The sequence below is a fragment of the Xiphias gladius genome, chromosome 9 (assembly GCF_016859285.1).
Source record: "Xiphias gladius isolate SHS-SW01 ecotype Sanya breed wild chromosome 9, ASM1685928v1, whole genome shotgun sequence".
In the NCBI taxonomy this organism is placed as follows: Eukaryota; Metazoa; Chordata; class Actinopteri; order Istiophoriformes; family Xiphiidae; genus Xiphias; species Xiphias gladius.
The window spans coordinates 579712-701607 of NC_053408.1; the positions used below are offsets into that span (position 1 = coordinate 579712).

At 44.1% G+C, this 121896-nt stretch overlaps 10 protein-coding genes across 12 annotated transcripts in view; 4 read left to right on the forward strand and 6 right to left on the reverse strand.

The window, feature by feature from the left end:
* rnls (renalase, FAD-dependent amine oxidase) overlaps window positions 1-252 on the forward strand; it is a 9584-nt gene extending 9332 nt beyond the window's left edge. For both annotated transcript variants that reach the window (XM_040134605.1, XM_040134606.1), the window contains exon 7: window positions 1-252. This exon is cut by the window's left edge and continues 140 nt beyond it. In XM_040134605.1, coding sequence (XP_039990539.1) covers window positions 1-13 — 13 coding nt within the window. In that variant the 3' untranslated portion in view covers window positions 14-252.
* A 9226-nt stretch (window positions 253-9478) lies between these two features.
* ptenb (phosphatase and tensin homolog B) lies at window positions 9479-19929 on the reverse strand. Its single transcript, XM_040135994.1, has 9 exons — window positions 19187-19929; window positions 14648-14732; window positions 13943-13987; window positions 13418-13461; window positions 13031-13269; window positions 12240-12381; window positions 11953-12119; window positions 10256-10513; window positions 9479-9740 (listed from the first exon to the last, which is right to left on the reverse strand). The coding sequence occupies exons 1-9, from the start codon at window positions 19263-19265 to the stop codon at window positions 9552-9554; spliced, it is 1248 nt and encodes a 415-aa protein (XP_039991928.1). The 5' UTR covers window positions 19266-19929; the 3' UTR covers window positions 9479-9551.
* Window positions 19930-22408: 2479 nt separating this feature from the next.
* Window positions 22409-32078, forward strand: atad1b (ATPase family AAA domain containing 1b). 2 transcript variants are annotated; one of them, XM_040135303.1, is made up of 10 exons: window positions 22409-22519; window positions 23545-23754; window positions 25327-25425; window positions 27925-28045; window positions 28620-28820; window positions 29583-29689; window positions 30140-30229; window positions 30343-30393; window positions 30919-31049; window positions 31521-32078. In XM_040135303.1, the coding sequence occupies exons 2-10, from the start codon at window positions 23581-23583 to the stop codon at window positions 31639-31641; spliced, it is 1095 nt and encodes a 364-aa protein (XP_039991237.1). In that variant the 5' UTR covers window positions 22409-22519; window positions 23545-23580; the 3' UTR covers window positions 31642-32078. The 2 variants fall into 2 exon arrangements, with proteins under 2 accessions (XP_039991237.1, XP_039991238.1); XM_040135304.1 differs by lacking the exon at window positions 22409-22519 and adding an exon at window positions 22544-22680.
* A 4179-nt stretch (window positions 32079-36257) lies between these two features.
* Window positions 36258-44455, reverse strand: minpp1b (multiple inositol-polyphosphate phosphatase 1b). The gene is made up of 7 exons (XM_040135675.1): window positions 43762-44455; window positions 43025-43216; window positions 40735-40929; window positions 39824-39921; window positions 39237-39367; window positions 38642-38775; window positions 36258-37756 (listed from the first exon to the last, which is right to left on the reverse strand). The coding sequence occupies exons 1-7, from the start codon at window positions 44165-44167 to the stop codon at window positions 37503-37505; spliced, it is 1410 nt and encodes a 469-aa protein (XP_039991609.1). The 5' UTR covers window positions 44168-44455; the 3' UTR covers window positions 36258-37502.
* Window positions 44456-46032: 1577 nt separating this feature from the next.
* Window positions 46033-49454, reverse strand: LOC120794635 (microfibril-associated glycoprotein 4-like). Its single transcript, XM_040135866.1, has 6 exons — window positions 49449-49454; window positions 49007-49252; window positions 48764-48802; window positions 47200-47296; window positions 46519-46686; window positions 46033-46286 (listed from the first exon to the last, which is right to left on the reverse strand). The coding sequence occupies exons 1-6, from the start codon at window positions 49452-49454 to the stop codon at window positions 46033-46035; spliced, it is 810 nt and encodes a 269-aa protein (XP_039991800.1).
* Window positions 49455-53055: 3601 nt separating this feature from the next.
* On the forward strand, window positions 53056-65725 carry LOC120793984 (monocarboxylate transporter 9-like). Its single transcript, XM_040134482.1, has 9 exons — window positions 53056-53192; window positions 56918-57201; window positions 57707-57850; window positions 59119-59214; window positions 60189-60528; window positions 61251-61330; window positions 61459-61681; window positions 62082-62254; window positions 63786-65725. Exons 2-9 carry the CDS (start codon window positions 56979-56981, stop codon window positions 63992-63994), a joined length of 1488 nt encoding a protein of 495 aa, XP_039990416.1. The 5' UTR covers window positions 53056-53192; window positions 56918-56978; the 3' UTR covers window positions 63995-65725.
* Window positions 65726-67202: 1477 nt separating this feature from the next.
* Window positions 67203-70777, reverse strand: lect2.1 (leukocyte cell derived chemotaxin 2, tandem duplicate 1). Its single transcript, XM_040134420.1, has 4 exons — window positions 69801-70777; window positions 68875-68986; window positions 67765-67916; window positions 67203-67669 (listed from the first exon to the last, which is right to left on the reverse strand). Exons 1-4 carry the CDS (start codon window positions 69823-69825, stop codon window positions 67503-67505), a joined length of 456 nt encoding a protein of 151 aa, XP_039990354.1. The 5' UTR covers window positions 69826-70777; the 3' UTR covers window positions 67203-67502.
* Window positions 70778-72524: 1747 nt separating this feature from the next.
* bbs1 (Bardet-Biedl syndrome 1) lies at window positions 72525-79892 on the reverse strand. Its single transcript, XM_040134402.1, has 8 exons — window positions 79663-79892; window positions 78742-78775; window positions 78215-78652; window positions 77892-78074; window positions 76259-76390; window positions 75559-75665; window positions 75171-75291; window positions 72525-74620 (listed from the first exon to the last, which is right to left on the reverse strand). The coding sequence occupies exons 3-8, from the start codon at window positions 78584-78586 to the stop codon at window positions 73790-73792; spliced, it is 1746 nt and encodes a 581-aa protein (XP_039990336.1). The 5' UTR covers window positions 78587-78652; window positions 78742-78775; window positions 79663-79892; the 3' UTR covers window positions 72525-73789.
* Window positions 79893-81017: 1125 nt separating this feature from the next.
* LOC120794887 (kinesin-like protein KIF20A) lies at window positions 81018-101205 on the forward strand. Its single transcript, XM_040136290.1, has 33 exons — window positions 81018-81126; window positions 81831-81937; window positions 82013-82102; window positions 83395-83514; window positions 83723-83861; window positions 84198-84382; window positions 84473-84515; window positions 84666-84811; window positions 84927-84999; window positions 85194-85305; window positions 85861-85932; window positions 86055-86201; window positions 86331-86493; window positions 87153-87452; window positions 87947-88050; window positions 88910-89030; window positions 89499-89616; window positions 89702-89763; window positions 90353-90472; window positions 91008-91170; window positions 91262-91392; window positions 91501-91579; window positions 91890-92014; window positions 92571-92744; window positions 93991-94148; window positions 94403-94569; window positions 96189-96263; window positions 96383-96633; window positions 98070-98165; window positions 98984-99046; window positions 99125-99215; window positions 100311-100447; window positions 100890-101205. Exons 2-33 carry the CDS (start codon window positions 81833-81835, stop codon window positions 100971-100973), a joined length of 4014 nt encoding a protein of 1337 aa, XP_039992224.1. The 5' UTR covers window positions 81018-81126; window positions 81831-81832; the 3' UTR covers window positions 100974-101205.
* Window positions 101206-102168: 963 nt separating this feature from the next.
* LOC120794787 (monocarboxylate transporter 12-B-like) lies at window positions 102169-117452 on the reverse strand. Its single transcript, XM_040136112.1, has 7 exons — window positions 115505-117452; window positions 110092-110195; window positions 109405-109548; window positions 108804-109103; window positions 107887-108271; window positions 104877-105136; window positions 102169-103592 (listed from the first exon to the last, which is right to left on the reverse strand). Exons 1-7 carry the CDS (start codon window positions 115615-115617, stop codon window positions 103357-103359), a joined length of 1542 nt encoding a protein of 513 aa, XP_039992046.1. The 5' UTR covers window positions 115618-117452; the 3' UTR covers window positions 102169-103356.
* Between the last annotated feature and the right edge of the window lie 4444 nt (window positions 117453-121896).

Here is a 121896-nt window from a genome sequence, read left to right on the forward strand (position 1 = left end):
GGCCTCACTTTGATGCCACTGCCGCAACAGGACCTCATCGAGGCTGTGGACGAGTTCCAGAGTCCAACAGGAGGATCTGACCTGATACTGACACTGTCGGTAATCACTAGGAGTCATCTGTTAAAGACGAGGGTTAAGACGTTAGGTTTTATGAAGTGTTTCATTGAATTAGCGTAGAAATGTTCCAGTGATTGATGTTGTTTCGGTGCCTTGTCTGAAACCAAATAAATCTCTGTAAGGATTTATACATCATTTGAATGTTTGTTGCCTCATACATCCACAGATATTTGCATGTCTGAGCTTTAACCTGCAGCTGCGTCCTGTAGAAAGAACACGGCTAGAGGTCGTCGTGTGTGAGGTTTCGTTTAAACCTGTGCGGTTTAACATTCAGAGCTCAGTATATCTGCAGATTTCTGCAGCTCGGTTCATAGGACTGTGTATGATCTTGTGAGAACGACTCTGCCATAACTAAAACTAATGTCACATCATGTAATTCAATTTAAAAAGTCTTAGTTAACCAGAAAACTCACCATTTTGGATCATCTGACAAATGGAAGAGATCACTTCACCATGTTTGCACTAATGTGGCAGGGGGAGGTCAGTGTGTCTCACCTGTCACCTGCAGATAAAATAAATCAGATGTGCCGACAGACTGGTTCCGATGTAACTGCCACGTTTACTTGCCCAGGTTTAACGTGAAGACTGTTGCCGATGGATAAAATCAGAGCCAGTACAGGCGGCGCGAAGAAGCTGCAGAGCTGCTGGTTTGTGGTTTCTCTGCTGCTTTTCACTTCCTTTGGTCTTTTTATAGCAGCAGATAAGACGGAATTAGTTATGGTTGGGTGCCCACAAGGCTCACTGAGCGTGTATGAGTGTGACCTAATTTTTCCAGTCGTTTGGAGCGCGCTCAGTAGTGCTGCTGCAGTGCATTGTGGGGGGAGCAATTATCATTTCTGCCAAGTCACTGATCGATCACCACACGCGCCTGGTTCCTACAGCGTGCAGACTAGACCGAGGGTCGCACTGGAGATCAGTTTAACTGCCGATTTGTCTGATTTTATTTGTCTAAACTGGGCTGAGGTGTTTCTCCCTCCCTCCAGTGTGACGGAAATAAAGATAAATATAAATCCAGTTTCGTGGTTCTGTGGATTATAACGTCTTTCGGTCGCTCGGTCACCACTCGGGTCCAGACTGAAACGTCTCAACAACTGTTGGACGGACTGTGGTGAAATGTGGTTCAGACGTTCGTGTTCCCCTCAGGATGAACTGGAACAACCCCGGTGATCCTCTGACTTCTCCTCTAGCGCCATCATCAGGTCGACATTTGCATTTGTCCCATACTTCGGTTTATTAACAAATACCTGCAGGACTAAAGACATTCCCATCAGCCTCAGCTGGATGCCGTGGTTGCTGCTAATTAGCTGCTGTTAGCACGCTAAGATTGTGTTTCTATAGTCGTTTTGAGAGATATAAAATGAACATACAACTTTTTGGTGGAAAAAAGCGCGGTGGGGATTCGCTGGGTGAAAATCTGTCACGGAGGATTAAGCGTGAAAACACCATAAGACTTATGAGAGTTGTACTTCCTAAAATAATTTCACAACCATCACCGGAAACAGCTGTTTATAAATAGTTTATTCACCTTTACAGTGTTTTTATTTCATTATAAAACAAGGAGGGAAAGAGTAAAAGAACTGGGGGGTGGGGAGGTGGAGTCAGTTTAACATTACATGTTTTCCATGGTGATACAGGCCGGTAGTTATGTAGAGTTTTCTGTTTGTTTGTTAACTGAGTGAAAAACAGAATTAATACCTGATAAAATAAAAACCACACAATCATCATGATGAACAGAAACACTGGACCTCTGAGTTGAAACCTGAACCTGAACGACACAACGATGCTCCGCTCAAAACAGTGTCCGCAGATGGAAAGACACTGGAGGATCAGAGCTGAGTACAAAACCACATCTGTCAGAAAACTGGGGTTAGTTTGGACGATTCCAGACTCACTGTAGAACTGATCAGTACTCATCAATACTCATTCCATTGGGACATTTTGGGTCAAAATATCGGGAAAAAACAGCAACAGCAGCTCTGGCTTTTCAAACAAGGGTTTTGGATTGGATGTCCCAGTTGGATCTTGGTCAGGTCAAAATGGTAGTTTTGATCTAGTTTCACACAGTTGACTTCGCGACGGCTCCAGCTTCTCTCGTAACATTAAAAGTGAAACATAATGTGTGAAAATACAACCAGGGACGTAGGTTAAGCAGCTGAAGAGTTACGTTAGAATGAAGTGAGTCTGATTTTACATTTTTACCTGTCAGACTTTAAACACCAGGACTAACCAGCTCTCCACTGGAGCACAAGCACAAAGCTGTTCTTTTATTTCCATGTTGTCCACATGGACCATCATCTGGTGAGTCTGACCTGGGACCTGTTAGCTTTAACCTGAGGATGTTAGCGTGATGTCATAGATGTATCAATGATAGTCTTTTTTTTTTTTTTTCTAACCTTTTTACAGAGTTTTGTTCTTGAAACGATTTAGCTTGAAACATTAAAAAGTCCACAGGAGGTGGTGTTTTTAAAAACAGACTCATGGAGCTAACGTTAGCTTAATTAGCTAGCTATTTACCCCTGATCAAATCTAAATGGAATGCTTTTGTCTACAGAGATTACGGACCCGTCGCTATGAATTTGGACTGTAAATCTGCCACCATTAACGTAGTTCTCTTGCTGTGGTGACCATTTTTAAATAGCAAAGAAGATCCAACTGGGATCGAAACAACTTCTCAGTGTTCAGTGTGCCGGAGGTAACTCTCTTCATCATTGCTGATTTCCAACAGCCGTACACCTACATGTGTAAGGCTGTTCCCCTTTGACCTCTGACCTACAGATGTGGTTGGTGTACTTGACTCTGAGATGCAGAAAACTGTTGTTGGCTTCAAGTAAAGGTACGGTCACATGACGCCTCCGTCCGGCGAATACTTGCTCCGTCTCGTGTTCACCTCAACAAAAGCCAAAACGACAAATTCAATAATGAATTTCCTGTTTTGGTGCAGTCTTTGGCCATCTCCGGCAAACCTTCCACCTTTGAATTCGCACATTCAGCCAATAGAAACACTGATACATTTGGTTTTGAAAAGTGGACTCAGTTATTATAGTGAATCTTTTGCACAATCTGACACTGACAGACGACCCTGACATCGCATCCTTTAATGGGTCTGAGTGTGGGGCAGTTTTGTTGACCGGACGGCTAATGTGACCGTACCTTAAGGCAAAACAAAGAAAGAACATTAACATTGACCACGTTTACCTTGTCAGCTCCAAAACTAAAACAACCAGACGAAAAAATTTAGAAATACAACATTAGAGTCTGAGCTTCATTTTGGCAGGTTTGGTGATGAGATGTAAACAGAAAAGAGTTGAAGCATCATCTTGTCGGCTAAGAAGACAAAACAAAGAAGCTTTCTCACTGAAAGAAGTACGGGAATTTGGGTATGTGTAAAACTGTTCTTGTTAATTCTGATTGTCGGAGGTTAAAAGTTCACTCAGAGTGGTATTGGTGCGGCACGAGGTGCTAAAACCAAGTTCAAGGTTCCTTTACAGAGTCCAGATGCTATCCAAATTCTGCAGACCGACACGTTCAGACATCCCTGACATCAGTGGAAACATGGCTGATTTCCCTGTTAACGCCAAAAGTAAATCCATTTATCTTAACAATTAAACATCACTGAGTTCAACGTGTAGGGTTCGGGTTTTTATTTCGACTCTGTGTTCTCCGCAACACTTTTCTGTGGCTTTCAGTTCTCTGTCCAGAGAAAGTGCTTTTCTAAAGGCAGAAAAGTACTTTGGTAATAATCTCTCCAAAGTTTTTAATCACTTCCCCTTTTGTTTCCTTTCTGACTTTCTGGATCGGTACAGGAACCCTGAACATGTCAAAACAGAGCAGGATCGACAAGGAAACTTCATTAAAAACTTCTGTTGAATCATTTTGGATGCAGAAAATGTCTGTTGCCAAATGTTGTGAAATTTGAGTTGAGGAAAGAATCTTCTTCCTGAATCGACCCTGGTTCTTCTAACTTACAAATGAGTATTTTCCGTCCAAATCTACCACGTGGATTTGACGCAGCTGAACTAGGACTTGTTGTCTACAACCGTCCACTATAAAATGGTCATAAGAAAAAGATATGGAGCACCTGAAACAGAGACGTGGACAGCACCTGCCTGGCCTCAAATACCCAAAACCTCTTCAGTTCATGCCGGTATGTTTAGTTTGCTCAGTTAAGTCCAGTTGCCTTCGTATAGAATTTGGGTGACTGAGAATCTTCACAGAGTTTCTGGACCCATAGAATCAAAATGGAAAATAGGTCCAGAAACAAATTCCTGAGATGCCAGGAAAAAAAATTATTCAGGTCAGTCAAGATAAGAAAACAGTTCTCATGAAAAATGTTTAAATTTTCTGAGATGTCTGTTTTAAGAGGAAAAAAGTGTAGGTTTTTGGTTGTATTTTTAGCTGTACACTCTCAGGTTTTTAGGCTGGAACATGCGCAAAATGCACAGGTGTTGTTTGGAGAGTGTCGCGTGGCTGTTTTTCTTTAACACTTTTACAAACAAGAATGTATTACGTACATTTTTTTGTTTGAACCAGTCGGGTTGTTTGAAGCATACGGCCTCTCGGTTTGGGCATCAACTCCTCAGTGTCCTAAAGTTACCCATAACACCATTTACGTACATCTTTGTAGAACCGGCCTTATAATCAGCCTAATTGGACCCTTAAACCAACACATTTTAAAGCATAATTTGCAGCAAAGGACAAGTGACTGCATCCTGAAAGAAAATTTAAAACTGTGGCTTGTTTAAAAAAAAATTTTTGCACATACTTTTGTTATACGGTGGAAAATTTAATCCAGGTTTTCTGGATCAGTACAGCCGTTTGCCAATTATTGAGTCCACACCAGTTCGCAGTAGTTAGTGGTGTTTTCTGGGGGACCACGTTCAGGTTTTAAACCCCTCCTCTGAACGGGTCTACACATCGGTCATGTCTGAACAGGTGGACGACAGGAAGTGAGGCCAGGCCTGACAGCACCCAACAGGTCTCAAAGCAAGAAGTGTGTTGTTGTTGCTGTAAAATGTTGGCTGCTACACAAACAGAGCCTGTGGACAGATTGCCACACTGACAACAGAGCCGTTAAGCGTCAAAGATCAAGACTGAACGAACAATCGCTGCCGGTAGAAAGCACCACAGATGGACAACAGGTTCAGCATCAGCCCTGGCTAGCTCAGTTTAGCACCTAAAACCCAACATGGCGGACTGTAGCCCAACATTGGCTGTTCAAAAGCACTGGTTTGCTGGTAGCACAAAGCCAGAGATGAATTAGTGGCTTTCACTGAGGCTGGGCGCTGTTCCTCAAAATGTGATCACACAGGACGCAATTTTATCAGCGGCAAGCATTTTTTCTACTTGTTCCGGTGACTTCAAGGAGGTTGTGAGTCCTATTTTTGTAACCAAGGTGATTACAATTTCATAATTAGTATAAGTGTCCATTTTGTTTGCCTTCCTTCCTTCATCACAAAGCAAGTCGACTTACAACAACCTGTACAGCTTGTTGTTTTTTGTGGACATTTTTCTGCCTCTGGCACAGGAAGATGCCATTCCCATTCTTACTGCTGCTTAAAAGACTCCGATTGGCTGTAAACGGATTCAAACTTGGAGTTTCAAGACTAAGAATGGCCAAGTTCTCTCTGGGCGTCGGAATTAATCCCAGACCAGTCCCAGAGGAAGCTCGTCACCCCGTGCCGTTTAAAGGTCAACCTCCTTCTTAGACATAAGTGGGATATCATGATCGTAACCCAACATGCTTGATATCATTGGCCTTTCAGTGTCCTACCATGTGTCATTGACTTTTTGAGTTCAGGTACTGTTCTGGTGTCGAGAACGAATTTAAGGTTAGGAAATGTAAGATACCTCCTGTCCAAACATCATCTAGTGGGTCTTACAAGGACACTGTCAGCACTTCTGCCCTCACAGAGTCTCAGAATAAGCTGTTCATGTTTCAAGCCTCCAGAGTGCGTCCTGTGTGATCGTGGTCTTGACAAGGTCTACAGGGTCGACAACAGGAAATTGAAGTCCCAACTCAGTCTTGAATCACACTTAAGAAGAATGATCATTAACTACAGTACCGACGCAGGGCTAATGATCGGTTGTAGCACCAAATGTTAGGACGGAAATCAGGCATCAGGACTAAAGCATCTACCTACACAGGATATGGAGGCAGATGATCAATAGGGAAGCTTTTATCATTTGGGTGCCAATTAGAATGGGCTGATAATAATTACAGATGATTTCATGGGTGGTGTCTAATTTAAAAAAACGTTTTTTTTTTTCACTTGCGTGAAGCAAATAAACCTTAAACAGTGCTTTCACTTTTGGTTACTGGCTGCGCAGTGATAGTAACATAGTTCACAGCCCTATCCAGCCCAGATGGTGCTTGGAGTTAATTGTTGCATCCACAGTCCAACTGTAAAGTGGTACTTTTGTTCAGTTTTTGCAGTAAACTACCTGATGAGCAGGAAGAAGCTTACTTTGTGGACATATAAGAAGGTACAAATCCACAAAATAATCATCCAAAGTGAGCCCCAGCATTTGGTAGATCCCAAGGAACGCAAACCAGTTGGGGATTAGTTTTGGACTGTTTTGCTCTAACCAGATTAAATCTACAATCTAAAAAAAACCTAATCAAAGAATCCCTAATGTTCATTTGCTCCTGTAAAATCCAGATGGAATAGTCTCAAAGCTTCTGTAATGGTAATGTGATCCTCAAACTGTCGTCCCTGGCATTAAAGGTACAGTTTGCAAGAATTTAAGTGCTTAACAAAGTAGTAGTGAAAATAATTAAGATTAATAGTCTACAGACAGAGTAATAATTATGGGGCATCACCCTCTTTGAAATGTCAGACACCAAAGACAAAAAAAGGCTAAACCTTGTGACTCTCAAGAACGACTGTGGTCACGAAATCTACCGCAAACCCACGTTGGTTCCTTACCGCTCTGTGCTAAAACCTCCCAAATGGCAGCTTTATAAAAGGACTTTATCTTTCAATTTGACAGAAATCAGCACAAACATGAGCCAGACAGGCTTTCTTGGATGGACTAAGCTTGCCCGGAAATACATATAAAGCCAACTGTCCTTTATAAAGTGCAAACCCCACCCGCCTGACATCCCAGGCACATCAAAACTAAGCGCTCTGGAGTCGTAGATTTCTGCTTTAGTTTGTATCGGGGTAGGTTATCCTACGTAGGTGTAAAGCTTAAAAGCAGATCCGGCTGAAGGAATGGTTATCATGTGTGTAGCTTGTTTGTTTAGCTTAATGATTGCTATAAGTCAGAGTATAACAAAAATACGTTTTGTGTAACTGTAGGAACTGATTGAAGGGCTGAAGAGAATCCTTCTGTGCAAAACTGTAGACAGAGAGACAGTCAGAAAAGTAGTAATAGCATTTGTTCACAGTAGGTTTGTACTGTATGTGGTTTTAAACAGTAGATGATTGACAGAATTGCAGCAGATAGTGAATAATACAAGTTTCTCTTCTTCATTGTCACATTCAAACAACAGGTTGTCACTTCTCTTTGTGCGCTGCTTCGTCCCAAAACCAGTCCAGTCCAGCTAAGACTGGTGCAAACTGGGTGTAGACCAGCCATGAGGCTCGTCCAGCTTGGTCCGAACCTGACTCAAACTTTTGAGCCCTGCAAAATAGGTTTGCAGGGCTCAAAAGGTCTTTGGTGGGGAGTGTTCCAATTGGGGTAGACCCACATAACAAAAGATTACTGTGATAAAAGGGTGCCATGCTTTATTGTATTCCCAAAATGGGACTGGTCCAAACTGACTCAGACTGGCTGCTTTACACCAGCTCAGACTGGCCACAAAATGACCGACTGGTCCCAACCAATTCAGAATGGTCCCAAACTAGCTCAGATTGGTCCGAACTGACTCAGGATGGTCCCAACCAGCTCAGACGGGTTCAAACTCACTCTGACTAGTTCTGACTCAGACTAACCCAAACCAGTTAAGACTGACTGAGCCCAACCGACTCAGCACATTCCATTCCAATCGGCTCTTTCTTTGTCAGGAGGATTTCTGAAGACCTGGGTGAAAACCTGAACTCTCCACTTTGACGTTCCCCGTTTTTATATTTTGATGAGTGAGAACACAACAAAGTAATCCAGAAATTTATTCAAAACCAATCGACTTTTATAACAATCTGGGTAAAACAAAAACATGAACCTTATGGATAATATCCCATGGTGCCTTTGTAGTCCACCATTTTTTTTTTTTAAACCATTGGGTTTTAACCTGCTGGTTGGTTCCTCATAGTGAGTTTTAAAAATGCCATTCATCAATAGGTCTAGTAAATAATCTCTTTTTATAATGAAAAATATGCCGTCATTTCCATCTAAAGTGACACTCTAATTGAATTTAATATTTGGTTTAATTGATTACCTTCATCAATGTCCTGGTTTCATAATTTCAGTCAGTAAAATTTGTTTTAGTGTCCCACAAAGGTCTAAGGTCGACTTCAGAGCCAACTCTTGAGGACATGATGCAGGGAATCAAAATAGCCTAATTTTATATTAATACATTATACAATTCATTTTGCTGAAATTCAAAGATATCAGTACTGGCCTTCAAAAGTCCATATGGGTCCACACTTGACAAGAAGACTAATAATTTAAAATAAGCCGTAGTAGTGCATAAAAATAACCGAATGTGAATTTGGGCTTAAAAATGTTATGTCAGCGCACATAGAGAAGAGTCAACACTCTGACACAGCTTAACAAAACTGAAAACTGAAGAGGGCAGAGATGAAAAAAAACAAAAAAAAACAAATATCAGATTGGTCTGCATAAAGTTTCCTAAAACTGTTCAGGAAGGAAGCAAGGAAAGGAAAGAAGGATGGAAGGACACACGGGGACTGGGGAGTTATCCAACAAACATCTTGGTGTAGTCACTAAAGAAGTCTACTTGTCTTTCAGTTTGTTTATATTCAAGTTTTACCCCTTTAAATTTTTAAAATCTCCTGTCTGTCCATTCATCTGTATTTATTGTCCATTCGCTGTCCATTTTCCGGCCTGTCCCTGCCCACGTGTTTATCCCCACCCTCCTCACCCCCGACTGCCATGACATGTGATTGTCCAGGTGTGCACCAAGCAGAAGATTGGCGGGGAGGGGGGCTTTTTAATCTGATATGAGCTCTTTGATCCCAGAGTCCCACAGATCAGTTCTGGTCCATAGGTTATATTCCCCCATAAGCTAACCACTCGCTAGTCTTAGTTTGGGGGTTCATTAGTGCATGTATATACACACATATATATACACACACACATACACATATATATCTATATTTATATATATAGAGAGAGATATATATATATATATATATAGATCTACACACACCTATACATATATATGCGTATACCGTGTATACATATGTGTGTATATATACATACATACACACGTATGTATCTGAATGTGTGTGTGTGTCAGTGTGTGTGTGTCAGACTTTTGTGATCTGATTGTGGTGGTCCTCTTCAAACGGCTCATTCTCCGGGTCCGAGTCCGTCGTATCAGAGTAGCGGTAGTGATCTGGTTCATTGTCGCTGACGTCTGGGGTCACAGAGGCCGACGTGCTGCTTGCGTCACAGTTAGCTCCTTCCTCTACCGTCTTGGTAAAAAACAGTTTCACCTGACGCAGACACGGAAACACTGAATGAGTTGCTAGGGATGCACGAATGTTGAAATTTCGGGGTCGATAACCCGCAGCACCACATTCATGACAGGGTTTTGGGGATTGCAGTGATTTCCCGTAATCAATGTGTTTGAACAGTCCTAGCCTGTCGCTATTAAAGACAGGATTGTTTAATGACGTCCTTGGATCGGCCAGGCCATGCAGCTATACAACAGATATGAATTCATACAAATTTATTATCTTCTTTACCTTGTACTGTTTACTCAAAATCACAGGAGAACCACACAAGTGTGAGAAAAAGCTGAAACGCTGAAACTACATTATCAGATCAGTAACATCTATTAATAAGAGGATAATTTAGCAGCTGCCAATAAATTGGTGCAACCAAAGTTTTTTTTTCTGTATCAAAGAATAAAGCTGTGAGAGCAGCTACCTTCTGCAATGTGAAATACATTAGGTGAACAAACCAGATTAAATGATGCTGAGCGACGAAACCAACAGAAATGTTTTACCTTGAAGTTCGGGGAGAAGTTTCTGTTGGCCTTGTCTTTGTTGGCCTTGTCCAGGTCGTTCTTGATCAGAGTGAGAACAAGGTAGTCTCTGTCATTGGTTTCTCCTCCCATCATCATGGTCGTCATCATTCCCAGGTTCTGGTGCGTTCTGTCGGCCTGTTCCCGCAGCGTCCCGGCGCTGCCGTTCTCTAGTTTGTCTGGGTTCTCTTCCGGCCCCGGGATGAAGAACGTGTTGACCCAGAAATGAAACATCTTTTCCTGGACAGAAGAGGAGGAGTCTGAGGAAACTGGTCCAGCTGTCTACACTGTAAAGAAACATCTACTGCAGATCTCTGTGTTGAGTTGTTCCTGATGTAAATCACTCGTCTAAGGGCAGAGGATGACAGACTGTAAAGACCGCCAAGACTCATTTATGATTTGAGTTTTTGGGCTCAATCAGTAACACTAACTTGCAGCAGACATTTAGCTGGAAAGTGTTAAGACCCCTTCACTTGTTGCACACTTGACTGTGTTATAGATTCTATCTAAAACTGATTAAATATACTTTCCTGACAATTAATTATGCACACATTGACCAATAATGAAAATATTTTGAAATTTGTGCACAATTACTAACAATAAAAAACAGAAATCCCTCATTTTCATAAGCACTCTTTGGTATGCCACTTCACAACTGACCTCAAGCTCATCAAACCTTCCAAAGTTCACAGCGCTTGTGAGACCAAAAACCAAATCATGAACTTTAAGGAGCCATCAAACGGTGGAGGCAAAGATCTTGGTGAGGGTGTAAAACCCTTCACGAAGCTCTGAATGCACCCAGGAAAAACAGCGGGCTCCATTGCTGTGAATGAAAGAAGATTTGCAACGATTCCCCACCGGAACTCTTCTCAGAGCTGGTTGTCCAACCAAACTCAGCAACTGGGCGAGAGGGCCCTTGGTCAGGGAGGCGACCAAGAAGACTCACCCAAGACAACTTAGCCAGAAAAACTTATTTAAGATGGCATACGCAAAGACAACAGGGAATCTTCCCAGAGCTGATAGTCCAACGAAACTCAGTAACTGGGTGAGAGGGGCCATGGTCAGGGAGGCGACCAAGAAGACTCACCGAAAGATGACTTACCCAAGACATGGGCTTATGCAAGACAACTTATTTAAGACAACATATGCTGGATGACCTACACAAGACGGCACATTTGACATGATTTATCCAAGACGACCTATGCAAACAACCACATACTCAAGATGTCGTAACCAAGAAGCCTTGAGCTGTAATCGCTGCCAAATGTGCTTCTACAAAGTACTGAATGTAGTCTGAATACTTACGTAAACGAGTGGCTTCAGTTATTGTTTTTTTATTAAATTTTAATTGGTCATTTTGGGTTATTCTGTGTAGAATTCATTGCCCAAAGGTACATTTAAACTATCCATTGTAAATTACATCTAAGTCAAGGCACGACACATTTGAGGAATCAATGTCAAAAAAATCTGTGAAAATCAGAAGTGCCAGATAAACAAATTAAAAGTTAAGTATGATGAAATAAAACAGCACACGACACACATACCACAACTGCAAATCATAGTTGTTATGATTCTTTTCATTTCTGTAAATATCAGGTTTTATACCGCAAACAATTAATTTTACATTTGTTTACATCAACTTTTAAAAAGGATGATCAGCTGTAACGACTCCCCCTCACCTTCTTCATCACCTTATTCTGCTTGTGGAAGAACTCCACCTTGATGTCTCCGCAGACAGGAAGAGGCTGTGGGAACTCAAACAGCATCAGTTTGTCTTCCCGCCGGGTGTGGGAGGGGTTGGAGGTGTGAATCTTCACCTTCAACTGGTACACCACAAACTGAGGGTCTGCACCGAGAGCACAGCAACACAAGAGTATTTTATTTATAAGTTTCTGACTTCATTACTCAGTTTATTTTCTGAAGCTGTCCATTAATATTGCAGCTGCAGACAGTCGGTCAGACTTACTGCAGGTGCCTCCAGTGAACATGGGGATGGTTTCAAACAGCATTTTATGGAAGAGCAGAGCGACAGGTTTGTACTGCAGCTGGTTCCTCAGCAGGAAGCTGTAGTAGATGACATAACGTCGCTGACTGGGGATGGTCACACCCTGAAAGCACACACACACACACACACACACACACACACACACACACACACACACACACAATAATAAATCATTCATGTGCCAGTAAGCATTTTCAATGCATGCTTCAAACATGCTTGTACTTTTCATTTTATTTGAGACATTCTTCTTATGGAATTCTTCGTGCACAGTATTTCCACGGCTGAAAACCATCAAACATATTTGATTATCTTAGGGTAGCACATCCTTTGGCCCCACCCACTGACTCACTGATAACCTTTTCATTCAGGTGACCTGCGTATGATGAACTCTGAACCTGTGTTTTCAGTATCACCTGATGTTCATTGCTTCTGTTTTCTGTTCACAGAGTCCGGCCTGAAAATTATGCTCCACCCAGACCCCACTGCTGCACCACTGAGTAAGATGTAATTAGTACTAGCAAAGAGACAAATTAAAGACAAAAGGTGTTAAAGTTTTTGTTGTCAAGGTAAATCAGTTAATATATGTCATGATACAGGTTTTAGGTAATGTCGTCCAGCCGTACTCGTGTTTCTTCTTTACAGTTAATCGGACACAGGTGGTCCCGTAAAATGACCCTTTTTATCTCATGATTAGCAGACGCGGTAGAAGTACCATGAAACCTCATGTTAAGCATTAACAGTGGTGTTGTTACCTTCTTGTCGTGGGTGCGGACCTCTCCGTAGAAGTCCAGAGCCTCCTGAGCCTCTTGAAACTTGCCTCGGTGCAGCAGGTAGGCGCAGATCATGACGCCGGTGCGGCCTTTTCCCGCCTTGCAGTGGATGGCTGCGACGTGCTGCTCGTCCTCGCTCAGCCAATGATCCAGGTCCTCACAGAACGGCTTTATCAGCTCCAGCTGGGGGGGGTTGTGGTCCTCGAACGGATACTGAGCGACTGAAAGAGGCACACAGAGAGAATCAAACAGGTATGTTCTCTGTTTCCTGACCACGTTTCTTTGACCTCAAGTACACAGGTCACGAGCTCAAAGGAGAAACTAGTGTCCATCTGCAGCCACTCCTTCAGTTTCCTCAAGGAATCTCACCTCGACAGTTGAACTTTGCCGTGTCGTAATGTCGCTCTGCACATCTGTGGACAGAGACAGATGTTAAGACATTTACCGTAGTAACAGCAGAAACCCCAAATGTAAAAAATATCCTCAACTCGAAAAAGGACGGCGAGACGCGACTTCATCTTAATATACTCTTTTAGATTTCTCTTACTTGAGCCAACCTGTTTCTGTCTAATCTACAGGAGGCCTGTTCAAACTTGATCAGGTTTCGCACTTTTTAAAATCAAATGTATACGTTAAAGACGTCAGCTAAGAAAATGTAACACCCTTTCCTGAATGAACCAATGCATTGTAGGGCTGGTCAATGTGTTTATTCATTCACAAATTTAATACAGATACTTTTACAATATTTGATGCAAAATCACATTACAATGTTTGTTACATGAAACAAAAACCCTTCGTGGGTCATCGGTCGGGCTGTAAGCAAAAGTCATATTAGCATTAAAATCCACCTGACACCTGAACTAAAATAAACTCAGACAGAAACACAGTACTTACAGATTGTAGATCTTATAGTGATTCTTGTGCTTTGAATCTAAAAATCTGACACAGAGACACAGGTTCAGTCTTTGAACAAGCTTTCGCTCTACAGTCAATGTCGTAAGTGTCGATTCACGTTTCCCCACATTGAATGATATTAGCACAGTTACACAGTATGAGTAAAGGAGATTTAGTAGCACAGAGAGATTAGTGAAGGACCGATACACAAACTAATACTGATATATAAGATAATGTGGTAATTGTTTGCTAAATCACATAAAACGATCAAACTGATATCCCACTCATCGGTTAGATCAGGTACAACTCTTCATCTGTGAACCAACAGCTTTATGAATTGTCTTCATTTGTACTTTGTTTACTTTCAATCACTAATTTTGTAAAAAGTAAAACACTACATGAACGACAGCCAGCTTTAACTATCCAACAGTTCTTCTTTTTCCCGTCTTAACTAATTTTAAGCCCCCCCTCAAGCGCACATACAGATTTCTACGGTAACGGGTTAAACTGACCAAACACTGAGTGAGGGAATCTCTCCGTGGCTTGATTTAATAGAAACAAACTGAACTGATCAATCGATCTCAACACTAACGGAAGCTTTTGAAAATGATCAGGAGGAAGAGTAAACGATTGGTAGTTAACATTTAAACCCAACAGACTGCTGCTTTTAGGAGGGGTCAGAGGTCACGCAGAGTGTTGTCTTACCGAACGACATCGTCGATGTTGTTTCTGTAAACTCCCTCCAGTCGCTCCGCAGGGAAACCCATCGCTATGATGTTGGGATAAATATCTGATCGCTCTGTTAAGGATCAATAAACACAGCATTCAAACCTCTCGACTTCGAAGCTGCTTCAGGCCGACTCGGACTCTAGCCGGGGACAGAAACGCGTCGTTTTGTTTCAGCCTGTTACAGTCGGATTCCCTGAGAGACGACAGCACCAGGTCCTTGTTCAAATGCCTGAATGTGAGCTACGCTAACGTTGATCAAAATCATCATTCACAGATTAATTGATCATCACAATAGTCATTAGCCACAGCTCCCTAGGGTGTTTTCGCAGTAAGTTTTTAAAATCACCTCACCATTTAAATTCAAAGGTGACATTTACAGTAACTTCACTTTTATCTTTGCTTTCAAACATACAGAAAGCTCGACGAAAACCAAAGTATTAAAATGACATGCTGTGGTTTTAGGTGTCAGACGTCCTCTTGGCTCTGAGCAGCAGTTACAGTAGCAGTACTGACGCTGTCTGGATAACACACATCTGCATCAACTCTTTGTACCACAGAAAGATTACATTTAAAATCGCTGTTCATCTGCACACCAGTTGAACTGGTTCATCGTATCCGGGACACTGCCGGTAACCATGGCAACAACCCAGCTGTGTCACATGACATTAGTAATCTGACCGGGTGTGAAAGTGACCAGAGCCCGGACCAATACAGATATCAATATCTTCAATATTCTATACGAACGTGTACATGAACGATATCCTGGGGGATTTTCAATCGGGATCTTTTCATGAGTTCCTGAAGAACAGGGACTGATCCGTCGGGTTGGAGACCTTTAACCCAGACAAACCTGCCATCAGTGTCTCCAGCTCTGTGCTGGAGACACTGATGAGACTGGCCCCCACATAATCCGACTCTAAACAATGGTTTCTGAAGATTGTTCTAAATCTTCTAAAAAGTGCCGTTTCTTCGTCTTACGTGACCGTAAACTGGATCTCTTCAGGTTCTGAAGCGTTGCTTAAATAAAACAAGAAATGAAACCTCATCTTGGACTCTGAGAAACTGAGGGGGACATTTTTCAAAGCTTTTTGATATTTGCAGACTTCCAGACCCCACATTAGCATGGATTAAAAACCGCATTAAAAATCTTCGTTTGATCTGATGCAGACAATATTTTTTCATCCAGATGTTACAAGAGTTTGAGGATTCTGGAGACGCCGTCAGACCTGCAGGAAGAGTCGTGAGACCACCTTCATCTCCGGCTTTTTATTTCTCAAAAAATCAGATCCTGAGCTCTGTGACCTGACCTGCTGCAACAACTGGCTGATTGATTGATTGATTGACTAGTCAATGGACAGAAAATTAACGGGCAGCTATCACAGTGATGGTGAAGTCGTTGTGGTCATGTCTGAAACTAAAAACACCACATTTTTACTGGTTCCAGCTTCTCAGATATGAGGATTTGATGCTTTTCTTTGACTTCTGTCGCAGTGAAGTGAAGCTCATTGGGTTTCTGTGACTGAGTCTGATCAGGCTTCTGAGACCTGAACCTCAGTCTGTACATGGTGGTCTCATTTCTACAGTCACCCAAAGGTCACCTGTACACACCTGGTACAATCCTCTAACACTTCAACACAACTCAGTCTGAACTGAACACGATTTTAACACCAGAACTGCAGATAATCGATCAGAATTACGTTCGCTGTGTGCTAATGCTAACGATCCAATGTTATCTTTCATATTTGTTAAATTGTGTATTCATATTTTGCAAATAACACAAATAATCTATTTTTACTATCAATTAACCTGCCGATTATTTTCTCGATCAATCCTCTGATCAATAAAGCACCAGACAATCGTCACAGTCGTTACTCACAACATCCTGGGGTCCGAGGTGGCGTCTTCTTTTGTCCGTCCTACCGTCCAAACCTCCAAAACAATCAGTCTACAGTAACGCGTGACCAAGAAAAGCATCTGAGAGGCTTGAACCAGCAAATGTTGCTTTCTTGAAAAACGACTTACACGATTAATCGAGTTTTAAAACAGTTTTGATCGATTTTCTTTTGATCGACTAATCGATTAATGATTAACGGCTGCAGTTCTACACATGTAGGATGTGGTGGGAATTAAAAAATGCTAACCTGACCCTCGGCTTTCATCAGACCACACAATCAGTTTCAACAGTATGAATATGTCCGACCTGAGCTCAGTAGTGTGAAGAGTCAGATCTCAGGTTTGATTACATCACATGTTGAACCCAGAGCTGAAACGATTAGTCGATTAATCGATTAGTGGATCCACAGAAAATTAATCGGCAACTATTGGGATAATCGATCAATCATCCAAGTCAATTTTCAAACGACAAAATGAAAATGTGGTGGTTCTGGCTCAGTATTAGATTATGGTGAACTTTGACCGACCTTTTGAGATCGGTTGAACAAAAAAAGCATCTGAAGACATCACGTGGGGAAATGATGATGATCTTTTTTTTTTTTTTTACTATTTTACAGATTAAACAACTAATTGAGAAAATAATCGGCAGATTAATCAATAACGAAAATAATCATTGGTCGCAGCTCTAAATTAACTGACTGGTCGTCAGAAAATTAAGTCACTTTTTCAAGCAGAAATCCCAAAACTCTGGATGGTTGAGAATGTGAGAATTTGCTGCTTTTATATTGAAGGTTCTCGTCCAACATTTTATATTTTCATAGAACCTCACGTTATTTTGAACGAGTGTTTGAGGATCTTGGAAAACCTTCACAGCAGCAGGACAGGACGTGTTAAATATCCCCCTGGGTTTTTACTCTTTGATGCTTCGCTCTGGGATTCGAGTGTAACGGTGACAGATGAAAAACTGTGGCTGGTCGATCGACAGAAAATTCATTGGCAAAGTTTTGATAATCAATCTGTCATTTTTTTAAGACAAATTGGTAACAATTCACTGGCTCCAGCGTCTCAGATGGGATTAGTTCCTGGTTTTCTGAGTCTTCTATCACGGTAAACTGGGTCTCTTGGGGTTTTGGACACAACAAGACATTTGAACACGTCAACTTTCCAGAATCCTCAGACTCTTCAAACATCTGGATGAAAAAATATCGTCTACTGCGACATTAACAAGATTTTTAATACGTCTCAGGTCGTAACTCTGCTTTCTGCTGAGGTAGATGAAAATACGTATCTGCACAATTTGTACTTGACCCAATGATAAAAATGAACTTATATCCTTCAATATTCATGTGGTTTCCTATTATTTTCTTTTTACATACAAAATATCCTGTAAATATTTTGTCTGTGGACCGGAAATAGAGTCTCAATTTGGAGAAACACGTTAAAAATGTTTTTCGTGTTGCAGCAGACAGAACTTTTTCTTTTCATCCAGATGTTATTTGAGTCGTAAGACTCGAGGGAAGTGTTGTCAAACCACCTTCTGGGTTTTTAGAAACATAACCGGGATTTTATTTGTAGGGAAAATCTGATTCTGATACAAGAGAAGAACAAACTGCAGTTGACTGTCACAGCAGACTCACATCTGAGAAGCTGGACCCATTCTTGCTGTAAAAAACCTGTTTGAGCTCAGTGATATTTATTAACCAAACCTCAGTGCATGTGGGGACTAAACAAACCTGGACTGTTAATGTGTCCTTGACTTTAAAACTGGGCGACATCGTTTTATTTGATCATTAAATCCATGCTGATTGTAGATGTGGTTACAGTTCGATTTCTACTCAGTATGTCCAGGTATGGTTTTCTCAGGTGCGTCTGTTAGCTGCTCCCCTGTCCGGACTGCTGCTGATGCAACGACACTGACACCACCGTTAGCTTAGCCTGTTAGCAACCGCTCACATAACACACATAAAAACAACTCACAAGCAAATGAGTATCCTCATCTACCGACCCGTATACAGCTTTAACTGGCATCCTGTTGAGATCCGATCCAAAACCAGCCGGATCACCCGCGTCGTTACGGACAGACTGAAGATCAGCCCCTCATAACGTTACCTAGCCCGATTCAGCCCCATTCTCCCGAATGGCAAGTAAACCGCACTACGATCTCCGTTGAAAAAAAGGCCAATTTAAGATAAACTCGCAAACATGCAAACTGACGTGCACATTCAACAGATACAATTCTACTAACGTCTAGAAGCAGCTAAAATGAAGCAAACATCAGCCTATATAAAGAGCTCTTTATAACATTTAAGATATTTTGAAGAATTTGTAGACGCGTATCGCTGCCGTCAACGGTTCGGAGTTTCAGTCCCTGAGCACTGAGCTGTTCCGAATAGTTCAGATTTTTCTAACGTCGCTTTGGCTGTTTAACAGGTACACTCACGCCGATATGAACAGTAGCTCTATCTGACATAAAGTCTTGTTTAGCTTGCGCAGCCCGCTTGCCGACATGCACAGCATCATTAAATTAACACTTTTATGAATGGAGTCATGCACAACATTCGAGAGCGAAGCAGCTAGCGGACCAGGCTAACCAAGCCCCGTTAACTGACAGTGAAAGGATACAGGTCAGGTCCAGGTCGAAGCCGTCCTCCTGGTATCGCCTTTTATTTCTGCTCACGATTTCCTTGATTAAGGCAGCCATTACCGGTGTTTCCGTGAGGCACGTAAAATTGGGAGAAAGTACGCAGACTGTGCTCCTCCGTCCCAGCTCCGGAGCCTCCGCTGTATAGTAACCGGGGAGAGAAGCTAACTGGAACAGCCAGCCCGGAGCTATCTAACCGCCAGCTCACCGAAATCAAAATATTTTGAGAAAAAAAAAATCCTTCCTGCTGATTAACAAGAACAAAAACAGGTCCTGACCGATCCCGTTATCCGGACTCCTTCGCTGCCCCCTTTGCGAGCTCCGGTGCGCCCAGAAGCTAGCCGGCCTGCTAGTAGACGGGCAGCCCGGCCGTCGGTGCTGTTTTCTGGGTCAGAACAAGGGGGCGTCGGGGCCTCCTCCCTGCTCCCTCTGTGGGCCCTGGTTTCCAGGTCCCCCGCCCGGAGACAAAACCATCCACGGCTCGATGTTCGGTGGAGATCCAGCCCTCCAGACGTCGGATGGATACAGTGAGACTATTCCCAGCTTCGGTGAGCAGCAGAGACGCCGTGATTGAACGCAGACAGGCGGAGAGAAAATCTCTCCGAGCAGTCTCTGATCGGAGGAAGAGACGGGACCGACGCACCGAGTCACAGTAGAGTCAGGGCACATCCGCTCTCTCCCTTCAAAATAAAAGTCTCAGGGGTGGCTTTTTTGGTTGGTTGGTTGTTCTTGTTTTTTTCTCTCCCGAGGCTGTGGAAGCTCAGCTCCGACAGTAACAGAGAAAATAAAGACGAAAAGCTTTATTTATATATTGATTGATTTATTCATCGGTTTGTTTGTTCGTTCAAAAATGTTCATATTGAGTCAAAATTTGACTCAATAAGTCAAGTTATGAGTTAAAAGCTCAAAAATATGGGATAAAAAAGGTTTTGACTTACCATCAACATTTAAAAAAAAAAATCATGACTAACCTTCCATATGAGGCAGGAATCAAAATTATAATATAATAAGAGTAAAAAAAAAAAAAAAAAAAAAATATATATATATATATATATATATATACAAAAAATCAAAAGGATTCAAAGTTAAAAAAAACTATAAATATGTCATAAGTATTGAAATACTAAAGTGTGTGTAATATATGATTTGATATTGAGCATTTTTACAGCCGATTTACAGTATTGACAGAAAAAAAAGACCTCATCACAAAACAGAACAATATAATTCAAAAGTAATAAAAGAAATAGAAAAAAAATGTAAAAAATCGTAACTATAAAGTGAACTAAAACAAATTAATAGAAATACTGAATCTTTTCATTATATTTTGTTCCTTTTGTTATTTAGTGAACGTGGTGGATGGAAAAGGAAAAGGAAGCCTGATGTTTCCCTGTCAGAGGATCAATTTTTAAAAAGCAGACAAAAGATGACAAACCGATTTAAGTTTCATTAAAAAAATAAAGTATTTATGTGGGGGATTTGTGTTCCCTTCTATTTATTATCAAATGACCTTAACATGTGACAATAAATAAATGTAATGAAGAAATAACTCAGAGTCCTCTACTACATTTTTCCAGAAAACTCTCAGAAAAAGCTAGCAAGTGGACCTTTAGCCATTTATTTATTTTGACAAACTACTGTTTCTAAGGACCAGAATGAACTCATATTTTCTTTTCATTTATTTTATATTTGAACATTTGTGTTGACACGTTTAGGCCTCAGTGTAGATAAAATGTATTTGAGGTGAAATCTGCAGTTCCTGTTGCTTTGCATGTTTGTGTTGATGTTTTTCATGTCACCCAAACCCGTATTTATGAGAAAGGAAACGTTTTTTTTTTATTGTGAGAAAGGACACGGAGGTCATGTCCTCAGTAGTCTGTGTAACAAACTTTTATGTTTTCATTTATCTCTAACATGCTGGAGAGATACATTTTACAAAATAAATAAATGAATAAATAAACAAACAAATTAATAATAACACATGGTAGAAGTGGTATAGGCCAATTCCAGGGTTTTTAAATATTCACAGTATGTATGCACATTTTTAAAACATCGCCAACAGAAGAACAGCAGAGATTATTCCTGCAGTGTGGATCAATCTTTTTTGTTTAATTTTTTTTTTTAATCATTTGATTCCATTTGAATTATTTGGTGTTATTTTATTATTTTTATTTATGATTTTAAAATGCATTTACTTATTTTATTTTCATGATTTTTATCTGTAATTATTTAATCTTTTATTCGTGTTTTTATTTGTCAGTGTATTTAATTTGTTTTACCTCAGTAATTTTAAAAACCCTGTCTACAGCCCCGGATGAATGTAAGTATGATCGTTCAGTGTAAAACGAAAATAGTAAGTGATACATACAGTTTATATCCTGTGGGGCATGAACTGCGCTTTTAATTTGCAAAACCCTCCGCTTCCTGTCGTTGCGTCACTGTGTCTGACTTGACGGCGCAGGCTTCCTGAGTCGAGCCCATCCTGTCAGCACACTGGGTTGCCAGGTTCTGATCTGATTATCCTCCCATTCAAAATCTCCGTCACAAAAACCCCCAGAGTAACATCAGCGGGAATAATTCGCAACCTGGCAACCCGCAGAGTCCCATTGACATTACATAATCAGCCCCGCGATCACAGCGGGGAGTTTAACGCCCGTAGTTTTATTTTAATTCGTTTTCATTTTCAGCATTTTTAGGTCTTTCAACGCGACTTTCAAACAAATCTTTAACTAAACCCGTCAATGGAAACAGTGAATATGAAGAGCCGCGGTGATGATGATGATGGTGATAAATGTCATCGTATTCGTTGTGTTACAGCGCCACCTGCAGGATGGACGAGGAACCGATACATCCACGTTTCTTTATTTGCAACCAGGGTACTGATACTATACATAAGTGTGTGTATGTGTATATAAATCCAGTACTATGAGATATATATTTCGTAACCTTTTGTAAGTTCAGAATGCTTTTTTTTCTTCTTTTTCTATATTTTTTTGTTTCTGTCCTGGCAGAAAGAAACGGTCTCCAGCAAGGAGCTGAGTTTCAAACAAGAGGAGTCTTTCCAGCTCCGACCTGAATATCTGGAGAGCGAAACCTGAACGGTTGCGATGATACAATGATGTTACGATGGTTCAAGGAAGTCTAAATAAAGAATAAAGCTGTGGTTGAGTGTGAATACTCTAAACCCGCTGTTTGCTCTTCGGCCCAACACTGCAGGGGGCGGGAGTGAGTCCAAACTCGGTAGAGGAAGCCAACCCTCACCGGCACCACCGAAGAACGGACCCGGGAAGTGCCGCTGCCTGACGCGACCAGAGGAGGTGAGAGTCTGTCACGTTTTGCCCGATAAACCGGGAGTCTCTGTGGCCTTCTTTCCGCGATTTTAACGGAGCTGTCGGAGCTCCGCGGGGTGATCACGCCGGTCATATCTGTCAGTTTTACCGACGAGGAGCCGCTCCGCCACGGCCAGAGAGCCCAGAAGGTCAAGCTAATGCTAAAGTTAGCCGCTAGCCCGCACAGTACTTTCGGTTGTATAATGCAGATACCGGAAGGTCCCAAACTGTGGTCCGAGGACCTGCAGGGGGTCCAGGAGAGGCTCCGGGAGTCTCCAGGGAAAAATAAAGAGTAGTCCCGCGACTTGTATCAGCGACAGACCCGGTGTGTGCGTAAATCAGTCACTGAAACGTACCTGTCGCCAGACTCCGTTAAAAAATGCGGCGATTCACCATTTCATCGTTTCTCGGTAGAAACACAAAGTTGTGAGAGCGTCAGAAAAGATCCACCAGAAGCTGCTTTTTGATCGGAAATCTTAAAAATGAAGAGTAGGTTTCACGTATCAGCGACAGTCCAACAGCTCTTAGTGTAGGAGGTAGAGTCTCGCCAGGCTCCATTTAAAGATCAGACAATTCAGAGTTTCTTCGCTTCTCGATAGAAACTCAGAGATGCCAGAGCATGGCTGAGGATAAGAAACTACTCAAGGAGCTGCTGTTCGGTCCGGTTTGAGTCCAGGCTGAATCAGTGACAGTCCGGGTCATCGAGGGAAGGTGTTGCCAAACTCCATCCTGTTGTGTAGGACTGAAACTAACATGTATTTGAATTATATTCATTTACCTCGTTTAATATTAAAATTTCTTTAGACAACACTTTCTCAGAAACAAGTTTATGAGTTGCTTTAGTGTTTAAATGTCTGAAATACAGAGTAATCATCTTCTTCATTTTCCTGACTGCACAGTTTCTTCAGTCTGACTTAAACAATGTAATTGATTCTTTTGTCTGACGGCGTGTTTTAGTGCTGATGAAGTGACTTTATAAAAACTCGTTGTTGTTTCTGTGTTGTTGTCTGCAGCTCCGTGTGTATATCCTGTCCTCGCTTTCCCTGACGATGGTGTTGAGGGAGGTCCCAGCCGAAAACATCGCCCGTCCTCTGGGCAGGAACGAAGTCATCGGCCTCCTCTTCCGCCTGACCATATTCGGAGCTGTCACCTACTTCACCATCAAGTGGATGGTGGATGCCATCGACCCCACCAGGAAGCAGAAGGTGGAGGCTCAGAAACAGGTGAGACGGGTGGGGGGAGTCTCCGGTCGTGCTGTGCAGGTGACCTCTGAACTCTGTCATTCAGTCACAGTATTTCCTACACGGCCTCAGACTTTTTGACACCAGAGAATCTAATTTACCGCCAGTTTCACAGTCACAGCGATGAAAGAATGACGCGAAACAAAGAACAGCACCAAGATTATTTCCTCAGTCATGAATTTACTGACGTTTCCGCCACATTTCTGTCAGTAGTTCCCAGCTGAATATGTCAAGAATTTCTTATCATTTAATTGATCGGTTAACGTGACCCGGACCCATGTATGGATCACTCAACGGGCCTACAGAGCACAGGTCCGGGGGCCTGAGGACCCGAGGGGTCCGGGGGGTCAGGGGGCCCCTGGTCCAGAGCCTCTGTATGAAGGGACTGTTAATATTTGTTGTTTGGAAGTCAGAGATCTCAGAAGACTCAAAACCATCACCACAAACGACTGCTTCAGTCTGGGGGTCCAGTATAGGAGGATGGGGGGCCTTTCACTGTTCGACACCCAGGGGCCCATTGACTCATAATCCGTCCGAGCCTGGACCCAGAGGCAGAAAACTGATGGATGGATCAATCAACTAAAATCAAATAGTTAATTTGTTAATTGACGTTTTTGCTACATTCGAATATTCATTGTCAGTGGATGAGATTCTGAACAACCAAAGTTACAACTAATGTTACTGTGTAGGACGGACGAGAAGAAATGTTTGAGACTTTGTACATGAAGTCTTTTTAAAACCTTCTAAGGCTTTTCAGACCTGCCGCTGTCACCTGGCAGCAGACTTTATCTTCAGAGAAGTTGTTGTGATCTCTCAGATGTCTGGTGTCTGTCCAGAGTAAAAAAGTATTGGTAGTTTCAGTATAAACCAGGACTGAACAATATGCAAAAAAAAAAAAAAACGTATTGCCATTATTTTGACAGATGTTGCGATGAGTCACGATTATAGTGGGATGGTGATTTTTTCATTTCATTTTTCACCGAAGAAAAAACATAAAAATGATGATGTGAATTTTTTTTTTTCTGGGGTCTGCATGTTGCCTAACATCTGGAGAGTATGATTTGTCTCTGCAGCACCACAGTGCCTCGTTTACGAAGGTGCGTTGTGACACATTTGACCTTCATCAAAGAAAAATGGCTCCAGGTCACATCAGACGATTAGTTATATTACAGGGAATTATTTTTTTATCCACAGCTGAGAAAATGAGAAAACTGTGAGATGGATGTCAGTTAATTCATTCAACATTCTCTGACTGTGAAAAAGAGGAAGAACTACATTCTGTGTGGAAGTGAAGAGGTCTGAAAAAGTCCTGAATTTAATTTGGTGAACTCTTCCACACAGTCCACCCAGACCTCGGTCCTGCTGACCGCTGGTTCGTGAACCAGTGGGAAGCCAGGAACTTTCGATCGTTTCATCCAGTCTTCCTCAGCGGACGGAGTTTGCTCAGTTGTTAAAAATTTCCATCCGCTGATGAAGATCCTGTCATTTGTTTGAAAGCTCTAGAACAGCCACTTTTTTTTGGTCAACATCTTACGTTGATTTTCCGTCTTTCAGGCCGAGAAGTTGATGCGTCAGATCGGTGTTAAAAACGTGAAGCTTTCAGAGTACGAGATGAGCATCGCAGCTCACCTGGTCGACCCGCTGAGCATGCAGGTAACTTTCCTTTACAAATTCATATTTGTATCACAGAGTGATTCGCAGACAAGAGTATGGACGTACGAGAGACGATGGTTACCTATATAATGTATATTCAGACAAAAGGTACTTCACAAATGTTATTTTTCTTGGGGGGTTCTTCTTTTCCTCCTTTTAAAATACATTGATACGTCTATTTTTTGATGAACATATAATTGGTCTTAAAAAGTAATTCTCCTTCTGTAAATGCTATGGCCCATGACAGTCGTGTAAAAATCAATATAAATGTTTGTAGAAATGTCTTGAAGGGAAGTTACAGCCTAACTTTCAGAGCTGTGGAGCAAGAAAAGTGTATTAAATTACATTAAATGTATATTACATTTGCAAATAGGGCTGCAACTAGCAATATTTTCATCAATGATTAATCTCCCGATGATTTTCTTCATTGATCGATTCGTTTTTTTTGGGTCTATAAAATGTGACGTCTTTTAATGTCTTGCTCTGTTGGACCAACAGTCCAAACCTCCAAAATATTCAGTTTACAATTACAGTGGGAAGAAAAAGTCAGTGAACCATTTGGAATGACGTAGTTTTCTGTGTTGATTGTTCATGAAATGTGATCTGAGCTTCCTTTTAGCTTCCTTTCATAAATGTAGACAAACACAATGTGCTGAAGCTAATAAAACACAATTATAATCCTTCATATCCTTATTGAACACAGCCATTAAACATTCACAGTGCTGGTAAAGAAAGTCAGTGAACCTTGGATTAAATAACTGGTGGAACCTCCTCCAGCTCTTCAGTATCTGTGGATCCGACCTGCACAGCGTTCAGGAGGAACCCTGGACCGTTCTTCCTACAGAGCTGCTTCAGATCAGACACGTTCTCAGGACGTCTGGTATCTGAGCTCATTCCTGAGCATCTCTGTTGGGTTAAGGTCTGGGTTCTGACTGGACCACTCCAGGAGGTGGATTTTCTTTGTTTGAAGTGGTTCTGTAGTGGATTTATTTCCATGTTCAGAGTCTGTCTCCTGCTGCGTCACCCGACTTCTCCTGTTCTTCAGCTGGTGACAGTCTCCCTGACGTCATGCCGTCAGACACCTTGATAGACCTGGGAACTCATCGTCCCCTGGGTGGTGGTGATCCATCCAGGACCGGAGGCAGCAAAGTCCCGAACCATGACGCCCCCTCCGCCGTACTTCACCTCTGGGAGGATGTTTTTGTGTCGGCGCAGAGCTGTTTTTACTCCAGACGTAGCGCTGCCTGTTCTTTGACCAAACAGTTCAGCCTTAGTTCCATCAGCCCACAGAACATTTCCTCAGTGCTGCTGTGGAGAGTCAAGCTGCTCCTTGACAAACTTCAGGTGCAGTGGTGTTTTGTTTTGTTTTTTTGTGAGAGCAGCAGCTTCCTCCACGATGTCCTGCCATGGACTCCATGATCAGTGTATGGTGACTAATGAACAGAGATGTTAACCAGCGGCAGTGATTCCTTTAAGCCTTCGGCTGTTGCTCTGGGGACGGTTTTCTTTTTTTTTTTTTACCTCGCTGATCATTCTGGTTTGTGTCTCTGGAGTCGTCTCAGCTGGACGTCCACGTCCAGGGAGAGAAGCCCCAGAACTGAACCTTCTCCATCTCTAGACAGTTTGTCAGACTGTGGACTGATCAGTATCTAAAAACTCTTCATCCTGAGTCACATCAGCAGCTTCTTGTGAATGTCAAACTCAAAATGTTGGAGTGTTTTTTTATAAGTCACGGTAGCTGTGACCCAGACCTCCAGTCTGGTTTCACTGACTGGACTCCAGGTTTGATAAATCCTGACTCCAGTTAGCTTCGGTTTCATCGGCCGAGGGGTTCACGTACTTTTCCAACCTACACTGTGAATGTTTGGACGATGTTTTCAACATGGACGAGAACAACACGATGATTTACGCGTTATTGGTTGAAACAGATTGTGTTGGTTAATAATTGTAAATTAGATGAAGATCTGACCAGATTTTAAGACACATTTATACAGAAATGCAGGTGATTCCAAAGGTTTCACCTACTTTTTCTTGCCACTGTGTATAAAACAGAGAAAAAGAGAAAATGTTAACATTGGAGGAACTGATTAATCGATCAGTTGATCAACAGAAAATTAACAGGCAACTGTCTTAATAATCTAATAATCATTTGTCATTTTTCAAGCAAAAATATTAAACATTTCCTTGTTTATGCTTCTCCATTGTGAGGATTTGCTGCTTCTGGGACAGTGATCTGAATATCTTTAAACTGTTGGTCGGACTAAACAAGAAATTTAAAGAGAGGCAACAGGCATTTTCCACCATTTTCTAACACTTTATAGACCAAACGATTAATTGATTAATCTGCTGATTATTTTCTCGATTAATCAATAATGAAAACAATGGTTGTCAGGCCTCTGTTTTTAACCCTTTTCGTGCATCATACCTAACAGTTTGTGGATTAAACTATTAGTCGTTAAAATGTGCTAATATAAAAAATAAACCTCTGACTGTGTGCAGATCACCTGGAGGGACATTGCAGGTCTGGATGAGGTGATCACAGAGTTAAAGGAGACGGTGATCTTACCTGTTCAGAAGAGACACCTGTTCCAGGGATCCAGGCTGCTGCAGCCTCCTAAAGGTCAGAAACACAGAGACGTCAATGGACCTGATTCATCAGTTTAATGAGCGAACGTGTTGAGGTGGTTTATACAGAGTTAGATCACGATAAGAACGCAGGAAATATGATGAGGGGGTAAATAAAGCAGGGAAAGAGAGAGTTAACGAGGGGGTAACGAAGAAGAAAGAGATGAGGACAGGAGGGAAGAAAGGAAAAGATAAGCAGCAAGGGAATAAGGAGGAAGGGAAGATACAAAAGAAGGAAGGACAGAAAAATGGAGGAAAGGACAAAAGAACCAGTGAAGGAGGAAGAAAAGAAAAAATGGAATGAAGTGAAGGAAGAAAGGAAAAAAGGGGAGGAATGAAGGATGGACGGAAAGAAGAAAGGGGGGAAAAAAGACGCAAAGGCAGGAAGGATGGATGGAGTGAAAGAGAGTAAGAAGGAAAAAAGGTGAGGAAGTGAGGGAAGGAAGGACAGAAACAAACAAGGAAGGAAGGAAGGAAAAAATCAGGGAAGGAAGGAAGGGAACAGGGAACATGACAGTGTACAGTATCCAGTCCAGGCCATAATACCCATCCTGTCGTCACGGTAACAGGCGTGTTGCTGTACGGGCCCCCTGGCTGCGGAAAAACGCTGATCGCTAAGGCGACGGCCAAGGAGGCGGGGTTTCGTTTCATCAACCTGCAGCCGAGCACATTGACGGACAAATGGTACGGAGAGTCCCAGAAACTGGCTGCCGCCGTGTTCTCATTGGCTGTTAAACTGCAGCCGTCGATCATCTTCATCGACGAGATAGGTGAGGTATTGAGACACACACACGCACACACACAGAGACCCGTCGTCAAAGTGGGGGCTGACAGCGTCCAATGTTTGTGGGGGGCGGGGCTACACTCAGGGTCACTGATTGGTCCTTGATCACCTTTGGTGGAAATCACTGCACGGTTAAGTCCAGGTGATAACGGGGCTGAACACTTACCTGAGTTGTTGGTTATGCAGCTAAAATCAGAAAGGTGCCTGAGGTCCTGCGAGTCTGTTCCGGACCAGGTACCAGGTACGGTATTCTATCGGACCCCGAGCTTCACCTGGAATAAAACTTTAATTATAAATAACAGCGGCAGCCGAGGATTTTGATCTCAGGAGCAAGTCACTCCACTAACTGCCACTAAGACCAGCTGGCGTCTACCTGCATTGACATAAATGAGGTGGACAGAATAATAGAAACACCTGTCAGTTGAACACAACGCAGGTCAACAGCAGCACAAACTCCACGTCACGGAGGAGGACTTACTGCAGGACAGTTGGATCAGACCGACCCAGTTTTAGTGAGGGCTGTTTAATAAACTGACAACAGAGTGAGCGTAACATTCGTCTATACATGGATTCATATCCGTAGAGACACACCCCCCAAAAAAACACTGAATTGGAAGAACAAATAATAGAAGGAAGAAAAATAATAATAAATTAAAATACTTACTGGATGTATGTTAATGAGGAGGTGTGGCCTGAGTGGCGTCAGGTGTGCGGTTCAGTCAGTGTGGTGACGTGTGTGTCTCGTCAGACTCGTTCCTGAGGAGTCGCTCCAGCTCGGACCACGAAGCCACAGCCATGATGAAGGCTCAGTTCATGAGTCTGTGGGACGGACTGGACACCGACCACCACTGCCAGGTACAAACATATTCACGCACCAGTCCGCTGGGTTTGGTTTGATGTCCCTGAGATTTAGCTCGTGCTGCTCGCAGCTCAGAGACATGACTTGTAGTCATTTTCCTTTTGTTAATGAACCTTTTTTAACCAAAATCTTGAAGTCCCATTGAGGTTGGAGGCCTCGTCCTGCCTGAGACGGCGGCGTAAAAATTTGCCGACAAAAAAAAGAAGAAAATTACGCAAACACGACTTAAAAAACAAACAGTTATCGACATTGTAGAATGTGCCAAAAGTAGAGCGATCATTCCTTTGGAAGCTCAGCATTGATCTGAGTATTTTGACCACTTATCACTGGGTAAGAGGCTGTACTGCTTAAACAGCATCAACGCTGAAGAGGGACATGAAAGAGAGTCAGTATCTGATCATTTAATAATGTCGCATGTTGTAATTATGAGTGTCTGTCTGTGTCAGGTGATCATAATGGGAGCCACCAACCGTCCTCAGGATCTGGACTCTGCTATTCTGAGGAGGATGCCCACCAGGTTCCACATCAACCAGCCTGTACGATTTATTTACAGTGTTAATATCTGATTCAGACAACATTACTGACCCCGATCCAGATCTGGGGACCACAAAAAAACAACCACAAATCCTGCTTGTTTCTTTTCCTGCAGAGTATGAGGCAGAGAGAGCAGATCCTCAAACTCATCCTGGAGAACGAGAGTGTGAGTTCCCTGCGGGTTCAGAAAAGTCCATTCACACAAGGACTGTGATTTTTATCTTTTATGATCGACGATCAGTTCTCAGATCACAAAGAGATTGTTTTCTGACGACTGTATCCTCATATTGTTTGTAGCCATTCGGACATCCAGTGAGGAGAGAGACACACACTGTACATTTACATTTTAATGTAAATGCTTTTATCTTCTCCAGGTTATTTTTATTTCTGCTTCTGCCGTGATACAACATACATACGAGTTGGTAGAATTTTATTGACTATCAAAATAGTACTATTGTGGCCTCAAACGTACAAATGAACAAATATCGGAAAACTCAAAATGCTCAAAAGCGTTGGATAAAGTTAGAGGCCCAGACGCAGGTTCACCGAGGCAACGTAACACCTGACCTGCTCCCGCTACAGAACAGACGGTCAGATTGTCACTGACCTGGACGTTGTACTGCTTCTGCTCACACCAGATCAGACGCTGATTGATCGCTTTATTGGAATCTGACTTTCTCTGTCTCTGCAGGTGGACTCCTCGGTTGACCTCGTCGACATCGCAAAGGAAACGGACGGTTTCTCAGGAAGTGACCTCAGAGAGATGTGTCGCGACGCCGCGCTGCTGTGCGTCCGGGACTTCGTCCACACTCAGAATGACAGGTACCTGACCGTTTACCCGTCTTTAGCGATTTAACGATGAAAGATAACAGCATCACTCCCACCAAGCGCCATGACGTAAATCACTGCATCTCAAACACGGTGAATTATGGACAGTCGGTCTTCATGCAGCCCCGTGTATAATCATCTCTGATAAGCAAAACCCTTGATAGTGGTGAAAAGACTGATAGAGAACCCCCGGTATAAACCTGTACAGGGAACTCTATTATTCAGGGTTTGTACAGTCGTAAAACAAAAGCCTGGAAAAGTCATGGAATTTGAACCATGGGTTTTCCAGGCAAGGCGTGCTCCAACATAAAACAACACATCGTCAGCAAACGGTGAAGTTTTGCGTTCTCTTACTAACCACTTCGCCCTTTATATTCCAGTTCTCTCTCACTACTTTTGCCAAACCATTTATGTGAAGTGTAAGAAGCTATGAAAGGTCTCTTTACCTGTCTCTGTCTGTCTCAGTTCATCCGAGGACTTCATTCGTCCGATCCATCAGTCCGACCTTCAGAAGGCGATCAGTAAGATGAAGAAATCTAAATCGGCGGGCGGACATAGCGCCCTGCTACACGCCGCTCTGGACTGAATACAGACACACACACACACACACACACACAGATCACATGATGACCTCAGCCCAGCCTGCAGTCGCAGGTTCGATTCCCGACCCGTTCACAAGCTCAGTGTGTACATACTGACCTGCTGTCTCTACCTGTGTTTAAATATGTTCAACGTGTGCCACTGCTTTTTGTTTTCGTTGTTTTTTATTTAAATCTGCTGATCATGCTGCTGATGATCCTCTGACTATCAGACACAAGAGAGAAAAATATGTCAAAGAAACTCTGGTTCGAGAACCATCGTATGATCCAGAAATTAAAGACACTTCATTTCTGTAAAATCATAAAGATGCAGCGTCACGAAGCTCGAGTCACAGATTTCGAGGCGACAGAATTCATCGTTACACATCCTCTTGTGCTTTACTGCTGGTTTCCACTGTCAATAAACTCACAGTAGATCAGTAAAGTTTCTTTTAAAAATTAAATGAAACACACGAGTCTCCTCGTCCTTGAACCAGGCTACAGGGCAGTGGTTCCCAACCTTTCTGGGTTGTGAGCACCTTAAATGGGGCTATGTCTACTTGCAAACCCCCATCACTGGTGGAATGTGTCTGCCTATTTTGTGTTATTCCGTATTTTCCTTGTAGTGTCTTTTTTTCCCACCCATTGAAGACGTAAATGTTCGCAGATATACAGTTTAAGCTGGAGACACAACACGGAGCAAAAGGCTCATTAACCTGTTCTAGTTTGAATAATCCCTGCTTGTGACGTTTAGCTGGGAGTGGATTTCAAAGTAAAAGGTGGTTGCTATTCGGTATTTTTCTTCTTGCCATCAAATCTCACGTTTAGACTCAAACCAACAGTCGGTCCGTCTCTCAGCACCTTCCCTCCTCTGCCTGTGGCTCTCGGCTCGGTCATTTCCCTCAAACAGCCGCTCACTCTAGTTTTTTATCAAACAGACGGGAGGAAACTGTGCATTTGCTGGGGACTATTTCCAGCGGCGGATTGATCCACATTTGGTGCTGTAGTGAGCATGTGGGGCAGCTGGACGGTGTGTGTGTGTGACTTGAGTCTAAATAAACTACAGTGTGTGTGTTCATGGTGATGAAGGAACATGTGTGGCTCACTGATGTGGTTTAAGAGTTTCTGGAAACAGCGTAGCTCTGTGGCTCAGAGGAACCAGACACATCACAGGACTTGGTAACAGACTGAACGTGGGGTTTGTTGACAAGAAAAAAAAACGGAAGATCAGTTAAATACAGATCATTACAGGTAAAATATTCGATTCTTCTTCCCCAGCGTTTTAACGGTAGTCAGGCGTGTTCATCGTCTCTCTACGATTCTGTACTGGTCATCACTTTGTTTCACCTCGTTCACCCGAGTTTGGTCTGAGGAACGGCTCCGAATACTACAGTACCCATGAGCCTTGACCAGCCGTTGCTATGGAGACGCCCCAGTCCACGGGTGTATCGTCAACAGAACGAAACTCTGCGCCACAGCTCCTGAACTGACCTAAAGTCAAAAAGTGAATCGGTTGAAATTTGTATGTTTTTTCCCCACTGACTTCCACAACGGTCGGCCCGTAACTGGCTGAGAGACGCTCTAATATCGCCGTCAAACTTTTATTGTGAAAACCCCCCCTCAGACTGTCACGTGAAGAAGCTCAGCGAACCTGCTGAGAGCTGAACTTGCATAAAAATTGTGTTTTTGTGAAGAGAAGTTGCAGGTTTTTCTCATTCACTTCAGTAGTCAGCCTGATCGCAGCAGCCCCTGGTGGTCGTTAGAGGAACTGCAGCGAGACGGTGACTGGTTCACGGCTTCAGTGGAAACGTCTGATCAAAATACACAAAACACATGAATCGATAAGATTAAATATCAGTAAAATTATTAAGCAGGTTAAGGATGCGATAGGATGTGTACAAGTCTGTAATTTTCTAATAATTTCATAGGGAATTTCCTGGAAAGAGACAAAATTTAATTGAATATTTACTATGTTTAAATGAAGAAATTCTTATCATGTTACCAAAATAGTGCCAAATTACGAAGCCCTGAAACGGATAAAAATGCAGTTAAATGTTGTAACATCTTAACTTATCTGAGTAACTCTGTTCATCAAATGATTATTATTATAAACTAAAATTTGCAGGTTGTAATTTATTTTACCAGCTGGCTGGAGGTTAAAGGAAAAACGTCAAGCTTTGTTCTGATTATTTAACAAACATCATTACGTATTATTTTAAGCTAAATTTCTCGTGTTGCTCGATAACTTTGATAACCTTTTACTACACTTTGTTAGTTTTAGGGCTTCGCAACAAATTATAGATATTTCCAGGAAATTATTGGGAAATAATGGAACTGTAAAATGGGCAACACTTAATTTTATGAGTCGGTAATTTCATAACTTCCTGGAAATAATTCTGTGATTCGGTTTTTCATTATATCGGAAAGAAAATCATTATTTAGTATTTATTGGAATTGTTTATTTTGTTATAGTTTATTCAACTGTATTTATTATTCAGTGCATTGTGATAACACTCACATACACACAGTTTCTGCATGTTCAGCGAACTACTGGTCTATACATCAGCTATGAATTGGAATTCCCATTTGAACACTTATTACCTATAATTAGTTCTTGTCAGGAAATGACTGACCCACGAACCTGTCACGGTTCTCAAACGTTGACACTGTAAAATAAAAACGGAAACTTCAGTTTGAAGCAGAAAGAAAATCTGAACTCTCTGAAACGGAGCTGAACATGTTGGAAACTGCGTGAAGGCGACTTTTTCATCATTTTCATGAAGTGTAGTTTATTTTTAATAATATCACTTTTTTTTAAAACTGTGATTCTGATGTTTGAATGTGGAGTCTAAAGAACTCAACTGTGGTTTTTATTTTGTGATGCACAGTAAAGCTTCACTGCAGAAAATAGAAACGAGAGTGGGGCTTCAACTAGGAATTATTTCCTCCATTGATGAAAAGCTTGGTTCATAAAATGTCTGAAAACGTCCAAGGTGACGTTTCCAACCAACAGTTTGAAACCCAAAGAGATTCACTTTCCAATAATAAAACACAGAAAAAAAGCTGAACTCAAAGGTTTTTCATTTTCTGTCTGACTGACTAATCAGTTTTTCCACCAACGGTTTCATCTGTACATCACAACGTCAGTTTTGGTAAATGAACAAAGCTCCGGAGAGAAAGAGCTTGAGCACAGGGTGATTTTTTTTTTTAATAGTGTAGTTATTGCCTGTTATGATGTAATAAACTTGTCAAAACACACGCTTTTCCTGTTATATTTAATTAAAAGGGAAAATCCAAGATTTTTAGCGTTGGTCATAATCTGTGAGACAATTAGTAATAATATTAAACGTACATATTATTCATGTTTAGCAGCCTGACATTCTACTTCTACAATTTTCCTAAAAAATGTGACTCATTTTCCTACTTTTTCTTATAAACTGATGATTATGATTTTAATATTAACTTTATCTCAAACTACTTTTTCAAAATATTTAGAATATGTTCTGAAAATGTCAGATGTTTTGTCTCTCGCTGAACCAAACGCTCATCAACGTAGCAAATAACTAGTAATATTAATAAAACTTTTATAAGAACGTCAGTTGGCTTCGTTCTGCCGCGTCCATGAGGAGTGAATGCGATGAATTTCGTTTTTTTCTGAAGATTTCATGCATGTTGATGATGGAAATTTTAAAAATATATATATAGAAGAATATAAAAGGTGTTGTATCCTATTTTTAGATTTTGTTTTCTTAGATTCTTTTCTTTACAGGATGAAAGTTACAGAAATGCTGTAAAGTTCACTTTCTACTTGACAAAGTCAAACTGTTTCAACCATGAAAACCGTTTATTAAAGCTTTTTAATTAGAAACATTTGGCATCTTTCAGGAATAATTCCACAGGAAATAAAAACAAAATACAGAGTTTTAACATAAACAACCTCCAAAAGTAAGGTTTTTCATAAAAGGCTGAGCCGTCATTTCAAACTTAAAACTTATTTAGCCACAAAGACGTCTGAAACACAAAAAATTATTTACCCTGAAGACAAAACAAATCTGTTTCAAACGCTGCAGAACGTCCCGCAGACTAACCAGAGCTTTTATTGTGAAAATCCTCCCTCAGACTGACAGCAGAAGAAGCTCAGGGAATCTGCTGAGAGCCGAAGACGAGTAGAATCAACAAACCGAAATTAGTAGAAAATCAAACGCACCACGTGATCATAAAAATCAGAATAAATAAACAATAAAAACAAAGCTTCATGATCCTGAAGAGAATCGTGTGGAATGAATCCTGTAGTGTCACAAATAAACGGCAGTCGACTCCTGATTTAAGGTAAACTGCTGTAAACCAGAGTCAAAGATTAAAGGGTCAGTTCACCAAAACCAAACAGAAAAAAGTTTGGGAACCGACTGATTCAGATTCTTCTCTAGAGTCAAGTTTGAACCAAATTTCCACGAAATCATCAAAGTAAAACATGAGTGAAGTCTAGTTTCCCTCCACTGCTGCTGTGGGAATGTGAGCAGATTAACAGCAGGTGGAGCCGATTCTCCAGTCGCTGCCGTTGAACCACCAAAGAAGAAGAGGACGCGGTGAGACGAGGTGGTTAAAAGAGCTGCAGTCGAAGCTCAGACGATGGAGAACCACGTGGAGAACGTGATGGAAACCTGACGTTTCTGCTGGTTCCATGTGTTAATGTGAGGAAGGTTCCAGTCTCCTCACGGCTCCTCACAGATCTGATGGTTTCCTGTCTTCACGCTTCACGGACGTCAGAGTTTATTCGCTCGGTCCGTTTCATCCACAGCTGCTGTTCCACCTCAAACAAACGGAAAACCTTGGTTCCACGCAGGTTTTTCAATCCAAAAATGAAAAATGTTCATAAAAACAGGAGGATGGAAACAGACCTGGTGCGAGTTTCCGTGTCAGTTGGACTGAAATGAATCAAACTCTTTTCAGAAGGAGGATGTTTCTCCACCACATGCTTTTAAAACCCAGCACTGACACACGGTTACAAACAAACCAGTGTCACTGGGAAGAAAAGCCACAACGAAATAAAAACAGAAGAAAAATGAACTCGATTAAACTGTAACATGATGAGTGGAGTTTTAATCATTCAATTATTTCACAGTGCGTTTGCCTGTATTTTTATCCCATAATATCTCATTTACGAATTTAAGATCAAACACTTCCGGGCTCCGTGTTAAGACCAGATTTTAACCTGTCAAGATGTGAAACTAGTCCTCAAGTGAAGTTCAGAGAACAGACGATGGACTGAACTGGTTTCAGAACTAAAATATCTTGGTTTGGTTTGAGATCCACTGTTAAAATTTAGGAAACGTGAGCAAGGCAGCAAAAGCAAACCTACACTCATCGGTTTTCATTGACTGTTTTAATGACTACGGTCTTTTCACACCGAAGTTACGGTGTCACACGCAGCTCCTCTCACGGTGAAATGTCACCGAGCTGTGAAACTTCTGCGCGGGAAGCCGAGGAGATCGCTCCACGTGCTCACACGGCTTCTGACGGGAGGGAAAGCTAACTGACGGGATTCAGTCACGGAGTGGGACGCCATCGGGGTCACGTTCCTCGGGGCTTCGTCGGTCGGTTCGGTTCAATATTCAGGAACCGCCGATCTCCGTTTTGATCCGGTAAACACTGAGGTCAGAGCGAGTCCGAACCTACCGACAGCTCAATGAAAAAATCCAAACGACTCTTTTCGAGTCTAAAGACAAAAGTTGCAGGGAACCGATTCCAGTGTTCACGGATCAATACACCGATTAAGGCCGCGGTGGAAGGACTCAGGTCTTTATGCCTGAACCGGATTCTGTGGTGGACTGGTTTTCACTGGATCGGAGTACCTGTTTCCTCTCATCTCTCAGAGTTCGGTGTTTGGTCCCCGGCCTCTGGTCCTCCCCTCGCACTCCCTGTGGAAGTCGCAGCCATCCAGCAGGTGGCGGTACGTGGCCCGGACGTCCCGGTACAGGGGGGCGTCCTCCGCCTCCAGTCCCGGGAATCGAGCCGGAGACTCGTTGATGAGAAGCTGCAGCCGGGGGCCCCGCTGGCAGTCGTACAGGACGAAGAGCAGGTTGGCGGCGTAGGGTACGATCCGGCTGGTCCGGAAACTTCTACCTGTAAAACGCAAGTCGTGGCTCAGCACATTTGAACCCTGGTGAAATGACAGGATCTGGTCTGGAATAGACACGGACATGCAACAGGACAAAGACAGAAACAAAGACAAAGGCCTCCCCAGGGGGGCGCCACCGAGCCGAAGGGGGGAGGAGGCAAAGATATCAGAAATAGGCTCCTTCTAACTGCAGAGCTTCATTCAGAGTCTCCCTGTGACCCAGGGACAGTTGTCTGAACGTCCACGGCTACGCTGAGAACAGGAGCTGATCACAGCTGGTTCGGCAGCTTTTAACGGGACGGTTTGACTGAATGTGGACAGATCCAGGCTGAAAACCCAGCGCTCAAAGAGAATATCGACACTGACCTGTAGCTTTATCACAACACACCGTCTGATGAACTTTTACAGGCTCTTGTTCTCCGATGGCTTTCATTTTTTCTGTCGTCGTATCGGTTTTTTCCCAAACAGGCGACGGGCAACTGCAGTATACGATGGTGTCGACGTGTTTCCATCAGATCAGCGGAAACATGTTTGACATCAGATTCCAAATGAATCGAACTCGGAGGATGTAAAGAGTCATTTCTGTGACATTCAGAGAAAAACCTAATCGCCATTTGACGGCCGCTCCTTTCCCGATGACTGTGTATGTGATAAATGCTTTTGGGTCGGTGTGCGTCACGCGATGAACGGCGAAGCTGCAGTACCGAGAGCGGCCACTACGCCAACGTCACCTCACAGCCCAGCGCTGCCCCGAGGGGGGGGGGTGATAATTACACACCGAGGGGCGCCTGCAGCGGCCATGTAGGACGAGACATTACGAACCCACGGGTGTGACCTCGCATCACGTCCCTGCTCCGATTGGACATCGGGACAGAGGCGGGGCTTCCTACCGTGCTGCGAGCGGTAGTTGTCGGCACTGGGCGGAGTCCGGTCCTTGTAGAGTCCCAGCAGGGAGAGGAGGGGGAGGAGCGTCTCGGCGTGACCCACCAGGATGGAGGCCGGTTCAGGGGACGCCTCAGTGGACCTGATGGACGCAAGACTTACTGAAGTCAGTTAAAAACACATTTCTGTTTTCCCTGAATGATGTGATTTATCAGAAGTCCAACGTTCATAAAGCTCCTCTAAAAACCTCAATTAAACACCGAACAGCTGAGACGAACAAAAGTTAGTGAGGATGGCAACAAGCTTTCATTCACATTTTATCTTGACAATTATCTGGAAACTAAGGAGCCCGACGAAGGTCAGCCGAGAAAAAAAAAAAAAAGAGCCACGTGTAAATCTGTACTCTCCGTTTACGAATCCATGCGAGAGCTCGGTTTTTAGGCGGATTTGGGAACAGATTTACAGGTCAAGTGGGGAAAAAGCATTTTTCTCCACGATCTGAAGGAAATCTTTGTTGTACGTCACTTATTGTTATTATTTTTAGTCCCTGACTGTGTTTCATTAGCTGGATTTATAACGGTAACTCGAAGCGACGTGTCCGACCTGCGGGGACGTCCGGCTTTGTCGAGCGTCCTGAAGACATGATGGAAGAGAGGACAGCTGGACAGACTGCTGATCACGTGGCCGTGAGAACGCTTCCAGTACTGCTTCAGGTCCGACTTGTACTCCAACACCTGCAGAGAGAAACGGCAGGTCAAATATGCAAAGATCAGCTCTGATACACACAAACCGTAGGAAACCGTAGTAACGCTTTACGTTACCCCCCAGATTTACCCTGAAAATGAACATGCTCGTGAAATCAAACCCGGTTTTTGAAACTATTTGTGGTCAACGTCTTTTCTTAGCCACTCAATGTATTTACATTCAGTGAGTTTCTCTCTATATAGCAGTAACACTGTGATCCAGCGTTAGCCAAAACTCCATCTGAACAGCTGGTCACGTGGCTGAAGTCGACGTCAGTGGATGGGTTGTGAATACGTCGGGGAGTAACAGCCGTTAATCGGTCCTCAGAAGCGCTGCGGGAGGATTTTCTGTCGACTGACGAACGGGTCCATCGGTCACGCGTCTCGGCCCCACGACAGTGGAGAACGATGAGGGTGCGTACGTTGCGTGTCGTTGTGCGTTCGTACCTTGGCGTCGTTCTCATCGAACAGGAAACACCACGGAGAGTGAAGAGATTTGATGGAGAGCTCGTAGGAACACAGGAAGAACGCTGCTTCAACCAGGTCTACAGGAGACACAGAGGGACAAACGTCGTTAACTGCCTGCGTTTGTGGAGGTTCATCACCAACACCGTTCTTCTTCCTTTAGGGTTCTATACAAAGTCACCGCAGAAGACTACCACCGTCGTTTCAAAGAGAACGGGGGAAATTTTGGAGGCTCGTGAATAAATACTCCACTGGAGGCTTATGGCGAATATTAGGAGAAAACCTGAGATTTCAAAAACAAAGGCAAATTACTTTGAGAAGGACGTCAACGGTTTGAGTGAAAACGTATTTCGAGAGAAAAATGTGAAATATCAAGAGTGAAGCTGAAAATTTACGAGACCAGTCGTAACATTTTGAGGATAACGTGGACAATTTAGAAGAAAACGATTTCTAGAACAACCTTGAAAACAACGGGAACAAAGTCGTAACTTTTCAGTATTAAATGCTGTTTTCTGGTTCCATCAGTCTGGTCACACAAGACGTTAGTAACGTTTATGTCTCTGGGAACCAGACATTCTCTTACAGATTATTTCACCATGTTTAACTCCTTCATGTAAACATTTTAATTGTGATAATTACACTAAAATTCCTCATCTAAAATCATCTTCCGCCGATACTGGTGCACACGACAGAATTATAAGCTCTGTGATTGGATGTTTCTTGCTGAAGTGCACCTTGGGAGTTGTAGTTAACGTCTGTGGCTGGTACCTTTGGTTAGAATATGGGTGAGGTCAGGGGCTATGAAATGCATTACGTCAAAGAGTGTAGAAGAACGTGTTAGTGTGTGTGTGTGTGTGTGTGTGTGTGTGTGTGTGTGTGTGCGTGCGTCTGACCCGGTGTGAGGCGGTGCTGAGGAAGGCCCAGTCTCTCGGCCATCCTCCTCCTCACTCCCTCCATCTCCTCCCCGTGCTTGAACTTCTCCACCTCCAGCAGCGCCGTGCGGTTGTTCTCCACGCCCTCCACGTAACCACGGCAACGCTCGAAGAAACGCATCAGCTCGTCGTCCACCTCGTGGCTGTACTCGACCTCTGCAGAGAGACGTCAAACGCGTCCATTAACTCCTGAGTCACTGAGGTTCATACATTTCCCATGATGCCGCTGAACAGCCTCCAGAGAAGGGGGAGGAGAAACTTGTTCCTCTGAGCTGTGACGTGTGGGCGGAGAGTGCGGCTGCTACTAACGATTACCTTCATTATCGACTAATCTGGTGATTATCTTTTTGATTAATCGATTATTCTGTCGATAAAATGTCAGAAAATTGTGGAAGTTCTTGTCGTAACTTCCCAAGGCGACATCTTAAAATGTCCTCTTGTCCAACCAAGAGCCCAGAACCCAAAGAAATTTTGTTTACGTCGTGTAAGACAAAGAAAAATCAGCAAACCCAGGAATTTGAGAGGCTGGAATCAGCAAACGTTTGTCCGGTTCGTAAGGAGAGACAGAAAAACAAACTAAGGGACAAGCAGCATCAGAGACAATCACAGACGTCCCTAAACAGGTTCTTCGTCAGTTGCCAATGAATGTTTCTGTCGACTGAGGAACCGTTGCAGCTCTAAAATGCTCAGAAAACGACGGCCGTCGAAAACACCACGTGCTGCCAAAACGCCTCTGACCTGCCTAAACCTGGACTCTTCAAGACCTCTACAAGACCTCTGAAGGTCCCTGTCGTATCTGGCACCAAGAACAGATCCTTTAAGTCCTGTAAGTTGTGAGGTGGAGCCGATGTGGATCAGACTTGTTGTTCCAGCACATCCCACAGATGCTGAATCAGACTGAGATCTGGGGAATTTGGGTTCCAGGGCAAGACCTTGAACTCTGTCATGTTCAGTGTGGCAGGGAGCAGTATCCTGCTGAAAGAGGCCAGTGCCATGAAGGGGTGTAGTACCTGGTCTGCAACAGTGTTTAAGTAGGCGGCATCCAAGCGGATGCCTGGACCAGGGTCTCCCTGCAGAACCGGGTCCAGAGCATCACAATCCCTCCACCGCCTGGTCTCCTCCGCGAGGACAGAGTTTATCGTATGTACGTAGAAAAGCATTGGCTTATGAAAACAGGCCATTCTGTAGGCGATGTCTTAAGGAGGACAGTTGATGGACACAATGCCACAAACATAAAGGCGATATCTGATTAGTCATGTTAGAACTCTTTCCGTTGTGTAAAGAGATGGATACGGAAACAACATGTACAACAATTTCTTACACTACACCCGTACTGGGTCATGTCAGCTGGATAAGATAGAACAAAACCTTCAGAACGAGCTACAGGTGAGAGGGTGCCGGGTTTCTTCCTGTTTAGGACGCGGTCTCTCGCGACTGTGGAAGAAAGGAGGGACCGACCTATCCACCAACCAAGGGAGCGCTAAGCCTAAGCCACGGCGCCCCCCCAACGTTCTGGACCAATCGGATGGATGCACATTCCCATTGAAAACCCTGTGTAACGCTAAGACAGACACTCTTTCCTAGGAAGCTGGCTACAGCGAACTGCTTGCAGACTGTGGTTTTCTGAATAGAAAAGGTCCAGGTACATGTTCAACTTTGATTCTCTGGTTTGTAATAAATTGTTAAACTGAGAATAACTCATGGACTCTCTTCCCAAATCAACGATCGCGCTGACACACACCCTCACACATCCATGAGCCTTGGTCGCCCAGCACCCCGTCTTCAGTTCGTGGTCTGACCCTCCTCTGACCACTGTCAGCAGGTCCTCACCACCTCCGGGACCGGGAGCCTCCCACCAGCCTCGGTGTCTCAGAGATGCTCCGACCCAGTCCTCTGGTCTTAACGATCTGGTCCTTGTCAAAGTGGTTCAGGTCTTTGCACCTGCACGCTTCTCCCGCATGCAGCGTTTGGACTACGAGAAGCGACCGTTCACTTGCTGTCTGATAAATGTGTCGCCGTTATTCACGTTATCCGTGATTGGTCATAAAGAAACGGTTAATGATACAACAGCAGCAGCGGAGAACAACGTGAGCAGAGCATCGTTTTGCTTCCGCTTCAGTGACACGTTGCAGGTGAACCACACCTCTACCCCGCTGCTGGAGCCTGAAAACTTCAGTGGTCTCCCAGATCGCACGCAGAGTCTGATCGCTTCAAGGTCGCTAAAGAATCTGCCGGTTGCTGCGGGTCTCACCGTGGTCTCCCCGGTGCTGCTGCAGACCCTCCTGAAACGCCTCCACGCTGCTCACACAGCGATGCTTCGAGCTGGTCAGGAAACTGATCCTCCTCCTCCGGATGTTCTCCTCCGACAGCAGAGACGGAAACAAGGCCGCCAGTCGCCTCGCCAGTTGACGGAGGTCATCCCTGCCCTTCATCACCAGCTGACCTGAGGAGGAAAATAATAATAAACAAATACATTTAATGACACAAAAATAAACTGTACGGGGCACGCATTCACGTTTCCGGGAATACTCCATCGGATGAACCAGAGTATTTTCAGATGGGTCAGAGGTTTTATAGAAATATGTTTGAAAATATTCCAACAGTTCAACAGGAATAGTTTCCGGAACATTATTTATGTTTAACTGGAACATTTTTGTAGATATTTTCAGAATTACAGACATTTCCTTGAATTCTTTTCAGAAATATCGCAGTGATGACACAAGAATATTTTCAGTTACACTTTAGCAGCTTAATGGGAATATTATCAGAAATGCTGCGGCAACTTAACAGGAGAGAAATGTTTCAGCAAATTAACCAGTATCTTTTCCGGAACATTTAAACAGCATCACAGACATATTTCCAGAAACGTTCCAGCTGTTTCACAGGATTATTTGTAGATATTTTCCAGGAACATTGCCATAATTTTCCTGGCATATTTTTCAGCAACATAGCAGCGATTTTACAGGTTTAACAGAAACGGTCTCTCACCGTCCATGTCCTCGGTGTACCACATCTCCCAGCGGCTCTGAATGTCCCGCAGCCAGTCCTCGGAGCCCGCGGAGCCTCTGGAAGATTCTCTCCGGACCAGCTCGCTCAGTTTCTGGATCCTGCGGATGTTCTTGACGGTCGGGTACCGGCTGCCGTGCCTGATGACGGCGGTCAGGTGGACCGGGGAGCAGCGCTCGGTGGGCGGAAGTTTTAAGACGGACGCATTGACGGAGGAGACGTCCCGCAGCAGGTGCGGGTTCACCTCTTCGTACCTGGTCTTGGTCCCGAAGAAAGAAGCGATGTGCGGGATGTCCGGGGCCGAGAGAGAGGAGCAAGGCAGGCGGCTCAGCAGCAGGCTGAGAGCCGCCACCAGCAAACTGTTTGCGGGCAGTAAAACGGAGAACATGTCGGCGGGGACCGGAGGAAGAATTAGCGGACTCGAACTCCTCCGCCGTTGCCTTTGTTTGCCTTTGTTTGCCTTGTTGACGTTCCGGGTTCAGCTGACCTTTGACGTCTCTGTCGCCCCGCCCCTCGACGGCCGGCCAATGACTTTCCAGGAGTTTTTCTTTCCTTAAACGACGATTTGTCTTAAAACTGAGTCAAACTTAAAATAAAAAAACAAATAAATCCGGAATATTGACACGGGTTACGTGCGTTCACCGGTCATGAGATCGCTAGAAAACGGTTTGACTTCGTGTAGCTTCAAAAACCAGAAACACTCAAATTCAGCTTCCGTTTAATGTGATCAAAATAAAAGCCAAAAAAGTATTCCCGTTCTTCACTTTCACAATAAAAGAATCCTTGACCGACACTTTAAGTCACCATTACACAAGTTTTTTAAATATCTTTATTTTCAGAAACACTTAATAACCCAAGCCTGTGAGTTACAGTGTAATTTCACTGTATGAGCCGGGTCCCAGTGAAACACTGACTGGTTCCTCCTGGTTTGAGTGGGAGAAAACCAGACTGTGGAGAAACACGGGAATCTCTGAGAATTTCTGTAGACACTGGGCACCTGCAAGCCAAACCCAAGTTCGGACAAAATGGCGTCAAGACGACGTTGTCTGGTTAAAGAGTGAGAAGGGCAGAGCAGCCACACATCATATTCCTGCCCACAGGGAGAAGAGAAGTCTGTCGCGCGTTGGCTGCTGCTCAGGCAGCTCATTGCCAATAGTGCAGCGATACCCATGCTTTTCATTAATAAACCTGGGGTGTATTATTATGAAGGGGAGAGCCACGTGTCACTTTAGCATGATGTAGATGTTGGGTTAATAAGCCCCCGCACTCCTCCTCATCCCTTCTTCATTGTTCTCCCCCTCTCGTTTTTTTTTTGTAATGTGATTAAACACATCAGTGGCGTCACACTCTGCGGAGACAATGGAGTAAAGACGCTGATTCTATTCTGTTTTCCTTTTGACGTTTGTTTCTTGATTCGATTCCTCTGGACGCTAGTATCGATGCTCACGACAGGACCTGGTGGTGGTTGTAACGATGCTTCAGGGATCGCTCCACCCACCGCTACTGCAGGGTAATAACTGAAGGCGACTTAGACGAGTGCATCTACGTTTCTATCAACTGCGATTCTCCGGTCTGGACTGTGGTGCTGGACAGTAAATGGAGGCCGTTTACAGGGACTTTAGAGAGGAACCTGACGCTATCCCCAATGGAAACGACGTCCTTGGACATCGCCGTCATGTTCAGAGAAGAGTTTTCAACTTCTGACTTTCAGCCTCTCAGAGCAGCAAAAGCAGCTCATTAAAGAGACTTTAAACAGACTTGTAAGGACATAATCTCATAACTTTCACCTCCAGAGAAACCAAAATGTGTTGGTGTCTAACTGTTGCTGCTGAGGAAGTGATTTCAGGTCCGTCCATCATGAGAGATTCCAGACAGAAAGACACAGGAGACAAAGTGAAGACATCTGGTCGCTCAAGCTTTCTACTCCGCTTCTCATTTATTGTCACCGCAAAGCAGATAATGATTCACATCAGGGTTCAAACCTCCACCAAAGACGTTGAAGCCGAGTAGGTCCTGAGACCCACTGGTCCAATCACTTCTTCACACCAACAGCTGTTTGTCACACGACTTTACACCCAGCGGCCGCTCACACACACACACACACAGTGAAACTCTTCAGTGAAACTTTATCTAAGCTGGAAACGTTTATGTGAAGTATTGACTCGTTCGATTATGTGAAATGACGCGACAGGTGAGAGAAAAGAGAGAAAGAGATCAGCATCCGATTTTCTGCGGTCCGCTGGTCCTGGAGAATTACTGCACAGGACGGATCTTCATGCTGAAGGCCTTCAGGGAGTAGTCGCCCCCCTTCCAGGCCTGCCACTCCACTCCAACGTAGTTTACAACGCTGTAAGCCCCCCAGCGATAGACACCGTTGGGGTTCGCGGTGTGACAGTTGTTGTACCAGAAGGCCCCCAGGTATTTTCTGGCACAGTTGTCGTTACTAGAGTCCTGGTCTTTGTCGAAAGTGGTGAACATCTGTCCGTTGAAATAAGTCAGGGAGTCTCCTAGAGAAACACAGGAGTTTATCCTCAACACTTCTACTAATCAGGTTCAGACCGAAAAAAAAGGAGAAGCCCACGAGCAGTAACGGAGCCGGCGTGGGTGGGGGCTGGAGCAGGTGTTTAAAAAAGCCAAAGTAACAGTCGCATTAGAAGAGTAACCACAGCGACTGCTCTCTATCTTGTATCTGAAACGTAAAAAACGTCAGAGCCATAATGTAAATGTGCATGAACTCACCCGCCCCCCCATCAGTGAATCCGGACACGTGCAGTTTGTATCCGTAGGACTCCGGGTCGATGGAGAACAAGGAGTATCGAGCGAAGGCTTTGTTTCCGCTGAAGTCCTCCATGTCGACCAGCAGCTCGTACTTTTTCCTCAGAGTCAGGTGGAAGACATTCTCAAGACCTGAACACACGCAAACATGCGCCCATAAACCCGAAACCATGACGAACCTCCTGGGGGGGGGTCTCTCCTGTTAATGGTCTAATACTTACTGAGGTCTTCTGTTTGTTAATTACAACTAAAACACAAATGAGCAACAAATTTAATCTTAAAACCAGATTCTGACCCAGAAACCCTGTACGGGACCAGGACCACAGGATAGAGGATGGAGGACCTGTTACAGCTGATTCTGTGCTTCAGTGGTGCAAACTTCAACAAATTAGTGATAAATCAGTCAGATTATGTTGACAGAAATTATATGGAGTAAACATGGGGCTTTTGGGGCCCCGGGGCAGTTTCCTGCTGCCGATCCAGTCCTGCTCAAACTAGATCGGAAACCCTGGTCCCTGCAGGGTTTGTCATAACATGAGCTGACCGGGCTGTTACACCCTCTGTCCGTGACGTCACATCTCAGTTAAAGGTTCGCTCTTTACGACCAGCGAGTTTCGTGACTGATGGTTTGGTTTCACTTCTCACCGAGCCAGTACTCTCCAGCAGCGTTACCGAAACCCGTCCTGTACTGATCCCAGGGCCTGTAGAAGTTCAGCGAGCCGTCCATCCTCCTCTGGAACACCTGATGGTGGGGGGGGGGGGGGGGTCATAAGAAAATCAAAGATCAGAGAAAGGAAAGGCCAGGAACTGAATCCAGATCAGTGAATCAGAACTGATGACCCCTCAGGTTCACCTGGTGACCCTCTGGAGGGGCCGGACCCCCAGGTTGGGAACCAGTGGACTAAACCCTCTCCCTGTCTGTGACGTAGCTAAGAGCAGCTCCAACAGTAAAACGCTGCTGAAGCCTCCGTGACTCAGGATCAATGATCCATTAGAATCAGAGACCAGTCACAGGAGACAGGTCCCTGCACAGTGAAGTACTTTTACTGTGATACTGGAACTGCATGAAGTACTTTTACTGTGATACTGGAAATACAGGAAGTACTTTTACTGTGATACTGGGACTACAGCAAGTACTTTTACTGTGATACTGGAACTACAGGAAGTACTTTTACTGTGATACTGGAACTACAGCAAGTACTTTTACTGTGATACTGGAACTACAGGAAGTACTTTTACTGTGATACTGGAACTACAGGAAGTACTTTTACCGTGGTACTGGAAATACAGGCAGTACTTTTACTGTGTTCTGGAACTACAGGAAGTAGTTTTACTGTGATACTGTGAGTACAGGAAGTCCTTTTACTGTGATACTGGAACTACAGGAAGTCCTTGTACTGTGATATGGGAACTAAAAGAAGTACTTTAACTGTGATACTGGAACTACAGGAAGTACTTTTACTGTGATACGGGAACTAAATGAAGTACTTTAACTGTGATACTGGAACTACAGGAAGTACTTTTACTGTGATACGGGAACTACAGGAAGTCCTTGTACTGTGATCCTGGAACTACAGCAAGTACTTTTACTGTGATACTGGAACTACAGGAAGTACTTTTACTGTGATACGGGAACTAAATGAAGTACTTTTACTGTGGTACTGGAAATACAGGCAGTACTTTTACTCTGTTCTGGAACTACAGGAAGTAGTTTTACTGTGATACTGTGAGTACAGGAAGTCCTTTTACTGTGTTCTGGAACTACAGGAAGTAGTTTTACTGTGATACTGTGAGTACAGGAAGTCCTTTTACTGTGATACTGGAACTAAATGAAGTACTTTTACTGTGATACTGGAACTACAGGAAGTACTTTTACTGTGATACGGGAACTAAATGAAGTACTTTTACTGTGGTACTGGAAATACAGGCAGTACTTTTACTCTGTTCTGGAACTACAGGAAGTAGTTTTACTGTGATACTGTGAGTACAGGAAGTCCTTTTACTGTGATACTGGAACTAAATGAAGTACTTTTACTGTGATACGGGAACTACAGGAAGTACTTTTACTGCAATACGGGAACTGCAGGAAGTCCTTGTACTTGGATACTGGAACTACAGGAAGTATTTTTTTTTTCTTTACTGAAGTAAAGGATCTGAATACTTCTTCCAGCACTGGGCTGTGATTTGATGACCTCAGTTAAATACTCACCGTCCACCGTCCTCCCTCTGAATTCATGTCACAGTAGACCTACACACAGAGACACACACTCATTGATGCATTTGATCCGTTTGCAAATATTACCTTTATGTGACAGGACCGGTCCTACTGCTGCTGCTGCTACAGCCGTAACTGTCAGAATCATCAGGTCGAACTTTCGACTGTGTTTCTGCTTATCTAACTAGACCTTTATAATCTTAAGGTCAACCCGAGTCCCAGACAGGTGAGGCGTACCTGGACAGCAGACGTGGCTCCGATGGGATAGATGGTGTACACTCCGCTGGGTCGGCCGTTGTCTTGATTATAGATGTCGCTGCAGTCCAGCGGGAGGACGAGAGGCGAGCAGCTGGTCAACAGCGGAGCCAGGAGGAGCAGGACGACTGACAGCAGCTGGAGCAGAGGAGGTGCTTTGGTTTTTATCTTATTAAAACTGCTCTGGACGGTTTGAAACTTCCTGACTTTGGGCTCACTGACGATGGTCTGAAACTCAGCACAGTGTCCAGACCAGTTCTGGCCATCAGCGGTGGAAGCATATTTTGGGATTTTGTAGATTCTTTAACAAAGCCAGAGGGTGAAACTCTAAATAAGCTGTGTTTGTTAACTGTAACATTCTCACGTCACCACAGAATATATCAGCGAATCCTCCTGAGCTCGAAAACATCATCGTGACGCTTACCTTCATCGTCAGAGTCGAGCTGAAGCGATCTGATGAAAATCCCGATGTCGGTCAGTCTGGACGCTCTGATGTGGCTCGGTGGCATTTATGTGCCAAAGATCAGTAACTTACTGAACAGCTGTTGCTTCCCACTGATAAATAATTTGGCAAAAGAGGTGGAAATAAATGTCCTTGACTGTGTGTTTTACTCTGGTTTACACAACACTGTGGGGACTGACCTCAATTTGGGGATCAAACCGTTTGTCCCCTCAACTTTTACTGTTCACCTTGAGGTTAAGACTTAGTTTAAGGGTTGAGGGTGGAACTTGGTCTATCTGGATGTCAGGGTCAATGGAAATGTCCCCATTAGCGTAGCAAAATTAGTTTTTTTTTAACGTGTGTGAGTGCAGTCATGCTTTGATATCAACTGAAAACTTTTTTATTCAAATATAATAATAAACGCAGACTTTTCCAATGTGAAGACAATAATTATGAATATGTTGCTGAAGCACTTTCGGTTTTTTGCTTTTACTGTTCTGGTCTTGACCTGAGTCTGTTGGGAAAGGCAGAAATGTGACTGGTCTCCTGTTCCTATCAGCTCGCGCTCTGAATTCTTTCACGAATTTTGACGTCGAGCAACGTCCACACACCTGCAGGTGGCAGCAGACGGACCACAGCTGGGGCTCCAGTCTTTTTTACACCCACTTATCTACAGCCTGGAAACTGGACCAATCAGTGGGCTCATGTTTCTTCGCTCTTGCAGACGGGTCTGGATGGGTCTCACAGTGTTTGTCGATAAGAAAGCTGTGTTTTCCGTGCTACCGACACGATTCGGTAAAAGTTTAATTCACCAACTGGCCCCGCTGGTCGCCAAAAGGGTTGGGACACAGTGAAAACCCGGCGGCTGTTGCCGTTTCTCCACTGAGCGGTGTGGGGATACCCAATGTAAAGTGCCAAAAGCTTATAGTGGATTGTAGGACACGCGATAATAATCATCCTATGACGTAATACATATATACATCGGGCATGAGAGGTTTACGGGCACTCGGTGACAAGTAGAAGGTAGCGCAAGTATGGTAGACAACAGACTGTGATGAGATCCAGGAAGTGGGCAGGGGGAGGATCCAGCGAAGACAGTACTTAAGACACCACTAAAAGATAACGAGTGAGATCTCTCTTGTTACCACTTTGAATGCATATGCTCTATGCTGTAACGGAGGGATCTCCGCACTTTGCAAACTGCGTAATAAAACTGAGTGCACTGTCTACAGTCGTCTCTCTCTGTGTGTTGTTTGCTGCATCAACTTGCTCGGAGGAGTGGAAAAGTTACCACTCAACAGCGGCCTCATACCAAATGCTGCGAGGCTGCTCGCATGGAGCAACAAATCGGGGCAGCGACCGCACCGGGAGTCGCTGCCTTGCAGCTCGGACTCTTCGTGGGAACGGTCGTGGATGAGCTCACCTCTGGTAAGTGTCGGCCACTAACCCATGCCATGTCCAACATCTGCTGTGTTGAACTGGAAGGGGTGGAGCAGGTGGGGTCACAGATAAAGTGTCGTACCTTTTCTGAGCAGAACTGACGCCGAGTACCTCAGAGCAAACAAATGTAAACGCTGAACAGCTGCTGTTTCCCACCGAGGAGATTATGCATGTTTGTAGACACTCGACCAACCGGGGCTCTAGAGGTGAAGTGATTAGACGCCCAGTGGATCAGCTGTTTGAGAGACAATTATTTGACAACAATTACGAGAACTGATTGGTTTTATGCAAACGCCAAAAATGTGCTGGTGTCAGCTTCTCACGTGTGAGTATTTGCTAGTTTTATACTTTTCTCTGACGGTAAACTCCACATGTTCGGGGTTTTTGACTGTTGCTCAGACAACAAAAGTGATCAGAACATGTTCAATTATGGAAATATTTCACTATTTTCTGACATTTTGAACAATCATATGATTATCAAAGAAAGAAACTGTCAGATGTATTGATAATGAAAATAACTGTTTGTTCTCCTATCATGGAATAAAACAACTTTACCTGAGGGTTTCTGTCTCTTTATTACTCAGACACAGACAGAAAAACACAGAAAAACTTAAAGCAGTTTTATGAAACGAACTTCACGACAAATGAACAAAATAGGATCTAAAACTAGATTTTGACACAGAGAGACTGGGGCCACAAGATCCAGGACCAAATTTCTGACAAATTTGTGATTAATCAAATTGTGTGGACAGAAGAAAGAGCAGAGTGAACCTTCGGGGGCCCCTGAGGAGATGCTTTCACTGGCTTCACGTGGTCCCATCTTTGAAGCCAACGTCTTTATTATCTTTAGGGGGGATGAATTGTACCTGGACTGCAGACGTGGCTCCGACGGGTCGGCTGTTGTCCAGTGGGAGGACGAGAGGCGAGCAGCTGGTCAACACGAAGGCCAGGAGGAGCAGGAGGACTGATACCAGCTGGAGCAGAGGAGGTGCTTTGCTTTTGTCTTATTGAAACTGCTCTGGACGGTTTGAAACCTCCGGACTTTCAGACAGTGGTCGTGTCAGACCCACAGCAGCAGCGAAAACCAGGTCAAACTCAAAGCGAACCTCTCAGATACCGGGGGAGTCTGTTCCCAGAGCGAACATTTTCTAACGCCGTTTTGTCTGAGCACCAGTCAGAGACACAAAAATGTTGAGGTCCCTGTCGTAGAAAAAACTGGGAATAACGTTCACATTCAGGAAGCTTCTAAAAAAATGACTTTCACGATTAATCAGTTATCAAATTTGCAACCGATTTGTTTTCTGTCAACCAACCGGTTAATCAAGCGATGGTTTCATCTGCAGTTGGGGGAAATAATGAAAGTGTCGTGATCAGTGGGGGTCAGTAGGGGCCAAACAACAAATCTTCCCCCGGGGGCCCCAAGAGATTAATCTGGCCCTGCAGCCTGAAGCTGGTCTCTGCTAAAACCAGACCCGTTGTCATGGTTCACACAGCCCGTTTCTCCTCAGGACCGAAGGACGTTTTATAAACCCAGGAGCCCTTAAATCATTGTACAATGAACAACAAAGCTCGGCTGAATCCCAGTCTCTTCTCCTCAGGTAGGTCGGTAAACCTGCCTGTTTCCCTACCGAAGAGGTCTTTGGCTTTTACCCAGGTTAACTTGCTCTGTGGTGGCTCTTCATTAGACCGTTCAGCTTTGAACCAAACACCTGTGGACGTTTCACTGACAGGTGCCGGTGTCTGCTGGGGAACAGGCCAACAGGGCCCCCTACAGGTTAGTCAGGGCGACACAGGCTCACAGGAGCATCCGCGAACGGAGCGGCCAGCGCGACCGACGCGAACATCCGGAGCGAAGCGAAGCGGCGGGGCCGGCAGGAACAGCTTCAAACCGGTTTGTGTGCCACAAAAGCTGCCGCTGCTTCCTGTAGCGGCTCACTCACTGACACAGCAGGAGGATGGTGGAGCTGGAGACGGTTCTGCCCTGAAAGCACCGAGGACAAAGACACCGAAGATGGACAGAGTTTGAGACTGGTCGGAGCGGGGCGGCGGGGCGGCGGGAGGAGGGAGCGCACCGGCGGCGAGCTGTTTTCGCGCCCGGTAAAGTCCGTTTCACTGTTTCCACGGTGCGTTCGCGTCTCTGTTCGACAGAGACAGGACAGACAGACATCAGACAAAGACAGGACAGAGACAGCCGAGGCTGAGCAAGACGCATGGGCGATGAAAGCGAACGCGTGAAGTCGGTGGCTCCGCCGGCGAAGAAGACCGAAGTCAAGAGACGCACTAAACGTAAAAAAGTAGCATCCACACTTAGTTTCCTACAGTGGACAGACACGAAGCAGCTCAGCGGTTTGTGGGTCTGTAACTTTTCTAATTTCGAGCCCCACATTCCGCCGACCTGATTAAAAATACTCCATTTAAAGGAGGTTGACTGTGAAACATCGTTTATTTTAAACGTCGTAAAACCGCATCAGATCCAGACTCTGCTGCGGAGGCGAAGTGTCTCTCAAGACAATGAAACAGTGTGTGTGTGTGTTTGCTCGGCGTGTGGGGACACTGTTTATACAGTCACGTCGTGGAGACATTTACAGTTACATTATATTGACTCATTTGTCAGATGCTTTTTCCCAAAGTGATCTACAAGCGAGGGACGACACTAAAGCCTCAGTACAGCAGGAGACCTTGAAGTAAGAACCGAATCTGTCCAATAAGACACAGCACAAGGAGACCGGGTAAAGAAGTGCACTGACGGTGCACGGCAAGAGCCAGCTGGGCCTGATAGGGTGTTAGAGGTGTCAGGAGAGGAGGTGCTCTCAGAAGAGATGAGTCCTCGAGAGTTTATAGGAGCTAGAGAGGGGACGCCCCCGCTCTGAGAGCACCGGGTGGCTCCTTCCACCAGCGGGGAACCACAAACGAGGACAGTCCGGCCCGTGACTGCCTCGTGTGCAGGGATGGCAACGCCGGACGAAGGAGCACGAGCCTGTACGACTGAGTCCAGGTAGATGGGTGCAGGCCCGACGTGAATTTGATTCGGGCGGCCATGGGCAGCCCGCGGGGGCCAATGAGCAGCGGAGTGACGTGTGCCCTTTTGGGCTGATTGAAAACCGGACACGCCGCCGTATTCTGCACCATCTGTCGGGGTTTCGCTGCGCGTGAAGGGAGGCAGGCAGGCTAGAGGGGCATCGCAGTAGTCGAGGCGAGACATAATCATGGTCACGTAACGCCTGATTTTCCTTATATTGTAAGGAGAAAAGCGACACGACTGGGAGATGGAGGCAGTATGGTCAGAGAATGGTAGCTGGTCATCTATCGTGACACCAAGGTTTATCACGACCCTGGTTAGGTTGAGAGATGAGGAGGCAATTTTGATGTTGATGCTGTGATGCACAGATCGATTGGCCGGGATGACTAAGAGCTCAGTCTTAGAGAGATTTAGTTGAAGGCTGCCTTCTCTAATCCACATGGATATGTCTGAGAGACAAGCCTAGGTCTGTGCCAAAAACGTGGGGTCACCTGGCAGGAATGACAGGTATATTTGGGTGTCGTCTGCATAGCAGTGATATGAGAAGCTGTGCGAATGGATATTTGGACCCAAGGAGCTGGTGTGTACTGTAAAGAGAAGGGGCCCCAGCACTGAGCCTTGGGGCACCCCTGTTGGGGACGGGACGGGGTAAGAACGTATGTCCTTGCCACGACACATTGCAGGAACACCCGGTGAGATAGGATTCAAATCCGGAAAGCACTTTGCCTGAGACGCCCATATCAAAAGGACACACTGTTTGACACACGGCAGCGTTTGTCATGGTGTTTGGTACATTTTGGAACTGGGAAGTAAAATCAGTTCTTAGAGGAAATCACCTAAATGAGCCTTTTAGTTTTTCTGAGAGGAGTGTTGATTTTAGTGTCTGCTGCTGAAATTTCTCATGATGCGACCTCTGACTCGAACCTTCGCCTGTTAAACTTTTTCACTTATTGATCCTGCAGACATTGATTATTGATATTAACACCTCCACGCACGCTAGTTTGTGTTCAGTGCAAAGCTGTTGGATGGACGTTGTTTCCCCTGTTGCAGCTGTTTGACCAGTAACGTGTGTCTTCATGGTTCAGAGACGCTCATCTCCCGCTCCCCCCTCTGTTGTTAGTTTAGCTGTTCACACATTCAGAGGTCGTCTGAAGCCTGTTGGTGTGTTGGCATCAAGCTGACCCCAGTTTTTGCCTCTTTTGTGTTACCTCACATTTGAGTCACAGAGCTCAGAATCTGATCTTATGGAAAATAAAAACCAGGTGAACTTTCATTTAAAAACACATACTCTGATTCTGAATGAGTTTCCAGAATCCTCAAAGATTCTTCTAAAAATTTTGAAAAAATCAGGTGCAAGAAGAAAAAGATTAATCAATTTCAATGGTAGTAAAACTTTTTCTCCAGATAAACAAAGATGGTCACAGGATATGAAGGCTTGGTTTGGGTTACACAACCCAAAAATGAAAGGCCAGCGGTCAGATATGAATTACACAGTTTTCACCGTGGGAAGCACTCAGTCAAATTTAATAATATGTGTAAGTGTTTTGGCAGCTTTTTCAAGGAAAAAAATGAATTCCATGATGATAATGAAATAATATTTAAATTATAAAAATTAACAATACGGACAAATGGAAAACAAATACAAAAATGTTTCTCCCTCTCTCACAATGAATGTTTCACATTTTTCACACAATCATCTCAAATGTATTCAAAATGAATACATTTAGAATTGTTGGTCTATTTGCTCACCATATCATATCATTAATATCTGGCTCATTTTTGTGTTGCCCAAAACAAAAAAAATTACTACCTGAGAAACAGATTTTTGAGAGACAATCAAATCTATCAAATGTTTGTGCTTCGATTATTGTGGCCAAAGATGTTCCAGAGAGGTGGCAGCGACTGCTATCAAAAATGGTCTTCCTTCTCAGAGTCTTTACTAGTGTTGGGGTAACGCGTTACAAATTAATGCATGACTGTATCACACAGTAATGTAACGCGTTACTGTTCCTTAATTCAGGAATCGCCCGAGTTACTAATCAAACAGTTATGTCATTACTTGCGTTACATAAGTTCTTCATTTATCTGCATGATGGGCAGAAAGATAATCATCAAATGTGCCTTTCCACGCGCCCTGGTGCAGCAGTCACCCGACCTCAGTCCGTGCCGGACACAGGACAAAAATGACAGAGTGTGGAGATTTCACATTACTTCGAGTTTGCTGCACGAAAAGGACAAGACTGCGATGGTAAAGTGAAACCGGGCGAAGGCCAGAAGCAACTATCCCCTGCTGCGAACATGAAATCAAATCTCTCTGAGCACCTGCAAAGGCAACATGCTAACACAAAAATGTAATGAGTAGTGTAACAAATTACTCTCCACAGGGAGTACATAAGTGAAGTAATGTATTACCTTTTAAAAAGTAACGGGTCGTGTGTAATACTTTTGCTGAAAACTGGACATAACTGAGTCTGATCTGAACACACAGACATGAAACACATGTTGACGTGATTCAGTGTGACCTTCACTCCCTGAGGAAATCGTGATCTCTGATGTCCCTCCAGAATAAAGCTCCAGAAAACCAGAGGAAAAGAGGCTGCAGACCTTCATTCAGAATCTCCCTGTTTCCTTCAGTGACCCAGTGACAGTTGTCTGAACGTCCACGGCTACACTGAAAACAGGAGCTGATCACAGCTGGTTCAGCAGCCTTTACTGGGACAGTTTGATTAAAAAAACTACGAACCTTTGATCTATTTAAACCTCCAGGTTACAGGTGTTTAAGTGAGAAAGGTGTACAGTCCATGTTTAGGTTGTGTGTTGAATCTGCTCTAACAGGATCATCACAGCTGATTAAAATAACACGTTCTCCTCTCTCTGATCTCCGTCACCCTTCATCTTCTTTCTGTCCATCCCTCCACCCTTCCCTCCTCCCCTCCTTCCCTCTCATCTTTCCTCCCTCCACCTCCATCCATCCTTCCTCTCTCCTTCACAGCAGACAGCTTGGCTTGTTTCCTCGTCCTGGCGTGTCCCTGCAGGTCACTCATAATAGCACAATGTCTGCCCTGGCCCCTGGCCCTCCAGCCGCCCGGCCCCCGTCCCTGGACGGTGGGTGGGGCTGGGCAATCGTGGCGTCGGGCTTCCTGGCTCTGCTGCTGGGGTACGGCTCTCCTCAGTCTGTGGGCGTCCTCTACCCAGAGTGGCTGCTGGCCTTTGGGGAGGGGAAGGCCATGACGGCTTGGGTGGGCTCACTGGTGGCCGGAGTTGGACTCATAGTTGGTGAGGAACCAGAGAGAGTGTGTGTGATAGTATCAAGACAGCATAAATTTATATAGAGCCAAATCATAACAGGTTATCCCAGGGCACTTTTCATGTAGAGCAGGTCTAGACCAGGACTCTTAATAGTTATGTTTACAGAGACCCAACATTCCCCCATGAGCAAGAACTTGATGACGGGCAAGGAAAAACTCCCTTTATCAGGTAGAAACCTTGAACAGAACCCGGCTCATGGTGGGGGGGGCTGCCTCGACCGGCTGGGTCAAGCTGTCTGACAATTAACCTGCAGAGACATAAAACAACAAGCTCAATGCAAAAAGAGAATGAAAAATACAAAAGAAGACAAAACACATTAGGGTCATACTGTTTCTATCTGAGAAACATGTTCAGCTTTGTTTCCTTTCAGATAAACCCTGCTTTGACTTTTCCCATCATTTCTCTCCAATGTTTAAACAAGAGCATGATTTATGCAGTCTTCTCCTTCCTCTCTCACCTCTTACCCCCCCAGGTCCTATCTGCAGTGTTTGTGTGGTGAATTTCGGTGCTCGCCCCGTCACCGTCTTCAGCGGTGTGATGGTTGCGGGGGGGTTGATGCTCAGCTCCTTTGCTCCCAACATCCCCTTCCTCATCTTCTCCTATGGCATCGTGGTCGGTAAGACTGAGGCTGAGACATCCTTCTGGTTTACCTGGTGTGATTTCGTCCTCTTACTTCCAAAGAATTAATGCTGCAGTATATAATGATATTTAGACGATAAGGATGTCCTGATGAAGATTTGTTTGGCCCAGATTGTGTATCTGCTGGGACCAATCTGAAACTTCTGGGAAGGTGGGAGTGTCCTAGTTACTTCCGCTGTTTGTCATAAAGAGGCTGTTAAAGCAGTCAGCACTCTGCTGTACTGTAGTGAGCTGATGCAACACAACAGCTTTCAACGCTATCAGGGTTTCCTTAAACGTTCGGTCTGGTGTTAATCTCAATTTTTGTTGCCATCACCAAATCTCAAGTGCAAGTCCAGACTCATTGGTTCCAACGGCAGACGTAAAACCCCTTACAAATATATAGTTTCATTTTTAAAAAAAGGTTCAGTAATTTTCTAAAACAGACGCTTTTAACAAAACAAACAGGAGGAAACTGCATCTGTTGGGGACTATTCTCAGCAGCGGATTAGTCCACATAGTGAGTATTTGTGGCGGCAGGACGGTGTGTGTGTGGGACTGAGTCTAAATAAACTACAGCGTGTCTTTTCATGGTAATGAAGGAACATGTCACCCAGTGCAACAGTGCAGCTCACTGATGTGTTTTTAATAGTTTTTGGAAACAAAACATCTCTATGGCTCAGAGGAATAAGGTATAAGAAAAATGTAGAATATCACCCGACTTAAACAGAAGTATAATCAAAATCAGCAGCATCCACTGAGGTGTCAACTGCATCTACAGCTGTATTTAATGAAGTTGCTGTTACTCTAATGATCCCTTGGGTGAAATAATACTCCAGTGTCTCCCCTTTAATAACAACAAGTTGATCTCTCATAATCAGCATCGATTCTAAACTGTTTTTGGTGTAAAAATGTCAAATCTGCAACTTCTCACTTGTGAGAATTTTCTGCTTTTCTTTGTCTTATTTGATAGTAAACAGAATCATGTGTAATCATGACATCATGATTTAGGAAAGTTTTCACTACTTTCTGATGTTTTTCTGACAAATTGAAAAAATAATCAGCTGATTCATTGATGATTAGAATAATTGTTAGGTGCAGCACTGGTTTACCTTGATTTGCATGTTCTCAACATATTTTCGGTCTCAGACAACTGACAGAGTGAATCCAGATGTCAGCCCTTCAAAACATCAGGTTTTACACTGACTGTGATATCCTGGCTTATACTGGTGTCTGATTTGATATGTCTGTGTGAGTGTTGCTCAGGTGTCGGTGTCGGTCTGTTGTACACTGCCACTCTCACCATCACCTGTCAGTACTTTGACAAGAAGAGAGGTCTGGCTCTGGGAATAGTGAGCACAGGTAGGTCTGCCGCATGACCACATCAATTCCTGTCTGCAGGTATCAAAACATCCAACCAGTCAGTCAGTATACAAGTCATTGGACCTTATTCATATTGTTTCAGTGAAGAAAGTTCAGGGCTTCATGTCATCAGCAAAGAGACACTCTGAGACACTCTACAACTCGACAAGGGTCATGATTAAAGAGGCGATCACTGACTGTGATGCCCCTGCTGATTTTATTTATTTTTTGGGCAGTGGAGCAAAATGTATTTGTGAAATGCATAAAAATCTTGATCAGTTTGCTGATATCATCCACTATTAACTTCCTGAATGTGTGTTTAGAGCTAGAACCTAATAAGCAGCAGCCTGAGCTCTGCTTTAGTTTTTTGACAGATGACTCCTTTGGCTCCAAGTTTCACTTCATGTTTTGGGAAAGTGATGACTAATGAGCCGGAAAAATATTATAAATGTGATGATAATCAGCAGAAACTCAGCTGCTATATATAGTTTACATTGATTAATCTTTATTTATCTGTTGACCAGGTCAATCAATCTTTAGTGTTCGGGAGTTACATCTCCCGTTTCTCACACTTAGATAAGCTGATGTCAGAGTTTCAGTAAAGAGACTGTGCTGTCATCTGCAGCTTGTATTGCAGGCAGTTTGTCCACACCACCTGATGTTAAAACATGTTGGTGGTCCAAGTTGTCCCATGGGGACGAGATAAGGATGTCAACTCCTTTCTTTTATGTTTGACATCTTTACTGAACCCCCCTCTTAGCTGTTCACTTGAAAATTTGTAAAACATTTGTAAAATCGACAGTGTTAACCATGGGATACATCTATATGCTGACGACATGCTACTTTACTCACAGAAACCACAAGTCTCACAAAAGATAAACCAACATTCATGCATTTTAAAAAAAAATCAATTTCCACCATCAGCTGGCTCAGCTGACTTGTTCAGCTGTCAGTCACCTGTCTGTTGTCCTCAGGTACAAGTGTGGGCGGTTTCCTGTACGCCACACTGCAGAGCCAGCTCATTGAGCTGTTGGGTTTGGATGGCTGTCTGCTCATCATCGGAGCGTTGGCGCTGAACGTGGTGGCGTGTGCCGGCCCCATGCGACCTTTAACCCCGCCTAGATACTACCTCAAGCAGCGAGCAGCCATATTAGAGCAGCGGCTTCAGGAGGAGGAGGAGCTGTACAATCAAAAGCCTTCAGCCAAAGATCAGGTCACCACCAAAACCAAGGAGCCGCTGGTCAGGAGGAGGAGTTTGTTCAGCTGTTCAGCCTTCATCAAGATGATCAAGGTCAAGATGAGACAATATACCCAGTGAGTGTGACGCATCCACAACAAAAATGCAGATTCTCTTTGATGAGCCAAAACATTATGACCAGCATGAAGATCTGAACGGGCTGTGAGCCCCGTTCGCAGCAGGGTATGATGCACTGTGTCAAACAGTCCTCCATCATTAACTCCAATATTTTCTGTGACTTGTGCCACAGTAGCCCTTCTGTTGGTTCAGTAGCCTTCGTTACCCTTGCACATCAATGATGATCCAGTTCCTGGTCTGTTCACCCTCGGACCACTGTCAGTGGTATTCACCACTGCTGACCGGGAGCCCCCCACCAACACTAATGTTTCAGAGATGCTCTCACCCATCTCTCTGGACATAACAAATTGGTCCTTGACAAAGTGGCTCAGGTCTTTGAAAACCTGCACATTTCTCCTGATTCCAACAGACTGTTCACTTACCGTCTGATACATCCCAGACTTGTTACGAGATAATCAACATTATTAGGTTCGTCTGTGAGTGGTCATAATGTTTTGGCTCATTGGTGAAGGTAACAACATCAAGCAGTGTGAAAACTAAATCTGGGCAGACTCTGTACAGATTTGGCCCAATTTTAGCGCTGAATTGGTCGCTCCTGATTCATTTTAGAACCTAAATTTTTGTCAGATCTGTCAGATGGAGGTCACAACGCCCGATTAATCACCTGATCGATCAACGATCTGACTGTTGGATGTATTAAACCTGTCTTTTCTCTCCTCAGGAGTTTGTCCTCCATGTTGTCTCTCCTTCGGGACAGAGTCCTCATGGCCTTGTGCATCTCTCTCTTCTTCTTCAGCCTCGGTCAGTCTCTTTACTCTTCTTCTACTGCTGGTAGTAAAACTGGTTTTGGTTTCAGTTAACCATGTCTCAGTCATCCTCCATCTGAGCAGTGGATGAGTTGCCCTCCTCACCTGTACCTCCTCCTGCAGGTAACTTCCCCCCTCAGCTCTTCCTGGAGGACCTAGCTCAGAGCTCCGGGCTGACGGAGGGTGTCGCCTCCATCTCCTTGGTATCCCTCATCTTAATTGGGGGCGTTGTGGGTAAACTGGGTCTGGGTGTCATCGCCGATGTGCCGCGGGTCGACAGCGTCCTCCTGTACGCCCTGACGGTTGGAGTGAGCGGGCTGTCAGTGCTGCTCATCCCCCTCACCAGGTGAGTCAACAGAGGACAGGTGACATGGGGACAGTTTAGTTTAATATATTTATCTGTGAGGGACCATGCGTAAAAACATTAATCTCATGTTAATCTCATACAAAACGAAGAACTGTGTATTACCAGATTTAGCCACTAGCTCATTTCCATCACTTCATTCCCACTGTGTACTTGTATATGTTGGGTTGACAGTAAACTTCTCTTGAGTCTTGACTGATGATTATTCTCCAAGTTGAATTGACTAAGACTCAGAATATCTCATCCACATGGATCTCGTGTCTCTCGACACGGACACTCTCCTCTGTCCATCGATATCCTGTTGTTTACTGTGTGATGAAAATCTGTGGACATACAGACAGAAACTCAAACTATTTTAAACTGTATTTTTGTTTTCCTGCAGTTCGTACCTGGACCTCCAGGTGCTGTCGGTGGTCCTGGGCTTCCTGAGCGGGAACTGGACTCTGACTCCGTACGTCATCAGTCAGGTGGTCGGCGCGGAAAAGCTCGCCGAGGCTCATGGGATCCTCATGTTCTTTGGAGGCGTCGGTATCACACTGGGTCCTCCTGTCATAGGTAGGAAGGAGTGAAAGTCTCAGTTTCTGTCTTGGGTGTCTACAGACCTGAAGAGCACACAGAGAGATTAAGCTAGGTGTAGTTTCTGTTTTAGGTTTCCTTCCCTCTAGACTTAAAACTTGCTGCAGATATCATCCATCCCAGTCAGTGTTAGTGAAGTGAGGGTGACTTCATTGAACTGATTTTTTTCATTGAGTTTCAACCGATTGTAATAAACTGAAACCAGTGGCTGCCTGGAAGAAAGGAAGTCAGGCTAAAAACTGGTGGATTATCTGGAAAATGAACAGCAGGAATGTGAAAAAGCAGATGTATTGTACTTTAACTGATGAAACGACCAGACGATCTATAAGTGTTTGCGCAGCAGTCAACAAGCACTGGCTGATTGACTCTGGGACTTTCACAACTCATCAACCCCCTTCTTTAAAGGACCATACCACTGCTTTTTTGCAGCCCTGCTGATCCATGTCTAGGGTGTTTCCTACCTTTTAGACAAGCCAAAGGTTTCACTTCACTTCTTTGAAAATCAACCCGAAGATAAAGTCAAGTTGACTAAACATCGGCCTCATGCAAGAACATTTCCATGGTCTTCTCCTAAACCTCTTTTTTTCTATGAGGTTTGTACAAGTGCTCGGGGTCAGAGTCAACAAACTCTCTTAACAAAATCTATGCACCTAAAATTGCTGTATAAAGCGGCCTGTTCTGGTCTGTAGAGTGAGAAGAAGAATTTCACACAGCAGAGCTTCGCTCCTGCTGCCAGAAATCAGCAGATGAAAAGATAACAGATCGGCATCACAGCGTTTCCTGAGAGGTTTCCCGGATTTAATCATTCTTATCACCATATTTCAGCAGCTTCGTTACCTGTAAAACTCTCACTCCTCTTGCTGCCTCAGGCCTCTGTCAGGATCATTCTCTGTTGCAGCACCCGACTGTTTCACATCACCTGCTGTAGGCCAGGCTGAAGTGGAGGAGAGGCTAAATCAGGACGGATATCATCTTGTCTTCTAGTTTTCCCGAAAAGCCGAGCAGCTCGTGTTGACCTTTATACAAATCAAGGCGAGAGAGACGAGACCTGATTTTGAGAAGGATAGTTTTTGGAGCGAAAGGCCACTGTGGAATATCACACCCAGGTTTCTGGCTGCAGGTTTGACATTTAGATAAAGTTTGGAGGACGAAGGAAAGTATTGGATTGGCCCCTGACTATATCTCTGACTTGCTTATCCCATATGAGCCTGGGTGCATCCTGAGATCATCTGGCGGGGGCCTCCTAGTACTTTGTGGGCTGGGGTTATACACCGGGGGACCGGATCAGGCAGGCCGTCGCTGTTTCTGCATTATTTTAGAGTTTTATTCTCTTGACCTGTTTTTATTCTGTTCTTAGTGCAATTACTTGTTACTGTACTATTTTAAATCTTATTTGTGTATTTCCACTTCTACCTGGCATTTCTTGGTCTCATGTCTTTGTAAAGCACTTTGTTTTTGAAAAGTGCTACTAATGAAGTTATTATAATCAATGTTCTCTCGTCCCCTTCAGGTTGTTTCTACGACTTCTGTCAGTCATACGACGTCGCCTTCTTCATCAGCGGGGGCGGCATGATGGTCGGCAGCACGTTCCTCTTCCTCGCCGCCCTCCTGCAGCAACCACCACCAAAAACCCCTCCCCCTCCTGCGATGGCCCCTGAGACCGAGCTCATCGGCTGTACGGTTACCATGGAAACAGACACTACCTCACCTGTCACCTGACAGACCAAACAAATTCTGGATCCAAACGAAGATTTTCAAGTTTAAAATCTGAATCCTGGTTCTGAATGAAGACTTTGCACTCGACGTTTTACGACAAGGGTTGACGTTAGTCAAATCAAACTTTATTTTTCTATACGCTTTTAAAACGAGCTTTTAAACACACAAAGTGTCAGACTCGACGAAATGTCGGACGAGTAGTTGGTTGATCACAGACCCTCACACGGAGTTTGATTTGTCTCCTCAGTGGACATAGGTTTCTAGGAGATTTGTTCCTAATTCCAGGTCATTAATTGATGTCACAACCTCAATTTAGATACATTTTTAAACACTCCGTTCAGATCAGTTTACAGTAAATGAAAACAGTTGAAGAACCTCACAAATAAAGCTCTGTGTCTGTACAAAACCTTCCTGTGACCCCAGACTGTCCATGGAGGTAGAGAAGTGCCAAATGAGAAGAAGTAAGAGGCTTTTAAAATGATGTCTTCATCATGTTGTCTCCTGTGGACAGACTCTCTCTGTGTTGGACTCTGGTTGATCATAATTCTCAGGTTTTTAAGTTTTACACCTTCGATACAGTCTCACTGTGAGCTGACTGAACATCAGGACTGAGATCGACAAATATCAAAATATTAAAATGTTGTTTGATGGGACATAAAGAAAGAAAAACAACAGAGAAAAGGGTTCGAAAAGAAAAAGAAAAAAAAACCAGCTGAAGTTAAAACGTGCACATGGTGGGAACATTATCGGCTGATTCCACTATTTTTAAATCGGACTACTTCTGGATGAAGAAACAATAAGTCAGCAATGAAAGATTTCTTCATGTGAGTTTTAATCTCAACAGTCTTGAAACAACATTTAGACCTTCACGTTGGGAAATAAAACGGTTATTTAACAGGTTCATAGTACTATAGCATAGATATTTTCTAATAAAACCACTAGAATATTAGTGTCTTCATGAACACAGTTGATGTTACTGTTGTTTTTAGATAATTTTCTGCTTTTGAAAAAGCTCTGAAGTTTTCAGAGGAACCACAAACATCTCACTGATGTGAAGCTTGAATTTACAAAAAACTGGTAGGACCTGAATGCAGCAGACGTCTCGGTATTCAGATTTATATTCAGTTAGTTTAGAATTTGATTATTATTGTTTTTGATATTTTTTTGCATTTTTAAGTTTGAATTTTACTAAGGAAATGTTTTGTTTTTTTTATCGGACGGGTTTTTATGATTTCGGTTTGTTTATGCCTTATTGTTCTTATTATTCTGCATTTTATTTGTTCATTTTGATGTTTTTTGAAGACTATGTTATATCAATGTTCAATGTTCATATCAAAGAAAAAGAAGATGGGAGTGCACTTTAAATCCAACCCACATGACACATCCTTTCGTTTGTTTACAGGGTAAAAAAAAGGAGCTTTTAAGCATCATGGAGGATTTTTTTTTTGGAAAGAGCTCCATGGGCTGAAGGGACAAAATTTTCATAAATAAAGAAAATAAACTGGACAAAAAGACTTTTTGGTTCCTAATATAAGTGGAATTATACAGCACAGAGGGAAAGATTAGTCTATAAGATTTGTCAGAGGATGATCGAAGAGGGTGTGGCGGGACGTGAAATGCTAAAGAATCAGTAGTATAAACTGGTCCCGGGTCCTATATTTACAGAGGTTTATACATCAGTAGAGAAACTTTAAAATCTTGTTGGTTTTAGGTAATTTGGTGGCAGAGCTCTGAATCAGCTGGAGCCTCCTGACTTGTGTTTTCATTCATGATTCAAAGTGATGTAAGGTTGTTTCATAGTTTCTGATCATGGACAATATCATACAGATATATGTATGTATAAAACATTTTTTTAAAAATCTCCCTCTCAGCCCCCTCCCATGGGGGGTGGTGGTGTGTCTTCCTCAATCTCGGGTCCTCTACCAGAGGCCTGGGAGTTTGAGGGTTCTGCGCAGTATCTTAGCTGTTCCTAAGACTGCGCTCTCCTGGACAGAGACCTCAGATGTTGTACCCGGAATCTGCTGGAGCCATTCTCCCAGTTTGTGGGTCACAGCCCCCAGTGCTCCAATTACCACTGGCACCACTGTTGCCTTTACTCCCCACATCTTTTCTAGCTCCTCTTTCAGCCCTTGGTATTCTTCGATCTTCTCGTGTTCCTCCTCCTTGATGTTGCTGTCGCTTGGGATCGCTACGTCTATCACTACTGCCTTCTTCTGTTGTTTGTTGATCAACACCATGTCCAGTTGGTTAGCCATCACCAGTTTGTCAGTGTGGATCTGGAAGTCCCACAGGATCGTGGCTTGGTCATTCTCAACCACCTTAGGAGGTGTCTTCCATTGTGACCTGGGGACCTCCAACCCATACTTCAGTGCAGAAGTTCCTGTACATTATGCCAGCCACTTGGTTATGGCGTTCCATGTACGCCTGTCTCAGCAGCATCTTTGTACAGCCTGCACCTGGGGTCCTGTCTGGTGTGGTAAATCCCCGCCTCTATTGATCTTGTACTTAGTACCTGTTCTTGTGCTGCCATGATTAGTGCTTCTGTGCTGTCCTTCACTCCAGCCTTTTCCAGCCACTGGTAGGATTTCTTGATATCAGCCGCTTCTTCTATCTGTCGGTGGTACGTGCCGTGTAGGGGCTTGTCCCTCCATGATGGTTCCTCCTCCTCCTCTGCATCATCGGGTTTCCGCTGCCTGAGGTATTCACTTAGCAGTTCATCTTTGGAGGCCATCTTCCTGATGTTTTCCTGGATGTTGGTTGTTTCGTCCTGGACAGTTGCTCTGATGCTCACCAGTCCTCGGCATCCCTCGTTCCGCTTAGTTTACAGTCTCAGGGTGCTGGACTTGGGGTGAAACCCTCCATGCATTGTGAGGAGCTTTCTTGTCTTGATATCAGTGGCCTCTATCTCCTTCTTTGGCCAACTTATTTATTTATATATATATACAAGTTTTGATGAAAATACCACTGATATTCCTTATTAAAACCAGCAAATACTCCATATGACCCATAAAAACTCAAAGCGCTCTGTGACTCGCTTTGGCAGGAAGTTTTGTCCCCTCTGTCATAGCAGCCCTAGAGAAAATACCTCACTGAACACTACGTATACGCGTGTGTGTGTGCGTGTGTGCATGTGTGTGCGTGTACACAATGTGTACTCGTAGTATATGTGGGGATACAGGAAGGGACATGAATGTGTATATCGTGCTCTGTGCATGTTCATATGTCCATCGTGTTTGTTTCATGTATTTGTGTGTATTTATTGTGAGTCACCAACGTGCAGGATGTGGAAACAAGCTTCTGACAAACTGTGTGATAATTTCACCTGAAGAAGCAGCAGAACTCCTTTAGATGTTTTATTAGTTCACGAAAGCTGAACAGTTCTGGATCAACAGGAAATACAAAGTAGAATGTTTTAGTCTCAAAAGAGAGAAGTGTGCAAATAACAGGTTACAGAAGTCATCGGTGAGTCGATCAGGACCTCAGTGAGTTCATCAGGGCCTCAGTAGGTGGATCAGAAGTATTGTGTGGGGTTGCTCCTGTCACACATCTGGACGTGGATGTGTGATGTGATCCCTGGGTAAACGCGCTGCATGGGCAGCATGGTGCCGATCCTATCCCCCTTCCTCAGTGATCCAGAGGTTCGGTCCGGGCTCACGTAGAACAGCTTGAAACACAGACCTGCCGGACACAGAAAACATCGCCGTCAATGACACGATCAATAACGCGATTAAAATCACTCGATCAGTACTCTGTAGAGACTGTGATGGACCGACCCTCTCCTCTCAGGTTGATGCCGCTGTTGATGGCGGCCTTATTGGGGTCGTTGTAGACGGTGAGTTTTCCCTGGAGAGTCAAATCAAACGGAGCGTAGACGATCGACCCGTCGCTGCACACGATGTCCAGACCTTTATGTTCCCTGTTTTCCCTTAAACACAGCAGACATGCAGCTGTTAACAGCTGCTTCACACGCACTGAGATGGTAACCGAAGGCTGCAACTAATTATTTTTATCATCACTTCAGCTATTGATTATTTTCCCCATTGGTCCATTACTTGTGTTGATTGTAACCAACTGTCTTTAAAATGCAAAGCTCCCTTAACAGTTTCAGAGCCCAAGGTGACGTCTTCTAATGTCATGTTTTGTCCCCCCCACAGTCCAAAACCCACAGATACCAGATGTACTGTGATAGAAAACAGAGAAAACAGAAAATCAGATGCATTCGAGAGGCTCACACCTGATAATGATTGGTGTTTTTTTAACTGACAAATGGCTTAAATGATTTCTTTATTATTATAATTGTTATTATTTTCTCCAGACTGAATTTCGGCTGACCCTTTCACAAGTAAAATGAAGTAAAATGAAAACAGAGAAAGACAAAGAAGTGAAAGTGAAAAACTGAAATTTAAAACGACCTTATCTTGGCTGTTTGACATCTTCGACCCTCCAACAGGTATTGAAACGGAACTATGTGTGAACTTTAAAGGGGAAACGTCTCTTTGGTGGAACTGATAACAACTCGAGAGACTGACTGTGTTGAGGTCATAAACCATAAGATTGTGTTTCTGATTCGTTGTAAGTAAATTTACTTTAACAGTCGATATAAACCTGTACGTGTCTCCTGTTTGTGCCTCCATCTCAGAGCTGTAACATGGTTATTATGTTGAATTTACATGTTTTGTTGTAATTAGTCCTTCAGTGTGTCTCTTCCATAAAAGAGCTGTTGTGGTGAGAGACAGATTAAAAACGAAACCATCCAAATCTGTGCTGCAGAAGTGGAGGTATCTCGGCTTTTATTCTCTAGTATGTGTCAAACCTAAAGAGCACTGGAGCCTACATTTCCCATAGTGCACCTGAATAGTTGTGTTGTTGTGCAGCTGTGTTACCGTCTGGCTCCATAGTGACCCGATCCCCAGCTGTCTGACGTCCTCCTTCTGTTGGTCGGGTTTCCACTGCAGAGCTGACCGAACTTAACACCATCACACACACAAAACACAGCTGGAGACACACACACACACACACACATTTAGGGGTTAACTACGTACATTCATTCTCTAAACAACTGAACTTTATCGTCGGTTAACACAGATGGAAAAATTAATAACAGAGTAGTTGCTGTAGAAATGAGGACGAACTTTGTCCAGCCGAGTTTTCAGACGCAGCCGCAAACTCGGTTAAATGTTTATTAAATATATTTTTGTATTCTTCCTTTAAATGATAAATCAATAATTGAATTTTTTAACAGAATTGCGGCTTTTAAAATGAACATTTTTTGTTCGTCCGGTTCATTCCCATTGGTTAAATCAGAAAAAATTAAATTGTGAATAGTGGCACCATCCAGACTCCACAGTTCCCTCACAATGTCTCTCAGACACAGCCGAATCCTAACTGACATTACGGGGACTCACCGGAGCTTTGTCCCCAGATGGGAGGCGAGTCCCCGTAATGTCAGTGTGGGAACGGGTTTATGTCCCCGTAAAGGGATTAATGCGCTGAACATCTGACCTTTAACGACAACTGGGCTGAACCGTCAAACACACATCAATGACACCAACAGGACTTACTGGCATTTAGTGTCGTTAAATTTAAAAGATGCCGCAGCTGTTTGACAGTGTAGTGGAAATGACAGATATTCACACCGCATGCTGCAAAATGAATGACCGGATCGTTGTGGTTCGATTTGCTTTTCAGGTTCGTCACGATGAACCAGGTGTTCGTACAGAGAGTAAAGAGGTTGATCAGGTCGTCACCAGAAATAGTTCATCAACATCGTCGGAAATGTAAATCAGCAGCAGCTGACTCAGTTTCTCACCCAACAAAATGACGACGCGTCTCATCTTCAGACCTTAAAGTTTGATCCAGAGGCAGAGTTTCTTCTGTTCACGATGACTCTTCTTCCAGACTTCACAAGTTTTATAGAGGCTGAGGTTTCGACACACTGAAAAGTCCACAGACTGTTTAAAGGCAGCAGGTCATTAGTATGTTTGTCTGTGCGTTTCTTATCGGGAGTTTTTATTATTTCACAACCGCGAAGAGTCAGTCAAACACGAGGAGACGACGAAAGAACAGAAACAAAACAGAGACAAACCTCCTCCTTATGAAACCACAACCAAGCTATCGACTCGTACAGGGGTCTGTTTTGTTTACTGTAAACGGACTGACAATATATAATAAGTGACACTGGCAGGAAATTGACTACTTGTCATTTTTATTTCATCTGTCTTTACCTGCTGACTTGCATCGTCGGTTACCAGTATTTGAGATACTCTGTTATTTGTTCTCCTTCTTGTCCTGCCGCTCCTTCTCAGGAAATGTAGTATATGTTCCTGCTGCTGTGTGTGGAAGGACGGATCTGTGTGTGAATGGTCCCACCCGCCATCACATTCTCACTCCTTTGTATTGTGTTGTTTTGTGTCCGTACCGTGGTGTTGACAGCACTCGAAACCCGAGCTAACGGCGTCCTGCTAGAGAACGTGTGGATGAACTCTTATTTACTAAGCTTTTATTTGTTTTTATTGAATTTTCTCAATTGAATTTTTTCAAAACTCTTCTGGCTTCTCTCTTTTTTTGCCTTTCTGCCTGTTTTTTTGTTCGTCTTTGTCTGATTTCTGCAGCTGCATTTTAACATCCTTTTTGCAATCTGCCGTTAGCAACTGACAAGAAAACAAAGAAGTTGAAAAGAGTGATTGATACACTTTAAATTGATGCACTCAAATCAATGGCCGTTGTAACCCAGAGAGTCTGTAGTCCGTCACAGCAGGTTGGCTGAACATTATAAAATACTGGCAAGAATACATTTATACTTAGCTGAAGAATGAAGTTTCCCAATATAAAGGAATAATTAAAAAAAATGAATCAACTCTGTTAGTGTTGACCAACACTGGGACTCTCTGGACTCTGAACTCAAACAGCAGCTGTTTACATGTCCTCACCTTTACCTGAACTCTGAACTCTTTGACCACAGTCAGGGGTCAACATGAAAGATCTGCCCCTTTGACTGCCGGCAGGGATCACACTGTGAACGCTTTATGTTTACTTATTTATTTGCAACAGTATTTTTATTAACATTTAAAGGAAATGCAGAAGGGTTGACATTATCCCTGTACAAGTGAAGGGTCTGTCGGCGGCGTGTGCGTTGGGATGCATCTTACAGGCACATTTACCACATGGAGTCCATTCCACTCTTTCACATATTGATCAGATCTCAGTCTTAAGGTAAAGGTCAGTTTCTCCACCGTTTACGTCGCTGACAGCTGCAGTCCAGTCGTCCTTCGCTGGAGGGTTTGTCTGCAGCCATTTCTGTGCGACGGGTTTCTTGCAGGGAAGAGTCATTTAAAGAGATTTTCATCCAGAGCCACGAGTTCATCTGGGGTTTCAGCTCAGGTGCAATGTGACAAAAGAGCAGTCGACTTCTGTTCCAGATATTCCCACTATTTCTTTAAGAATCTCTCTAAAAATTAAAGATTTTTAAGGACACGGCCAGAAAATATTAAAATGGTCAACCTTTTTTTTTTTTACCACACTGCCCCCAGCATTCGTCTTGTCCCTGATAACATCTGGAGTCACAAAATATCAGATGATGTTCTTGCATCAGAGCTCTAACAGGAGCTGGAGTTGGTCTTAGCCTGACTTTCCCATGTATCATTCCAGTCATCCTCAGACATCTGCAGTCCTGGTTCTTAGATACTAATGGTAATGCTTTATTTTACAACTCTGAATTTTCTGAATAATGTCCACATTTTAGAATTAAAAAAAAAAAAGAGAGAAACATGGGGACGAAAATAGGAATGTCCATGTTCTTATTAAGGGAAATATTTGTAGAAAATAGAGTGGAAAATTATGAACAGGTGTTTTATCTTAATAATCTTAAAAAGTCTTTTGATTTAGTTCTGTTTTCTTTTAACAGCTAAAAAAACCCTGAGCAAACGGAGTCCTGCTAGAGGACGTGTGGATGAACTCTTATTTACTAAGCTTTTATTTGTTTTTATTGAATTTTCTCAATTTAATTTTTTCAAAACTCTTCTGGCTTCTCTCTTTTTTTGCCTTTCTGCCTGTTTTTTTGTTCGTCTTTGTCTGATTTCTGCAGCTGCATTTTAACATCCTTTTTGCAATCTGCCGTTAGCAACTGACAAGAAAACAAAGAAGTTGAAAAGAGTGATTGATACACTTTAAATTGATCCACTCAAATCAATGGCCGTTGTAACCCAGAGAGTCTGTAGTCTGTCACAGCAGGTTGGCTGAACATTATAAAATACTGGCAAGAATACATTTATACTTAGCTGAAGAATGAAGTTTCCCAATATAAAGGAATAATTTAAAAAATTGGTTTAAATTGGTCTCCTCTTTTGAGGAAAATTTCCTGGAAACACCAACATTTATTATTTATTCCAAGAAAATTTGTAAGAAATTATTGTGAAATTACAGACATTTGAAATGAAGTGTTACTTTCATTTTTAAAAAAATTAGTTCTGTTAGAAATGTTTTGTTTATTTGTTTTATTTTTCTATATACAGAAAATAGACTACATTTAAAAAATACAGAATTTTAGGAACACGTGTCCTGTTAATATTTCAAACCCTCATGAACAAAACCGAAAGTCTTTTGTTTGCAGCGATTTTTATCCCTGAGAGCTCAAACAACATGTTGATGAATCTGCAGTTTACGCCATCACCGGTTCTCCGTATCACTACTGTTTTGCACATGAACAACAAACATAAACGACAAACTAAAACGTTGAACTTAAACATGAACAACAAACAAACAAATCTATATAAACTCACAACATTACAGAGCAGAACATCTGCTAAATGTGCTAAACCAAATGGTTTTCTTGTCACACTGGTACGGAAGCAAAGAAAGGCGAAAATAATTTGAATTTTTTTTATTTTTATTTTTTTTATGAGTAACTGAATACCTAACGGTGAAATGTAACCGCCTCTGAACACTTAAAGTTGATATTTTAATATCAGTATTTAACTTTGAAAACCATCTTTCTGAATTTATGTGGGCTGAATTCTCCTCTTCGTAATTTCCAGAGGGCAAATAAAGTTTTCCGAATTGTTTTCAGGTCAACGTTTTGTTTGCATCATGTGACTGACAGAGCGTAACCTGATAGGACAGAGATCTGAACTTAAAATAGTTCAAATTTGAATTTTTCATTTTGAATTTTGGTGTCTTGATTTTTTTTCTGATCCAGTTTGAACAAATTGTTTTTTCTTTTTTTTCTCTTTTCTTTTCTTTTTTTTTAATTTTTTTTAAATCAACAAACTGAAATTGAGCAATTTGAATATAAGAAGTTAACAGTTTTATCAAATATTGAAAATTTGAATTTTATATCTGGATTTATATTAAAAACTTACCAACTGGAAAAGAGACAACTAAACCTGTGGAGCCTCATATGAATTAAAATAGAATTATAGATAATAAAAAAATACAAGAAGGTACTTTAATTTATTTGATATTGATCATGCTCAATACAAACCACATACATTTAGATTGTTATCAAAATGAAATATTTTAATTGAATAAATTTAGTGGCATTTAAATTAGTATTATAAGTATTAGTATAACAAGTATTCAGTTTCTTATAAGATTCGAATCTTTACTTCTTTGCTTCCGTCCACTGGTCCGTTAAACATGATCATGTGACAAAGAGTCACCTGGGTACTTTTTTAAACTGTTGATACCTTTTTTTGATACTTTGAGATGAGAGATGTTAAGTCTTGTCTAAACACAAGAAGCTGAAGACGCAGCGCCTCTGATGTTTGCGTTTCTAATGAATAAAGCTGAAGCGTCATGTTGTCAGTTCAGCATCAGTCCCTCGCTTACCGGCATGTTGATGTGGGCCGTCAGCAGCGGGGAGCTCTTCCCCTCGTGCAGGACGAATACCTTGATGATGTCAGAGATGCCCTTGTCGCTGGTGCACTCCACGAAGGTCTCGACGGGGTAGATGAGTCCGGGGACCAGCAGGGGGATCCTCATGTATGGGTTCCTCATCCGGTAGAGGCTCTCGTCGTACAGGAAGCTGATGGCCAGGTTCATGACGGGCCGACAGGCTGCTGTGTTCTGGACGTTCAGGGTCAGTTTGAAGGACGGACCCAAACCCTGGACCACGGCGTTCATCTTGAGCGGCTCGGTGAGGCTGGAGGACATCGGCGTCAGGCTTGACTCCAGGGCCTTGACGTAGGCTTTGGCGGCGGCCAGTCGCAAGCGGCTCAGGTCCATCTGGAAGGCGCGGTGCATGGCCAGGCCGCTCTCCCGCTCCCTCAGCGTTTGGTCCACGTACAGCTTGGTCTTCTTGGGCACGTTGAGGCGGATGCTCTGGGCCAGCGGCGGCCCGGGGGCGCTGTCCCTGTCATCGAACACCGCTGTCCTTTTCAGGATCTTCACCATCAGGCCACCTCCCTTGGTGGTCATGATGAGGGTCCCGTCCTCGCGTCCGTACCGGCCGAAGCAGATGCTGGTGACCACGTCGGGCGTCTTGATGGTGCTCAGCAGGTTCTTGTCCCGGTACAGGTGGACCTCACAGTTAGACAGGCCCACCAGAACCGCCTGGAAGCCCCGGGTGGGGAGGTCCATGGCGGCCACGGTGGTGATGGGAGCAGGGAGGACGGTCCTCCACAGCTTCCTCCCCTGAAGACACAACAACACACACACAGACGGTTCAGGTTTTACTGTAACGTTCTCTTTCTTTGTAGAGGTGGGAGTTGATTTCTCCAGAATTAGGTTGGAGATGTTTGTCAGGGATTCATACATTTTGTTGTAGACACTGAACGTCTGAAGATTTGATCTTTTTTATTGTTTGGAGATGTCCATGTAGCATTCTGGTTCTGGCTTACACCGATTTGTGTTGTCTTGTAAGCCGATGTGTGCTGGGTGCGGTTATATGCGTGAATGACACATTAATAAAAGATGCAATCGTTCGTTCAATAAACTACAAAAAAACAACAAAATTGTCACAATCTTCAGATGTGGTAGCGACACAAACAGCAAGTTCCTGGGACTTTTGGTCAAAAATGGGCTGATCTGTTCCCCTTGAGCTCCTTTCAAGCTCCGTCATCTTTGTCTTAGATCTTTGTCTCAGTTCGGTAAACTCGGCCTCCGGCCGGCGTTAGATAAAAGGCTTCATTTGTCATCACAAACCTGCGGTCCTTCATCATGTGATCAGAGGGACAGAGTTTACCTTCTGTGTGAAGCCCTGCAGACTCTCGTCGCTGCAGCCGACCACCACGTTCTTCCCGACTCTCACCAGACCCACCGGGTGAGACGACAGCTCGATGCAGTACTTCGGTTTGTCCGACTCCCTGAGGAGCAGTAGCACAAACATCTGTCAGCTCAAATCCATATTTCATTTGATGTCTCAACTCGAAATTCAACTCGTGTAAGTAACTTTTTAACATCAGCTCTATGGGATCAAATAAGGGTCAGTAACCTCCCGTGTTTGATGATCTTCAGAAATTATTTCAGAGCCCGTGTTTCTTTATCAGCCTTTGACTCCTGTACCGTGTTGCATGAGATCTAAAAGGAGGACCAGCAGAGGTCATCCCCTCTCCCAGTCAGGTGTGTCTCACCTGCGCAGGATGTAGATGTTTCCGTTGCGACAGGCCACCGTGATGCGAAACTCCACGTCGAACTGACCCGTCACATCCATCATGGTGGGGGCAGCCGGCAGCGACATCTTCAACAGTCACACGGAGACGTTTCATTTCAAAATGGATGTAAAAATGTGTTGCGTGAAGTTTTTTAATCATTTATGTTTTAATACTGTCCGAAGAAGTGTTTTTCAGGTATGGATAGAAACAAGATAGAACCTAGATAGAATTTGCCAGGAAAACTCTAAAATATTTATACTGACACAGGTCGAAAATCATCAGACAGCGATATGATTGTAGACCTCTAGGTTAAGTTGGGCTCGTTATCATTTCCTGATTAGAACTGTGGCAAATTCAAAACTTTTCCAGGAAATGTTCTTATTCTCCAGGATATTCTGGGTAATTTTGTCATAAAATTCAAGTCTTCCAGGTTTTCCAGGATGTGTGTCGGCCAGTGAAAGAGAGACGTAGATTTTTGAGTATCGTCAGCATAAATATAGTAACTAATGTTGTTGTGCTGAAAAATCTGGAGCATGTTTAGATTAAATAGAAAGGGGCCGAGGATTGACGCCTGTGGTACTCCCCAGGTCAGGCTGATCTGGTTAGACGTAGATAAAATAGTCCCGTCCTGCATGTAGGACCAGTTCAGATCAGTTACCAGTGTGTGATGAGAGTTTACCTTGGAGAGGATGATAAAAGCCTCGGGGTCGAGGACGTAGACGTCGCTGCTCTCCGTACCGATCACCAAACAGCTGACACCGTCTTCATCGGCCGTGCTCTTCTTCAGAGTCCCGATGCAGGTGATGACCGTCTGAAACGACAAGAGGACGGACCAGAGTGAGTGTGAGGTAAGCTAGGGCCAGGTGATACTGCCTTTAAATAATATCATGATATGTCACGGGAGCTTTGCAATAACGTTTTTATCAATGACAATATGATGAAACACTGAAAAATAGTTTATTATTAATTGCAGCCATAGACAAAGTCTGTTATTATATAAGTTATTTCGCTTTCAAATGAGCAGTTCAAAGCTCCCCACGTAAATTCTGGCTCTAAGCTTGGTGAGATAAATTTGTTGTGTTTCCACATTATCTTCTTCTTACAAGCCTTACATAATACCATGGTTTGTTGAAGGTCTAAGTCTCTATACAAAAACCACTTCCACACTTCCTAGGTCACTCTGTTTTTTTGGAAGTAATGCTGCGTTCACGTCCTATCGTTTAAACTGTAAATCCGAGCAGCCGAGTGGGAAAAACAGCTCGAATCAGCCTCTGACTTGTTACTCTGAGGCACAGATCTGGTGAATCTCTGACAGCGACCGTCTCTGCCACTTGGGGAAAAAACCACAGACAAGTCAACAGACCGTTGGCGGAACGGCTGCCATTGCTCCGCCAAAATAAAACCCAACATTAACACTGACACAATCCATTCATTTCATTTGAGGTATAGGCTGTTTGTTTGGATCTGCTTTCACTTCACAAACTGCTACAAATACGTAACACAACAACAGGGTTAGCACCAGGGCTAACGGCTGGAATAAAGCGTCCACACTCCCCAGATGGAATAACGGCAGTTTTTCCCGTTCATCCCATTCTGACATTGCATGAATGCAGCATAAGGCCCCAAACATTCTCCACAGAATTACAGAAACGCACACGCTTAGAGCTACGCGAGCTCGATTTCACTGATCGTTTTGTTCTGGAGTGAATGGGTCACCTGCAAAATCTCAACGCGACGTAAGTTGGAGCTGTGGTCTGAACTCTGCGGCTAGGGGGCGCTGTAGGATGAAACAACGAGAGAAAGCTGACCCCTTCTGGTGGGTACAGCTCCACTGAAAACCATCATGGCTGACGGGTTCCAGGAAGCTCTAGCTAAACTGTGTCAACTCTTCATTCACACATCAATTCTCCGTCCGATTCAAACGTCGCACATCAGATCTGCTGCGTTTTCCCTTTTTCCTCTCTTCGGTGCCGTAAATACAGCGGCACACGCTCCCCCGCAGACGCCACGTTTACCACTGTCGTCGTGGAGAACCTCTGGGCTTTAACTGGCTTTAAATCGCCTCCTCGAGGACTGGGATCGATCACCTCCACCGGGGTCGTGTGTTAGCGCCGGCTGGACCGGGCGCAGGTTTGTGGTCTAACTCCTCCACACCAGAGCCGGCAGCAGTGCTACATTCACTGTCAGCCCTGTTTGTTGCTGCTGTGCAGAGTCGTGAAGTAAATACATCGACACATCACGGCATCACGACATAACAGACCGAAACATTAACAATTATACCGACATAATGAATGATGTGTCGCGAGGGTTACCTGCCGCCTGATTGGCTGCTGTTTGTGCAGCTGGACGAACTCGTCCATGTCGCTGGTCTCCAGAGAGAGGAACCTGAGCGAGCAGACGGACAGCGGGACGTCGGCCTTCTTCCTGATGCCCTCCAACATCTCCTTCAGGGTCAGAGGGTCGATCTGACCCTCCCTCACCTGATGCCACACGTCCTGACCAATCAGAGCACGACAACACGTCACAGGTACAGTCAGATATATTTACAGCACAGGCGAGCGGCAGCCGTCTGAACTAGACGTTGACCGATTAATCGGTTCGGCCGATTAATTGGTGCCGATCAGAACGCACAGACCTGCTCCAGTGAGTTGACCTCCAGACCGGGCAGGGTGAACTTGAAGTACGGTCTCAGGTTCTTGTAGACATAGACGCAGGGTCCAGAGGCCACGGCGACGGCGGGGATGCGCGGCTCGTGCAGGTCCATGAAGAAAGCGACAAGGCCGGCGGGCAGGTCCAGCAGGGTGCTCTCGCTCATCAGCGCCGTGCCCCGGTACACCTTCAGCTTCATACCGGCTGAGCCCGAGCCCAGGTCCCCCACCACCAGCCGGCTCTCCCCGTCCCCGCTCAGGTCCGCCAGGTCCACGCAGGACGAGAAGGTGTACAGACCCGCCACCGGGTCGTAGTGAGCGTCCAGCCACTTCCCGCCATCACCGCTCGACTCAGACATGGTGACACTGGAATTCAACTTTATTCACACAGGGACGTCTGACGGGAACTCCTGCTCTGCTGAGCCCTGAGTAAACACACACAGGTGAGCCACACATCTGTTGGACACTTGATTATTTTCTTCCTATCTGATCTATTTTAATATCAGTTCGTTACCTCTGTGTTTAATGTTGTCTTGGTCAGGAAACGCCTGTAACAGAGATTTGTAATTACAGTGAGACACATTTAATACATTTAGGGTGTTTTTTTTCCATTATACATTGAGCCAAAACGATCACTGATAAATGATTAACTAGGGAAGAAAATGTGTGTGATTGATGTGAGATTTGTTTGAAAGGGACGTTACAATCACGTTGCCATTGTCAGAAATGGCTCTAAAATACCTGACACACAGTTGGGCTTTAACGTGTTACATGTTGTTTTACTGTCTGAATAAAACCTCAGCAGTAATAATGGCTGGAGAGCATTCATTAACACTGATACTGATAACGTTATTGATAATGCACACTGCGTCGCTTCCAGAGGACTCCCTGATCAACCGAAGAGATAGACAGACCGAGAGGCCACAACCTGGCAACCCACCAGTTGATCTCATTAATGCATTATAACGCATCTATAAAGCATCAGCCAGCGTTAATAACAGAGTTCGTAGCGCTGCGACATTAGTCGATTAAAATAATAACTGTAATAATCGATTAATCATTCTAGGTACTTTGTTCGTTGTTCTGAAAAACATCTCATCATCATAAATTACAACGTATAATTAAACATGTCACACGTTTCTCTGACGTTTGACAGACCAAGCTATTGATCAGTGATCAGAGGACGGATCTGATCGATTCATCAATAATGAAAACGATCTTCAGCGCTCAAAGTCATCGATTACAGTTTATAAAGTCTTTATAAAGAAGGAGAGTCTTGTTAATACTTTTATCACAGGGCTATAGCAGAACTGATTATGGATTATTGATTACGGATTATTAATAATAAAGACCTGCTGTATCACCGCAGTTACAGTTAATGTGATGTTATCGGTAGTGACGTCGATCAATAACAAATAACACCGATAATACCAACCCCTCGCCGTTGTCATGGAAACGTGTTGCCGCGTCTCGCTGACCCTGACGTCCTCTTCGTTTTTATCACGAAGCGGCGCGAGGTTTTCTTGAATAAACAGGTTAGAGGCGGTTTGATGGATCCAGATTTTAACCAGATAAAGTGTTAAAGCAGCAGCTAGCTGCTGTTTCTCAGCCTCTAATCCACCCGGTCCACAAATCCGCTTCAGTCCTGATTCGGCTCTGCACTGCGACCGCTGTCCCCCTCTGATGACGTCGATCTCCACCGCCGGTATTTACTTATTTATTTATATTTTAATTTTTTAATTTCTAATTTTTTCATTTCGTTTTTATTTTATTTTTGAGAAACTCGGAACAATAAATAAATTAGACAATATATTTTTTCTTTTAAATTATATCCAGTAAAATCCAGTAAGTGTATCTGGATTCACGCTGAAGTTTAAATATTTTTGAAGTTTTTAAATTTAAAATAAACAAAATATTTAGGAGGGATTTTTGTATTATTTTTTTGTTCGTCTCTGTTTTTCTTTTATTTAAAAAACCAAAATATTTACCTCTGCCTTTTTTCAGAGGGATTTGTGTGTGTGTGTGTGTGTGTGTGTGTGTGTGTGTGTGTGTGTGTGTGTGTGTGTGTGTGTGTCTTATTTGTTTTGTTTTTTTAACCTTACGTCTTCTTTCACATTTCTGCCTTTCTGCTTTCTGCTTTCAGCCGCATCTGATGTGGCCTTTATTCTTCCTCCATCAGAAGTTTTTGTTGTTATTTGTTTTTTTTTTTGTGTTTTTTTTCAGGCTTTATTGGAAAACTCAGAACAAGAGGTGTGTGTGACACATATTTAAATATAAAGACCAAAAGACAAAGAGAAATTAAACATTTCCACAGCTTTTCTGTTCACACTCTACAAAATAAAAGAGATGTAGTTTTCTATGTTCATTAAGCAGAGCAGAAAAAGGGGTTTACTGTAAGAGTAATTACACTTATGGATATGAAATTTGGCTGTAATTACGATTTACGATCAGGTATAATTAGTCTTTATCTTTTCCTTCTGTGGTCAAAGAAGGAGCTCTGATGACTCAAAGAAATTGTGACAGTCTCAGTAGAACAGTTAAAAAAAACTTTAAAAAAGCTTTATCAATGCTTCTAACAAATCCTGGTAGACAATGGCCAGAAGGATAAAATCTGTGAATCAGATTATTTAGGCTTATGTTATATTTATTTATTTATGTTAATGCCATATTCCTTTATCATTTATGTTTTTACTTCTAGTCTCTTAATGCAAACCTTATACTCTCGCGAGATCGTAACTGAACATCTGAACGAGATCTGTGACGTTTCCCTGTGCTAGTCGTGATTGGTTCTCTGGTGCCAGTTTAAAAAGTAGCCCGCGGAGCAGCCACGGCTAACGGTAGCTGTTTTTCGATGTTTTCTGCTTTAAATACCGAGTCTGGTGAATAAAATACATCCAGAGTGAGTTAAAGTTTGATAAAATGTCCTTTGAAGGTGTACAGCTGTGAATTGTTGTCTCTCTCAAGACGCTAAAACAAAACAAGCCGATGCGTATAGGGTTAGCTAGTTGTGGCTAATGCTAACAACAAAGTTAACAATAGTTTGAAATGATCTTCGGCTCTCATTTACTGTACTTTACCAAATATTTACTTATTATTTTATTTGAATTATGTTGTGTCTGACTGCGCAGTACTGAATTTACTGAGCCCATTTACATCTAGCTATCTGAAACATGTTTTGTTCTCGTATAGGTAGTAGTCACGCCGAACTCCATTAAAAAAATCCTCACATTTGCAAACTCTTGCTTGTCCGCTCCCTTGCATACATAAAAAACGGTGACTAAAGACATTTTTAAAATCATCACAGTTCAATTGGAAAATCGCCATAGATGTGTTCTCCATTAAAGCACAGCTGTTGAAAGATATCAGCCCTCAGAATGCTTTTGTTCTTTTCATAATTCACTACGGCTGAAAACGATCTATGTTAAAGAGCGGATCTTTAATGGACTGCTTGGTCAAGTAGGACTGTGGTTTTTAAAACATTTAATGACACTGACTGGCCTGGTGAGGATCAGGGTACTGTTGAAGGGTAGCAGACGGATGATGTGAAAATTTGAGGACCTTGGATGTGCATAGTCTGATGTTTGACATGGTGTGTGTTAGCAGAGATGATGGAGTCTTGTTTAGCCGGAAAGCCGGAGAGAGTTGGACCGGTTGAGGTGGACGACATAAGGAGAGATCTGCTGGGTGAATTTGCTGCTCTACCAGCACAGGTAGGTTTACCTCTCTGGGGAGGATGCTATTGATTTTGCTGGAGGCTGTGACTGATGTTATTCTTCTGTCAGCAGGACAGTGTTCAGTCGCAGTCAGAGAACCTGCAGGTCTACCTGAGGGTTCGACCGTTCACTTCAGTTGAGAGCGACAATGGAGAGTCACAGGTAACACTCACATTCACTCTGCAGGACTCGCAATGATTTAAAATTAACGGCTCTTCATTAGGGCTGCAACTAGTGATCAACTGATGAATCTTTTGATTTATAAAATGTCAGAAAATAGTGAAAAAGAGGCCATTATTGATTCCCACAGCCCAGGATGATCCAACCAACAGTCCTAAAACCAAAGATATTCGGTTTAAGGTCATCTATAACAAATGCAAGCATCAAATCCTCCCATTTCAGAAGCTTCAACCAGCAAATATTTGGTATTTTTGCTTGAAAAACTACAAAAATGATTGTTTATTTGATTATCAATATAAATAATAATATAAATAAAATAGTTGCAGTCATTTCGGCTATACTTGTACATACTGTCGGCTGGTTTTTAAGCGTTGATATTTAAATTTGACCTAAAATAATAATTTTAATAAATTAATACATACTATTTATACAGCCATGGACATTTTTTGCTTCTATTAAATATAAGTAACATTCAAGACAACAACAAATGTGTTCACTTCAATTTGAATTAGTATGTGATGAAAATAAGTAACTGGGAACTGTTACGATAATCGAATAATCGTTTAAGAAGTTGTTTAAATTGTTTAAGAAAAAATGCCAAAGTTGCCGGTTCCAGATTCTCAAAGAATTTAATCTTTTTCTGTGTTTCATATCACAGTCGACTGATAATCTTCTTTCTTTCTTATGATCTCGGGCTGTGGGAAATTAAGATATTTATTTTTCTCTATTTTTCTGACATTTCATTATCGTTAATCTAGAGAATAATTAGCAGATTATTCGATAATGACAATACTGGTTGGTTGCAGCCCTGATAATATTGCTATGAATGAACACTTCATTCTCAATAACAACTTTTTGCTAACAACAGTATATTTGTTCCCTATAAATGACTAATATGGGTTTCTAAAAATAATAATAATAATGTGATTTGATGGTTTTGGTGGCAATGACAGCAGTGACGTTGATGTTAACCCATGTACTTGAATGCTTTTGTCCTGATTGTTGTTTTTATTTGTTGGATTGGGGGGGACTGAGCAAAAGTTCCCCTTGGGGACATTAAAGCTTTACTCTACTATTACTCTAATCTACAGTGACCAACTAGCTCTTTGTAGGCAAATATCCATTTTCTGAATGAGAACTCCACCGATCCTTAAAAGCTTCTTCATATTTTGAGTGTCTGTATAGTGATCAAGTCCACTAGGTTTCAGTTGCTTATTAAATTTAAAAACTGTGGGTGCAAAACCAAAATAAATCTGGTGTGTTTTCCTCTGTAGGAGTGTGTGACCATCGAGGGAGCTGACACTGTGGTCCTGAAAGCTCCCAGGAGCTGTCAATCAAACCGACAGAGTGAGAAGTCCCTCCCACAGACAGCACAGAGGTTCACCTTTACACAGGTAACTCTCACATCCCGTGTCTGTACTGTCGTTTACATGTGTGCCCTTACTGTTCCACTGTGGTTCGTGCAGTACAGAAGACCTGTTCCACGTGTTTCCAGAGATACAGCCAGCTGAAGGAGCTGTTTGATGTTTTCTCTTTGAATAATTTTCATGTTACTGTTGTGGCTTTTTCAAACTGATTTTAATGTTGTATTCATTTTTTGAGGTGTTTGGTCCAGAGGCCAATCAGAGGAAGGTGTTTGAGGGTTCAGTTCGTGGTTTGGTCCAAGATGTTCTCGAAGGAGGAAACTGTCTGGTGTTCACATATGGAGTCACCAACGCTGGAAAAACATTCACATTCCTCGGTCAGAAACACGTCTGTTTCAAAACTGCTGTGATTAATTGATTAATTGATTAGAAATCAACAAAAAATTAATTTGCAACCATTTCGATAATTGTTTAATCATTTTGAGTATTTTTTGAGAAAAAGTGCCACGGTGGACTGTTGGTTGAACAAAAAAAGACACATATAATAACAATAATAAGTAAAGATAAGATACCGGTTAATAGTGAAAGTGGCCCCAGAATTTCTCGAGTCCAAGGTGACATTAAATTCACCTTTAAGAAAATAATAAAATAAATTTTGCCTTGTTCACCCCACTTGAGTTTGCTGACCTTTTCTAAATGTCTGTCTCTCTCAGGTCCGGATCATGACTCAGGTCTGCTGCCCAGGTCTCTGTCAGTCATCTTTAACAGTATTGAAGGTCGTCTGTACAGTCGGAGCGACCTGAAGCCTCAGCGCTGCAGAGACTTCAGCAGACTGACTCCAGACCAGCAGGCAGCAGAGAGCAGCAGCAAAAAGAACCTGCTGAGGCTGCTCAAAGAGGTCAGACAGACAGACTGAAAATAAAAATGAAAAAACATCATTATACAGCGTGAGGGTGTAGACTAGTGTGTCTCTGCTTTCTCTCTGCAGAGCGACAAAAGTCTGACGTCTGGAAGATCGATGTTTCTCGAAGGTCGGTGACTCTGATTGGTTTTTATTACAACAAGAAATCCACTGCTACTTAAAGAGATTTAACCCACAGAGTGTGTGTGTGTGTGTGTGTGTGTGTGTGTGTGTGTGTGTGTGTGTGTGTGTGCGCGTGCGTGCTTTCGTGTTCATTCAGGCTCATCTCTGAGCACTGACAGCAGTCTGAACAGTGTCTCAGAAGCCGACAGTTTCTGTCTGGACGTTGACTCAAACATCCGTTTCTCTGTCTGGGTTTCATTCTGTGAGATTTACAATGACAACATCCATGACCTACTGGAACAGGTGACACACACAAAAAAAAAAAAATCACTACTCCTCACTGACCTAAACTGTCGTGATAACAAGACAGTCAGTCGTCCAGCTGTGATTGATCATCTGATTCATCTGTGATGCTCAGGTTTCCAGTGGTCACCACAAGAGGACAGTGTTGCGCCTGTCTCAGGACGTCAAAGGAAACTCCTTTATCAAAGGTAACACTGGGTGTGTGGGTGTGTGTGTGTTGAAGACAGCTTCACTGTGTCTTTGTTAAAGAGAAAACTTCTCCTGACCAACTAATGTTTGATTTTGCTAGTGTAAAATAAAATTAACTTAATCAGTCAGGCTCTAGTTTAGCTGGAGTGTGTCTGCGTTGATTTGTGTATTCTTCTATGTGTTCATGTTTCAGACCTGCGGTGGGTCCAGGTCAACAGCTCTGAGGAGGCCTACAGAGTGATGAAGATCGGGAGGAAGAACCAGAGTTTCTCCTCCACCAGACTGAACCAGCTGTCTAGCAGGAGGTCAGTTGTGTGGTTATTTAAAACTAGATTTACACACTTTTTTCATACTCGGTACTACTTACTGGTTTTGGATTTGACTCGGTATCAAGGTTCAGTAAACTGCTCTACTTATATATAAATCAAACTAGGGCTGCAACTAACAATTATTTTCATTTTCAATTAATTTGCTGCTGATTTTTGATTAATGGAGAAGGTGTTCGGTTATTTGGTAACACATTAGATAAAGATGAAGATATTTAGTTTACTACCACATAGGACTGATGACTGGAAAATCCTCACACTGAAGAAGCTGCATTGAGCAAAAGTTTGGTATTTTTGCTTACAAATGGACATAAATGATATAATGATAAAGCTTAGAAAGCACGTTAAAAGGATGTGTTGTTTCAGGTACAGGTGAGACATTAAATCTGATCCAGTTTGTCCAGTTACAGTAACAGATCAATGAGTTTAAAGGTTTATGAGACAGGATTTTACAGCTGTTTAATCTTTCAAAGCAGCGATCACACTGGCCTCCTAAACAGATCTGCGTGGATTTGATTCTTTTTGTCTCTGCAGCCACAGCATCTTCTCCATCAGGATCCTCAGAGTGGACGACGTCGGAGTTCCCAGAGTCCTCGGCATCAGCGAGTAAAACTGACAGTCATCATTTTATTCACTGTTGATACTCAGCGTGTTGCAACTCCAGCGTGGAGGGTGACGTTTACAGTCCGCAGTGAGACTTTGTGTTGTTGTTGTTGTTGTGCGTTTAGGCTGGCTCTGTGCGATCTGGCCGGCTCGGAGCGCTGTTCTCGGACTCACAACACCGGAGAGAGACTCAAGGAGGCAGGAAACATCAACAGCTCTCTACTCACACTTGGGAAGTGCATCAGCGCCATGAGACTCAACCAACACGCCAAGTATGATTACACTGTGTGTGTGTGTGGGTGTGTGTGAGGCTGTTCGCAGCTTCAGTCAGTGATGTTTGAAAAGAAGAAACCTGAGACAACAGGATAAAAGATAAGAGTGTAATTACAATCCCTCTGCAGGTTCCAGCACCACATTCCCTTCAGGGAGTCCAAACTGACCCACTTTCTGCAGTTCTTCTTCTGTGGTGCCGGCCGGGTCTCCATGGTGGTCAACATCAACCAGAATGCATCCTGCTTCGACGAGACACTCAACGTCCTCAAGTTCTCTGCACTCGCACAGAAGGTCAGCAACACATCACTTTTATCCTGCTGAGCAGGAAGTTGGGGTGTTTTTGTCCTTCGTTCTTCTTAGTTCAAATTTAATCTATTTTAGTAGTATTTCGTTTATTTGCACATTAAGAGAATTGAATTATAAGACATGATGTACAAAACCACATTTTCATTCAGATATACAGACACACACCTACTGTAAATATACTCACATGTACCTCAATTAAAAATGAACACTAACCTGTGTGCAGGAGCAGTAGGAAGCTAAAAGTTCAAGACAAGATAAACAGGATTACAGTAATTCAAAATAATGGAGGAAGGAAAGTCAATTTAAAAAAACAAGGAAAAAGAAATGAGGAAAGAAAACTAAATAGACAATTAGTGCTCATTCAGCCGTCTTAATGGTAAATTCTGTCGGGGAGTTTAAGATGATTATCTTTAGTCATACAACATAAATTTTATTTTTCAACTGTAGAATATCTTTATCAAATCTTTTTAAGAACAATACTTAACCAATCTTTGCCCTTAATATTTGTGTGTGTGTGTGTCTGCACACATAAATATATATATTATCTACAGTATATATTGGTATCAGTGGATACTGGGTCCTGGGGAGGAACATAGAGAAAAAATTCAGAGGCTGTGTGTGACTAACAAAGTTTACCTGTCCAGGTGGTGGTGTTGACCTCGAAGCCAGTGGTCCTGGATGACGACTCCCACAGGTCGGCCATGGAGCTGTCGATGATCATCGATGAGGCCGACCGGCGCAGAAACGTGTCGGGGCGGGGCAGGAAGAGCTCGCTGGTCGCCTGGGAGACGACCCTGGAGGACGTGTTGGAGGATGAAGATGGTGAAGAGTGGGAGGAGGAGGAGGAAGAGGAGGAGAGTGTGATGGAGGGAACCGTGCTGGAGGCGGGAGGTGAGGAAGACGAGGGGCAGGAAGAGGACAGGACCATGGAGGAAGAAGAGAAGGTAACAGTCTGCGTGTTGACAGTCCAACGCCCAGAGAGATTCAGTTTATTGAGAGATATTTGAAAAATGTCTATTATTAATCTATTATTAAAATAGTTTGGAGTTATTTCTCTATTGAACAATAAATGAATTAACAATTAAGTCTTTATTATTATTATTATTATTATTATTATTATTATTATTCCCTGTTTGTTAAAGAAGTGTTAGAGATAATTTGGGGGAATTGTAAATTTCTTTCATTTATTGATTGAAGTCAAATTCAGGATCCTTAACTAGTAATATTTTACAGCGCTACACAGTGAGTGGTTTGTTTAGATTACCTGTTTTTCCAGATATGTGAGACTGGACCACGATAGGTCAATTAATGGGATGCGTTTGTGTGTAGGATATATTTTAGGTAACTGAATGACACAGCCAGATAAAGAGGCTGCAGTCTAATGCATCTGAAGTCATATTAAGTTAAACTCTGCGTTTGTGTGTTTGTGTGTCAGCAGTTGGGCAGAGAGGCAGCGCTGCGTTTGGTTCTGGAGGCTCAGATCAGAGAAGAAGTCAGCGCTGAGTTCATGGAGCTTTTTAACAAGATGGAGAAAGACTACAGGTAAGAGACAACATGATCATGTGACCAAAACGTAGTTTTAGTAAGTTACTGCTTTTTGCTTAATAATTACGTCCATGAAATGTTCAGAACATGTTGTTCACCTTTAGTTTGTTTGTTTGCTTATCTTTAGTTATTTATTTATTTGTTTTCATTTTGACCAACAGACCAGAAACACACTGACATTCAGTTTATAATGAGATAAAAAATAATGATGAAAACTGTCCCAATTAAAACATACATAATTTCTACATGCATGTATACCTGCTCATTACAGCTGATGAGTTGATTGATCGATTAGTCACCTGTCAGAAAATTATATGACAACTATTTTTAAAATTGATTAATCATCAAAAATGCCAAACATTTGCTGATTCCAGCCTCTTAAAAGTGAGAATTTGCCGCTTTATTGATGAGACGAAACAAGACATTTGAAGACGTCACTTTCAGCTATTTATCAGTCATAAGAACACTTTACTCACCATCATAATATCTGAGATCAGTGAACACGGTGAAAAAAGAAGAAATACAACAGTCAGATGATCAGACAGACTGGAAACAAATAGTTCATCCAGATTATCATAAACACTTTTCATCAGAAGGTCAAACACCTGACGTGTTGGTAAAAATCCCTCATTGAACAGAACTACAGTCAGTACTGTGGCTCTGTAAACTGTAATGGATGTTTCCATTAGACAGTTAAGTGTGTGTGTGTGTGTGTGTGTGTGTGTGTGTGTGTGTGTGTGTGTGTGTGTGTGTGTGTGTGTGTGTGTGTGTGTGTGTGTGTGTGTGTGTGTGTGTGTGTGTGTGTGTGTGTGTGTGTGTGTGTGTGTGTGTGTGTGTGTGTGTGTGTGGGTTCCAGCGATCGTCTGGAGAAGGAGAGGGAGATCCTGGAGGAGCGAGCTGAGAAAAGAGTAGAGATCCTGAAGAACCTCGTCAGCAAGACGGTGGACCTGTCTGCCGTCAACACCGACAGCAGCAAGGTATTTAAAAACACTCGTCTGTGTTTCGTTCAGACTCCAGTCACTCCATGTCGGTGTCCATGTCCTCAACGCTTAGCTGTGTCAGCCCAGCTGGCTTTAGTTCAAGGATCATTGGTGATATTCTACAGTTTGTTTTTCATGGAGCCAATCCGAGCTGACATTAGGTGAGAGGCGGGGTACACCTGGACAGGTCGCCTGTCAGTCGCAGGGCCGATACACAAACATTCACGGTCACATTCGCAGCCACAGGGAGTTTAGAGTCTCCATACCTGACCTGCATGTGTTTGGACTGTGGGGGGAAAACCCACAGAGAGAGAGAGCAGCTGTCAAACCCAGAACCTTGTTGCTGTGAGGTCCCGGCGCTAACCGCTGCACCGTGGTGCCGCCTACAAACTGAATTATACTAAACAAACACGACATGGAACCAACTGCGACTTACTAACAACTCTGCTGATGGGTGGTTGTCAGGAGGAGCAGGTGGCTCTGATGGAGGGAATCATCAGCTCAGTGACTGAAGATCTGGAGAAGATCAGAGAGGATGCACAGAGTGTTCACCGCTGTCTGACTGAACACACACACTCTGCAGGTAAACACGCACACAGTCTTATTTTCTGATTATTGCGGTTGATGTAACTTTGACCTTTGACCCCTGTTTTGCTTTGTATCTGCAGAGCTGGAAGCACTGCGATTGGAGAAGCAGCAGTCACATGACCAACTGCAGGAAGCCAAGGAGGTACTGTGGACTCAGTGTCTTCTTCTGTGGTGTCTGCTGTGTCGTCTTTTTTCTTCTTCTACTTGTTTTGGTGCGTTTGTTGTGACATCACGTCTACACGGGGGGCCTCTCCGCTGCTTGTGTTCAGTTGTCTGACAGAACAGGTGTTTCAATGCTGCTTGGATCTGACAGTGACGAGAAATGAATGAACAAGGTCACAGGTGATAGTAAAGAAAATGACCGTGCATATGCATTTTATCTGTATTAACTGTATATAGCCAGTATAGGTAAATGAATGAAATGAATCTCCCCTAAAATGTTTGGGAAAAAGTTACTGTTACTATTAATACAGCAGCAGTGTTGTACAGTGAACGCAGCATGTGGCACTGAAAGAGGGTTGACGTGCTGCATTCACTGTACAGCTGGTGCAACTCTTGCTTCGCAGCTCTGTTTACATATTAGACCTTGAAGTAGCAGGTACTTTTGTCTCTTATGAGCTTGAGGCTTGAAGCTGTGTTTAGCGTTTAGCTTGTCTTACGTACTCCGCTCCGATTGGACAGTTATTTTCTTGGCGTGATCTCCCATGACGCTGTGTTGTGTTGTTTTTCAGAGTCTGGAGCAGCAGCGACAGAAGTTATCAGAGCTGATGGAGATCTGCCAGCAGAAAGACGACGTCATCAACAAACTCCAGGCCGCCATGGACAACACTGTGGAGAACGCCACCAGAGACGTAAACACGCATTTCCTACGGATTAGAGCTGAAACCATTAGTCTGTTGATCAATTTGTCGATTGACAGAAAAATATTCAGCCACTATTTTGATAGCTGATTAATAGTTTCAGTTCATTCTTCAAAAATACCAGATATTCCCCAATTTCAACGTTTTATTTTGAAGGTCTGCTGTCTTCCTTTGACATGTCTGATAGAAAATCAATAATCTTTTGGGTATTTGGACTCTTAATTGGACAAAACAAGACATTTGGAGACATAAACTTTTCTAAAAGGTTTTCTTCACTTTTTTTCTGACATTTTATAGAGCAAATGGTTAAACAAAAAAATAATGAATAAATCGATAATGGATATAATTGTTAGTTGCAGTCCTACTATGGATTATTTTCCAGATCCTCCTTCAGTTTTTCGAGTGATTTCCTTCATTCAGGCAGACGTCAGTTTCGGCTCATGCCTATAAAATAAAAAATCACCCTGCAGAGAGAGAATCCATCAGTCAGTGTTTGATAAGGGTTGATGCTCCTTGTGTCTCTCAGCGAGCTCTGGTGGAGTCAATCAGGTCGGAGCTGCTGGAACTTCAACAGACCTGCCGCTGTCTCAGGAGGACAGGAGGAGAGGAGGGGGAGACGGAGGAGAACAGGAAACGCCAGCGTAACGATCTGGATGATGAGGAGAGAGGAGGACCGGCCAAGAAGAGAGGTGGGAGGAGAGGAGGTGGAGGAGGAGGAGATTGAAGAATGGAGGTTTGTACTCCAAAGTCTTTACTCCATTTTTTCTTCCTTCTCCTCAGTGGTTCTGGAGGAGGAGATCTGGAGGCTCCAAGAGGAAAATGACAAGAAGGAGGAGACCATCTTCCAGCTGAGAGAGAGAGAGGAGAGGAGAAAGGGGCTGGAGGAAGACCTGAGGAGACGACAAGAGGAGGTGGAAAAGGAGAGGACGAGGCTGGAGGAGGAGCTGAGGAGGAGGGACGACGAGCTGAGGAGACGACAGGAGGAGGCGGTGAAGGAGAGGACGAGGCGGGAGGAGGAGCTGAGGAGACGGGAGGAGGAGGTGCAGGAGTTGAAGAGGGAGCAGGTTTTGCTGGAGCAGAAGGTGCAGAAGCTGACAGGTAGGAGCTGAACCGTCACACAGATTTTAAATCTTTAAACTAGTTATATGGAAATACTCTATGGGGACAGAAGTATGTGGACATCCAGTAGACCATGTTACATTGGAAGAAGTAGTGCGCAGACCGGGGTGGCCGAATACTTTTGGCCATATAATGTATTCGTCACATAGAGAAATACAAAATATTAAGAACGAGTAAAAGAACTTCAGCCCTATAATTTTGTCAGTTTCCCCACCTCACCCCCTCCTTCTTCCATCTCTCCCCCTCGCCCCCCCTCTCATCCCCCGTTCTCCCCCTCCTTCTCCTGCAGATCTGGACGAGTGTCCAAACTGTGTCTCAGTGTTTTCTTCTCTGGAGTCTGAGCAGAGGGAAACATCCCGACTGTTGAAGGAGAACAAAGCTCTGGTGAACGGCATCTTCCAGCTGCAGACAGAGGTACGGCTCTTCATCTTTTGGACCTTTTTCACTACAGGTGACTTGCATGGCTGTGTAAAGAAAGCTAGATACACCGCCACCGTCAGTCATGTTAGCAGTTTGACCCAGTGGTCACTCGCAGTATTGCAACGAAAAAAATCCCCTGCAAGCCGAAAAAGCTTTTTCCCCATATACCTCCATTTTAAACACAACATCTGTAAAACTGACAGGACACCGCAAACAACATCTGCTTTTATTTAAAAAGTTTAACATGGAGCTCTTGTATCTCTAAAACTTTCACAGAGCCTAGAAAAGTTCATGTAAAGTGCCTGACTTCATCCCAGTGTAAAGACTAAACACTGATGAAGCAAACCCTTAACGCTTACCCTTCGGTGAGCAGTTTTAATCCAAGTGACCGGACCACGTCTTTGAATCCAGTGTCCAGTTCTTGTAATACATCCACGCCCCCCTCACTAATTCAAAAGGACACTGTCAAAAAAAACCTTTTCTTTAACTGTTTATCAGATTAATGGAAAGTGCTTTGTCACCACAGTTTACCTGTTACACAACTTTCCAGGTAACGGGACTCCAGAAGCAGCTCAAAGAGAAGACTGACAGGTCTGACAGCCTATCAGAGCAGCTCAACACCACAGAGACCCGCCTCCAGGACCTGCAGCGCCAATCAGAGGAGAAGACGAGGACCATCAGCAGTCTGACAGAAGAGGTGGAGAATCTGAGAGATGAAGTCAAGGTTCGTTCTGTCTCTGACTTCTTATCTGGGCTTGTGGTGGATTGATCAGTTGTTTATATTACTAATCAGGTTGATTGATCATTTATTGGTTGGTTCGTAAGCGAATGTAACGTTGCTGCTGAGTTGGTTTTAATATCGGAAAAACATCAGTAGAGTGGGAGTGTTTTGATGACATGAACCTTCATAGAAAAAGAACAGATTTGCTGAATGACACAACAAAGATCACAGAATCGACAACAATGAGGAGAAGTAATTGATCAATAATCACATCATATTTTCATGGTAACCAAACAAAAAAAAACTAGAGAAGAGAAGAGCAGAAGCAGTGAAACACTAAGCTGAGATTGGTTTTTTAATCACCAACTGGACAGTTTTACCCAACAGAGTCTGCGTCCAGTTGAAGTAGATGTTGTGGTCCAGGAGAACCTGGTCCCTCATTGTTTGAGTCAGCTTGACACCTCGTGACTTTTCTGAATCTGATGACAGTTGTAAACCTGAGCCAATGATGAAACTGACATTTAAAACTCTGCCACAAAAAATGACGCATTACTCCTGTTTGGGGTCTCATCTGTAAAACCTGATTAAATACGACAGATTATGCTTCTGCTCTGCATCTGAGATTCAGGTTGATAAAACCTCCCGTGCAGCGCTTCGCGTCCCAAATCCCAGATGAGTCTGGATCTCTGTCTTTGAGTTTCCTTGCAGTTTGTTTACAAGAGATCTAACAGTGAGTTATCAGTAACATCACTTTGTAGGAGAACCTACTGTACATTTATCCGTCTGTGAATTACTCCTAGCCAACTAAATTACATAAGCGATAAATGAAAATATATTCTATAAATTACCAGTTATATGCATTTGTTCATGCACATCACATTTAACATATAAATCACTGGATATTTACTTAGTGGTTCAATGAGCTATGATCATTTCTGTATTTTGTCAACTTTCAAATGTGAATAAATATAGATCAATAGATATTAGTGGGATCACACATAGCAGTGGGATCCCAAACAATGAGGATGTAAAGCCAGTTGCAACAAACCACAAGGGTTAAAGCTGGATATTGATCAGCTGGATTCAGAACAGGACGGCTGTTTCTAATTTTGTCTGCTTTTCCAAAACGTCCTGATGCTGAATACAGAACCTGAACATATACTTCTGAACACGTCAGTTGAAAAACGTTACCAGCAGCAGCAGTAGTGATGGTCAGATCACTGATCGATCGATTTATTGATTGTTTCAGGAGGAGGAAGGGCAGAGCGGCAGCAGTGTTTTCCACGCTGCCATGGAGGAGCTGAAGAAGGAAAGTCAGTCAACGCTACAAAGATCAGCTCAGAAATCACAACAGATCCAAGATCTGCAGAGAGAAAAGAGGCGGCTGGAGGAAAGTCTGACGCACAGGTAGACAGCAGGAGTCGGAGCAATTGTCCATAGTGTTATCAATCAGGATTTATTGATGAATATACAAGAAAAACCAACAGGTGACAAGAAAATTGCTGATTCAGTATTAATACACATTACCTCTATCAAACTCCTCTCGCTGTCTCCTCTGTCCTTGTCTCCTTCTCTCCTCTCCTTGTCTCCTTCTCTCCTCCGTCCTGGTCTCCTTCTTTCCTCTCCTCTCTTATCTGTCCTTGTCTCCTGTTATTTTGCAGTGAGAACAGGTGTGTTGAGCTCACAGAGGAGTTAGCCAATCACAAAGCAGAATTCTCCCGCCTGAGGGCGGAGCTCGAGTCAGAGGGTGCAGCTCTGCGAGGGAGACTGGAGGAGATGGCGAGATCAGAGGAGGAGAGGAAGAGAGACTGGGATAGAGAGAAACAAGGTGAGGAAGAGAAGAATTAATAACACTCTTCACACTCAGAACAGAAAAGGATTTCATTGAAACGTTAGATGCAGCATTTTAACACCAACTGGAAACCATCACAGGACCTGTATTTAATGCAGATGTCATCTCTTTCTTACCGTAAATCCTAACAAACATTAAGAAAGGATATTTGACTAGTTTACAACTGTCTGTGTAAATAATTAAATTACTAGTTAACTAATTTAATAATACTAATATTAATAATGAGGTTAAATAACTAAATCTTGCATTCCCTGCAAGATATCTATGTATACAAAACCAGCTCCTGTAATTTACCATTAGGCCAGTTAAATATCATCATGATGAAATGGTGCTGGCAAGTATTTTCTTACCCACCTCCACCTGTAATATCAATCCTTTCCATATGGGGCTTAACATGTTGCTTAAACCTTAACTGATTTTTTGTTGTTGTCCATTTGTCTTCAGAAGAAACAAGTTGTGAACACATCACTGACATATCATCAGCTTTTAAGAGGCTTTTTACAGTTGTTTCTCTAAAAACATCTGCCTGCTGCAGCTGAAAACGACGCTTTTAGAGTGAACCAGAGCAGTAAACAGATAAACAACGAGCCTATACTCACTGTAAAGCTGTGTAAAGCCGAGATGAGCTGCAGATTCAGCTGATAATTCTCTTTAGGTTGATCAACGGGAGCTGGTGGAGACCAAATACAGAGCTAAAAGAGAGGGAGTACTGGTCTTAGATTCATCAGGTGGACTCAGACACCAGATCCAGATGAAGGATCATGTTGCTCTGTAACTAATGGTTGTGGGGAAAAAATCAACTGGTTAATAATGTTAGACACAAAGTACTTTATAAGAAGATGGTGTGTCAGATGTTGAGTTTACTGACTGCTCTGCTGAAAAGACCTAAACAGTGACCTAAACAAATCCGTTAATGCAACTTAAATGCTACTTACAGTGACATTTTTTATGTTTGAAGTTTTAGTCTGGAGTCCTGGTGTTTTTGCACTTGTCACAGCCCACACTGGCTTTTTAGCTTCAGTTTGTTGCCTCAGTGAGTGAGTTTCCATCCACCTATTTTAATTGCCAAAAATTGGAAGTGTGAATCAGTGAAAAACGTTTTTGTTCTTGTGTTCAGTGTAAAAGTAGCTGTGTGGATAAAAAGCAAAGTGAAACAGACCGAGTGAATAAACTCTGACGTACATGAAGCGTGAAGAGAGGAAGCCACCAGGTCTGTGTGGAGCCACGACGAGACTGGAACCTTCCTCACATTAACACATGGAACCCGCAGAAACGTCAGGTTTCCATCATGTTCTCCACGTGGTTTTCCTTCACCAGAGCTTTGACTATAGCTCTTTTAGTGACCTCATCTCGCCGTGCCATCTTCTTCTATGGTGGTTTAATGGCAGCGACTGGAGAGTCGGCTCCACCGGCCGTTGATCAGCTCATATTCACACAGCAGCAGTGGAGGGAAACAAGATCTCACTCATGTTTTATAGATTTTCTGGGAATTTGGTTCACATTTGTGCTACATGTGGATGGAAACTTGACTTGTATTGACTGAACTGTTTTTGATGGATGCTCTGTGAAGTAATCTTTGTGTCTTCGTGTGTCAGAGCTGCATCGAGTCCTGACGGAGAAGGAGAAACTTTTGGAAGAAACTCACAGACAGAGGGAGACTCTGACCCAAGGTAACATCACCATCTGAGTCTGAAACAATAGGACACATTTCATTGATGATCTGATCAGTGGACGGAATCAATCTGGACTCTGATGAGGGTGTTTGTCTCATGTCTGTTTCCTCTGTCAGAGCTGGAGCATCTGAAAGAGGAGCTGCAGAGGAGGAAGGAGGAGGAGGAGAAGGAGAACAGATCGGTGGTGGAGGAGGAGAGGAAGGTTTCGGTAGTGGAGGAGCTGAAGAGGGAGATCCAGAGACACCAGGAGAGGAGGGGGAGACAACAGAAGGAGGAGGAAGGGGAGAGGAGCAAAGAGTTTGAGGCAGTGAAGAGAGAGATGGAGAAACTACAGAGACTGAAGGAGGAGAGAGAGAAGAGCACACAGGTTAGAGCGTCTTAAATTTCATTCACAAAGGAAGTGTTAGATCCTGTGTGTTGGCTGCTGATGCAGCAACGTAAGTTGTAAAATGTTTCTGTATGTTGTTGCTGCTCTAAAGCAACAGTGATAGTTGTGACAGTGACTGAGCTGCAGGAGGCTTCAGTCAAACACCGTCACTACTGCTGCTGCTACAGGGGGAAGATCATCAGCTCACAGTGGACAAGTCAAGATTTGAGAGGAAACTTAATGAAATTCATCATTTTAAACGCTCAATCCTCCCATCCATTTTCTGCCACTTGCTCAGGACCAGGTTGTGTCATTTTCCATAACTACATCATTAAGAGTTATTGTTACATCCTGCCAGGAAGTGCTGAAAATGGGATGATGTTGTTGTGGCTGTTTGTCTACAGTCCACAACTTCCAAATCTGACTGAAAATCAAACGACCACGATGCACCGTGGGGATGTAATGTCAGCGGACAAACCTGAGGTGTCTACGGTGCTGAAAGCTGGTACAAAATGAACCCAAACAGAACAAATAAACAACTAGAAAAACAAAGCAAACGGAAGAAGTAACGAACAAATGAAAATACTGAATAAATCTGGTCGTCAAACAAACAAACTAATAAATAGCTCCTACAATGAAAGTAAATGCTTCTAGAGCACATCGTACCTACTGGTTACCTATGATATCTGTCATTTTTGAGCAGGTATTAAATTGTATTGTATGTTATTAAAAATGTCTTAAAGAGTTTGAAATTTAACTCTGTGAACCTGCCAAAACCATGATTATTCGATAGTACCAGGAGAGAGATGGGGAATGAAATGCAACACAAGTCTCCATCTGGGATCAAACCCAGGACTCTGCAGGTGACGGTCAGCACCATAAACCACCACACCACTCTCCTGTTTTAGGTCTCGTTGCTATGTTTGATACCTGCATTTCTTCAGACAGGCGGCCATTTGTAGCTTCCAGCTGTTAATACACCTGAAAATACGACAGCTACCCTTAAGTACAAACCCATCACTGTCGGTCAGTGTGTTATTTGTGCGGAAAGGCTAAAAAAAGCAAAGGCCCCAACATCTTGGAGATAAAACATGGAAGACTGATTAGATGAGACACCCAGACCAGACCAGACCAGACCAGACCAGACCAGACCAGGGGTTAATGCTGCGGGTGCTGGGATCAGAACAGTTCATTAACATTAATTTCTGATTTGGAGCAGGATGTTTTCTACTCTTCAGCACCGAGGTCGACCAGAGAGCTGTGCAGTTGGAAAATGAACAGTTGACTTTCAGGTTAACTAATTGATTTATCGACTAATGGTCAATAATCTGAAATTGACCTTAGACCTCTGCACTGTTGGTCGTTTGTAATTTAGGTGATCTCAGTGCTGAGGTTTATTGACCCCCATTGTGTGTGTGTGTGTCCTTCCTTCTTAGCAGGATGTTCATGTCTCTCCTCTGAGGTCCAACATGGCTGACAGGAAGAAAACCCCCAAACCTACTGGAAGGAAGAGGAAGAGCTGTGAGGTGGAGGTGTGTGTGTGTGTGTGTGTGTGTGTGTGTGTGTGTGTGTGTGTGTGTGTGTGTGTGTGTGTGTGTGTGAGAGAGAGAGAAAGAAGAGTTATCAGAGGAACATTTCACTGGCAGTCGGCTGCTTCTTTCGACTTTTACAGTCAGTTTAGTTGTTTCTCCAGAGGACAGGGGCTGGTGGCACTTTAAGACCATCATCAGGAGCAGAAACAGGTGACGGGGAACCCAGGTGTTCCAGCCGACTGCTCAGGTAGATCAGTTACGCTGCTCACGTCAGGTAAACTGTTTGTTAGATTTAACAGCAACACCACAAATGAACAAACAGTGCTCACGACATTGTGCAGCTTGAGTTCTTTAGAGGCTTTTAACCCTGCTGACAGGAAAACCTTCTGTGAGCAGTGGTGCCGTTTGTCCCAGCGTTTACTTTGACCGGTTATTTCAGAGTTAGCGGATTTTAATCCAGAGGTGATTGTCTTCCGCAAAGCTGGATTTTGGCAGCGATCCCCTGATTGGATTCAATTTCAGTTTTTCGACGATTCATTTACATCAGATAAACACAGTGTTGCACGATTTGCAGATTAGGTGAACACTCAAAAGGACCCAGTTGTGCCATGAATGAACATTTGACATCAGGCAGGTAAATGAAACATCTAACTGACACTGTAAAACTTCCTGCGAGGTCGGAGCCACGCTGGAGGCAGCTCATGTGGAAGTAAATCGGAAAGCTTGAGAAACCTGCCACCACGCCTCTGTCCTCCTTTACTCTTATATGTGTTGAATATTTGCAGAGCTCCTGGTTTAGTGGTTTCACTTTGTTTCAGGACCTGGTGTTCAGTGAGAATAAGAGAAACAAAGTGAGAGGAAACACTCGAACCAACAAACAGGTGAGAAAGTAAAGGTACGTGAAGATAAACAGAGACTCGCTGTAAGCAGAGTGATTAAATATCTGAATCTCTCTCCAGTGTTCTTCTGTGGTGAAGGAGAAGAGAGACGGGACTCTTCAGAAGATTGGAGAGTTGATCCACAGTTCACCCTCCATCCTGGGCAGCAAAGGTCAGTGAGACTGTGCTTTTCTGGAAACCGTTGTACACACGAAGCTGCCAGCTGACTTAGTTTTTTGTCCGTCTGAATCGACGCCTCCATCGCTGCTGTGCCGGAGAGAACCCGAACCTCTCCGGGGACAGTGCGGCAGAGGCGTTTGTGTCGATCGCAGTGGACAGATGAAGGTCGTCTGCGTGGATGTGAAGTTGTTCAGTCCATCAACACTCGTCTGACATTAATTAGAAAGAACCAGCAGTGACGTAGCTTCAGTGCGAGCTCCGCGGTCTGGATGAGAGTTAGCGTCGGCTTCAGACTCCAACCATCACACTCATCGTCTCCGTCTCCGACGCCAGAAGAGACGAATCATTTGACACAAATCTGCAGCGGGGGGAGGCTCATCACTGGCCCCGCGTAGGTGGCCCCCGGTCGGCCCCGCGTAGGTGGCCCCCCCGCGTAGGTGGCCCCCGCGTAGGTGGCCCCCGGTCGGCCCCGCGTAGGTGGCCCCCGGTCAGTCGGCCCCTTGTCAGCACGCAGCTCAGGTTGAGATGCGAGGGTTTAATGGAGATTTATGAAAGTAAAAGACATTTGATGGAGCAGAGGATTGTGGATTTTACTGTCTGTTTTTCCAAAGTTTCAGTTTGTTGTTTGTTTTTTAAAACTGGGCTAAAATTCAGTGAAAGGTTTTGTAGATTTTAATCTTTATTTTAATGACAATATTTTCAACATGTAACAGGTTCTACAGAAGTTAAGTCCTTTATAAACATCACAGTTGTACACAGGGATGGAGGCTCGTTTACTTCCACCCACAACCCTGACTCGTCTGTAGTTGAAGTCCATTTACCGTTGTGGTGGTGAATTGTACTAACACCACCGAACAGCAGAGGGCGCTGCTCCCCTGAGTCTGAACGCAAACATGTCGGACGGCCGCGGGTCTGTGTTGCGGGTCTTTGAACCTCGGTCTGTCAGCTTTGTTTTATTTCTTTAATATGGAGTATAAACGTAAATACCGTATAATCACTAATTATAACCGACCGACTGAGTTCAGACCCATCATAACGTGATCCTGTCGGTAAGGTTTTAGTGAACTGTCCTGTCCCCTCTCCGCAGCTAAAACCATCATCGGTCTGGTCAGCGGACACTCGGTGGAGAAGGAGACGGTAACCACGGCAACCAAAACCCGACGAGGACGGAGGAAGCTTTATAAGACGGACGCCTCCTCTCCGCTGCTCGACTCCCCGCACACGGTGAGGCAGCCGCGTCCGACGCCATTTTGCATGTTTCTCTGCAGTGAACCCGGGTCTGCTTCACGATGAACAGCAGCCGTCGCCGTCCCAGCTTTTTGAATCTGTATGTGTGAACAGAGAAATGCCAACAGGTCGCTTTGTGCTGCTCCCACCTGTTTGTCCCTCTCCTCACACCTGACCACCCCACAGGCAAATGAAAATATGTCCCAGGGTGTTTCTGTGTTCGTGGGGACCAGTGACGGTGTGTGAGATGCAGTGTGAGCAGCATGTCGGAGACAACAGGGGAAAGTAGACCCGCAGCGTAACGACGCGCTTCCTTGAGTCGCATTTACGCAGATGCAGCTCCAGTAAACCGTGAGCTGTGTGGACATCAGGTCCCTCAGACGGATTCAACGCCGTCACTCGGGACCGTTTGTCTGATGTGAACTTTCTGTTTGTCCAGACGTCCGGCGGAGTGGCAGAGGAGAAGGAGAGCGACCACCTCATCATTAAGAGACAGCTGCGCTCGAAAACCTGCAGGAAGTGACCTCGTCGTCCGTGACAACACTACGCTGTGGGAGACGTCTCTTAGACCCTCGGGAGGATAAAATCCCAAACTTTTCTCCTCAGTGAGTCCGAAGAAGTTTGTTTTTAAATAACTGTACAGTTTATGTTCTGTCTGATAATGGTTTTAGTTTTTGAGTTTGTGATTTCAGGACCCTTTTCTCGCCGGGGTCAATAAAGCGCTGAGGGAACACTGAATATTTTTCACTTTATAAAAAAAAAATAAACGATTCCCTGCCTCCTCCTTTGCTTCAGTTTACTGCTACGGTGGCTGAGAAGGTCCAAACACGCTGAAACACCGGAAACGTTCCGCGCATACACAAAACAGGAATCCGAAAAAGAAAGGAACCATACAATTAAACGCACGTTATTTATATAGACACAGGTTTTTTAATCGTCACACCTGTTGAGTAAAAGCAGATTATTTGTGGATGATACGAAAATACAATTGGGAGTAATTTATCAATAACTGTCAGCCCATATTTAAATCAACTGCAGCTCTGCTGCACACAATGCAATGCAAACAAGGAATTAGTAGAGCTGCACAGTCTGAGCTACAGTTTATATTCAGAAGCAATGAGGCCTCTCCCGGTGTGTGTGTGTGTGTGTGTGTGTGTGTATTTTACTTATTTTCAGCTGCACATGACATTTGTCGATGGATGATATGAAAAGTCTAGAATAACACCAGAATGATACCTTAAGTAGAACAAACAGGAAACATACGTGGCTTCGACAGAATATTCCTTTAATTGATCGACATTAACAATAAAAACGATAATCTTCCTGTTTTTCTGAGATGACAAAGGTCCCGAAGACTTATAAGACAATTTATTCTCCGTAGATGTTCTAATGTAGAACAGCAGCTTTTGTCACTCAGGTGACAAACAGGTGGATTCTTCTTCTCTCACCGCGTCGCCGCTCTTTGGCTTTTTAAGTCTAACTCTTGGAGCTACCGGGAAGCTGACAGTCCGAAAAAATGTTCTAATGTCAGGGTGACATTTCTCTCCAAACGGCCAACAAACCTGTTTATTCACCTGTCGTCACGGTGGCCGTTTGACACCCGGCAGTGGACACATTTTAACTGACCGTGGTGATGATTGAACGGACGATCTCCCTCCAACCGCTGAGAGTTTCATTCCTTCTCAGGTTTGATATAAAATCCGTTTTCTTGTTTTTGCTTTTTTTTTTCTATTAATCAATACCTGAGTTAAAAACTTCACTGAAAACATATAAATCATCTCCACACGCTCACACTTTGGTAAGGAGTTCAAGTGCCCGCAGCAGGGAAACGCCAAAATCGAGTTCTGATCAGCTTGTTAATAAAAGTCACCGAGAGATCAATAACTGCCTGAGAGCAGCAGCTTCTGTTCCAAATATGATTCAGGCTAAAAACAACATAAAACACACGATTTGGCTTCTTTCCTTTTTTTGTTTCGTTTTGTTTCTGACACTAAACATCTAAAATACAAGCGGTGCGTTCAAGGTCGTGTCATCGATCAGGAAATTTTCCTTTTAAAAGTTTACGGAGTCAGTTTTCTGCCTAAAGTCTTTGCCAACCAACAAAAACAAATGCACTAATGTACAAATGTAGTGTTGTTGACTCAGAATTGAAAACTACATACAATTATCTGCTGAACAGTATTGAAGACGTCTAAACAAAAACAAACACTGTCACAGATTTCATCATGTTAAACTAGACGTTATAGACGCTAAAACGAGTTCCGTATGTAACTATGGTTCTATGAATCGTCTGGGTGCTGTCACAGCTATTGGGCATGAAATCCGCCTCTTAATGTGCAGACATTTGCCATCACTGTGACCCTGTACAGCTCACGTCCGTTTGTTTTTATCGTAGCTCGACCAGTGAGCAGCTCAAACTACCTCTAAACGAATCCAACCTGTCACATCAGAGTTTCGGCTCACATGTCTAAGTTCGTCATGTTTTCCTGTTTTTCTAGTTGTTTCTCTTTTTTTTTCTCCCTGTGACAGTTTGAGCCTGTTAGCTCGTCTGCTGCTGTGAGCACCTTCCACCTATCCTTCTCTTTTTAATCCTGTTTAACCAGGAGGTTTGTCCAGTCATCCATCACAGTCACGTGACTGGTCTGATTGGTCTGACGAGTTGTAGCTTATAAACAAAAGAAAAAACAATGGGAGGAACTTTATCCAGACAGGAAGTCTGTTTCAGGTTTCTCTCCTGTTGTTACAAAATAAAAACAAAAGTTTTGTCTCGGTGTTTTTGATTGTCGCGTTGAAAACCTTCGACGGGCTTCATTTGATTGACGCCCGGCTCGTCCAGTCACAGCCCTCGTCGCTGCCTCCAGTCGTCTCTGGTGATCGATGAATCTGATTGGTCGTTTCCTATGACACTACGAGGCGATGGCCTGACCGACCGCCTGTTTGTTGAAGGCGATGAAGCAGTCTGATAGGTCGGACTGGCCGAGGGGGAGGGGCTCGTGGCCGCTGCCCTTGGTGGCGGCGGTTAGATGGCGGCGGCAGTGGCGAATCCCGGTGACGGCGGAGAGGACAAGTGCACTCGCCAGCAGGGCGACGCCGCTGAGGAAGAAGGTGGCTGTGTAACTCCCCGTGACATCAACCAGCCAACCTGCAGACCAGAGAGGAAGATTTCAGGTGCGACATCAGGACGGTTAAACTGCGGGACGTCATGTCTGGTCAATGTCGCTTCTGGTAGCTTTTTTATTTTTAAAAAGATTCTCCGCTCGATACGTTAAGTCGTGTTGACATCGTGTTTTGTCAGGTGAAAAATCTTTGTGTGTCAGCTGTGAAAGAAAATCTGCTGAATGACCTAAGAAAGGCAACCCGGTTTCATAATGTTATCCTGGTGGAGAATCTAACTTTGGTGTTAGACCATGTGTTAAAACCATGTGAAACAGGCTGCAATTTAACTTCTCCTCTAATATCAAACTGAAAACACCAACCTCTCACGAGTTATTGGTGTCAGTGTTTGACTTCCATAATGTGTCACTAACGCTGACTGACCGATGAGCCGACCGCACCGCGCGGTGTCGGGAGTTATTTAATCAGACCGACAGGAAGCTGTTATCTTCTGCTCAGTTTTAGTCTTTCACTCTGTTGGATAAGCCTGGGTTTCCAACATGCTGTTCTGAATAGTAGATCCCATCCTGCTGACTCAGCAGTTTTTAGAGATTGAGCCTTTGGTTTCAGGACGCAATGACCAAATAGGCTACTATCAAAACTGTACTGCAGTACATAAAAAAACATAACGGCCACAGCAGAGACTCTCAACAGGGTTAGAAACTGGACCAGTTTAGAGCGATAATCGCTCTGAACGCACTCTGAAAATCTACTTTATACTGCACTAGATCTGTCTCCCATCTGTCTCCCATCTCGTCACATGCCGTCACAGATCGTACCGCTTGTCAGCTATTCTCTTAAACTACCCAACACCATGCAAAGTAGTTAAAATGAGCCTTTGAATGCTCTAAATATTTTGTTGCCGAGACTTCTGTACTAGTAACAGAAGGTATTCTTATGTCGTGTTATTGCTTCTTTTCCCTAAGTAAAGGGTTTGACCACCGAGTGCTGTCCCTTAGGTCTGACAGGTTTAACCAGTTTTATCTGCATTTGTTCTGAGACTGATACGGGACAGAAACGGTATCAGTAACAGCTGATGCGGAAAAAGGTAGGGATGAACCTCTACTGTGAAATCATGGCAGCTAACTAGATCTTTAAACTATTTAAAAGCATTTACAAAAACTCGGAAACTCATCTGAGAGGGAAATATATAAACACACTAGAGTTTGGTTGGATAGCCGTGCCTTTGGTCGTAAATCTGCCGATTTAAAGGCATTTTTTGGACGCCATGGTGGATGTTGTAGAGCGGTGTGGGTGTGTTTGTTTCCCTCACCTCCGATGGGTGGGCTGATGAGGTAGGGGATGGCGTGGAGGAAGTAGACCACGCCCAGCGCTGAGGACAGGTACGGCGCACCCACCACGTCCGACGTCACCACGGGGATCAGCGCGACGTAGGCTCCGTCGAAGTATCCGTACAGGACTGCGAAGGGCACGAGGAGCGGGAAGGAGCGGAGCAAAGGCGTGAAGAGGCAGCAGAGACCCTCCATGCCCACCGAGAGGATGTAACACGCCAGACGGTACGGCTTCAACCACCTGAGACGGAAAAACACTTGTATTGCAAACGGCAGCAGATACAACGACAAGAGAAACTTTAACAATCCCGAGAACAACCGGAAGGAGGCAGCGTCCAGATGCCGCCATCTTTACTCTTCACGTCGTTATTCTGCTCCTTTCAACGGCGTCAATCTTTCATGTCAGAAAATGGAGAAAAAAATGTCTCTCGGGCAAAGGCAGAAAATCCTTTGAGCAACTGGGACAGGCCAAGTTTGCAATTCCTGCAAACTTACATAATTATAGGAGATTATTTTTCTAGCAGTTGATCGATTACTTGAACAATATTTTGGGCTCTATTATAATACAGGCAGAAAACTGTAGCATGTCTCCACGTTATCGCAGGTAAGTTTTTAAACGAAGGCTTTTCACTCCCACTGACCTCTGCTTTTTACTGTTCGGTCGGACAAAGACCGAACAGTAAAGATCTGTTAGTTTACCTGTTAGTTATGTTTCATGTTAAAATTCAGTGGAAAAAAACTGGTGCACAGGGTCCGAGAGTTTGACGGTAGATTAGTGAATCGAGTGTCAAGTCCAAGTCGAGTCGTGAGATTCCCGAAGAGTCCCGTCACATGCAGCCAAAGAAACATCTGGACGTGGACGTTTGACTGGTCATATGAACCAGTTTGTTTGAAGCACACCCCTTCCTCAAGTCCCTGTGACTGTGTAAAATCAGCCAATGGGATGAAAGTACGAGTTATTTCTGACTCCCGGTTGCTGCAGTAAACGTCCTGCTCTTTTCTCCAGTGACTCACAGTTCAGCGTGAGACTCTCCTGCTTCAGTCATCAGGACAAAACGTCAGCAACTATGTCAGAAAACGTCTGATTCTTTGATTACAAAGTCAAAGCTACAAGAAGCTGTGGACATAAAAGCTGAGGGAGGGAGGTTTACTACAAATCCCATGGTGCATTTCAGCAAGAAACATCAAATCACAGAGCTTTAAATTCTGTCACGTGACCCGCTAACAGTGGTTGGAAGATAAAGACGACACTGTTCAGAAGTTCAATGTTAAATTCTGGATCAGTTTTTAATTCACGACTGCTCTGATTCACATCTCTGACTGGCCTTTCTCCATGGCAACAGCAGCTGGGGCTCATGGGTACTGTAGTGTTGTGAGTCGTCTGCCAAAATGAAAAAAGGAAGAAAAAAAAAAAAGAAACCAGAAGTGAAAATAACTCAAACTGGTGTCAGAACATGAACCTGAATGATGGTCACGTAATCCAGGAATCTGACATTCAGGAGATCATGTAAAAAAAACTACTTTTAAACAAATCAAGTTGGTTCAATTATCAAACAATCAACGCACGTGGCCTCTACAGCTTCTGCAGCTTGAGTAAAAAGTTTAAAACACGCCCACTGTCTCACCTCTGCCCACCTGACCAATCACTGCGCGGCTGCTGGATTGTCAGTTTCAGAAAGTTCAGGTAGGTGGAAGCAGCTCGGTCAGTTCAGCCGTCAGACAGGAACTTTCTAAACGCTCCTACGAGCACGTCGTCTGACCTCCATTGTGTTGGGATGAAGACTGAAATCTCCAGACCAGGACACATAAAACCCAAACTGTCTGACTGGACCCCTTTGGAGTCCACTAGAGGGGAGAGACACAGTGTTGTTTTTTAACTTGGGGCGAACTGACCTCTGGGATTTGAGGTCGACGCTCCTGGTTGGGATGTGGTTTATCTGCGTTTTCTCGATCGGGTTTATTGATTTAAGTTGATCTCAATCTTGTTCTTCCTGCTTTTTCAGTTTCAGGTTTTCCCTCTCTGCTGCAGGATCTGTCTACAAACTGAAAGCTGGCGGGTTTTATCTCACGTTGTTCTGCCGGCAGGTTGGATTAGTGATGAAAGCGGAGTTCACCTCGGGGTCAGTGGGTTTTGTGTGACTGTGTTTTGTAATTCTGCAGAATGCGTACGAGTGTTTTAACTCCCACCCTCAAAGACTGTAACGCAGCCAGAGCACTTTACACCTGACTTACGACCTGATTTGCACGTTCCAGTGATTTTGTTTGACGCAGTTACACCTTTAGCTGCTGAATTAAAGTATCATCATCCAAAACACAAAATCAGTTTATCAGTTTAACTTTTTGCCCAACCTTAGGACGGGGACTCGGGACTGTCTGGGCGCAGATCACGGAGGACACGAACAATACGATACAAAAAGTCCAGTCACTTTGCGTCTGAGCTCAGCTGGCAGGACCGTGAGCTCAATCATGACATGCATCGTTTGTTTTTTCTTGAAGGACTGTTTTTTGGCATTTGGCCTTTACGTAACCATCGGGATCCTGGGACATCCCTCTTTTGGACCGCAGCTGTTTTAGGACACTGGAATTACAGGAGCTGCTGGCACCAGACTTGCCCTCAAATGATTTTACGTCGCTACCTCTGCTGCCTTCCTAGGATTGGAGCTGTTTCTCGTGGTAAGGGAAGATGCCCACACCTGTCCGAGGGGCATCGCTGCAGCGACCGGGGGTGGAGGCTTCTCTGCGAGCAGCCGCCTAGGTGGCGTCTACCGGGAACGACTCTGACCTACAACCGAAAATACGGAGATACATATGGTGTATCGCCGTTCACCCTAAAAGCATCGAGCTATGATGTTTGGTCCGTAACGCTCAGCCCTACGGTCACTGTGACCGGACTCGAGCGAATCCACAGGCAGACAGTAAACACACCTGTGCGGGTCACGTCCAGAACAATAACAGTAACCAGCTCAGACTTCCTCTGTGACTCAGCCGTACCTGCGGTCCGTCAGCCAGCCGAAAGTGATGTTCCCCATGATGTCGATGACTCCCAATATGGACATGAGGAAGGCGGCGTGCTGGTGGCTGACGCCGGCGCTCAGAGCGTAGGGCACCAGGTAGACGAAGGGGAGGCTGCAGCCGCTGGCCAGGAAGAGGAAGGACACGGACAGGCCCAGGAAGTCCGGCAGCAGCAGGAAACGGAACTCCTGACTGGACAGGAAATGGGAGCTGAAGCCCCGCCTCCTCTCCACTTGAGGGGCGGAGTTTCCCGAAGGTAAAGATGAGGGCGAGGATGATGCCGACACACCTGATGACAGAAGGCGGTCTTCAGATTCTTTGGAGAGTTTTACTGCGAGTTCAACATCCTGCGACGAGATGTTACCTGCATCAGGACACAGACAGGTGATGGTGGTGAAGAACCAGAGCTTTTTACTTCTAGTTTCTGGACATTTTTGTAAGTAAGAAATGTTAGAGCGATAAAACCCGGGCACAGTCCTCTGAATCGTTTCGTGATCATTCCATGACGGAAAACGAGCAGAGGGAGGAAGAATCTCATTTTACCTGCCTCCTTCCCAAAACAAGTGACCTAAGTGGCCGACCACGTGTGGTCTGCCGATCCAGGCCACACAACCCTCTATGCTTGTGTGTGTCTCCAAGGCTGGATCAACACCCGGGCAGGTGCACTGGGGCCTGCAAGCCCCCAGGTTTTAAACACATCACTTCTGTCTACATAATTTGATATAATCCAAAAACATGTTAGGAATTTGCTCCGCAGCTAAGACGAGTCCTCCATCCTCCATCTCTGGATCTGGTTCGGTGGAGGGACTCGGTGTCGAAGTCTAGTTTTAGGATCAGTTACAGTGCTCACAGAGGCCCCCGGGCCACTTAAGGACATGCGCATCGCTGCCTCTCACCACGTCGTTCGTCCCCCGCTGACTTCTCCTCCTCCCCCTCCGCCTCCGCCTCGTCTTCCCGCTGTGCGATTGGTCGAAGCAGCGCCCCACAGACGCAGAGGTTGGCGACGAAGGCGCTGAGGATGAGCAGCGCCCCCCTCCAGGAGTACAGCTCGATTAACAGCTGTAGGGCCGGAGCCAGCACAAAGGTGCCGATCCCACTGCCCGACATGGCGATACCGTACGCCAGCGCCTTCCTCCGCCGGAAATAACAGCCCACCATGGCGATGGCCGGCGTGTAACACAGAGCAAAACCCAGACCTGCAGAAAGAGGACATTTAGATGAGGGAGGACATGTTGAAATGTGAGGACACTTCAGGAAGGTGAGACATTTTCTTCAGTAAAGACAATCTTTGAGCATGGGCTCAAAAAGTTTGGAAAGCAGGAACATTTCTGGGAAACAAACATTTATAGAAAGTGAGGACATGTTTAAAACATGAGGACATTTTTGGAAAGTGAAGATTTTTTTTTTTTAATTTGGGGACGTTTTTTTGGAAAATAAGGGGACATTTTGGGAAATGAGAACATTTGCAGAAAGCGGGGACATTTTGTGTGCGCTGACCTGTGAGGATTCCCATGGTGAAGTAGAGGAGCTCCAGGCTGGTGGTGAAGGAGCTGAGCAGGAGGCCACAGGAGGAGAGGAGTCCACCGAACATCACCGCCACGCGGCAGGACCAGCGATTACCAACCAGGCTGCCGACGGGAGCTGAACGCACAGAGACACACGGCGCTGATGTCAGGAGGTGTCTTAACGACCCTCAGATTCTTCTCCTAGCACTGCTGCTGGTTTTACTACAGAATTACTTCAACTCTTACTGATTCTAGTACTAATGTAGAACTTCTCTCGATGTAGGAACGTGTACTGCCCCCACTCCTGTACTCCCACCCCCAGTCTCTTAGGAGGCTTCAGTTTCAGTTACCTGAAGCTCCGTATCGTTTGATGCTTTTGATGTTTTATCTCTGGTTTTCTAAAGTGTCGGATCTGATTTTATTTTACCCTTTTTTTTGCGCTTTGATGATCGTTTGATGGCCTGGATTTTACCTGTTGTCTGTTTTATATTTGTTCGGTGTATTTTGTGCTTTATGAGCGAGTGGTTTCTACTTTTTCTGTCTGTGTTTAAGTATTTCAGTATTGATTATTGAATGTAGTAATATTTCTAGCACTACTGTAGTACTACCTCTACTACTAGTATTACTCCTGTGTGTAGTACTGCTCCTGGTCTGGTTGGTGTCCAGCTGCAGTACTGACCACAGAGCATGGTGGTGCAGTCCACCAGGCTGTGGATCCAGGCTGTAGCAGAGTAGTCGGCTCCAAAATGAGCCTGAAACTCCACGAAGAAGATGGAGATGCACCTGCAGACACACACGGAAAGGAGCTGATCAGTTACTGATCAGTGATTAGTAAAACAGAGTCATCGGTCTTCTCGTTCACGTCGTCCCCCATTGGCTCTGAGAGAACAGTCAGCGTTCCACAGCAGCAGGTGAGTGGACGGTCAGGTGTGTTATGTAATGTGCGGCAGTGACATGTGCAGACGGGCCGGCGTCAGCTGATCCCTGTCGTGGACTTCAGAGCGAGCGAAAGTCTCCTGCTATGTAACTGGTTTGAGTGGGAAGACTGGGACCACAGTCCACCTGCTGAACACTGGTTTCACTGTCTGCAAAAACAACTAAACCCCAAACCTTAATAAGTTATCGTGTCGCCGGTAGCGGAGGTGGAGCTCCTCTTCAGAAACATGAGACTCATTTACTGCGGTTAAAGAAAAAGGTCTGACAATATCTGGTCAAAGCCGCAACGAAAGAGGCGCAGGTCAGAGTCCCGTTACGTCCTGTTTTTCCAGACGTCAGAGGTGTTTAGTGTCCCAGGCGGGGGCCTCCCCTTCCTTTGAGACTGTGTGATCTCCGTCAGGTGGGAGGCGATGCCCGTTTTCTTCTGCACTGGACTGAACTGTGATGATGTAACAGAGTTTATTTCCAATGAAACCAATCCTCCGTTGTACAGATGATGAAAAACCGGTTCTGTCCACAGCTGCTCGCGTCCACGTGTCGAAGCGGATGAATGTTGAAATCCAAACTGCTGCTGAAGGTCGGACCAACAGCTCGTATGAATAGCTTTGTCTGTTAAGGTAGAAACGAACTCTGTTTATGGGACCAGGGTGTGATTTCTGCAGTTTTACATAGTAAATGTTTGTGTCAGTGATTGTTGAGTTTTGGTTTAGACACTGAAAGTTACGTCAGTTAGTTCTCTTTCCCCTGGTTTTTAGCTCTGTGGATGTTGATGTCGGTCGGTCCAACACTTGGGTCCAGACTGCGACTTATGTCCCTCGTTTCCTTCTCGTGGGTATTTGTCGGCTCATCGGGGAGCTCCTGAACGCACCGCAGAGCAACATGTTACACTTCACAGAGCTGACTAGTGAGGGAGGAGGCAGAAACTGGTGTTTGTTCAGGTGTCAGAGTCTCGGACCGAGACCTTCAGGGCTTCTCTCATGTGTCCCAGCTGGTCAGTCAACACTCGCCGCGGGAGGTCGGGCAGGTCACCGAGTTCTTCCTGGAGGATTGTTCCAGTTTGTGTGAACCGTCCCTTTACTGCCGACAGAAAAGCAAACGGCCGTGTTGTGTTTTAGTCTGGTAGAGCTGAGCGTGGGACGTCCTAAAGAGGCCGCCGTACAGGAGGATAAACCCTGTAATCCAGGTAGCGTGACTTTTCTTTGGTCACAGCAGAACTGAACATTTCGTCGCGACACTTTCTGCTCTGAGCTTTTAAGGCACGAAAGTGTCGACACAGTCGACTCCATCTGTAGGAAAATACCTATTTCTGCTTTTCACAGGGTTTATCACATGTTTGACTCCGTTTCAGACGGAACTTATTATATTGTAAAAGTGTTTGTGTAAGAAAAAAAATGCCCGCTAAGTGAATAGTGAACATTTTGACATTTTGACACTGGGTCCAGTAGAGAGCTGGAGTTAGGATGAGATCGCACATTAAGGCGGTGTATCTCATTTGATTAGCGGGTGGGGGCCGTCTGTCTGAAGAGGACGTTAACATTTCTTTATGGAAAGTCACTCGACCACAACGAGACAGAAAACGACCGACCCCCACCTCTGTTATGTGGGAGGGGTGGAGGGCCTTTTACTGTATATGACTGTGCCCAGGGGCTCGTTGTCCATCTTTGGACAGAGCCAGGCTGGATGTCGCCACTCGCTATGCTAAGCTAAGCTAACCGGCAGCTGGCTGCAGCTTCATATTTACAGACGTGAGAGTGGGATCAGTCTGAGCATCGGACGCTCAGAGAGGAAGATGAGGAGTTCGCTCTGTGTTGAACTGCTCCGTATTGTAAAGAATCATTAGCTGCAGATGAAACCTGCTTCTCCATCTGTAAAATCCTCGTTTCCAACACTTCATTTGTATAAAAGGTTTCAGATTGTTTCAGTCCAACACAAAATTAAAAACAATAATAACTAACGAACGCGCTCAGTGGGGCAAAGACCTCCACCAAGTCCAGTGTCAAACAACACACACCAGACTTCAGAGAGAAAAAATTAAATTCACAGTAAATGATCCAGATCTGTCCCAAAATGTAACGGGTTCTTCCCTGGCCCCTGGTCCAGCCCTCCACCAGGTCTGGTGCAAATCAGTTGAGTAGTTTTTGTCCAATCCTGCTGACAGACAAACCAACACGGGAGAGAACAGAACCTCCTTGGATGGAAGCGACAAAGATAAAATGAGACGTTCCGCAGCTGAAGTGTTAAATCAGCTGCATCTCGCTACACGATCACGCCTCAATAATGATAACAACATTATGGCTGCAGCTATTTTCACCATCCATTAACCTACCAATTCTGTCAAACAACTGATATTGTCTGTAAAACATTCATCATTTAACACTCAGAGCTGCTGATCGCCTCATTTTACCTTTGTTTTTATTCTGTGTTCGACTCAATTAATCTCAAATTAAATTGTTTTGGAAACATTTTACAGGCAAAGAACCAGGTTTCATCTGCAACTCAGTTATTTTCATTCGATTATTATACATTTCTTCTTTGGTAGGTAAAATTCAAAATAAAAGGTTGTTGTTCGACCAACAGTCCAAAACCTGAAAATAATTATACTTAAAATATTTATATTAAAATATTTATACTAAAGTATTTTTTTAGTACACTGTGATAAGACCCAGAAAATCTCATTTTCACATTTAAAAGGCTGGAACTGACAACATTTTTGTTAATTGTTCCTAAAAAAATAATCTAATCAAAGCTGTTTCTGATCACTTTTATTACTGATCAAAAATCAACTAAAGGTTTCTGCTTAAATAAAAAGTAAATATATGATAATATAACACTGGCAGGCGACGTTCTGTATAATGAGCACTTTTACTTTTGATAATGTAAGTACATTTACTTCTGCTGTTCTGAAGTAAAAGATCTGTAAATATGTTGTTTACCACCAGCTGTAAGGCAACCTGTCTGTCTGTGTGTCTGTCTGTCTGTCTGTCTGTCTGTGTGTGTGTGTGTGTGTGTGTGTGTGTGTGGGCGTGTGTGGGCGTGTGTGTGTGTGGGCGTGTGTGTGTGTGTGTGGTGTTTACAGAAACAGAAGCTCGCTCTCGTCATCACATCAGTAAAACGAGCTGCATGGAAACATACGACAGAGTTTAACTATTAATGGACGGTGACTGGAGATGGAGCTGTAGGTGGTGTAGTCTGCAGCTGCACTGGTTGTGTTGCGGTTGACAGATCAGTCATTACAGAGGAACGTCCTCCTGCAGGTTTTTAATTTGATTAATTAGAGGTTCGTGTTTCTGAGGACGCTGATCTGTCCAGACCTGTCTGACCTCTTTATACCCCAAACACACACACACACACACACACACACACACACACAAACAAACGCAGACTAAGGTGCAGTTAACAGTCATCTTCATCAGTGAATTGCAGACCCAAAGATATTCACTACTGCCAAAGAAGAAAATATTCAATTTAAGAGGCTGGAATCAGATCTGAGCTCTGAGCTAAATGCTAACGTTAACATGCTAACATGCTCACACTGACAATGCTAATATGCTGATGTTTGGCAGGTGTAATATTTACCTTGTTGAGCATCTCAGGCCCAGTTCAGACCCGGCATACACACGCGTCCTGGGTGATCGGATCACGAGTGGACGGCTCTAAGTTCAGGTGTGAATGCACCCGAGACGCATTGAGGACGCAGTGAGATCTGATCGCTCAGACCACATTCGGAGGTGGTCTGGATCTCGTACGGCAACATTCTTTTAGCAGTGTGAACGCAAATGTGTCCTGGGCCACGCCGAAGAACAGTGGGACCGGATCCCCTGAGACGCATGTTAATACCAGGTCTGAGAAGCGCCTTAGGTTAGCGTTTTAGCATGCTAACATTCGCTAAATAGCAATGAACACGGTGCAGAGCTGAGGCTGATGGGAACGTGGTTGGATTTGCAGGTATTTTGTGTTGGACAAATTAATATCTCATTTTAAAATTATTATTTCCATTATCGATTAATCTGACTATACTTCTTTTGATTAATAGGTCAGTTGTTTGATCTATAAAATGCAAAAGGCAAAAAGTTTCCATGACAGTTTCCTGGACCCCACTGTGACGTCTGTAGATGTCTTTTTTTTGTCAGATCAACAGCTTAAAACCCGAAAATATTCAGTTTGCACTTCTACAAAACCAAGGAAAACACAAAGTCCTGACATGGGAGGAGCAGGAACGAGCACCTGTATGAATGACTCCAATGACCAAGTCATTATCAAAATAATTTCAGATCAATTTTCTGTCGATTGACATGTAAATTACACACACACACACACACACAAACGATGTCCACTTTATTCGGTACCTGTACAGTCTTTTTTTATCCAGAACAACAGCTCTGCATTATGTTGCATTATGGGTGTTTGTAGCCTTAATGTTGCTCGGCCAGCGAGCGTCTTCAAGTCCGTCTACAGCGAGTTTTTCAGAGTCAGTCAGCAATAAAAGTGTTTAACCTGCAGGAGGTTACGACTAAAACCCAGCGCACGGCGTCTCCCGACGTCTTCACTCCAGAAATGAACCAGAGAGGAAGTCAAAGTCAAACGGCCGAGAATCACAGCTGATACAGACGACGAGCTCGGGAGGTTTAGAGGTCTGGAAAATGTGAACCGTCAGAGAGGAATCGAATTGCCACGGGAACTCAGTCGGCTGACAAGTGACTACACCAGCTGAGAAAGCCACCTGCCAGACGTTCGCCCGAACAGACATTTTGTTAAGTAGCCAAGCGCCGCTACGCCACCAGTTGGCACAAGCAAGACGAGGAAATCGCAGTTCAATCCATTCGCTAAAGTCTTGTTTTATCAGTGAGCGGTTTTGTTTCTCCCTGAGCTCAGAGTGGAAGCTTTGTTGGACTGGACCACATTAGACTGAGAGCTGCCTCTGTGTTTTTGTCCTCCCCGCTTCCAGAATACTAGAAACCTCTGAACAGAGAGTGGTCCAGTACAACCAGTACAACACCGTCACTGGCTGGGCTCACTGATAAAACACAGAACTGAATTAACAACGAAAACTGACCATTACAGTCAACGTAAGGCAGAGCGGACTGAACAGGTGTGCCTGATAAAGTGGTCACTGTGTGTGTGTGTGTGTGTGTGTGTGTGTGTGTGTGTGTCGCTACCTGGTCACTGCTCGGGTGCAGACCGTCACCATGAAGCAGCAGCCAACGATCACCCAGCCCCACCCGCCATCCGGAGGAGACACCCTGCCGTACTGCCGCTTCCCATCCACCATTGCCGCGGCCGCAGACTGAACTGGACTCCCCAAGCTGGTCTCTGGTCCTGGTCCAGGTGCTGGTCCTGAGAGGGTCTGGTCCCGCAAAATAAACCACTTAAAGACTTTGTCTCGCTGAGCGATCGATCCGTCCTCGTCCGCTGCTTCAGCTCCAGTTCTCTGGAGGGACGATCTGGGGGCTTGTCAGAACTTGGTTCAGAAAACAGTAAATTTAAAAATGTGGAAGAGGATCTGACTTGAAGGTCTCTGTCTCTGCAAGCCAACTCCTCCACGTCAGATATGCAGGTAGAGTCAGGGGTTGCCCCTCCTCTGCTGAAGGGAGCCGACCGGCCGGGTGGAGCTGAGCAGCAGAGACAAGAAGAAGAAGCGGAGAAAGTTCAGCAGAAGGTTAAGGATGAATAGATGAAGGTGGAGTTAAACTGGATTCAGCAGAAGTGAGGAAAACAGGATAAAAACAGAATCGAGTGGAGCTGAATCAAGTCTTAAAAACTGGTTGAAAAACATCCCACATCATCATCTTTTCTTTCCTCCCAGTGAGGGTTAGGGTGAGACAAACCCAGTAGAGGGACAGTAGAGTCCGGCTGCCTTCATTCTGTCTCCGTCTCTGAAACTTCAGTTAAAAAGCTTCTTCAGTCAATAAGTCACCAGCCGACCCTCAATCATTAACCGCGCTCTCAGCGTGATCCCTGGAGGTGATGAGATATTAACCAAGCGCTCCTAGATCCACAGGAGCGCTGCATTTTAACGGCATTCATCCGCTGATGTCTGTTTGTTTGTCAGTCGCCTGCTCGGCCTCGAAAAAAGTGTCAGCCACATGTGCAGCCGTGACTGGGAGCGCTTCATTCGATGCACCCGACACCTCCACCCCGGCCAGGGCAGGGAGAAGCGGGTTGTCCTGTGGTGAGGAGAGGCTGGTGTCAGGTGTCAAGTGTCAGAAAAGAAGCGCGCCCAGACAGACAGGCCTAACAGAACTGTATTTATGTCCCACAGCTCCCAGTGCGTGTGTGTGTGTGTGTGTGTGTTTATTTATGTCCTGAGAGGTGTTTACTGCCAGGGGGACGCTGGGGTCAGATACACCACAACAGAACAGGACAAGCACCAGGACCAAACAGGACCGGAGAACTGGTCTTGGATTTCAGCGGTGAAGAAATTCAGGCCCCATTTTCCCGAGGTTGAGGTTGGAGAATTAATTCTTCCGTCTTAAAATACGTCAGGTATTAAGTCCTGGATTCATCACGTAGGTAAAATAAAGAAGAAAGAAATTATGTTCGGTCAGTAAAAACATCACATCCCCAATTTTGAGATGTTGAAGAAACAACAAAAAAGAATTTGTTGGGTTGAAATCTCTAAAAACACACTTGTTAGTTCTGATTTCTGAAATTGTCGATCGAACGGTTGAAGGTGTCTCCAGAGTCTGTCCCTTGTTTGACAACAGAAACGTGAAAATAAAGAATGAGAACGCCGAAGATACAAAAGACGTATTCGCTCATGTCCGGCTGAACTTTGTCTCCGGGAGCCAGACAGATGTGGTGAAACGGCGCCGCCCTCTGGGCACCAACACTCAGGACGTGGACTGAAAAGATTCTAACTCAGGAGAGAAGGACGCGTCCACTCCGGTTTACACTGTGTCACACGTCCGTTCAATCTGGATCAGAGTCTTGGTTTCACGGAACAGAAATATTTTTACCAGGACGCTTCTAATGGTTCAATGATCAGACAAACGTCCTGCTAATGTCCCCCTGAACACACACCGAAGAACACACCTGGGGACAGCTAAACACACCGAAACACACCGAAACACACACCTGCATACACCTGAACACACCTGAAAACACCTAAACGCACAGAAACACACACCTGAACACACTTGAGACACCTAAACGCACGGAAACACACACCTGAACACACCTGAACACACCTGAAAACACCTAAACACACACCTGAAAACACCGAAACACACCGAAACACACACCTGCATACACCTGAACACACCTGAAAACACCTAAACACACCGAAACACACACCTGCATACACCTGAACACACCTGAAAACACCTAAACACACACCTGAAAACACCTAAACACACCGAAACACACATCTGAACACACCTGAGAGAACTAAACACACCGAAACACACACCTGCATACACCTGAACACACCTGAACACACCTAAACACACCGAAACACACATCTGAACACACCTGAGACACCTAAACACACCGAAACACACACCTGAACACACCTGAGACACCTAAACACACCGAAACACACACCTGAACACACCTGAGACACTCTTCTGGATCAAAACTCCACGAAGAACCAGGAAAGTCGCTCTTGCGTTTAACCGGAGCTTTTGCTGGTGAAAAAAGAATCTTTCCCATTTTCCTTTTCCAGAAAATCCCGTTTCGCGTCTCCTCCTCTTCTTTTCCGATGATCGACTTTTCCTTTTGCTTATGTTGCTCATCCGACCGAAGCAGAATCCGAATCCCTGATCTGATGGATCTTTAGTTCTTTTCTGCTGTTATTGATCAGGACGTGTCGTCCTCTGGTTTCGCTCTGTGTGAAATGTGCTGTAGAAATAAAACTGGATTCAGCGAGAGCTGATCTTCGGTTTTCCTGACGAGGGTTGAGTAAAACCGCGTGTTGCGCTCTGATCGGTTATTGATCGGCGCGTATCGATTTCTTACCGTGCTGCGGCAGCAGTGAGTCCGGACTCGGATTTAAAGAACTTTTTGTTCTTCAGATGATTCTGGACCCGGAGCTCTGGAAGCCGCGAGGGGACCGTGCGGAACTCCTCGCGGCTTCTCTCTCTCTATCTCACACCTGTCGATCCGGGATCGATGGGGGGGGGGGTCAGTTATCGATCAATTATCGGCTGCTTCAGGTGTGGGTGTGAGGGACCAAGCTCGGTCTTCATCGTCAGAGACACGAGACTCCCCCCGCGCGGAACCTCTCCTCCCCCTCGCCTTCTTCTCTTTTTTCTTTGTCTGTCGATGTCTCTCTTTCCTCCTCCTCCTCCTCCTCCTCCTCCTCCTCCCTCTCGCTTTCCACTCTCTTTCCTCTTCCTCCTCCTCCCTCTCGCTTTCCACTCTTTCCTCTTCCTCCTCATCCTCTTCCTCCTCCTCCTCCTCCTCTTCCTCCTCCTCCTCCTCCTCTTCCTCCTCCTCCCTCTCGCTTTCCACTCTTTCCTCCTCCTCCTCTTCCTCCTCCTCCCTCTTCCTCCTCCTCCCTCTCGTTTTCCACTCTCTTCCTCCTCTTCCTCCTCCTCCCTCTCGCTTTCCACTCTTTCCTCTTCCTCCTCCTCCCTCTCTTTCCTCCTCCTCCTCCTCTTCCTCCTCCTCCCTCTCGCTTTCCACTCTTTCCTCCTCCTCCTCCTCCTCCTCCTCCCTCTCGCTTTCCACTCTTTCCTCCTCCTCCTCCTCCTCCTCCTCCTCCTCCTCCTCCTCCTCCCTCTCGCTTTCCACTCTTTCCTCCTCCTCCTCATCCTCTTCCTCCTCCTCCCTCTCGTTTTCCACTCTTTCCTCCTCCTCCTCCTCCTCCCTCTCGCTTTCCACTCTTTCCTCCTCCTCCTCATCCTCTTCCTCCTCCTCCCTCTCGCTTTCCACTCTCTTTCCTCTTCCTCCTCCTCCCTCTCGCTTTCCACTCTTTCCTCTTCCTCCTCCCTCTCTCTTTCCTCCTCATCCTCTTCCTCCTCCTCCCTCTCGTTTTCCACTCTCTTTCCTCCTCCTCCTCCTCTTCCTCCTCCTCCCTCTCGCTTTCCACTCTTTCCTCTTCCTCCTCCCTCTCTCTTTCCTCCTCATCCTCTTCCTCCTCCTCCCTCTCGTTTTCCACTCTTTCCTCCTCCTCCTCCTCCTCCTCCTCCTCCTCCCTCTCGAAAGCGGGCCCGGTCCGGGTCAGCTTAACCCCGGACCGGCAGGTTGTGTAGACCCAGTGTTTGACCTGGAATCTGCCACAAACGTTCCGCCGCGTGGAGAAAGTGAAGAGCAAGTGGCCCAGAACTCCGTAAATGTCACATGGGCAGGTTGAAGACGCGCCGTTAAGGGATTTGGGAACATTTCTCCGAGCGCCCGCGACCTGTTTATGGCGGATAAGAACTGTACAAACATTTGTGAACAGGCAGATAAACACATATAAACTGATCTTTAAGCGTTAACGTCTTCACCTGGATGAACAGGTGTTGAACCACAACGCAGTAAAACACATCTGGAACAATAGAAAATAAGTAGAACCGACACTGAACGTCGATACACACTTAGTTTTTATATCTGCTTCTAATTACAACACAATTTGTTGCAAACGCGTCATGTGTGTGTACATGTCAAGTTATATGACCGTGACCTGTTTCCTGGTTATAGATGATAAAGAGGGATTTAGTTTTCATGGCCAGAAAATCCCGGGTAAAATTTTGAAGTCTGTTTGAATTGAACTCGCAAATCATTAAAAAAAAACAACAAACTATTAGTTCGGAAAGTAGAATTATTGATTGATTATTCATTCTTAGATCATTTTCAACTTAATTTGATCTATTTTTTTTATTTTGAGTAAAATGAAACGAATCCATTGGTCAGTTTATTTACTGAACAGTGAAACTCTAATCATTCCGGTTTCCCAGCCTCCATAGTTTATTCCTTTGGGAATTAAAAGGTGTTCATTTTAATTAGATAATAATAATAACTAAAAGGAAATGAGCCCATTATGAAGGGATCTCATATATTAAAGGGTCATTAATCAAGTTCATGTTTCTATTACCAACATTTTTTGTGACTTTTCGGACAAATTTGAAGATTCGTGTAAGAAAAGAGATTAAGAGACATTTACCCTGTAGAACCCATAAGTCTTCAATATTATAAGACTGATGAATAAAAAAGACATTCTGAAATAAATGATCATGTTTGTGTAAAATAAATAAAGATAATTAACACTGAGCTTATTATTATGAAATCATTCATTTTCACAACAGTTTGTTTTCCTTTCTCAAGAGACATTTTTATTTCAATAAGCCCTTTTTCAAAAGTCTGTTTTATTTCACGTCACTTTTCATAATTTGAATGAAATAACATTTCACATAATGATTTTTAAATGATTTCCTCAGTTATTTCCCAAAGTCTTTTTTTAAATGTTTTAATTTTTACCAGAGTTAAAATGGAACGATTTCAACTATTGAACTTTATAAGCCTGAGTTTTTTTAATGGCCGAATATCGTTCTGATGAAATTTGAAAAATTATGAAGTTTGAAAGGGATCAAGCCGTTAAAGTCAAAGTAGATGATTTCTGTTTTATTCGATGTTATTGGACGAAACGACATGCGGAGGCTCAGTCCGCGTGAACCACATGCGCATTGCGACACCTAGCGACCACACTTGCCGGGTTTTGTTTTATCCGCAGCCGTTATTAAAATACGTCACGTATGGAATCGATGTTCTGTCATAAAACCAAATAATGTGCAGACTGATCCTGACACGGCACCGAAGAATTAAGGTGCATTAGCTCCCCCGTGTCCTGACGGGCGTGAGCTAACTAGTGCAAGCTAACCGTTTCACTTTCCCTTTCGGGTAGATTTCAGTTTAGAACATGGATTTAATCTGAGGCGACTGGTAAATACAGGCCCTGATTTTAATTTGTAACGACGGTGCTGAGGGGACATGCGCCGCTGCATAGTGTCCTAACAAACCATGTCCCTGTCTTTTTCAAAGCCCCGGCAGTGCTTGTGTTTCCCATGGAGGAGGAGAACACCTTTCACTGTGACGTCAGTCACTGCTACCTCCCTTGGCGGATCAGGACCGGTCTTCAGGTGATAGAAGGCGTGGCCCTGGGAAGGATGGGACCGTCGGTCGGCGGGCCAGCCTCTCTCTCCGTCCAGAGCCAGGCGACGTGCTGCGCTGCAGCATCAAGCCCCGAGCTCCACTCATGGAGCAGAATATTGGCTTCTTTTAATGAGTGTATTGTGTGTAGCCTAATGAATCAAAAATGTACAGACTGCACAGGTAGTATTTGGTTGCGTGTCCCTTGACCTCAGTTTAACCTTTGACGGCCGTCGCCGAGCTTCTGGCAGAACTCTGGTCGGATCTTTAACCTCTTCTCTAAAGAGAACCGGTAGAGTTCAGGGAAATCTGCTCTTTTTCCCGTGTCAACTCCTCTTTTCAGGGCAGTCCAGGTTTTCATCAGGAATCCGTGAAGCACGTTCCATTTCAGCTTGGTTTAACCATCCCAACACCCCTTTGGGACGGGGCTAAGGCTGAACTTTCTAGCTGATGCGTTGGTGTTGTCCTGAGGAATCCT

Bases quoted from the DNA above. Each gene is read 5' to 3' on its own strand.
- ptenb (XM_040135994.1), bottom strand. From the start codon at position 19,265: ATGGCTGCCTTAATCAAGGAAATCGTGAGCAGAAATAAAAGGCGATAC. The intron at 13,462-13,942 runs GTAAGTACTGTG...CTCTGTCCACAG, and splicing joins CACTATAAGATCTACAATCT to ATGTGCAGAGCGACATTACG. The intron at 10,514-11,952 runs GTGAGGGGGAGT...TCTTCTGTCCAG, and splicing joins AGAATAAGGTGATGAAGAAG to GAAAAGATGTTTCATTTCTG.
- minpp1b (XM_040135675.1), bottom strand. From the start codon at position 44,167: ATGTTCTCCGTTTTACTGCCCGCAAACAGTTTGCTGGTGGCGGCTCTC. The intron at 43,217-43,761 runs GTGAGAGACCGT...TTTCCTCCTCAG, and splicing joins GTACACCGAGGACATGGACG to GTCAGCTGGTGATGAAGGGC. The intron at 38,776-39,236 runs GTCGGACACGTC...TGCGTCCATCAG, and splicing joins AAAGCCGGACGTCCCCGCAG to GTCCACTGAGGCGTCCCCTG.
- LOC120794887 (XM_040136290.1), top strand. From the start codon at position 81,833: ATGATGGAGTCTTGTTTAGCCGGAAAGCCGGAGAGAGTTGGACCGGTT. The intron at 85,933-86,054 runs GTAAAACTGACA...TTGTGCGTTTAG, and splicing joins AGAGTCCTCGGCATCAGCGA to GCTGGCTCTGTGCGATCTGG. The intron at 89,764-90,352 runs GTACTGTGGACT...GTTGTTTTTCAG, and splicing joins AACTGCAGGAAGCCAAGGAG to AGTCTGGAGCAGCAGCGACA.
- lect2.1 (XM_040134420.1), bottom strand. From the start codon at position 69,825: ATGAGACGCGTCGTCATTTTGTTGG. The intron at 68,987-69,800 runs GTGAGAAACTGA...GTGTGTCTCCAG, and splicing joins ACGCGTCGTCATTTTGTTGG to CTGTGTTTTGTGTGTGTGAT. The intron at 67,917-68,874 runs GTAACACAGCTG...GCTGTGTTTAAG, and splicing joins GGTCACTATGGAGCCAGACG to GGAAAACAGGGAACATAAAG.
- bbs1 (XM_040134402.1), bottom strand. From the start codon at position 78,586: ATGTCTGAGTCGAGCGGTGATGGCGGGAAGTGGCTGGACGCTCACTAC. The intron at 75,666-76,258 runs GTAAACTCTCAT...TGACTGTTGAAG, and splicing joins CTTTTATCATCCTCTCCAAG to ATGTCGCTGCCGGCTGCCCC. The intron at 75,292-75,558 runs GTGAGACACACC...ACTGCTCCTCAG, and splicing joins AACATCTACATCCTGCGCAG to GGAGTCGGACAAACCGAAGT.
- atad1b (XM_040135303.1), top strand. From the start codon at position 23,581: ATGGTGTTGAGGGAGGTCCCAGCCGAAAACATCGCCCGTCCTCTGGGC. The intron at 29,690-30,139 runs GTACAAACATAT...TGTCTGTGTCAG, and splicing joins ACACCGACCACCACTGCCAG to GTGATCATAATGGGAGCCAC. The intron at 30,394-30,918 runs GTGAGTTCCCTG...CTGTCTCTGCAG, and splicing joins TCATCCTGGAGAACGAGAGT to GTGGACTCCTCGGTTGACCT.
- LOC120793984 (XM_040134482.1), top strand. From the start codon at position 56,979: ATGTCTGCCCTGGCCCCTGGCCCTCCAGCCGCCCGGCCCCCGTCCCTG. The intron at 60,529-61,250 runs GTGAGTGTGACG...TTCTCTCCTCAG, and splicing joins AAGATGAGACAATATACCCA to GAGTTTGTCCTCCATGTTGT. The intron at 61,331-61,458 runs GTCAGTCTCTTT...CTCCTCCTGCAG, and splicing joins TCTCTTCTTCTTCAGCCTCG to GTAACTTCCCCCCTCAGCTC.
- LOC120794787 (XM_040136112.1), bottom strand. From the start codon at position 115,617: ATGGTGGATGGGAAGCGGCAGTACGGCAGGGTGTCTCCTCCGGATGGC. The intron at 109,549-110,091 runs GTCAGTACTGCA...CTGTGCGTTCAG, and splicing joins CTGCACCACCATGCTCTGTG to CTCCCGTCGGCAGCCTGGTT. The intron at 103,593-104,876 runs GTGAGGGAAACA...TCTGGTCTGCAG, and splicing joins CATCAGCCCACCCATCGGAG to GTTGGCTGGTTGATGTCACG.
- LOC120794635 (XM_040135866.1), bottom strand. The intron at 48,803-49,006 runs GTACGCCTCACC...CTCTGTGTGTAG, and splicing joins GAGCCACGTCTGCTGTCCAG to GTCTACTGTGACATGAATTC. The intron at 46,287-46,518 runs GTGAGTTCATGC...GTGTTTCTCTAG, and splicing joins ATTCACTGATGGGGGGGCGG to GAGACTCCCTGACTTATTTC.